Source organism: Malus domestica, chromosome 01, assembly GCF_042453785.1.
Source record: "Malus domestica chromosome 01, GDT2T_hap1".
NCBI classification, from domain to species: Eukaryota; Viridiplantae; Streptophyta; class Magnoliopsida; order Rosales; family Rosaceae; genus Malus; species Malus domestica.
The window spans coordinates 30,440,902-30,549,946 of record NC_091661.1 but is presented as its reverse complement, the minus strand read 5'-3'; the positions used below and the strand labels follow the sequence as shown (position 1 = coordinate 30,549,946).

General features: G+C 38.4%; 13 protein-coding genes, 2 long non-coding RNA genes and 2 pseudogenes across 68 annotated transcripts; 11 read left to right on the top strand and 6 right to left on the bottom strand.

The window, feature by feature from the left end:
- The first annotated feature begins 3,961 nt into the window (after window positions 1–3,961).
- LOC103410311 (acidic endochitinase) lies at window positions 3,962–5,040 on the top strand. The gene has a single exon (XM_008349028.4). The coding sequence runs from the start codon at window positions 3,968–3,970 to the stop codon at window positions 4,859–4,861; it is 894 nt and encodes a 297-aa protein (XP_008347250.2). The 5' UTR covers window positions 3,962–3,967; the 3' UTR covers window positions 4,862–5,040.
- Window positions 5,041–6,775: 1,735 nt separating this feature from the next.
- LOC103443326 (plastidial pyruvate kinase 2-like) lies at window positions 6,776–11,031 on the bottom strand. Its single transcript, XM_070820571.1, has 12 exons — window positions 10,510–11,031; window positions 9,804–10,082; window positions 9,514–9,679; window positions 9,299–9,433; window positions 9,072–9,182; window positions 8,878–8,966; window positions 8,331–8,393; window positions 8,050–8,225; window positions 7,842–7,944; window positions 7,596–7,744; window positions 7,375–7,483; window positions 6,776–7,166 (listed from the first exon to the last, which is right to left on the bottom strand). Exons 1-12 carry the CDS (start codon window positions 10,753–10,755, stop codon window positions 7,059–7,061), a joined length of 1,734 nt encoding a protein of 577 aa, XP_070676672.1. The 5' UTR covers window positions 10,756–11,031; the 3' UTR covers window positions 6,776–7,058.
- A 998-nt stretch (window positions 11,032–12,029) lies between these two features.
- On the top strand, window positions 12,030–19,992 carry LOC103443335 (uncharacterized). Its single transcript, XM_029104210.2, has 19 exons — window positions 12,030–12,291; window positions 12,744–12,896; window positions 12,981–13,140; window positions 13,221–13,539; window positions 13,854–13,994; window positions 14,082–14,271; window positions 14,374–14,504; window positions 14,864–15,082; window positions 15,351–15,517; window positions 15,920–15,998; window positions 16,116–16,646; window positions 16,737–17,107; window positions 17,269–17,352; window positions 17,441–17,545; window positions 17,756–17,989; window positions 18,105–18,173; window positions 18,322–18,546; window positions 18,791–18,889; window positions 19,037–19,992. The coding sequence occupies exons 1-19, from the start codon at window positions 12,189–12,191 to the stop codon at window positions 19,368–19,370; spliced, it is 3,714 nt and encodes a 1,237-aa protein (XP_028960043.1). The 5' UTR covers window positions 12,030–12,188; the 3' UTR covers window positions 19,371–19,992.
- A 537-nt stretch (window positions 19,993–20,529) lies between these two features.
- LOC103426526 (receptor-like protein EIX1) lies at window positions 20,530–23,329 on the top strand. Its single transcript, XM_070813679.1, has 2 exons — window positions 20,530–23,251; window positions 23,307–23,329. Exons 1-2 carry the CDS (start codon window positions 20,530–20,532, stop codon window positions 23,327–23,329), a joined length of 2,745 nt encoding a protein of 914 aa, XP_070669780.1.
- Window positions 23,330–26,045: 2,716 nt separating this feature from the next.
- Window positions 26,046–27,675, top strand: LOC139192163 (uncharacterized). The gene is made up of 4 exons (XM_070813650.1): window positions 26,046–26,206; window positions 26,556–26,634; window positions 26,755–27,285; window positions 27,376–27,675. Exons 1-4 carry the CDS (start codon window positions 26,046–26,048, stop codon window positions 27,562–27,564), a joined length of 960 nt encoding a protein of 319 aa, XP_070669751.1. The 3' UTR covers window positions 27,565–27,675.
- A 4,581-nt stretch (window positions 27,676–32,256) lies between these two features.
- On the top strand, window positions 32,257–32,917 carry LOC103426523 (ATP synthase delta chain, chloroplastic-like; annotated as a pseudogene).
- Window positions 32,918–38,974: 6,057 nt separating this feature from the next.
- LOC139192145 (uncharacterized) lies at window positions 38,975–40,050 on the top strand. Its single transcript, XM_070813589.1, has 2 exons — window positions 38,975–39,105; window positions 39,253–40,050. Exons 1-2 carry the CDS (start codon window positions 38,975–38,977, stop codon window positions 39,584–39,586), a joined length of 465 nt encoding a protein of 154 aa, XP_070669690.1. The 3' UTR covers window positions 39,587–40,050.
- A 2,254-nt stretch (window positions 40,051–42,304) lies between these two features.
- LOC103428251 (receptor-like protein EIX2) lies at window positions 42,305–45,719 on the top strand. 2 transcript variants are annotated; one of them, XR_011580058.1, is made up of 2 exons: window positions 42,305–45,319; window positions 45,490–45,719. XR_011580058.1 is itself a non-coding variant. In XM_070820534.1 (2 exons), exon 1 carries the CDS (start codon window positions 42,377–42,379, stop codon window positions 45,266–45,268), a length of 2,892 nt encoding a protein of 963 aa, XP_070676635.1. In that variant the 5' UTR covers window positions 42,305–42,376; the 3' UTR covers window positions 45,269–45,312; window positions 45,490–45,719. The 2 variants fall into 2 exon arrangements, 1 of the variants encoding a protein (XP_070676635.1); XM_070820534.1 differs by having other exon boundaries at window positions 42,305–45,312.
- A 5,881-nt stretch (window positions 45,720–51,600) lies between these two features.
- LOC139195288 (uncharacterized) lies at window positions 51,601–53,161 on the bottom strand. The gene is made up of 5 exons (XM_070820546.1): window positions 53,051–53,161; window positions 52,479–52,623; window positions 52,055–52,331; window positions 51,889–51,950; window positions 51,601–51,732 (listed from the first exon to the last, which is right to left on the bottom strand). The coding sequence occupies exons 2-5, from the start codon at window positions 52,616–52,618 to the stop codon at window positions 51,702–51,704; spliced, it is 510 nt and encodes a 169-aa protein (XP_070676647.1). The 5' UTR covers window positions 52,619–52,623; window positions 53,051–53,161; the 3' UTR covers window positions 51,601–51,701.
- An 8,052-nt stretch (window positions 53,162–61,213) lies between these two features.
- Window positions 61,214–61,806, top strand: LOC139195290 (uncharacterized). The gene is made up of 3 exons (XR_011580068.1): window positions 61,214–61,344; window positions 61,460–61,528; window positions 61,677–61,806. It is a non-coding gene; the product is annotated as an uncharacterized lncRNA (long non-coding RNA).
- A 226-nt stretch (window positions 61,807–62,032) lies between these two features.
- On the top strand, window positions 62,033–63,183 carry LOC139195291 (uncharacterized). Its single transcript, XR_011580072.1, has 2 exons — window positions 62,033–62,248; window positions 62,391–63,183. It is a non-coding gene; the product is annotated as an uncharacterized lncRNA (long non-coding RNA).
- A 3,157-nt stretch (window positions 63,184–66,340) lies between these two features.
- Window positions 66,341–69,869, top strand: LOC103426522 (receptor-like protein EIX1). 2 transcript variants are annotated; one of them, XR_011580055.1, is made up of 2 exons: window positions 66,341–69,436; window positions 69,608–69,869. XR_011580055.1 is itself a non-coding variant. In XM_070820527.1 (2 exons), exon 1 carries the CDS (start codon window positions 66,489–66,491, stop codon window positions 69,381–69,383), a length of 2,895 nt encoding a protein of 964 aa, XP_070676628.1. In that variant the 5' UTR covers window positions 66,341–66,488; the 3' UTR covers window positions 69,384–69,429; window positions 69,608–69,869. The 2 variants fall into 2 exon arrangements, 1 of the variants encoding a protein (XP_070676628.1); XM_070820527.1 differs by having other exon boundaries at window positions 66,341–69,429.
- A 172-nt stretch (window positions 69,870–70,041) lies between these two features.
- On the bottom strand, window positions 70,042–75,123 carry LOC103428256 (uncharacterized). Of its 3 annotated transcripts, none has more exons than XM_017330357.3 (16): window positions 74,763–75,123; window positions 73,986–74,391; window positions 73,779–73,901; window positions 73,357–73,498; window positions 72,914–73,209; window positions 72,754–72,809; window positions 72,493–72,587; window positions 72,266–72,368; window positions 72,056–72,150; window positions 71,913–71,975; window positions 71,601–71,676; window positions 71,365–71,473; window positions 71,000–71,112; window positions 70,800–70,858; window positions 70,572–70,680; window positions 70,042–70,441 (listed from the first exon to the last, which is right to left on the bottom strand). In XM_017330357.3, the coding sequence occupies exons 2-16, from the start codon at window positions 74,374–74,376 to the stop codon at window positions 70,307–70,309; spliced, it is 1,965 nt and encodes a 654-aa protein (XP_017185846.2). In that variant the 5' UTR covers window positions 74,377–74,391; window positions 74,763–75,123; the 3' UTR covers window positions 70,042–70,306. The 3 variants fall into 3 exon arrangements, with proteins under 3 accessions (XP_017185846.2, XP_028960038.1, XP_070676646.1); XM_029104205.2 differs by having other exon boundaries at window positions 71,601–71,664; XM_070820545.1 differs by having other exon boundaries at window positions 73,357–73,501; window positions 73,782–73,901.
- A 7,379-nt stretch (window positions 75,124–82,502) lies between these two features.
- On the bottom strand, window positions 82,503–94,938 carry LOC103401497 (uncharacterized). 50 transcript variants are annotated; one of them, XR_011579994.1, is made up of 21 exons: window positions 93,952–94,351; window positions 93,362–93,456; window positions 92,718–92,837; window positions 92,351–92,618; window positions 92,178–92,276; window positions 92,002–92,068; window positions 91,865–91,906; window positions 91,326–91,423; window positions 90,314–90,423; window positions 89,495–89,569; window positions 88,841–88,891; window positions 88,485–88,510; window positions 88,325–88,402; window positions 88,041–88,121; window positions 87,771–87,810; window positions 86,974–87,062; window positions 86,349–86,437; window positions 85,784–85,903; window positions 84,472–84,632; window positions 83,448–83,510; window positions 82,503–82,874 (listed from the first exon to the last, which is right to left on the bottom strand). XR_011579994.1 is itself a non-coding variant. In XM_070820474.1 (18 exons), exons 14-17 carry the CDS (start codon window positions 88,085–88,087, stop codon window positions 84,524–84,526), a joined length of 360 nt encoding a protein of 119 aa, XP_070676575.1. In that variant the 5' UTR covers window positions 88,088–88,121; window positions 88,325–88,402; window positions 88,485–88,510; window positions 88,841–88,891; window positions 89,495–89,569; window positions 90,314–90,423; window positions 91,326–91,423; window positions 91,865–91,906; window positions 92,002–92,068; window positions 92,178–92,618; window positions 92,718–92,837; window positions 93,362–93,456; window positions 93,952–94,381; window positions 94,499–94,938; the 3' UTR covers window positions 82,503–83,510; window positions 84,472–84,523. The 50 variants fall into 50 exon arrangements, 3 of the variants coding, with proteins under 3 accessions (XP_070676575.1, XP_070676578.1, XP_070676580.1); XR_011579961.1 differs by having other exon boundaries at window positions 85,784–85,907; window positions 86,349–86,423; XR_011579963.1 differs by having other exon boundaries at window positions 82,695–82,831; window positions 85,784–85,907; window positions 86,349–86,423.
- A 1,497-nt stretch (window positions 94,939–96,435) lies between these two features.
- Window positions 96,436–98,953, bottom strand: LOC114825469 (long chain base biosynthesis protein 1-like). Its single transcript, XM_070820518.1, has 8 exons — window positions 98,815–98,953; window positions 98,564–98,626; window positions 98,338–98,422; window positions 98,128–98,211; window positions 97,347–97,461; window positions 97,140–97,235; window positions 96,792–96,933; window positions 96,436–96,589 (listed from the first exon to the last, which is right to left on the bottom strand). The coding sequence occupies exons 5-8, from the start codon at window positions 97,398–97,400 to the stop codon at window positions 96,540–96,542; spliced, it is 342 nt and encodes a 113-aa protein (XP_070676619.1). The 5' UTR covers window positions 97,401–97,461; window positions 98,128–98,211; window positions 98,338–98,422; window positions 98,564–98,626; window positions 98,815–98,953; the 3' UTR covers window positions 96,436–96,539.
- A 2,886-nt stretch (window positions 98,954–101,839) lies between these two features.
- Window positions 101,840–105,505, top strand: LOC103445324 (G-type lectin S-receptor-like serine/threonine-protein kinase At5g24080). The gene is made up of 5 exons (XM_029104197.2): window positions 101,840–102,120; window positions 102,694–104,048; window positions 104,133–104,313; window positions 104,495–104,948; window positions 105,058–105,505. Exons 1-5 carry the CDS (start codon window positions 101,861–101,863, stop codon window positions 105,397–105,399), a joined length of 2,592 nt encoding a protein of 863 aa, XP_028960030.1. The 5' UTR covers window positions 101,840–101,860; the 3' UTR covers window positions 105,400–105,505.
- Window positions 105,506–105,527: 22 nt separating this feature from the next.
- On the bottom strand, window positions 105,528–106,532 carry LOC103443302 (hevamine-A-like; annotated as a pseudogene).
- Between the last annotated feature and the right edge of the window lie 2,513 nt (window positions 106,533–109,045).

Below are 109,045 nucleotides of genomic sequence, written 5' to 3'. Positions count from 1 at the left end.
AGTGGGCCTTCGAGTAGTTCCTCGACGAGTTCTCCACCCCGGGCGCCACTCCTCTGCAGTCATTCGCCGACTAATTTCCCGTCTCGTCCGACGGAAAGCACACAGAGGAACAAAGAAGAGAGTGAGAGAGAGACAAAAGGAGACCAGTAGCGAAACAACATATTCCACAGGGATATATAGAAAGGGGCGGATGGAAGCTGAGGAATTCGCCAACTGGAGGCGTCACTCAGCTCTTCCCCTCCTCCAAATCGAATTTTGTCAATGCTTTTCCCCAACCTAATGCCCAAAATCACAGTCAGCCCCATTTTTCTCTCCGATGAGTGTTCTTGGTTTGTTGAAAAAAAGGTGTCCTCCGTGAATTTCCTTCCAATTGTTTTTTAGGACTAATAGAAAACAAAGTCCTTTGTGTGAATTTTCTTGGTTTGTGGTGTGTTTTTTTGCTGGGTTGATTTGTAGCTAAAAAAAAATAAGGATTGGGAAAAAAACGATGAGAATTTGAAAGATGGGTTTCTTGTTGCTGCCTTTGTGGTGGGGTTTAGTTCAGGGGAGCAGACGGGGAAGAAGAGGAAGGGATAGAAAGGGAGGGAGTTTGGGGGGGTGCGGCGGAGAGATATGGAACAAGAGAGATGATTTTAATTTTTTTTTTAATTTTATTTTAAGTTTGATTCCTTCTATCCGGTATAATACCAAACACAGTATAAATAATACAGTCATTAGTCCGATACTGCACCAAACGCCCGACTAATTTAGTCAGTACTATCCGATGACTATTTATCCTATCCGACAGAAATAGTCAGTACAGTCTGAGCTGCCAAACGAGGCCTGAAATTTATCGTATTTTTTATGATAAAACATGTTATTGCATGTACTAATTTTTGAAATTGAATAAAATATAGTTTTACATAAAGGGCGATGTGATGTAGTTATGAAAAGAAATTATAGGTCCAAATAAATTGTCTTGTATCATTGTCTATGGTTTTACATGATTGGCAGGCACTGTGTGTATGGAGGCTAGCTAGCTCATATTGTAAAGGCTAGCTTTATACTTATTCAAAGGCCCTCTCAAATATGGAATGAAAGCATCACATATTAGTATAAAACTAGCCTTTGAATGAAAGTATCACGGTTGAAGTGGTACTACTGTATAACCTATTAATTTTTTGGAGGGATTGCATTCAATGTCTCAAAAAAATTTGAGCAGTACTACTGGTACATTGGATGTTTTAACCGTTAGATTTTGATTTTTATATTTCTAAACAAAGATCTAATGGTTAAAATACATAGAGTACCGAGTACTTGGAAATACCCAATAAAGTCCTCCCAAAGTCTCCCACCTTGTTAAGACGCCAAGTGACATCATTGTATGAGAAAGATGTTTTTGGGGTTGCCGGCGGCTCCTGAGCGGCCGTAAGTGGGTATATTCCGGCTGCTTCGCTGAATTCGGAAATTCTACTGGTGATAAAGAAGTCGTCGAAGTATGGTGGTGTGATGTTAAGTTTTGTGATGATAAAAGTGGATTTAGTTCTTCCATCATCGGAAGAGTTTGACTTTTGCAACTCAATGTTTTGGTTAGTCCCTAAAAGATTATATCAAATAAATAGGATGTCATTATCTTAATAAGATAGGGTGATGCTATCTATACACTCAGTTTTATCTTTCACACATTCTCTGTTAATTTTTGTTATTTGATATTCTTCAATTCATTTGATTTAGCAGTTAAAAATTGAGAGGAGTGTGCAAAAGATAAAAAAGAATGTGTGGATAGCACCCTAAGATATTGTCGGTTTGATAATTATACAAACGAATGTTGTTTAATTTTGTTTATGAAGTCCCTATCAACAATTTTTGCTTGACTTTTGACCTTAGTTAATAAATACCTCATTCTGTCGAGTCCAGTTCAAGCGCTTTGCCATCTGTATAATCACGCTATCTATAAAATAACATTCACAAAAGCACCAGACTCTCTCAATCTTAATCCTAACCTAGTCAATGTTCAACGGCCACGCGACAAACGGTATATGCTGCGGATATTATAAGGTGACAATCTGTCTCCTCAATCAAACAATTAAAAAAAATTAGACAGTTTGAGTAAAAAGTTAAGACATTTCATTCAAACTGCCAAATTTATACTGAAACAACTTACTGTTCTAAAACATACACCCAAACTAATTAGGGGGAAAGAGGGATACAAAAAGAAGCAGATAGGACCACAAAAGTGTGCAACAGAAGTAAAATTAAACAACCAAAGCAAGAAACTGTTGAGAGTTGTCCCACATTGGAGTTGAGAGTTGTCACACATTGGTGAGGGACAAGGTTTATTATATGTTTATATGATCTTGGGCTACTCCTCATATTGCTAATTGGTTTTATGGTGGAACTCCAATTTCATCATAGTATCAGAGCAAGGTTGTCCACGTGTGAAGCCCAACGGCCACACGCACTCTACGTCATCCAGTTGTTGTCCACGTGTAGGATTGAAATTCCGTCACACGTGCGGGGGTATGTTGAGAGTTGTCCCACATTGATGAGGGACAAGGTTTACTATGTGCTTATATGATCTTTGGCTACTCCCCATATTGCCAATTGGTTTTATGGTGGAACCCAATTTCATCAGAAACTATCACGACATTCAACTGGAAGTACAACACAAAAGCTACGAGTTTTCCATCTACGTTGCACCTAAACTTTCGCACTTGAATGTTGTGAGTGGGTTGGAGCCGCCAAATGGGTTGCCTGCCACTTTGAACGAGTGCGACCTCTTCTCCTGCCTTTACCAATCCTTGCTCCTGTAAACAAAACACCAGAAAATGCACCATCAGTGCTGACATGGTTGAATAGCATACGTCGCCATAAATTTAGGAAATATGCAGCAAAACACCTTCAGCACAGTCAAGGCATTGCTAAAGCTTGTTTCAGAATCTTCTGGGAACTCCATGTATATGGGACATACGCCTTGATACAAAGCCAATCTCCGTTGTATGCTCTTACTGCATGACAATCAAAGTACTTGCTAATGAATAGAACTTGCACAGCGTACTATATAACTGATACAGTTAAAATTTTAACTAATGCCTTTGTGAGAGGTAACATGAAAACTCATTCATTCGTAAAGGCAAATATGGTCACGGTATACGTAGGTCGGTAATGGATCAATAGAATAAGCCATAAAACCAGTTTTGGTAAAGACAACGATTGAGGTACCAAGAGTATTGGACATCATGGTTGCATGGTAAGCAAACATCTCACTCATGTGGTTCTGCAGGAATAAAGACAACAATTGAGGTACCAAGAGTATTGTACCAGGTCGTGTTTCTGGCATGCTGAAATTTTTTGGCGATGATAAGGCTGTGTTGATTCTCCACGTATTGTTTCATGATTATCTCATCCACTGACTAAACATATAGCTATGGCGTTCATCAGATTGTTTGTCAAATTTGATATTTTATTTCACCTAATTAAGTGGTTAAGGTCACGCTTAATAGCTATTTAGTTTAGGAATCTCTCAAATAGCATGCTATATTTCTCTTTGGAAGTAATTTTTCATTTTGTGTCTGTTGGAAGTGTCTTTAAAACAACTAAAAGGGTTTTGAAGTGTTTTAGGTTGAAAAAACACTTAAAAGTGCTTTCTAGAAAAATCACACGCTAAGCATCTCGAGTGTTTTTTCTAAAAACACTTGCATTCTTACGAAAAATATTAAGAGCGCTTATGAGTGGTTTTTGAAAAAAGAACGTGCAACACGACCTAACTTAATTCACAAATTTCTAAGTTGTGAAGTGAAACTTGGACTAAACAGGCCCTAACTTGGTTGACGCGGATCCAAGCAGAAGACTGGCATCCATTTTGTACCTGCAAGACACGTCTGTCATACTTCTCTTCCCCTAAACCTTCACCGACAAGTCCCCTGCACCTATAAATACATGTACCCTCCCAAGCACTTTGAGCAACAACAAAAAAAACACATACAAAATGGCAACCAAAACACAAACCCTAGCCCTAACGCTGTTCCTCTTGATTCTCATTTCTTCATGCAAGTCCTCTCAAGCCGCCGGAATCGCAACGTATTGGGGACAAAACGGCAACGAAGGAACCCTAGTAGATGCTTGCAACTCAGGCAACTACCAGTTTGTTAACATAGCTTTCCTCATGACTTTCGGAAACAACCAGGTCCCTGCCCTCAACCTCGCCGGACACTGCGACCCCAGCAGTAGTACTTGCACGGGGCTGAGCGCCGACATCAGAGCTTGCCAATCCCAAAACATAAAAGTCCTCCTCTCGATTGGAGGGGCTGTCGGAAGTTACAATCTCACTTCAGCTGATGATGCAAGGCAAGTTGCTGATTACATCTGGAACAACTTCCTAGGTGGTCAGTCAGCATCGCGCCCGCTTGGGGACGCTGTTTTGGACGGCGTTGATTTCGCCATTGTTATAGGTGGTGGGCAGTTCTATGATGAGCTCGCCAGGTTACTCAACGGGCACAACACACAGGCAAAAACGGTCTATTTAGCCGCAGCTCCACAATGTCCAATCCCGGATGCTCACCTAGACGGCGCAATCCAAACTGGCTTATTTGACTACGTTTGGGTTCAGTTCTACAACAACCCCCCATGCCAGTATTCAGACGGTAATGCCAACGCTCTTTTGAGCAGTTGGAACCAATGGGCCTCGGTTCCGGCCAGCGAGGTGTTCTTGGGTTTACCAGCAGCTCCTGAGGCCGCTCCGAGCGGCGGATTTATTCCTGCTGACGCTCTCAAGTCACAAGTTCTTCCAACGATTAAGAATTCGCCCAAGTACGGAGGAGTTATGCTCTGGAGCAGGCAGTATGACAACGGTTACAGTGCATCCATTATGGACAACATCTAATTAAGTTCTATGCCTAGCTTGCTTGTCCACACCAAATATATGCTGCTAAATAAGTAACCAATAATGCAATCTAGACGCATAAAACATAAGGCTTCCAATAGCTTGTTTATGAAGTCCTTATCAACAATTTTTGTTTCACTTTCGAACTTCGTTAATAAACAAAAAAATCTGCCTAGCCACTCAATACTACGGTCTGATGATATTCTTCTTCACTTGGTAATGAGAGGTCTTAGGTTCGAATATCGTGGATGGCGAATTCGATACCAAATTAGGTTGCTCATTATGTGACTTTGCCGAACTCCCTCCTCTCTTAATGTAAAAATATCGATGTACTAAAAAAAAAATCTACCTCATTCCATAGAGACTAGTTCAAGCCCAAAACATCTATAGACCGTGTTTAAAATATTAGTACATGTGATAATACCATTACGCAAATTTATGAAAATGTCGATGTTAGTTGTCTTCGATGAAAATTATGGAAGGTATGTGTACATCAACTCATTTTGATTTAGTCAAAACCAGAGGAAATTTTTTTCAAAAGTTCCAAATCTGCAATGGATTATGACAAAATTTACGTAATGGATCAATAATTATTGTCGATACTCATTATATCTCGCAGGTTCTTGATTTTTCGAATATTTCGACGAAAATATCGACAAATTTTATGTCAAACATTTGCAGAATCACGCTACTTACAGAACATCTTTCACAAAAGCACAAATTTTATTTCAAATATCGGTAGAATCACTCTACTTAGACCATCTCCAATCCTGACTTAAAACCTAAAAATATTTAGCCCACAAAATTTAGGTTTTAGCCTAGAAACAGCTTTTCTACTCCAACCCTTTTGGCCTAAAATTTTAGCCCCAGATTATCAAAAAATGAATTAAGGCTAATTTTTTTTTAAAATTAACTTTAAAAAAAAAAAATTATGTAGACTATCCTAAATTAATTATATGAACATTTTAACCTAAAAATATTTAAATTCCGTTAGATCTTTTTTGTTACCGTTAGATTTGATTATATTCGATTTAAACCGTTGGATTCAATAAATATATAAATATAAAACAAAAATAATAATAATTTGAACCTGGACCGTTGGATTAACCAACAGCCCATTTAAACACAACCGTTGGATCACCAAAAGTAGCCGTTGGGCTGCTTTTGCTTTCTGACAGCAGGGAACAACCCCACATGGGGCTGTTTGCTTTCAACAATCTGCCAAGCGCGTGTGGTGCGTTGGCGGGTGGAGGTTGGGAAGTGGGCAACACAGCCCTGGTTTTACTCTCAGTTGGTGGGGCCCATTTTGCTTTGTGGCCTAAAATTGGGCCGGAATTTGACATCCATTTGGGTTTTAGGTTTTAGGTTTATTTTAAGTCATGGGTTGGAGTGGATTTGGAGGGGGAAAATGGTAAATTTTAGCTTTTAGGTCAGGGTTGGAGATAGTCTTACTAAACATCTTTCACAAAAGCACAGGAACATGAGAATTATGTAGGAGCAAGAATAATCGTGGATTACTTTTTGAAACAATAAATTTTTTTGGATTAATAAGACTATTCCAATTATAATACTCGTGAAGAAAGAGTTCTAATAAATGTAAAGAAGAGGGATCTTTCACCTAATAGCGAAGGATTTGAACCAAGATTTCCAGATGAATAGGGTAGGGTATTATCTGATACATAATTTAAATGTTGGAATTTGTCATCTAAAAAAAGAAATATTGAATGAATTGATTGTAAATTATGAGGAAGATACTAATCGTAAGGAAAACGGAATTTCCACCATACTCCCACACCGGTCCCGCCGATGTGATACACCGTGGCCAGCGTTCAACGGCTATGCGACAAACGGTAACGGCGGATATTAGAAGGTCGTCCTGTTTCCCCAATCAAACTATTAAAAAAATTTAGACAGTTTGAGTAAAAAGTTAGACGTTTCATTCCAACTGCCAAATTTATGCTTTAACAACTTACTGTTCTAAAACATACACCACAATTAATTAAAAGGGGGAAAATCGGAATACAAAAAAGAAGCGTATAGGATCACAAAAGTATGCAATAGAAGAAAAATCAACCAATGCAAGAAACTATCACGACAATTCTGCTGGAAGTACAACACAAAAGCTATCATTTGAAACTATGGTAGTGTAGACGAAGAAATCTATGTTACGAGGGCGGCCTTTCCATCTCCGTTGCACCTAAACTTTGCGCACTTGAATGTTGTGAGTGGACTGAAGCCGCCAAATGGGTTGCCTGCCACTTTGAACGAGTGCGACCTCTTCTCCTGCCTTTACCAGTCCTTGCTCCTGTAAACAAAACACCGGAAAATGCATCATCAGTGCTGGCATGGTTGAATAGGTGGCTACGTTAGTCCAAATCAGAACCAATAATATCCTATGAAAAAGTTAAAAGAAACGAAAATATTGATCCTGCCAAGATTGATTCAAGGATGACCCTTTAATTTAAATTACTCTACGTCGCCATGAATTTATGAAATATGCAGCAGAAAATCACCTTCAGCACAGTCAAGGCATTGCTAAAGCTTGTTTCAGAATCTTCTGTGAACTCCATGTATATGGGACATACGCCTTGATACAAAGCCAATCTCCGTTGTATGCTCTTACTGCATGACAATCAGAGTACTTGCTAATGAGTGGAACTTGCAGAGCATATTTTATCTGATACAGATACAAATTTTAACTAATGCCTTTGTGGAAGGTAACATGAAAACTCACTCATTCGTGAAGGCAAATATGGTGCCGGTAGGTCGGTAATGGCTCAATAGAATAGCCATGAAACCAGTTCTGGTAAAGACAACGATTGAGGTACCAAGAGTATTGGACATCATGGTTGCATGGTAAGCAAACATCTCACTCATGTGGTTCTGCAGGAATAAAGACTTCAGAGTCAGTTGAACCTGAATGAATAAGATGCTAGACGCTGGCTACTGAAACTGAATGAATAAGTATATGTTCCCTAACCTTGAAAGCTTTACCAAGATTGGCTGGCACTGCGCTACCCAAGATGGTCGCCTCAGTCCGAAGTGCGACAGTGTGCATAACTTTCACTGCCTTCAAAGGAAACCTACATGGATATGAAATCTCTTTATCACATTATGCTACGGTCTAAATGTTAGTATAGTCCAAAACTGGTTCCAACCGTATAATTCCGATAGCCACAACAACTTACTTTCCATGAGCAGTTTCTCCAGAAAGCATAATTCCATCAGAACCCTCTCTAACAGCAATGGCAATGTCGGATACCTCAGCTCTGGTTGGTGTTGGGTGAACAATCATGCTTTCCAGCATATTTGTTGCCACAATAACAGCCTTTCCCATGCTACGGCATATCCTGATAATCTCTTCCTACATTTTGAAATAAAAGAGAGTTCAGAACGTACTCAATGAACTCAACTTAATGTATCAATCTTGTTAAGTGGATTCAATTGCAATGTGTTTGTTGTTAAGTACCTGCAAAAGCGGAACTTCTTCAACAGGGAGCTCCGCACCAAGATCTCCTCTTGCAACCATTGCCTAAAATCAGATAATTGTGTGTCAGTACTATCAGGTAAGTTCAAAATGTATTATTTACATATTAAAAGAAGAGATTGGCGTTGGACGTTTGAGTTATTTTTATATTAAACATTAAGACTAATATATTAGAGGTCGCACTTGGTGCGATGGCAAGTGCCTTCGCCCATGAGCGGTAGGTCTCGGGTTCGAGACTTGGGAGCAGCCTCTCCATAAATGGGGGTAAGGCTAGCCGACATTCACCTCTCCCAGACCCTGCGTAAAGCGGGAGCCTTGTGCACTGGGTACGACCTTTATTAAGACTAATATATTAAACCGTGCTAAAAAAAGTTCAACATATCATTTCCTAAATTATCGTATATTAAAAATTTAAAAGAAGAGATTGCTGAAACTTATTGATAAATTTCAAATGTGTTTTTAAGATGCAAATAACCAGGAGAAAGATTTATTGAGTATCAAGTTTCCATTCATTGATTCAAGAAATTACCCCATCGGATGCTGTGATAATGGAATGCAAATTCGGGATAGAGTCTGCACTTTCTATTTTTACGATAACATGTATATCTGCATTGTTACCTGCAACATCAAATATATTAGATACAATTCTTTAAAAGCATTAAACAAAAGTGTGGAATTCGGATGTATTTTCTGTATATATGATAAAAGTATTTGGACAGTTACTTTGCAGATAATTCTTCAATTCATGAACAACTTGCGCATCTTTGACAAATGAAACAGCGTAAAAGTCAACTTTATTGTCCACTCCAAATTTAATATCTTCCCAATCTTTCTCTGCAATAAATAAGTTCAGAAAACTATATTGATTAGGAAAACCGATCATAAAGAAATAAAGGAAAAACATCTTTAATAGAATGTAAAGGATGTAATCGACAATTTAGGAGTCCAACCAGTGATAGAAGGCAATGTTGCACTTTTCCCTCGCACATTCAAATGTCGCCTAGACTTAAGCTCTCCTCCATCAACAACTTCACAATTCACTGATTCTTCTGTCTTGGACTTCACCAGGAATGACATCATACCACCTACAGCGCAAATCAAGATTCAGAGTGCATATAAACATAATTTCAATTTTTAACCAAAAGAAAAGTAAAATTCAACATACCATCAACCAGAAGCATGTCTCCCGGTGCTACATCGTTAACAAAATCATCATAGTTCACGCTAACACAATCTGATGTGCCAACCCCTCTTTTGATTGTAAAGGTAAATTCCTGCCCGCTTTCCAAATTGATTGGCTGCGGCAAGTCACCGCTCCTAACCTCAGGACCCTGATACAGAACAACCTTTCATCAATGGAACGACCTAGATATAATCCGAATAGTAAAAAATAAGCAATTTAACGTAATGACTTGATATCGAAGGAATAACAACAAACAATAAGGGGAGCCTTGCCTTGGTATCAAGCATGATTGCGATGACATTGTCCTTATGTTGCTCATTATATTCTTTAACCAAGTCTATAACTTTCTGATGAGACGCGTGGTCTCCATGAGACATATTCATACGAGCAACATTCATTCCAGCCTCGGCCAACTTCCAGATCATTTCGCGTGTGTTGGTGGAAGGACCAATTGTGCAAACAATCTTTGTCTTACGTTTTACAACAGGCTTGGACCACATACCCACTGCTGGGTCATCAAGTTGCTGAATTGCCTTCCACTGCTCCTCTATCTGATTAGCAACACAAACTAAACAAATCTAAACATACATTCTAAAAGCACTCGGAACTTTAAATGAAAATTTCAAAGTGATTGTAATAAAAGCGATTATAAGCATAAGTGCTTTCTATAAAAGCATTTCCAAACAGCCCTAAACATTATCAATCAGCCTATGTATTATCAATTCAACATCCAAAAACAAAAAGTTTCCTTTTTTCTCATGATTTTCTACAATTTCTCGGCAATCAAACAGATTATATTTTTTTTACGCAAAGGTAGGGGATTTCAGCTAAGCCCGTAATAAAGTATCCAACTTTCCATCCAAGCGAATCGAACCTGAGACCTCGGAATTACTCTAAGGAGGAATACCACTAGACCGCATTGCTAAACGCATCAAGGTCCAAACAAAGAACAAGGAAGATTTGAGCAGTGGCACGAACCTTGGGTGAGTCTTCGGGTGAGACGGGAGCGACCTCCGTCTGAAGGGGACGCTTCGCAGTGATCTCAGACCTCCTGTTCCCAAACAGTCTCCAGCTCCATCCCCTCTGCTTCTCCTCAAAGGCCATAACTTTGTACGCAAAGCTCGTTGGCGGCTTCAGCTTGAAGGCGGGGCGGCGGTATGCGGATTCAGAGGTGGGAGAGAGGATCGAGCTCTGAATCGCCCGCATAGCCACCACCTGCACCATTTAGGAGAGAGAGGAGAGAGAGAGAAGATAGAGAGGGAGAGATTCGGGTTTTTGGCCGAGGTTCTGAGAGGACAATGGTGAGGTGAAGTGACTGGCCGATGGATTTAAAAGGACGTGGGGGAGGTTGTGGAAGTCGCCGCTACTTTTGGCGGAGGTTTTGAGGCGCCAGAGAGAGAGAGAGAGAAAGAGACAGAGAGACAGAGTTTGGCAGGGCTTTGGTTGTAACGAAGGAAGTAGCGGCGAAGTAGAAGTTGCTCAACTTCCTTCGTTCCAAGTGGAGTTTGTCTCGAAAGGGGAACGGGCGGGTCACGAGATTATTTTGGGCCTGTTCCGGACAAACAGTGCTGCTTCCACATATGCGGGCTGCTGGGCTGATTTGCCAGTTGAGCAACTCGCATAACTGAATTTACCGTTATTGTGATATTTCGATTCACTGTTACATTGGCGTTCTAATGTAGTAATATATTTTTTTCTTCACATGACTTAACACTAATGGACATGAATGCCATATGTGGTGAATTTGTTATCTATAAGTTCTTATTTTGAGAAATTATTTTGTATGACTTTTCCTAAATTAATAGCACTACGTGACAAATTTAAATCCACGCACAATTATTTATCGGTCTATGTAATTTTCAACATGACTAATGAGAGTTTGAATCTCATATTGAGAAAATGAGAGATTTTATATGTGCTTATAAATAATTTGGTTGCTTCTTATATTACCAATTGATTTTATGATGAAATTTTAACTTTCTTCATGGTATCAGAGCAAGTTGTCTTACACGTGAAGTCCAATGACTACACGTGCTCCACGTCACCCAACGGCCACACGTGAGGGAGAGTATTGACAGTTTGAATCACACATCGAAGAAAAAAGATACTTTACATATGCTTATAGGTAATTGTGCTACTCATCATTATTAGAAAAATAATTTTTAAAAATCAAAGGTTTTCACCTATCCATGGGGATCCTCTCCGGATCCTCTCCAGATCCTCTTTATGAGGATAATTAGGATTCTCCAATTACATCCGTTCATCGTGGAGTCAAAAATCATTGTAATTTTTTATTATTTAAAATTGAATATAAACGGTACCTGATAAAAACTGATCGCAAGATGTACAATGAACGGATATGATTGGAGGATCCGGCGAGGATGCTCTCTCCTCACCTACATACGATTCCAACCTATAAACGATTGCCACATCAGCTGACACCTGTACACCTAAATGGCCACATCAGCTAATAAAAACCTTGGCCACGCCTGAGGAGCGCGGGAAAATCACGTTGAAATTGGCGCCACCAAAACCCTCAAAATAAACCCTTTCTCGGAGATCTGATTGCTCTCGCGCCAAATTCCTCCACTCCTCATCTCCTCCAGAAGTCCCAAACTCTCGAACCCTCGTTTGAAAACGGCACCGTTTCACGGAAGATGGACTTGGAAGGCTTATCGGTAATATGCTGCGATCTGGGGATTGCAGAAGAAGATGACAATGGCAACCGGATCGGCTACTCGAAGGGCAAGTACTGCTTAGGTACGTCATCTATGTCTTCGAGAAATCTCCGTTTGGATGCCGAGAAAATGCCGGAAATGGAAGATAATTTTAGTTTGGATTGCAAAATTTCCTAGTTAAATTGACTTTGTAGCAATTTTGGTTGGAGTAGATTGCGAAACTAGGGCAGATTTGGGGGGAATTATTTATTTCACTTACTGTTGATGGTTGGAAATGGGTTAATTTTGAAGGTAAAATTCCACCGGGCTAAATTGCATCATTTTTCTTCCGTTTAATTTTTTAAATTCGAAAATTTTCTTTGTTAATTCCAAACGTTCAATGGGTATTTTTTCTTCTTAATTATTTGGATTTGGCTTGAATGCACGAGGAATCGTATGGTCTCGATTGATTAGATGAAAACGATGTCGATTGGGAATGTTATTTTTTCCAGTCAGGTGGCAGATATGAAATTTGTTTTTCTTTGTTATTGACAGATAATCTGAAAGATTTGCTAAGGTTTTTGAGGCGTGATGACCCGCAGAATCGGGATGTTTTTAAGCAAGTCTGTAAATGGAATATTGTAGATCAGCATTTGGTACCTATCATTGAACACTGCCAAGCTGATACCAACTTGGTTTTGAATGCAGGTAAAATCGTTTTTCTCTCTTCATTACATGTTTATGAAAGCGTATTCCAAAGGGATGACTTTAATTATTTTTTTGAATTTGCAGTGAAGGTTCTGGTGTTCCTAACTATGCCAGTTGAGCCTTCGTCGAATGATGTTTTGCAGCAGATAGAGTTTCTGTGGAAGTTGAAGTCTTCGATTACATCTAGTGATACTGTTGCAGTTATAGTATCGCTTCTGGAAAGCCCACTGGAAAATTTGGAACGGTGAGAGAAGATTACATATGCTTCATCTTCTGCATCATTGGTTGCTTGAAAATTACATATTCTTCATCGCTTTTTGACAGTGATGCATTCACGGAGGATGACTGGAAATTGGTGCAGTTGGTACTTACTTTATTCCGAAACATCTTAGCTGTTCAAGAAATTTCACAGCAGCAGAAGGCTGGAGGAATGGCCAGTCAATTTGTATCACTCAGAGATAGATTTCTAGAACTTTTGTTTCATGAGAACGTGATGGACATAGTTTTAGTCATAACCCAGCATATTGGTGATTCCCGTAGCTACCTCTGTCACGATAACTTGCTTTTATTGGAAATTTTCCATTACATATTCATGGGTCAAGAACCAGAGTTGATCGCAAACGCATATTCAAAAGGTCTTAAGGTTGGTTTCTCTTCATCTCTTTCTGAATTCTTTGTAAGGAAAATGACGTTTGTTCAGAGCTAGCGAGCATTTTAAATAAGACAATGGGAGAAATTAAATGAAAACCTTGACAAGAAGCTTTAATATGAGACATAGATAGAGCCACAAAAAGTACAAGTTTTAGCCAATGAAATTTCTTTCCTTTTGTTGCTTTATATTCTGAACTTATGAGCTTTGAATTATTTGCTCAATGATTTAATCTTACTACTTACATTACTGATGCAGTGGTTGATAGCCGTTTTCTTATAGTCTATTTGATTACTTGTATTTTTTAGGTGGATGGAAACACCGCTGGTTCCTTAAATAGTCTCAAGTCCATAATGGAGGAAGAAGAAGAAGAGAAAAAAAGACTTTCTAGACTACGTAACATGAGTCGCCATTCACAATTTAGTGGAACATTTACCCAGCTCACCATGGTAGGGAGTTTCACTATGGCCTCATGCAAGTGAGGTTTTTAACTTTTTATAAGTTCTTCTCTAATGATAATGGGCTTTCCTCGGCAGGATGGTTCTGTGGCAGTTTTGAAGGGAAGGCCTACTTCTACCTCTTGTAAAACCATGCTTAAACCACATAATCCCCGGGGTCCAGTAAAAAAAATTGCTTGGGATCATGGGACATTGCCTTCAACAAAGGATAAAATTTTAGAATTGCTCCATGATTTTGTAAACCAGTTTTTATCAGGGGGTTACAATGGTATGTCATTTTTTCGTTCCTCTTTTATGTTAGTTCACTTTTTTTTCTTGATGTTCCATTATGGTCTTATTGCACAATTACAAAGTAGTCCGTGTCTATCAGTTCTGATGCAGTCAATTCGTGAGAATATTGAAAAGGAACACCCCTCAATTCAGAAGAGTGATGTTGTTGTCTTCTTTCAAGTTGCTCAGTTTGCTATTTCTTTCCAGTATCACAAGTCTTCAATTTCTAAGGTGAGACAGGCTATGTTGGATAACCATGTTTAGTTGTTTCCTAAATGGACATGGTAATTACTTTTTGCAAAATGAAACCTTTCTGCAAACAGGACTCATTTTTCAGAATTTAGAAACTAACCTTTTTGCACGGAGAAGGACCAATATTTCTCATCTCAATCTATCCCAACCTGCAATTTAATCAATGCAACTGGGTCTTTCTCCATTATCCATTCTAAAGGGTTTAGATTGTACTTCTGATATAATGAGTCCATTATGCACAGTGGTTGTCATTTTGGGTCATTTCACCACATAACTCAAGTCACATTTCTTGTTGGAGAATTTTAATTGTTTTACCTGGATCTTCTATGATTTACCAGCCTAGCATGGGCACAGAAGCAGATCCAACTGAAGCTCCCACTGATAAAGATGCTGATAGCACATTCTTCAAAGGTGATGTTTGCGGACCCATTGCAGCATCAGTGAACGAATCTATGTTTCAACTAGTCATTTCAAAGTGGCGTTATGCATATGATAGCTTGAAGGAAACACATGACTACAAGTTTTTGTCTGCAGCTGGTTCTCTTATGAAAAATATGGTAATTATTTCATTACTTTCCAATAACACTTCTCTGTGGCCTAAGTTACTTTCCATGCAAGGGTCATTGGTGTAACGAATGATGGAAAAAAAATACATAGTTTTTAAAGGGACCAATTGCACTTTAGTGGCCCATTAGAAGGACATATTTTTAAGTTGCCATATCTCAAAAGCTCTATGCAAGTTATTGATATGTGAAGTTGGGATAAGAACTGTATTTTAATTATGCCCTTGCAACATGCTTCTTAACTAATTTATTTTTCTTCCAGATTTGCATGCTGGATTTGGTGCTTAAGTTATTGCCAGCAGATTCCAAGGAGCCTCAAACAGCTCGCATACTTCTCTACAAATTATTTTATGATCAGACTGATGAGGGGATGACGCACTTCCTCATAAATTTACTCAAATCATTTGACACTCACAAACAACCCAGAAGGTCTTTTTTTTTTCCTTTTTGTATCCACATGCACACTTTTTTTAAATTTCCAAATATGATTTTTCACTTGAAATCCTGTTGAGAGGTTCTCTTTAGTAGTTGTGTCAGTATCAGAGAGTTTTAACGAAAGATTAGAGGATTTTTTTCTTTGTTGTTGGGCATCCAATTTTAGATATGCAATCTTTAAGAAAGGGAGATGATTCAGCATTCTACAGGGTAGGACTTTTCCCTGACCATCAAGAAACACCTGCCTTTAACCTACTACTGTTCAAACACGTACCAGGAAAAAGAGATTTAATATCCATTTGTCTTTGATCAAAAGCAAGTTATTCCAAAATTAATTACATTTTTTTTCTCTTGTTTGAGGGCCTTTATTTCATATTCACAAGTTTTCTTTGTCAGTGATCTTGCAGATTTGATAGAGATGGTTTATAAAGTTTTACGGCTCATGGAAAACCTTCAAGCAGGCGGAACTTTGAGGGTATGTAGCATTCATAATTTTGGATGGGGGAAAGGGGGAAAATATTATTGTCTCTCTGCTAAAACCATTTGGAAAAAAAAAATTCACTACTAAAACCAATTTCCTTTTATGATTAAGGTTTCTAAAAAATCTAGGAAAGTGAGGAAGAAGAAAACACCTATTGAGAAGGAAACAGAAAATAAACTCTTAGAAGAGCATGGTACCATTCAAAAAGAGATTGGCATCTCCAATGAAGAGCAATCAACAGAAGTCAGTGTGACGGAGAACAGAAGCCTAAACACAATTTCCAATGGGAAAGAAGACACCATTATCCCTGATCAGCCTGATGAATGCAAAATATCTTTGTTGGAGACAGAAAAAATTGAAGACAGTCTGGCACAGATCGATCGCAGAGATTCTGACTATGCCAAAGGTGATCTTGGTTATAGCACAGGCGATTCTTCTGCTGATGAGCAGGTAGCTGCAACTGATGAAGTTGATTTTAAGGTGTCAACTTTGATTTCTGCTTTTGCAAGCCACAGCATCATCCAGAAGTTGTGTTGGTTGCTTAAGTTTTATAAGGGTAACTCGACCAGTACCAATCACTACATAGTCAGCATGCTGCGAAGGATAAGTGATGACCTGGGGCTCTCTCCGATGTTGTATCAGGTGAAACTTTACGTATCAACTTTATATAATTTTAAGCAGCCATTTCAAGTTCATTTCTCATCTAAAGTTTTCATGGAAAAACTTTTGCAGTTGTCACTCCTCACTACATTCTATGACATTCTAGCTGAGCAGAAGTCATGTCCATGCAAGGCGTATGAAAATATTGTCGATTTTTTGAAAAGTTTGGTCAGAAAAATGCTTAAAAAAATGAAAAATCAACCCCTACTTTTTGTGGAAGTTCTCTTCTGGAAAACTCGCAAAGAATGCCATTACATTAATGCTGAGTATTTATTGCAAGAGCTTGGCCATTTGAAGAAAGAAACTAGAAACTGGGCAAACAGTTTAGGGGACGATGAAATTGGTCCATCACTGGACAAAGGATGGACAAGTAGAAGCATAGCAGATGCACTTGGTGAAGATGAAGCTGATGTCGTGCTATCTCATGACCTTGGATATGAGAAGTAAGACATGTTTCTGATGCCTCTATTAAGCGGGAAATTGTGATATATGAATAAATTTTGCGAAACAAGTCTACCAAAGGGACAAAAAAAAGTACGAAATTTTCTGAATGGATGAGATACTGCAAGAGGAGCTAACGAATATGCCTTCTTTTTTCTTACAGTGATGGAGAAAATTCTGGCAAAGCGGAGGGAGGTACTGCATATATTTCAGATAATGAGACTGATGGGCAAGCTAATTATGACAAGTACGTCCTTTATACTTACAACTTGATGATTAATATTTTTTTATAAATTGTCATCTTAATGAGACCTTGATGCATTCGACTGTTGCAGTGAGGGAAAGTCCATAGAGAATGAAACTGAGAGGGTTTCTAGAAAAAACAAGCGACTTGTTATTGGAGCTGAACTGGAGATGAAAATTAAGGATCTGTATGAGAAGTATGGTTCCTTGATCTAAGATCTTTCTTCTTTCTTGAGCCTTTAACCCGGCATAGTACACCTGATATCAGCCGAAACATAATAATATAAAAAGCATTGGCCATGATGTGTGTTCATAATTTGAGTTGTGCCAATATTGTTTTAGCAGTGTAACCTACTTTTTTCATCCAGCTTTACTGAAATCTTTCCTAACAAATATGGCCAATCTAGATTCAAGGATGACCAGAATTGTAGTCATCTTATTGCGGAAGCTCTTGATCGTGATGGTAAAGTTTCATCAGCTCAAATTTCTAACAAGCTTAAACAGCTAGGGCTGAAAGTTGCACGAAGGAAAAGAATTCGGAAAGCTCAGGAATCTGTTTCCACTGGGCCTAGTCAAATTGATGGAGATGGAAGAGTAGAGGAAGCAGTTAAAACTCATTCTGAATCAAAAAGCCAGCCTTTGTGAGTGTTTTGTCAATTAGCCATTCATTTCATGGCAAATCGTAATGCATGCTGGTTTTGTTTGTGTTGCTTCACTGCTCAGCTGTTAATTAATTTGACCTTGATATTTTTATAGGCGAGCAAGAAAAAGGGTCCGTGCCCTCAGTGAAGATCAGGAAGCTAATATCAGAGCTTTATACGAGCAGTGAGTATTACTTGGTGGCTTGGTGGAAATATGAGATTTGACATCTTCTCACTTGATAAATGCTGGAGGATTACCAAAGAAAAGTAGATAATGGAAGTTTACTATTATATTGTTTTAAAGAAAAATTTGCTTTCTTCGATCTTCCCAGATTTAAAGACCATAAGAAATGCAGCCATATGATTGCAAATGCGATGGATGGAGATGGGAAATTCACAGCTCCTCAAGTTTCTCGTAAGCTTAAGCAGCTTGGTTTGCATATTCCTCGGAAGAAGAGGCCTTCAGGTGGCATGCTGAAGGATGAGGATCATAGTGACTCTAATGCAAACAAAATGCACGACTCTGATGATGAAACACTATTTTCATTAATGAAAAGGTAAATGTCAATGATTAGTATGTCCATCTTAGTTTTCACTGTTTTGGCGTTTTTACTGCATATGTCAGACTCCAATATCTTTACGTAAACCTTACAATATAAGGTTATTAAATTCATTATTCAGTTCGGTTTCCATATTCCGAATTAACTTGTAGGAATGTGTATTTGGTTCCATCTTTACACTCGCATGCATACATAGATGTGTAAATACCTATGTCTGACAACTTTTTGTTTGAACTTCTAGGGGCAAGAAGGATAATAGCGACGAGTTGCTAGAACAGACTATTGGACGAGAAGCGTTGGAAGATGATTGTGATGATGAAATCCTAAGCTCTGTTCTTAAGTAAATCTCTTCCCTCTCTCCATCCTCAAACCTCCCCCTGAGAAAAAAACGAAAAAAGAAGAATTCGAATAACTATAGTCGTTGGATTCTGATTGTGTATGTAAGGTAGCCATTTTTCTAATAAAAAAATTGTTCTTTTGGATATAGGAAAACTAGGCGATCCCTTTCCAAGTCCATAGATCAAAACTCCGAAGCCATCTCGATTCAGGGAACAGAAAGCGGCACTGTTTTGGAAAATGAAGTTGACGAAGGTGCTGCTGCGAAACGTGCTAGTCTGAATGGCACAGAACAAGCTGAAGTCACAGGCACCAGCAGTGGTAATCCATTAGATGTTGGACCTGTGAAAACTTTGGAGGATTTGCTACATCAGGAAATGGACACTGATCTGGCAGATTCGGAGGATGAAGTAGGTACATTGCCAGTGAGTGGTGTAAGCAGAAGGAGGTCAAGGATGGTACTTGATGATGAAGATGATGACTGAGATTGTAGCACGATCAGGTTTCACCGTGCTGGAGTTTCGAAGGACGGTGTGGTTTCTGACTCTGCTGGAATTGTTATACCATTATCCGTTGTAGCATGATCAGGTTCCTTGGTGCTGAGTACCGAAGTGGTGAAATCATCCTTTTTCTTAAACATGCAGTAGAATTTGGATTAGTGATCTGTGTGTGTACATTGTGTAAGGGACTCCTGTGGGCAGGGAAGGTCACCTCCGGACGGTTGGACCTTAGAGGCCGCGTGGGGCATCATTCTACAAATGGTGGTCCCACAAATGCCCCCGACTATCGATTTCCGGATGGCAAGTACCTTCGCCCATGAGCGGTAGGTCTCGGGTTCAAGACTTGGGAGCAGCCTCTTCATAAATGGGGGTAAGGCTACCCGATATTCACCTCTCTCAGACCCTGCTTAAAGCGGGAGCCTTGTGCACTGGGTACGATCTTTACTAGTTCCAAGTCGCTTAATATTCCAAGTGCAATTTCATGTAATTCTCTAGTTCATCTTATTCTAATGGTCTGTATTGGAATAGATTTTGCGCAGGCTACACGAAATATAATCAACGGTAAGAAAATGTAAATAGGATACAATATTTACGAGGTTCAGTCAAATTTGCCTATGTCCTCGGAGTAGCCATATTTTCTTCTTCCTTTCCCTTCCTTCACGTATTAAGTCTTTCTCCAATCCATGCTCCACCACCATTCTTTCTTCTTGCTTTCCCTTCCTTCACGTATGAAGTCTTTCTCCAGTCCATGCCCCCACCACCGTACTTTTTTATTCCAATCTCCTTTTCCAATTTTTCTCTACCATTTTCCATCATTTTCTCGGACGTGAAGGATTTTTTCGTATATCGTGCGGTCATAAATTATTTAAAATTATTTATTTAAAATTAAACACGAACAATATCTAATGATTTCTAGCTGCATGATTTTCCATGAACGGATGGTATACTAGGATCCGGAGGGGGATCCTCATCCCCATTTCTCTTTCTTTACCTCTTTCCCTCCTTTTCTCTACCACTTTTCCTCCTCTTTGATTTGTTTTTCTCAACGTCCACAGAACGACAACGAAGGATCGATCTATAAAGCAACATCTCTTGCTTTTCGCTCCCAAATCCACATACAATTCCATTCACCATTTCACGTACCATGTTGCTCACAATCATATATTCTGTCTTGTTCGCTCTTACATCTGCCAAATGCTGTCTGGGTGCTGGAATCAGTTCCAACATCAGGTGCTTACAAGCAGAAAAAACCGCTCTGCTTCAGTTCAAACAGGGCCTCATCGACCAGTCCAACGTTCTTGCCTCTTGGGAAACCGGCAAAGATTGTTGCGAGTGGAGAGGAATCGCTTGCAATAACGAAACAGGTCATGTCGTCACCCTAGATCTCTATCACAGTTCTTTTGATATATATGGTGTTAAAACTCCTCTAAGTGGTGTGATTGCTCCTTCTCTACTTGAGTTGCCATATCTAACTTACTTGGACCTCAGTTTCAATCATTTCCAAGGACAAATTCCCAAGTTCATCGGTTCCTTGAGTCGATTGGAACAACTCAAACTAGCAGGTGCTAATCTTAGCGGACCAATTCCTCCCCAACTTGGAAATCTCTCTAGTTTGTATACTCTTGATCTTGCACGGAACCATGTCACATTTGAAAATCTTGAGTGGTTATCTCATCTTTCTTCCTTGAGGTACTTGAATATGTCGCGTCTTAATTTTTCCAAGGTTGTAAATTGGCCAGAATCTATAAGCAAACTCCCTTCACTTGTTGAGCTTCAGTTATCTTGGTGTAATCTTCCCAATGTCGAACTGAGTTCGTTTTCTTTTGTCAATTCTTCAAACTCTCTTGAAGTCCTTGAACTCTCATATAATATTCTTGATCTTTCGATATTTTATTGGATGGCCAATGTCAGCACCAACCTTGTTCACATTGGTTTAGTTGGTGATCATATTCCAGGTCCCTTCCCAGATGTTTTCGCAAATATGGTTTCTCTCGTCTCTCTTGATCTCTCATATAACAAACTTGAAGGTGGGATACCAAAATCCTTTCGAAACCTTTGCAGCTTAGAGTTCTTGAATTTAGAGGGAAGTACACTTTCCGACAGACTTGAAGACTCTGTCGAAAACTTGTCTTGTGCTCAAGACACCCTCGAGTCCTTGTCTTTAAGTGGGAACCCGTTTTCGGGTTCATATCCTGACAACCTTACAAGATTTTCATCCTTGAAAGAGTTGTACATTGATGGCACCAACGTAAGGGGATCTCTTCCAAAAAGTTTTCAGCCACTCTCCCAGCTAAGATCCTTGAGCCTAGTTCAAAACCAGTTCACCGGATCACTGCCTGATTTTACAGGTCTTTCGTTGTTAAGGCAGTTATATATCTCCCAAAATCAACTCAGCGGATCTCTTCCTGAGAGTATCGGCCAACTTTCCAGCCTCGAAGATTTAGATCTTTCTTGGAATTCTTTAAATGGTGTCATAACTGAAGTGCACTTTTCCAATCTCTCCCGTTTAAACTCTTTGGATTTTTCTCATAATCCTTTGTCTTTTAACTTTAGCTCGGATTGGAATCCGCCTTTCCAAATCAAAATTCTAGGATTGTCCTCTTGCAAGGTTGGCCCTGCTTTTCCGAAATGGATTCAAACTCAGAAAAAACTTACTTCACTTTACATGGCTGATGCTGAGATTTCGGATTCTATACCTGATAAGTTTTGGGATCTGTCTTCCAGCTTCCTCGAGTTAAACCTATCAATGAACCAAATCCCTGGAAAGTTGCCAAATCTGTCAACAAAAAACTGCACCTTCCGTTATTTTGACTTGTCATCTAATCTCTTGGACGGCCCACTTCCGCCATTTCCATCAAGTGTAACCATCCTGCGTCTCTCCCAAAACATGTTTTCAGGACCCTTATCTTACTTTTGTGAAACAGAAGCTCCAGACTTGTATGATCTAGACCTTTCCGACAATCAGTTATCCGGCGAACTTCCTAGTTGTTGGATGCAGTTTCGACGTTTGTTCTTCTTGAACATGGCTAAGAACAATCTGTCCGGGAAAATTCCAAGCTCATTAGGCTACTTAAAATATGTTGTATTGTTACGCTTACAGGATAACAAACTTTCCGGAGAATTGCCTTCTTTGGAGAACTGTACAGAATTAAGAGTTGTTGACCTCGGTGCCAATAAGCTATCTGGAAAGATACCGACATGGATAGGCCCGAGCCTAACAAAGTTGCTGGTTCTTCGCTTAAAGTCGAATGAGTTTTATGGAAGCATACCTTTAAGTCTATGCAGTCTTCCTGCGCTTCATGTTTTGGACTTCTCCAAGAACAATCTATCCGGAGCCTTGCCCCATTGCCTCCCTAACATAACAGCCTATTCTTCGATGTCCCCCGAGGTGAAGGACAACTCTGAAGTTGGGTTTGTGCAACTGGTTTGGAAAGGAATATTGATTGAGTTTGGCGAAAATCTTAAGCTTTTGAGAAGCATTGACATTTCGAGCAACAACTTGAGTGGAGATATTCCAGAAAGTGTAACAAGCTTGTTGAGGTTGATTTCTCTGAACCTGTCAAGCAACAATTTTACTGGGGTGCTTCCTAACAACTTTGGTCAGCTGGAGATGTTAGAATCGCTTGATTTGTCCCGAAACCAGATATCTGGTAGCATCCCTCCGAGTTTTTCGAGCTTACATTTTCTTGGTGTCTTGGACTTGTCATACAACAACTTATCAGGAAGAATTCCGCTAAGTACTCAACTTCAAAGTTTTAATGCTTCTCAATTTACGGGAAATCTTGGACTTTGCGGGCAACCGCTCACACCAGAATGCCCGAGAGATGTAACAACTGAAGATCCTTCAGTCCCTAATGGCAGTGGAAGTGACAAGAACAAACAAGATAGTGATGGTCTCATAAGCTTGGGATTTTATGTTAGCTTGGCGCTTGGATTTATCATAGGATTCTGGAGTGTTTGTGGTACTTTAGTCCTCAAGACGTCTTGGAGATACGCCTATTTCCGATTCATTGATGATATAAAAGCTCGGATTATGTGAAGAACGTTGCCTGTGAAGGCAAAGCTGCAGGGGAGATTTCAAAGGTAAACGGTAAAGCTCTACTCTCCTAATTCGTTATATACTTCCGAACTCCACCCTTTAAATTAGTTTGTATTTTCCAAGTTAAATGAGATATTTCGGTAGAAGACTGCCGAAACATTATTTTTAAGCTTTTTATTTGTTTACCTTTAATTTTAAGATATTTTTTGTTGACTTTGTAGATATGGAACCACAAGGATCATCAGGAAAAAAAAAAAGTCGATGACGAGTAATATCATAACTCTCGTTGGGGCAAAAGTGTATTCCAAAACTTAAATTTCGAGTGGCTCAACTTTCGTTCTTTTAGATTCAATGTAATATCAGAAGTGTGTTTTTTTTTTTGTCTTTTCCTGATGCAATGTGATATAAAATGTCATCAACTATGATGCTTGTGTATAATAGATTGCTCTGTCATGCTGTGTGGACTGATTTTCAGTCGGACCCGATCTGCCTATATGATTTTTTTTCGGATTTTTTGGATTCGGAATTTCAGATTCTAATTGGTCAAAATATTTTGGAATGTTCTGGATCGAAATCAGATATTCTCCTATCCAAGTTGCGCCCTAGCCGTGTGTAATATAGTTCCGACAAGAATCATATGAAGTTGAATAAAACAGGGTATTTCCCAGCCCCAAAGGCAAAAGATCAGTGCATCAAAGAATTGCTATGCTCTATGAAATCTGTTCCGTGATTTACACCTGCATACGAATACAAGACACATTGCTCGGATGAAAGCCAGAACGAAACCAGTTCAAACACACTGAGTGAACTTCATTCAACGTCAGGCACACTGAGAACATGGAGATAGAGTCAGAAACGTTTATGACAAAGATGTTAATCGGATAGAGTTATCAGCTGATCCTGTTAAGAAGATGGGTAACGTCGGGTGCCAATCTACAGTAGTTAAGGCAGCACTGTGTGGGAGAGTTCTCAACCCATTCGCATTACCCCGGACCTGAACCAAGTTAATGAAACAAAAAATTGTGTTAACACAAAGCTGTAAGAACTATATCACAGATCATTGATATGCCACTGTCAGTAAATCACCAATACTCCAACAATCAAACTGAATGACAAAACTATAAACTCGAATATAAAACCAGTGGAAAACATACCCAGTGGCGGATCCAGGAAATAATGTTTGAGGGGTCAATAAGGATAGTGCGCGTAGCGCGAAATTTTTTTTTAGCCTCGTTTGGTACTTCGGACTGTACTGACTATTTCAGTCGGATAAGATAAATAGTCGTCGGATAGTACTGACTAAATTAGTCGGGCGTTTGATGCAGTGTCGGATTAATCTGTGCATGGAACAATAATAAATATTTTTAATAATTTTTAACAAAATAATTGGTGTTAAAATGAAAAAAAAAGGAGAATACTCAAAAAGAATTTAAAAAAAAAGAATAATGTGTGCACCAACAAAAAAAAAAATTATTTAGGGTGCATGAATTCACAATTTCACAATTCCCTGGGCCAAAACGACGTCGTTTTGCCCAGGTTCGTTTTAAAAAAAAAAAAGCCCGCGCGGGCTCCTTCTTCTTCAACCTGCAGCAAGGCTGCCTTCTTTCTTCTTTCAAACATTTCGTCGAACAAGTGGTGTGCAGCTCCAAGCTCCTTCTTCTTCAACCTGCAACAAGGCTGCCTTCTTTCTTCTTTCAAACATTCCGTCGAACAAGTGGTGTGCAGCTCCAAGAGGTCGCACCAGCAGCTCCAAGGGGTCGAACCAGCAGCTCCAAGGGACCTCTAAGGTTATTTCCATGGCTTCCAAGGGGTCGTGCGACCCCATTGACCCCACTGTGGCTCCGCCTCTGAACATACCTACAGAACTTGAACTCGAAGAAGCCATAGCAACTTCACAACCAAGCAATCTTCTCCTCTTTAGCAAAACTAGAGAGCTCTCTGAATAATAGGTATTCAGTACAAGATGAGCCGTAATCTTTGCAAGAGCAGTGATTGAGGTTATATATAGCGTTAATCCAACTCATTCTCCTATTAGAATGAAAGTGGAACTCTAAAACAAAACCTTTTCACACAATAAGTGCACAAGATCAATCAGTGCAGAATCCAAATCCTTTTCCCAAAAGAACACTAAAAGCACTTATAATCCTACAAGAAATAGGATTTATCCGAACACCATACCAAGACTTTTCCATACAATAATTCATCCAATATTATAGCTAATCCTCAAACATGCTTCATACTCACAATCTAACAAAAGCATCACCTAGATCTTCAAAACACGACAATCAGGAAACGCTATACATATGATAGCGTTATGCATATGATAGCTTGAAGGAAACACATGACTACAAGTTTTTGTCTGCAGCTGGTTCTCTCATGAAAAATATGGTAATTATTTCATTACTTTCCAAGAACACTTCTCTGTGGCTTAAGTTACTTTCCATGCAAGGGACATTGGTGTAACGAATGATGAAAAAAAGTACATAGTTTTTAAAGGGACCAATTGCACTTTAGGGGCCCATTAGAAGGACATATTTTAAGTTGCCATATCTCAAAAGCTGTATTTTAATCATGCCCTTGCAACATGCTTCTTAACTAATTTATTTTTCTTCCAGATTCGCATGCTAGATTTGGTGCTTAAGATATTGCCAGCAGATTCCAAGGAGCCTCCGACAGCTCGCATACTTCTCTACAAATTATTTTATGATCAGACTGATGAGGGGATGACTCACTTCCTCATAAATTTACTCAAATCATTTGACACTCACAAACAACCCAGAAGGTCTTTTTTTTTTCCTTTTTGTATCCACATGCACACTTTTTTTAAATTTCCAAATATGATTTTTCACTTGAAATCCTGTTGAGAGGTTCTCTTTCGTAGTTGTGTCAGTATCAGAGAGTTTTAACGAAAGATTAGAGGATTTTTTTTCTTTCAGCATTCTACAGGGTAGGACTTTTCCCTGACCATCAAGAAACACCTGCCCTTAACATACTACTGTTCTAACACGTACCAAGAAAAAGAGATTTAATATCCATTTGTCTTTGATCAAAAGCAAGTTATTCCAAAATTAATTACATTTTTTCTCTTGTTTGAATGCCTTTATTTCATATTCACAAGTTTTCTTTGTCAGTGATCTTGCAGATTTGATAGAGATGGTTTATAAAGTTTTACGGCTCATGGAAAACCTTCAAGAAGGCGGAACTTTGAGGGTATGTAGCATTCATAATTTTGGATGGGGGAAAGGGGGAAAATATTATTGTCTCTCTACTAAAACCATTTGGAAAAAAAAAAAAATTCACTACTAAAACCAATTTCATTTTATGACTAAGGTTTCCAAAAAATCTAGGAAAGTGAGGAAGAAGAAAACACCTATTGAGAAGGAAACAGAAAATAAACTCTTAGAAGAGCATGGTACCATTCAAAACGAGATTGGCATCTCCAATGAAGAGCAATCAACAGAAGTGAGTGTGACGGAGAACAGAAGCCTAAACACAATTTCCAATGGGAAAGAAGACACCATTATCCCTGATCAGCCTGATGAATGCAAAATATCTTTGTTGGAGACAGAAAAAATTGAAGACAGTCTGGCACAGATCGATCGCAGAGATTCTGATTATGCTAAAGGTGATCTTGGTTATAGCACAGGCGATTCTTCTGCTGATGAGCAGGTAGCTGCAACTGATGAAGTTGATTTTAAGGTGTCAACTTTGATTTCTGCTTTTGCAAGCCACAGCATCATCCAGAAGTTGTGTTGGTTGCTTAAGTTTTATAAGAGTAACTCGACGAGTACCAATCACTACATAGTCAGCATGCTGCGAAGGATAAGTGATGACCTGGGGCTCTCTCCGATGTTGTATCAGGTGAAACTTTATGTATCAACTTTATATAATTTTAAGCAGCCATTTCAAGTTCATTTCTCATCTAAAGTTTTCATGGAAAAACTTTTGCAGTTGTCACTCCTCACTACATTCTATGACATTCTAGCTGAGCAGAAGTCATGTCCATGCAAGGCGTATGAAAATATTGTCGATTTTTTGAAAAGTTTGGTCAGAAAAATACTTAAAAAAAATGAAATATCAACCCCTACTTTTTGTGGAAGTTCTCTTCTGGAAAACTCGCAAAGAATGCCATTACATTAATGCTGAGTATTTATTGCAAGAGCTTGGCCATTTGAAGAAAGAAACTAGAAACTGGGCAAACAGTTTAGGGGACGATGAAATTGATCAATCACTGGACAAAGGATGGACAAGTAGAAGTATAGCAGATGCACTTGGTGAAGATGAAGCTGATGTCGTGCTCTCTCATGACCTTGGATATGAGAAGTGAGACATGTTTCTGATGCCTCTATTAAGCGGGAAATTGTGATATATGAATGAATTTTGCGAAACAAGTTTACCAAAGGGACAAAAAAAAGTACGGAATTTTCTGAATGGATGAGATACTGCAAGAGGAGCTAACGAATATGCCTTCTTTTTTCTTACAGTGATGGAGAAAATTCTGGCAAAGCGGAGGGAGGTACTGCATATATTTCAGATAATGAGACTGATGGGCAAGCTAATTATGACAAGTACGTCCTTTATACTTGCAACTTGATTAATATTGTTGGTGCACAAAACCGGAGGGGTCTTGGAACAACCTAAATCCGACCGTGAATTTGCAAGAAAGTAAAGAACACAAGATGTATCGTGGTTCACCCCAATGTTTGGACTACGTCCACACTGATATCGTATTTCTCTGTTTGTGAGAAGATTGTGAGGGAGAGAGAGCTTTGTATGTGAGAATGAGCTTGAGGATTGTGAGGGTGAGGAGGCCCTTTTATAGAATAAGGGCTCATCCCCTTTTTACATATTTACCCTTTCATTTATTACATAATTACATTTGAGTCCTCCAAGTATTTATACGAGATCTAAATACGGAGGCCCTAAGTATGGTACAAACAGTAGTCCCCTAAGTCTTCAGTCAAGAGAGTCTTTTGGCTGGAGACTTGAAATTCAGTCCATGTGTGGGCCGAAGTAACTAGATGTCGTCTAGAACTGAATACTCGATATGAGGCGGTGCTCAATCTAAAATGATGCTCAACTAGAAGTAGCACATGTTGCGAGGCTGCTCGGCTTGTGGCTTATGTTGCCTTGGTTAGCTCGGCTTGTGGCGTTGAAGGTGAGGGAGTCCCTTTTATAAAATAAGGGTTCGCTCCTCAATACATAAGTGGTGGGTTAGGAGTGATGCTCTCTCTCTAATAATGGTGAGGGAGTCCCCTTTATAGAATAAGGATGACATGCCCCGACCCTGATATTCCCCGAATACCACACGTGATGGCCGACACCCGAGGGTGACGAAAGCCATTAATTGATACAAAAGCTAAGAATAAGAAATAAATAAGAGTTAGAAATTTAAAATACAATGAATTAAAAATTTAGGAACGTGTTTAGAGCATACAACTAAACCTAATCACTAATTAGAATTAAGATAAAATTGAATGAATAAAAAAGTGGGTCATACATCGAGAGGATTCAAAGATGCTGCTGCGGAAATGTCTTGACACCGGGATTAGGTGCCTTGATCCTAAGTCCTGAATGGGGGCGCAAAACAAAGGTGAGTGGACCAAGTTCATATATATATATATATAATAATAATAAAACAGTTATCAATGTACTAACCCCCACAATTTATATATAATGAAAACTACTAGCATAATAAGTGATGGATTTAATAAAAATCCTAGCATGCCAAAAATATCTCAAAAGTCATATCACGGAATAACATCGCGGAAATCAAAACAATAAACGTATCGTAGATCGTCTCGTAAGCATGGTGTGCTGCTAGAAAGATCACCGAATAAATATATCTCCCGGCCTAATACCTGCTCCATGGTCTTTGTGCCCATAGCCAAAGATTACCAACTCCCGGCCCAATGCCTGCTCCATGTCCCTTAGCTCGTAGCTAGGGATTACCAACTCCCAACCTAAATGCCAACACCAGATCCTCGCCCTAGGCGGCATAGTGTCCTCTAGGTACGCACAAATAGTTACGCCTCTTAGAAATAACCACTTCATAGTATAAAGTCATCCATCGTCTATACTATAAAAATAGGTTTCTAAAACATGTTCTAGCATCTTATCGTCATCCATCAGATAGTCTACCAGATCATGATTTTTATAGAAAATACGATATATTAAAATATAGCTCAAAATAGGCTAACATTTATTTCCTCACCAAAAACATGAGACAAATTCAATAAATTCAGTAAACAAGCTTAACATAAATCGAATCATAAATTCGTAGGCATGCTAATCATTTATGCAATTAAATTATAAAATCATGAAATTTTAGAAGGGGTCCACTCACAAATATTCCTTAGTAGAAGAGTCGCGCGAATAAGGATTAAAAATTTCTCCACTAGCAACTTTACCTAAGCACAAAAATGGTAATAAATAAATAAAAAGGATTTTCTAAAAGATTGGGCTTGAACTAAATAAAATAAGGAATTTGGGATTGGATGGGTTTAGGGTTTAAAAAATTTTAGGAACCTAGGGTTTTTGGGTTAAAAAGGCTTTAGGGTGAAGGAAAGGGGTTTGGGCTTAAGCCCAAACATATACACACCACAAACACACACACACATGCATGACATGCATATGTACACACACACACACACGCTAACTCACACACACACACACACACAGGCTACATACACACACACACCACAAAGCCTTAAGGCCTCACAAACAAAGACAGGGCTTTAAGCCCTTTAAAAGAAACTGGCCCAAAGCCTTTGGGCTTTAAAAAAAATAACTAAAAGAAAAACCAAATGGGCTAGCCCAAATGGCTAAGGCCCGAGGGGGAGGAAAAGGGAAGGCCGGATGGCCTGGTTGCCGAGGAAGAAGAAGGTTGGAGCTGCGGTTTTGTGCACCAACAATATTAATCAAGGAGAGAGAAAGAGGTTGCTACCTTCCAAAAACTGTGACTCGGTCGGAAGTGACCGGAAATGCCCTCGAAATGCACAGGTTCGCCAGAAAATGGGTGAGCTTCCATCGCGATGTTCCTGTCCTTAAAACCTTGAAAAAACCATGTAAAATTCATCACACAACATTCAACATCATCCATGGCAGATTAAAAGGGAGTCCAACCTTACCTAACCGGAGGAAGAAGGAAGGATCCCGCCGGAGAGCTTCTCAGGTTTTCTCCGTGTTCCGCAACGACGATAGAGAATGAGAGATGGCGAGTTGATGATGGTGAAGGTGGTGCAGGTACGAGGATGGTGAAGGGGTGAGGCTTGCGGGAGGATGAGAGGGGGAGAGAGAGAGAGAGAGAGAGAAAGAGAGAGAGAGAGAGAGCTACGGGAAAAAGATACCGGGTAGAGAGACGAAGAAGAGAGAAGTCTCGGGGGGCCAGAAAGAGAGAAAAATGAGATGAGTTAGATGAATGCCACGTGGTAGTTGGGGGTGGAAATAACAAATACCACAATTATTTGGGGGTGGTTGTAACAAAGGGTTCACTCCTCAATACATAAGTGATGGGTTAGGAGTGATGCTCGCGGCGAGGCAGTTGCTCAGCTGGCGGCGATGCTTTCTAATGATGGTGAGAGAGTCCTTTTTATAGAATAAGGGCTCGTTCCTCAATACATAAGTGATAGGTTAGGAGTGATGCTCGCGGCGAGTCGGTTGCTCAGCTAGCAGCGATGCTCTCTAATGAAGGTAAGGGAGTCCATTTTATAAAATAAGGGCTCGCTCCTCAGTACATGAATAATGGGTGCTCTCTAATGAAAGTGAGGGAGTCCCTTTTATAGAATAAGGGCTTGCTCCTCAATACATAAATGATGGGCTAGAGTCCCCCAAGTATTTTTCATGAGGCCCAGTTGTGGAAGCCCAATATATGGTACATAGTGTAGTCCCTCAAGTCTTTAGTCAATGGAGCCTGTTGGCTGGAGACTTTAAATTGAAACCATGTATGGGCTAAAGTGGCGGTAGTTCAGAGGTGGTATTTGTATACCCTGCACTGAAGCTTTGTAGGTGAAGCTTTGCAAGTGAAGCTTTGAAGTTGGAGCTTTTGTAAATGAAGCTTTTGAAGCTGAAGCTCTGTAAATGAAGCTTTTGAAACTGATTGACATGAGTGATGCTCATGAATGTTTATGTTGATTGACATGAGTGATGCTCATGGATGTTGACATGAGTGATGCTCATGAATGTTGACATGAGTGGTGCTCATGAATGTTGACATGAATGATGCTCATGAATGTTTATGTATGATTGACATGAGTGATGCTCATGAATGTTTATGTATGATTGACATGAGTGATGCTCATGTATAATTTTGGAGTACTGGACGTACTTTTGATCACCTGGTTTGTGATAATAGAGGGCCTGGCTCTTTTCGGCATATGGGTCTTCGCCCTTCATATAACATTCTAGCCCATTATTTTGGGCTTGCCGTTTATTTTTATTTTTTTTATTACCCTCTGATGAGGTTATACAGATGTCTCCGAAAGATAAGAAAAATAAATTACATCATTCAAAAATAAATCCGACCCTCTGCTCAATGGGTCATACCCATAATTCCATTTTCTGCATGCCATCACCACATCAATTATGTCTGCTTCTTTTTATTTTCTTTTGCTTTCTGCTTTTACTTTCTGCTTTTCTTTCTGCTTTTCTTGATCTCCTCATTCATTCTCTGTCCACCCATGTTGCTTTGCAAGGTATCTTTTGTTTTTCTTGATCTCCCCGCTCATTCTCTGCCCATTTCTTCCCTTTTTCTTTGTCTGAAATATTCTTTAGTAACATCATGATCTTTTTCTTTTTCTATTCTATTTCCACTGCCTTTCTCTCTGTCTTTGTCTCGGCGCCCATATGAACGCCTCTGCCGCCACCAGCTACACCTCTGCGCTAGCCGACGTGGCGAACTCCAACAACACCCTCGAAGCCACCATCGACAACGTGGAAAAGATCGAGAAGTTCTTCGGTGAGCGTCGGTGTTCGACTTCATCAACCCCACAATCGGCTTGAAGAAGAAGCGGTAAGTGTTGGACGACATCGCCAAGTCGTTGGTGCTACAGCCGCACACAATCAACTTCCTCAACATCCTGGTCGACGCGAAGTGGATCGACCTAATAAAGGACATCGTGAAGGAGTTCGAGGTGGTGTACGACAAGATAATGGACGCGGAGCTGGCGATCGTGAGCTTGGTGGTGAAGCTGGAGTCGCAGCACTTGGCGCAGATAGTGAAGTAGGTACAGAAGCTGACGGGGGTGAAGAATGTGAGGATCAAGACGGAAATTTATCCGAGCCTGGTGGCGGGGTTCACGGTGAGGTACGGGCAGTCGGGGTCGAATCATATTGACTTGAGCGTGAAGAAGCAGCTGGAGGAGATTGCGGCAGAGCTTGATTTGGGTGACATTAAGCTCAATTTATAACTCCAAATTTACTTTTCTAATTTATTTGCATATGTATTCTTTTTATTTAAATTCACACTCTCTCTACAAAGCGTAGAACTCAACGTTTTGGAATTCTCACTCACCACCACACCTTCGAATGGCTTGGATCTGCGGGTTTGAAGAGGCGAGCAGAAGAAAAAGGCGTCGTCTTTGGAGATTTTGCTGGTGTTGCTGCTTGAAACGACGTCACCATGGGTCAATTGAAGCAGCGAGTCATCTTCTCCTGCGATTTCGATGAGTGGGATGTCGGACTCCATCTTTTTCTCTCTCTATCTCTGGATATCTAGAAAGATCGAATGATCGGAGGAAGTTGTTACGGATGGAAGAAATGGTTGAATCAAATGGGTGTGCATAGTAGAGTAATGGAGTGTGCAAAATTTGTGTTTCTGTGTGGGTCTTGCAAATTCACGGTGGAGATGAAAAAATGAAAGAGAACCGACACAACTTTTTGTATCGTTTCCCACAGACGGCACCAAATGTTGATACACAAAACCGGAGGGGTCTTGGAACAACCTAAATCCGACCGTGAATCTGCAAGAAAGTAAAAAACACAAGATGTATCGTGGTTCACCCCAATGTTTGGGCTACGTCCACACTAATATCGTATTTCTCTGTTTGTGAGAGGATTGTGAGGGAGATAGAGCTTTGTATGTGAGGATGAGCTTGAGCATTGTGAGGGTGAGGAGGCCCTTTTATAGAATAAGGGTTCATCCCCTTTTTACATATTTGCCCCTTCATTTATTACATAATTACATTTGAATCTCCCGAGTATTTATATGAGATCTAAATACGGAGGCTCTAAGTATGGTACAAACAAATATTGTTTATAAATTGTCATCTTAATGAGACCTTGATGCATTCGACTGTTGCAGTGAGAGAATATCCATAGAGAATGAAACTGAGAGGGTTTCTAGAAAAAAACAAGCGACTTGTTATTGGAGCTGACTGGAGATGAAAATTAAGGAACTGTATGAGAAGTATGGTTCCTTGATCTAAGATCTTTCTTCTTTCTTAAGCCTTTATCTCAGTATAGTACACCTGATATCAGCCGAAACATAATATTATAAAAAGCATTGGCCATGACGTTTGTTCATAATTTGAGTTGTGCCAATATTGTTTTAGCAGTGTAACCTACTTTTTTCATCCAGGTTTACTGAAATCTTTCCTAACAAATATGGCCAATCTAGATTCAAGGATGACCAGAATTGTAGTCATCTTATTTCGGAAGCTCTTGATCGTGGTGGTAAAGTTTCATCAGCTCAAATTTCTAACAAGCTTAAACAGCTAGGGCTGAAAGTTGCACGAAGGAAAAGAATTCGGAAAGCTCAGGAATCTGTTTCCACTGGGCCTAGTCAAATTGATGGAGATGGAAGAGTAGAGGAAGCAGTTAACACTCATTCTGAATAAAAAAGCCAGCCTTTGGGAGTGTTTTGTCAATTAGCCATTCATTTCATGGCAAATCGTAATGCATGCTGGTTTTGTTTCTGTTGCTTCACTGCTCAGCTGTTAATTAATTTGACCTTGATATTTTTATAGGCGAGCAAGAAAATGGGTTCGTGCCCTCAGTGAAGATCAGGAAGCTAATATCAGAGCTTTGTACGAGCAGTGAGTATTACTTGGTGGCTTGGTGGAAATATGAGATTTGACATCTTCTCACTTGATAAATGCTGAAGGACTACCAAAGAAAAGTAGATAATGGAAGTTTACTATTATATTGTTTTAAAGAAAAATTTGCTTTCTTTTATCTTCCCAGATTTAAAGACCATAAGAAGTGCAGCCATATGATTGCAAATGTGATGGATGGAGATGGGAAATTCACAGCTCCTCAAGTTTCTCGTAAGCTTAAGCAGCTTGGTTTGCATATTCCTCGGAAGAATAGGCCTTCAGGTGGCATGCTGAAGTATGAGGTGTTGAATTGTAATCTTATCTTGGCCTAAAGATAATGGATCCAACCCATGCACAAAGAAAGATCCGTGCACATGCTAGAGAATTCTAGCAAAGTTCAAGTTGGTGGAAGAGTTTAGAAAAATGGTGAGGATTCCACCAACATACAAGATTAGTGTAGATAATTCTAGCTTAGGAAGGTAGTGGAATTATCTAGATATCTCTAACATGATGCTTCCATGCTTCTCCAAGGTTCCATCCATGCCTATAAAAGGAGAAGGCATCCACACCATTTGTAACAACCAATAGAGCAAGTAGTGAGAAGTGAGAGTGCCAAGTGAGAAGTGAGAATAAGCAACATAGCTTCTAAGAGTGTTTAAGTGTTTCCTCTTGCACTAAGTTTGTGAGTGAATAAAAATCTTATGTAATACTTTGAGTATTCTTTCTTTCTCTTGCCTATCAATTCCGCTGCATTATATTCTTCTTTGTGAGATAAACATCTCCAAAGTAGTGAAGTCTTTTTAAGCTCCAACATGAGGATCATAGTGACTCTAATGCAAACAAAATGCACGACTCTGATGATGAAACACTATTTTCATTAATGAAAAGGTAAATGTCAATGATTAGTATGTCCATCTTAGTTTTCACTGTTTTGGCGTTTTTACTCCATATGTTAGACTCCAATATCTTTACGTAAACCTTACAATATAAGGTGTTGATGCACAAAATTGGAAGGTCTTGGAACAACGTAAATTTGACCGTGAATCATGTAAACACCCAAGAACACAAAGATGTATTGTGGTTCACCCCAATGTTTGGACTACGTCCACACTGATGTTGATTGTATTTCTCTGTAACTGTATGTATGGATTACAAGCTCAAAGGGAGTCCCCTTGAGGAAGAGAGTGTTGTTATGTTTGTGAGGGTATTGCCCTCTGTTGGGTTCACCGAGTCTCATTTGTGAGGGGGGAGAATCCCATTTTATAGAATAAAGGGCTCCTCCTTTTACATAATTATGGGCTGGGTAATGAGGCCCAAATGTTGAGGCTCAATGTGTCAAGGTCTGAGGCCCAATATGTGTGGTACCAACAGTAGTCTCCCAAGTCTTCAATCAAGAGAGTCTTTTGGCTGGAGACTTCAAATCAATCCATGTATGAGCCGAAGTGGCTAGATGTCTTGAACCACTACTCAACCTAAGGCAATGCTCAACATAAAGCAATACTTGACTAGAGGTATCACACATTATGAGACTGCTCGGCTGGAGGCTATGCTCGTTGTGAGGCTGCTCGGCTAGAGGCCATGCTTGCGGCGAGGTGTTTGCTCGGCTAGAGGCGATGCTTGTTGCTAGGCAGCTCGGCTAGAGGTTATGCTCGTTGCGAGGCGGCTCAACTCATGGTATTCCTCATTGCAAGTATCTATTTTATGTCGACATGCACTCAGTATGAGTTGATTCTCGACATGACTCGGGTCCGCTTGTCGGGTTTGCATATTGGGTCTATGTGTCGGATCCGCGGATCGGGTCCGCAAGTTAGGTCTTTGAGTCAGGACTATATGTAGGGTCATCAAGTTGGGGCTATCTGTAGGGTCATCAACTTGGGACCAGGCACATAGGTGTCCCAATAAGCGAATGTCCGAGCAAGTGGATGTCCGGTTAGACAAGAGATCACCATGAGCACGTGGCTCATCAATCTATAAGTTGGTAGACTTCTTTAATCAGCAACAATGTTGATAAGTGGATCTAGTTGCTTAATAATTCCTAACAATAAATGACAGTATAAGTATGACCGTATAATGAATAAATCAAATTGACAAAGTTTGTCAAGGCAAAATATTGTACTATGTGCCTTCTATAAATAAATAATGTATTCAGTCGTGTGGTAAATCACATATTCTACAAGTGACATAGTTTAAAGGCAGTCATAATATTCTAGGCCATGAATAAATATTGCACATGTACTTGGGTTAAATATGTGTCACTAGGTGATAAATAATATATATATATATATGTATGTATGTATGTATGTATGTATTATATATTTTTATTCAAGTTGTTGACATCCAATTTGGTCAGACTTGTCGCATGTTATGGGAAATAGTCATGTGATAAACCATTAATAAGATACAAAGACTAATGATATTATAACAGAATTAAGCAGCGTGTGAATAGCTAGTATGTAGCTTGTAATGCTGTTCCTAGTGTGTGTGATATAAAGACACCATGCGGACTCGCTGTATATTTTCGACTGCCAACTGACATCCACTTTCAGCAAATAAAATTTAAAAAAAAAAAAGTAAAGGTATCATCATGTTGTTTGTGGGGAAGATTTAAAGAAAAAGTTGGGATATATTCACTTTAAGTAAAGATACTCAATCCGTGGAGATAAGCTCAACTTTCAACTTTATTACTCCATTTAGCAATAGTGAAAGGTTTCGTGAAGTGTCAGCAATCATGTAATAAATAATATTAAATAATAATAAGAAATTTAAATAAACAGAAATAATTTGTACGTGAAGTGCCAGCAATCATGTAGGAGATGGAGTGCTTATCCAACAGAAATAATATAAAATATGTAATAGGCATCTTCACCGGCAAATATGTAATAAATAATATAAAATAATAATAAGATATTTAAATAAACAGAAATAATTTGTAGAAGATGAAGTGCTTATCTTCTCCGATGGATTGTTGTCGGAGACGACACATTTCCTGCTGAGAAATTGAAGCTCCACCATAAGCAACAACTATCTTCACCTCACTCTGATAACCAAACTTATTAGCTTCCTCATGAATCTGACCAGCCAGCTCTTTCGTTGGAGACAAAATGAGGGCGGCAGGGCACACATCATGATCTCCGACGCGAGCTAACGACCACTTGACGCCATTCTTTAAGACCCCATTTTGTGAGGTTTCACGTATGTTTCAGTTAAACCAATGAACAATGAGTCGGGAAAGACAATCCTGCTATGCTCTTGCAGCCGTATCAGGACGGTTTCAGAAGCTCAGAAGCCGGAGCTTCAGTGTGCAGTTTGGAGGATCTTTACAGAGGGACGATGAGGAAGATGAAGGTTTCGAGAACTGTTCTTGATGGGTTCGGCTAGCCACCTAGCCAGTCCTCCCGCTCACCAATCAAGCAGCAGAATCTCATCAATCTTCTCCCCCGTCTGACATATCAGCAAAAATACGGCTCGGCCGACGCTGTTCTTGTCTGCTGCCTTGGTCCTGGTGGCGATCAGCTGCGAGGTGGCATTGGTGGTGGCGTGAGAGGGCGACCATTGAGATATAAGAGGAAGATCGACAATCGGACGGTCACCATTGGAAGAGAATTTATCCTCCTTGACTGGGAATGGTGGGATGACGAGCTTGTTGTCGGTTTTGGACCCGAATGAGAGTCGGAGCTTCAAGACGGAAACTGCGTCCTTATGAACCGAAACACATGTACTCATCTGCTTATATATATATATATATGTATGTATATCTGTTTATATATATTTCTCTAGAAACCCAATAATTTTCTCAGTGCCACTCCGAACACCATGCTTTTTTTAGAGAGAGAGAGAGGGTGTTGTGTTGTGTGTTTTAGAGAAAGACTGAGTGAGAGAGAAGTGGCTCCGTGGGTTTTCTAGGAAAGCTTTGGTTCTTGGGTTTTTGCAGATTCACGACGGAGATGAAAAAATGAAAGATAACCGACATAGCTTTTCGTGTCGTTTTGCATAGACGGCACCAAATGTTGATGCACAAAACCGGAAGGTCTTGGAACAACGTAAATCCTACCGTGAATCATGCAAACGCCCAAGAACACAAAGATGTATCGTGGTTCATCCCAATGTTTGGGCTACGTCCACATTGATGTTGATTGTATTTCTCTGTAACTGTATGTATGGATTACAAGCTCAAGGGGAGTCCCCCTGAGGAAGAAAGTGTTGTTGTGTTTGTGAGGGTATTGCCCTCTGTTGGGTTCACCGAGTCTCATTTGTGAGGGGGAAGAGTTCCCTTTTATAGAATAAGGGGCTCCTTCTTTTACATAATTATGGGCTGGGTAATGAGGCCCAAATGTTCAGACCCAATGTGTCAAGGTCTGAGGCCCAATATGTGTGGTACCAACATAAGATTATTAAATTCATTATTCAGTTCGGTTTCCATATTCCGAATTAAGTGGTAGGAATGTGTATTTGTACATTCCAAATTCATGTTGGTTCCATCTTTACACACGCATGTATACATAGATGTGTAAATACCTATGTTTGACAACATTTTGTTTAAACTTTGTGGGGGCAAAGAGGATAGTAGGAAGGAGTTGCCAGAACAGACTGCGGGACGAGAAGCGTTGGAAGATGATTCTGATGATGAAATCCTAAGCTCTGTTCTCAAGTAAATCTCTTCCCTCTCTCCCATCCTCAAACCTCCCCCTGAGAAAAAAACGAAAAAGAAGAATTCGAATAATTGTAGTCATTGGATTCTGATTGTGTATGTAAGGTAGCCATTTTTCTAGTAAAAAAATTGTTCTTTTGGATATAGGAAAACTAGGCGATCCCTTTCCAAGTCCATAGATCAAAACTCCGAAGCCATCTCGATTCAGGGAACAGAAAGCGGCACTGTTTTGGAAAATGAAGTTGACGAAGGTGCTGCTGCGAAACGTGCTAGTCTGAATGGCACAGAACAAGCTGAAGTCACAGGCACCAGCAGTGGTAATCCATTAGATGTTGGACCTGTGAAAACTTTGGAGGATTTGCTACATCAGGAAATGGACACTGATCTGGCAGATTCGGAGGATAAAGTAGGTACATTGCCAGTGAGTGGTGTAAGCAGAAGGAGGTCAAGGATGGTACTTGATGATGAAGATGATGACTGAGATTGCAGCACGATTAGGTTTCACCGTGCTGGAGTATCGAAGGACGGTGTGGTTTCTGACTCTGCTGGAATTGTTATACCATTATCCGTTGTAGCGATCAAGTTTCTTGGTGCTGAGTACTGAAGTGGTGAAATCATCTTTTTTCTTAAACATGCAGTAGAATTTGGATTAGTGATCTGTGTGTGTACATTGTGTAAGGGACTCCTGTGGGCAGGGAAGGTCACCTCCGGACGGTTGGACCTTAGATGCCGCGTGGGGCATCATCCTACAAATGGTGGTCCCACAATTGCCCCCGATTATCGATTTCCGGATTGTAGAAGTTGGACAACTGATGAAGATTTTGGAGCAATTCTATCACATTATATACCAATGTTCATCCCTTTGTTTTTCGGCGTGAATGTTCAATTATTAATTGATTATGGTGTACTAGTCCCAGCCGCCTAATATTCCAAGTGCAATTTCATGCAATTCTCTAGTTCATCTTATTATAATGGTCTGTATTGGAAAAGATTTTACGTAAGCTATACGAAATATAATCAATGGTAAGAAAATGTAAATAGAATATAATATTTACGAGGTTCAGCAAAATGTGCCTACATCCTCGGAGTGGATTCGGATTCTCTCTCTTCCTCTTTCCATTCCTTTCCCTCACATTCTCTCATATTCTCTATTTTATCTTTGTCTTTCTATAAAAAATTAATATAGGATGTTAACTTGGTTAATTGTGACCATTCAAATAGAAATGGAGGAAAGATGAGGGGAAAAAGAGGAAAGAAAATCGAACAATCCATGCCCCCACCACCTTTCTTTTCTTCTTCCAACCCCTTTTCCACCTTTTCTTTGCCATTGTCCCTCATTTTCTCGACCACTTTACCTCCTTTCCACCTTTTCGTTTCTTCTTTCCCTACCACTTTCCCACCTTCTTGGGAATCATTTCATTATATTTGTTTGTCGTACATCGTGTGATCAGTTTTTGTCAGGTATTGTTTGTGTTTAATTTTAAATAAAAAAATTTAAAATGATTTATCGTTGCAGGATGATAGATAAAAGGATATGATGAAGTGATTCTCGAGATCTCCACAAAAGGGATTCAGATAAGATCTTATTCCCCTTTTCTCATATTTGGATCCCATTTGGATCTCATCCGGTTCCTTTTTGTGAGGATCCTACATCTTATCCGTTCATCGTACATCGTGCGACCAAAAATTATTTTGAATTTTTTATTTAAAATTAAACACAAACAATACATAATGATTTCTGGTCACACAATGTTCGATAAATGGATGAGATATGAGGATCATAAAGAGGATTCGAAGAGCAACCTCATCCTCTTTTCTCTACCACTTTCCCTCATTTTCTCTACTTCTTTTCCTCCTTTTGACCTTTTTCCTCCTTTCCACATGGACCTACTCCAACCCTTGGGAGTAAAACTCAAATTTTAGATTCTAAACCTACCCCAACTTGCTTCAACCCTTGGGCCAAATATGAGTTTTAACCAAAAACTCATTTTGGGGGCAGATTTAGCCCAGGATTTCCCTTGGGTTAGTGGGCTGGCCCACCATATATGTGTCTTGTTTTTGTAGTTTTATGTTTTATGAATTCATTGAATCCAATAATTAAAATCTAATATGATTAAATCCAACAGTAAAAAATATATAACAGTCCAAATTTAAATCCAACAACTAAAATAATTTAAAAAAAAAAATTCTTTTATGTGTTTCATATTCTTTCATAGTATTCCATAAGCTTCATGGTGTTGGTTTAGTAATTTTTTAATATTTATTGGAATCAAAATATTTTCAAGTTAAAATGTTCATAAAATTAAATTAAGATAATCTACATAATTTGTTTAAAAAAAAAGTTACTTTAAGAAAAAAAAATACGTTAAATTCATTCTTTAATAATGTTGGGTCAAAATTTTGGAGTTAAAACCTCAATTTTTTAGGTTAAAAATTTTAAGTTTTAACTCAAGAATTAGATATGGTCTTACTCTTATCCTCTTTTTCTTTAGCACTCCCCCCCCCCCCCCCCCCCCAAAATCTCTTTTTCTCTACTACTTTTCCTCATCTTTGCTTTGTTTTTCTACGACTGCATCTTAACGACAACAAAGGATCAATCTATAAAACAACATCTCTTGCTTTTCACTCCCAAATCCACATACAATTCAATTCACCATTTCACATACCATGTGGCTCACAATCATATAATCTGTCTTGTTTTGATAGAATAAAATAGAGAGGAAGAGATACTGATGTTATTAATATTTTTTTTTGCAGTGTGTTTTGATAGCATACGGAGTGCTCTATTTATAGAACAACTCCAAACAAATATAATAATTACATCTTGAAAAGCATAGCACACACTTTTTGAAAGTATCACACAAATGCAATCATCATTTTTTTCCCAAGTCCACATTACTGTGTGGGCATTCATTCATCCACCAATGTTTACAACATTTCCCTCTTTTTCTCGGATGAGGAGGCTTTTATCGTACATCGTGCAACCATAAATTATTTTAAATATTTTATTTAAAATTAAACGCAAATAATTTTTAATGATTTCTGACTACACGATGTTCAATGAACAAATGGTATGTGAGGATCTAGACAGGATCCTCATCCTCATTTCTCTTTCTTTACCTCTTTCCCTCCTTTTCTCTACCACTTTTCCTCCTCTGCATGGTTTTTGTCAACGTCCACAGAACGACAAAAAAGGATCAGTCTATAAAGCAACATCTCTTGCTTTTCGCTCCCAAATCTACATACAATTCAATTCACAATTTCACATACCATGTTGCTCACAATCATATATTCTGTCTTGTTCGCTCTTACATCTGCCAAATGCTGTCTGGGTGCTGGAATCAGTTCCAACATCAGGTGCTTACAAGCAGAAAAAACCGCTCTGCTTCAGTTCAAACAGGGCCTCATCGACGAGTCCAACGTTCTTGCCTCTTGGGAAACCGGCAAAGATTGTTGCGACTGGAGAGGAATCGCTTGCAACAACGAAACAGGTCATGTCGTCACACTAGATCTCTATTACAATTATTCTGATATTTCTAATGTTGGAACTCCTCTAAGTGGTGTGATTACTCCTCTACTTGAATTGCCATATCTAACTTACTTGGACCTCAGTTTCAATAATTTCCAAGGAGAAATTCCCAAGTTCATCGGTTCCTTGAGTCGATTGGAACAACTCAAACTAGCAGGTGCTAAACTTAGCGGACCAATTCCTCCCCAACTCGGAAATCTCTCTAGTTTGTATACTCTTGATCTTGCACGGAACTATGTCACATTCGAAAATCTCGAGTGGTTATCTCATCTTTCTTCTTTGAGGTACTTGAATATGTCGCGTCTTAATTTTTCCGAGGTTGTAAATTGGCCAGAATCTATAAGCAAACTCCCTTCACTTGTTGAGCTTCAGTTATCTTCGTGTAATCTTCCCAATGTTGAACTGAGTTCGCTTTCTTTTGTCAATTCTTCAAACTCTCTTCAAGTCCTTGAACTGTCAGATAATATTCTTGATCTTTCAATATTTTATTGGATGGCCAATGTCAGCACCAACCTTGTTCACATTGGTTTAGTTGGTGATCAGTTGCAAGGTCCCTTCCCAGATGTTTTTGCTAACATGGTTTCTCTCGTGTCTCTTGATCTCTTGTATAACAAACTTGAAGGAGGGATACCAAAATCATTTCGAAACCTATGCAGCTTAGAGTCGTTGAATTTAGAGGGAAACACACTTTCCGACAGACTTGAAGACTCTGTCGAAAACTTGTCTTGTGCTCAAGACACCCTCGAGTTCTTGTGTTTAAGTGGGAACCCGTTTTCGGGTTCTTGTCCTGACAACCTTACAAGATTTTCATCCTTGAAAGTATTGTACATTGATGGCACCAACGTAAGTGGATCTCTTCCAAAAAGTTTTCAGCCACTCTCTCAGCTAAGATCCTTGAGCCTATTAAGAAACCAGTTCACCGGATCACTGCCTGATTTTACAGGTCTTTCGTTGTTAAGGCAGTTATATGTCTCCCAAAATCAACTCAACGGATCTCTACCTGAGAGCATCGGCCAACTTTCCAACCTCGAAGATTTGGATCTTTCTTGGAATTCTTTAAATGGTGTCATAACTGAAGTGCACTTCTCCAATCTCTCCCGTTTAAACTTTTTGGAATTTTCCCATAATCCTTTGTCTTTCAACTTTAGCTTGGATTGGAATCCGCCTTTCCAAATCAAAACTCTAGGATTGTCCTCTTGCAAGGTTGGCCCTGCTTTTCCGAAATGGATTCAAACTCAGAAAAAACTTACTTCACTTTACATGGCTGATGCTGAGATTTCGGATTCTATACCTGATAAGTTTTGGGATCTGTCTACCAGCTTCGTCGAGTTAAACCTATCAATGAACCAAATCCATGGAAAGTTGCCAATTCTGTCAACAAAAAACCGCACCTTCTTTTCTTTTGACTTGTCATCTAATCTCTTGGACGGCCCACTTCCGCCGTTTCCTTCAAGTGTAGCCATCCTGCGTCTCTCCCAAAACATGTTTTCGGGACCCTTATCTTCCTTTTGCAAAACAGAAGCTCCAAACTTGTTTAATCTAGACCTTTCCGACAATCAGCTATCCGGCGAACTTCCTACTTGTTGGATGCAGTTTCGAAGTTTGTTCGTCTTGAACATGGCTAAGAATATTCTCTCCGGGAAAATTCCAAGCTCATTAGGCTACTTAAAAGATGTTGTATTGTTACGCTTACAGGATAACAAACTTTCGGGAGAATTGCCTTCTTTGGAGAACTGTACAGAATTAAGAGTTCTTGACCTCGGTGACAATAAGCTATCTGGAAAGATACCGACATGGATAGGCCCGAGCCTAACAAAGTTGCTGGTTCTTCGATTAAAGTCGAATGAGTTTTATGGAAACATACCTTTAAGTCTATGCAGTCTTCCTGCGCTTCATGTTTTGGACTTCTCCAAGAACAATCTATCCGGAGCCTTGCCCCATTGCCTCCCTAACATAACAGCTTTGTCTTCGATGTCCCCCGAGGTGGAGGACGACTCTGTATTTGGGTTTGTGCAACTGGTTTGGAAAGGAATATTGATTGAGTTTGGCGAAAATCTTAAGCTTTTGAGAAGCATTGACATTTCGAGCAACAAATTAAGCGGAGACATTCCAGAAAGTGTAACAAGCTTGTTGAAGTTGATTTCTCTGAACCTGTCAAGCAACAATTTTACTGGGGTGCTTCCTAACAACTTTGGTCAGCTGGAGATGTTAGAATCGCTTGATTTGTCACGAAACCAGATATCTGGTAGCATTCCTCCGAGTTTTTCGAGCTTACATTATCTTAGTGTCTTGGACTTGTCATACAACAACTTATCAGGAAGAATTCCCCTAAGTACTCAACTTCAAAGTTTTAATGCTTCTCAATTCACGGGAAATCTTGGACTTTGCGGGCAACCGCTCACACCAGAATGCCCGGGAGCTGTAACAACGGAAGATCCTGCAGTCCCTAATGGCAGTGGAAGTGAGAAGACCAAACAAGATGATGATGGTCTCATAAGCTTTGGATTTTATGTTAGCTTGGCGCTTGGATTTATCATAGGATTCTGGAGTGTTTGTGGTACTTTAGTTCTTAAGACGTCTTGGAGGTATGCCTATTTCCGGTTCTTTGATGATATAAAAGCTCGGATTATGTGAAGATCGTTGCATGTGAAGGCAAAGCTGCAGGGGAGATTTCAAAGGTAAACGGTAAAGCCCTACTCTCCTAATTTGTTATGTACTTCCGAACTCCACCCGTTAAATTCGTTTGTATTTTCTGAGTTAAATGAGATATTTCGGTAGAAGATTACCGAAACATTATTTTTAAGCTTTTTATTTATTTACCTTTAATTTTAAGATACTTTTTGTTGACTTTGTAGATATGGAACCACAAGGATCATCAATAAAAAAAAGTCGACGAGAAGTAATACCGTAGCTCTCGTTGGGGCAGAAGCGTACTCTAAAATTTAAATTTCAAGTGGCTCAACTTTCGTTCTTTTAGATTCAATGTAATATCGGAAGTGTTTTCTTCTTTTTCTTTTATTCTGATGCAAGGTGATATAAATTGTCATCAACTATCTTGTTTGTCTAAAGGGAATTATGTATAATAGATTGCTCTGTCATGCTGTGCGTCCTTGATTTTCAATCGGATCGGATCTTCCCATATGATTTTTTTTCTTTTTCGGATTCGGAATTTCAGATTCTAATTGGTCGAAATATTTTGGAATGTTTTGGCTCGGAGTCAGATATTCCTATCCAAGTTGCGTCCTAGCCGTGTGTAATATGGTTCCGACAACGATCATATAAGTTTCAATAAATTTCGAGTGGCTCAACTTTCGTTCTTTTAGATTCAACTAGAAATTACACCCTGTTACGGGAACCAGCTGTTTTAGGCGTAATCGGATGAATAAAACACATTTAAGTTGAATAAATTCAACACAATTATGAACAATTAGAGGGATACATGAGTGAATGAGATCAATAAGATAAAACAGTTTTGCTTTTATACACATTCAAGTGAGCTGGCATATAAACACATTGTACAATGAGTGGCAAGAAACTGAACGTCTTTGATTAGAAAGATATGGTTTCCAAAAAAGTTATATTTCCTTAAGAAACAGAAAAAACATGTAGTTCACACATAATATGTGTCTTGTAGTGTAGGCAGCCATTTCAACAGGTAATGCCAAGAAAAGAAATTAAAATATTAGGCATATGAGTGCAAGCTTACAGAAACATTATTTTGTACACTTTCTTCTCCCTTCAATGACAGTTTATTTCTTATCCAAAAAAATTAAATGAGCAGGTCAATGATACTCACAGGTGCAAAATGCTAATCCTATGGTCTAAAGCTAACTGAGTTTTTAAGTGTAAAATCCCTAATTTCACTGCATTTGGATTGATCACAGTTCGTGACTTGTTAAACTTGATATCTCCTTGTACATTTTGGGAACTTGACAGCATAAAGAAGTGCTCATAAAAGCAAATTACACAGTATCTACTAAAAAACTTAGAGAAGGGACTCAATTAGTCAACAATCAGGTGCCTCACACTTAAATATTAAAGACCAAAGAGAGAAAACCAAGCCGAACTCTTCAAAATTCGTTGGCACACATGCTTCATTGGCTCAATTGAATGTATAATGCATACTTAGATACAACAATTCGAACAATAGTTCAGAAACAGTGCTGAAATTCCATTAGCACTAATCACACACTGCCGGAACAGAGATCCTAGCAAAGCTACACCAATTAAATGACAAAGACTAAAAACCACAAACAGGAAAAAAAGAAAAACAGAGTTATCAGACAGCATGATTCAAACAAAATTTTATTAGGGTTGGTAAAAGCACAACCCATCCAGCACTTTGAACACACAGTGGGATTTAAAAGATATTAAATAGAAGAGCAATCAGAAGACCACAAAGTAACATGTCGGATTCATCATTTTTGAGAAGAGACAAACCTTTCATTTAAGCCAACACAAATTACATATCAAAGGATAAGGAGTACGCTCTAAGAACAGACGGAAAGAAAACAAACACAGAACAGACATAACTATCATACCAAGAAGCCCCCAAAAACTTACTATTGGCTTTGATATCAATTTTACAATTTGCCTTTGATATCAATTCCATAATTTGGAATTGATATCAATCTTAAACCCCACAGGCTATTCATGTTTGAGAAGGCATCAGACATGCCCGTCAAATTCATTACCAAGCTTAGATACTTTCAGAGTACGTGAAGTGGGGTCACTTACATTCTGTATCAAAAAACCCGACTCCCTACATGTAAATATAAAGTCCTAGAATTGGATGCATGGTAATTGTTAATTCCAAAAGCGACTTAATAGACATAAACTAAAGGAGCACAAATTTGCATTTCTGCTATCGTATTAAACTATCAATCATAATGGCCTATGAGGAGTGTTTAAAAAGAACTAAATCTCAGACAGAGACCACCAATTGGTATTCAACCTCACTTCCAAAAAATTACTCAAAAAACAATGAGATAAAGAGTTTCAAAAATATGATCCATATTTCAATCACATATTTAAAATCCATGTACGAAAGCTTAGCAAAGATAAATAAAAAATTTATATAACTAATTAGACTTTGAACATGCAATCAGGGCACATATAAGTTTACCTAAAAATAGTAAGGAACTGGCTTCTTCCTCCCACAACCAGAGTTCCTAAAATTTTCAAAGAAAATAATTCCATTAGCAATTCAGAGAAATTGGAGGAGCAAATCGTATTAAATTTGAGTTAAATGAGCAAAGGTACATCAATTAAATGAGATACTAAACACATTTCGAATCCATGAAATAGAAGAATAATTATGTTAAAGACTCCCAAGATGATGTCCTGCGCACAAAATTATAGGTTAAAGGTAAACCTCAATCCAAAGCTCCAACCTTTTCACCCAAAATGAAAACAAAAAGCATGGAACATATATTTGAGTTTTATTATTAGATTTTCTAAATCCTCAATTTGAATGTGTTGTAAAGATAATACCACCAAGGGTGGCAATCTGACCATCGTTGTGCATGTCATGTCGACTCTATGCAACTGAATACATAAAATAAGGACAGCGGCAAAGAGCACCCATTTCTGCATTTCCACCAATATATACAAAAGAGTCAAAATTTGAGTTTCTGAAGACAAATGACACTTAAAACGGGCTCACCATCTCTTATCACTTATTTGCAGTGTATAGTAAGATCAAGTATCACATTCATACACAATAATATCTAGTATTAAAGCTCTTTTGAGTTTCATTCCAAAACCTCAAGTTACAGCTTTAGATTATAATCACATTCATACACGATAATATTTAGTACTAAAGCTTTTTCGAGTTTAACTCCAAAACTCAAGTTACAGCTTTGGATTATAATGTTCCCCTTAGACAATGATCATTCACATTCAACATTTTTCACAAAACCAACACCAGAGAACAATCAAAATTACAAATTTCCATTGGCAAATATACACACACACATATATACTAGATTCCGAAAGCGATGAGAGAAATATACCTTTGGGGCATCGATGTCAGAAGGGTGAGTGAGGCCGAGATTGGCCCAAGCGACACTGTGAGCCATGAGCTTCCCTCTATGAGAGCACAGGGGTGTAACTGCAAAAGAAAGTTGGAGATTGAGGGCAGACCGTAATTTCATCAAAAAGGAGAAAGAGTACAAAGGAGAAGTGACAGCAATAAGCGTAGACGCCAAGGACAAAGTAAATATGCATTTGTGAATGGGGTTAAGCTGCTGCTAGCTTTGTATAGTGTAATAATGCAACTGCAAATAGACCAAGCTTCTGCTACTTAAAGCTTTTACAAAATCATAAAACTCTTAACAGTTTGAACCCTACCGGAAAGTTTATATGAGTTAAAGAACGGTTGTACTTAAGTGCAGCAAGATCATAAGCTCTTGCAGCTTCTCCTTTATATCAGAACCACCTGCAGTCCAAATTAACCAAGATTCAATGCCAAATCAAGAACAAATTAGTGATAATTTAAACTAAAGTCCCTAATATTGTTGCAGAGAGAATTCATATCAAGATTAACTACATTATTTGATTCGAATGGAATCCCAAAGCAGCATAAATATGAAAGGTCAAAAATTGATAACAAAAGTCATATTTCAGCAGCAATTAATAGCAGGAATCAGATTTTAGCGGCAGGGACCAAAATAATTCAGTAAAAAAGAAACAATCCCAAACAAATACAAAGAACTGGAGAAACAATTCCAAACAAATCTTTGGAAAGCAACGTCATCCCTCCCTCACCCTCACTCTCTCCAATTCCAACTTCTCCCTACATTTATCTCTCTCTCTATAATAGACGTGCAGTTTTATTAATCCTTGTTGCCAAAGCATGCAAGATAGTGAAAAGCCTGTTTATCTAAGAAAAAAAGGGCACATTGTCCCATAAAAAGTTGCTCTTCTGAAATTAACAATCAAAGAAACAAACCGTCATGAGTTGTATCGTAACAAAGCAGGAGGATAAAAGGAAGTGATTGAGTTTAATAAACCCTAGTTCAGTTACACAAAAGCACGAAACATAAACAAATCCAAAACTACAGATTGCCAAAAAAACATCTCAATAAAAAATTGACAGAAAACTAATCTCCCTATAGACACCACAAAAAATGAAAACTAAGTTTACCCAAATGAAAACGGTTTCAAAAATCTCACATCTCTCCTTTTATCGAAGTGTTGGAAGGTAGTGTAGAGATGTTTATCCATCCAGTTCGAGTGCATTGTTGCTGCGATGAACTCATCATGGTCGGTTCCGTTGCCATCAGCATCAGCCTAATGAAAAGACATTCATTAGAACTAATGTACGTAAGCACCAAAGAAATACAGAGAGAGAGAAGGAACCTGCTCGTAAAGGCAGAGAAGGGTTGAGTAGTGTTTCCTTAGCACAAATGAAGCACTTGTTGTGTTGGGGAGAACATGAAAACACCTCCCACTTCCCTCCATTTCTTCTCTGAAACTATCTATACACACACATATATATAATTAAGTACATATGATTTTCTTTTATCTTTCATTTTAAAAATTGAAAAATTAATAATTCATATTTAATTTAGTGAAATGAAGAACTACAGATAAAATAAATAGCCCAACCTTCTCAAAGCCACCCCTCCTTGTTGCCTCCACATGTAAATGCTCCCCTCTTGAATTCACAAATATAAACAGCAATTTATATGGAATCAAAGACCCATACTTTATAATTACACTATAAGTTTAACACCTTTAAATATTTTATACAAAAATAAATAATAAATCTCAGAAATAAATATCAGTCCAAGGTCTCAAGTTCTTAGAGTGGGGAATTAGTGATTAGAGCAGTTAATTATCTGCTCCTTTTTGGGTATGAACTAATTAGCACAGTAGCCATAAAAATACCAAACAAAAGCTCAATAATTTATGCAATTGGTCAAAATTTATACAATTTCCAGCAAAACCCAAGACTCAATAATACAAAAGGAAGCCAATAAATGATTGAAGCGATATTATACACAACTTATGCAAGTCCAAAGAAACCCATTTGATCAAACTTACTGAACACAGAAAAAAGAAAAATTACAATCGGAAGTATGGATTAATAATTACCTCAACAGCTATCAATTCCAGATAAATCAAGATAAAATAAAGGTATGAAATATATCAATTTAGGGTTGGAAAATCACCTTCAAATTTCAGTGGAGAGAGAGTGAGCGAAAGTTTAAGAGGTGTACCTGTAGTGAGTAAGTGAGTGAGTGAGTGGGCGAGTGATGCTGCGACTGTGAGAGGCTGAGAAGAACACGGAGATGGGATCGAAGAAGATCAAGGATCTGCAGCAATGGCGCTGAGATCCCCACTCTTCCCTTTCCTTCTCTCTCTGTCGCTCTCTGTCTCCGTCTCCCTCTCTCCCTCTCCCTCTCCTATCTCTATCTCCATCTCCATCAGCATGGCCTCCCAACTGTGAAACCCTCAGCGAGCGATCCTTACTCCTCCCTCTCCCACTCTCTCTTTCGCGCCCTCTCCCTCTCCCTCCAATCGTACACCCCCTGTGACTCTGTCTGCCTGCAAGCCGCATGCCTTCCTCTCACCAAATCCCTATCTCTCTCCCTCCCTGTCTCTCTTCTCTCTCTGCTCGCTCGCTCTCACTCTCCCGACGGCATGGGCTCACCGAGTCCCACTGCAGCTTTAGAAAGCAGGAAATGAAAGTCTCTAACCCACCCAACCCATTCGAAACCCTACAGACTCTCTCTCTCTCTCCCCCCCCCTGTCTCTCGCAGGCCCTCCCCGAAACCCTAATCGAAAGGGACCAAATGATAGCTGCCCGCTGACCCCCCCATCTCGCCCAAATTGGAGAGGACAAAACTGCCCTTCAGAATAAACCATGCCCACATTGGATTGTAATCAGTGATGGGCAAAAACGTAATTATCGAAACACTATTCATTTCTACAGTGCCACTTCCAAAGGCAAAAGATCAGTGCATCACCTGGATCTTCGAAACACGAGAATCAGGAAATGCTATACACAACGAAGCCACTCAGACACACGTATGGAGAAAAGAGTGAGAGATCAACCTGGTTATTGGACTTGTGTGGCCCAAAAATGTCTCCTAAAAGCAACGATGATCTGAAAGTTATGGAGTCTCCAATAAAACATAAACAACTGAAGCTGAAGAAAAGTACCAGAAAAAAGGGAGCAAGAAAACTACAAAAGCACAACGAATTGAATAGCATCAAGATCCAATCATGCCTTAGAAGAAATTTACCTGGAAGTCAACCTTAACCTTAACTTCAGGGAAGTCTTGTACATGGCTTTCCCTGCCATTTTCTGCAGTCATATTCCATAGTTACTTAACAGATAATCTCCATAACAGCTACTGAACCATCCCCACCACACGAAGGAAAAATAATTCAGACATAGAAGTTGCCTACCATTATAGGTGCCATCCTCGAACTGCTGAATACTATCACGCGAGGACTTGATTGAGAACTTAAATTAGGATCCGACTTAGATGTGCTAAATTCTGGTCTACTTCTCATGTTTCCAGCAACAACCCAATCTGGATCCACCTCTGCTTCCCCTATTTGAAAAGTATCAGGAGGGCAAGTTTCCTGAGTATCTTTAGATATAAGACGATTTTGCTCATGCACTACACTTGATGAACTCCTGGTTCGTTCAGTGCTTGCATAGGCTACTGATGAACAATTACTGATTTTCAAAAATGAAATAAAGGAATAAGGAAGAGAGAAAAACATGATAGTCTCAAAATACTGACGAACCCCAGCACCAAGTATATACAACATATAAAACGTGGCACTCTCAACTCTAAAGGGCTGAAACAATGAAAAACTTTACCTTCTTAACTGGCATAATTCACCATCTTTTTCCTCCAACAAAGCCTGAAGTTCTGACAGCTTGAGATTGAGTAGCTTGATGTCTTTTTTCAGACGGTTGACAGTAGTCTTCTCTGAACTGATTTTCAAAAGGGCTGGCATGCGTGGTTTAGTTAAGGGCATTTTCTTCAAACTCAAAATACAGCAGCAAAAGCATAATAGGATCAAGGGAGGAAACAGTGCATTACCTGTTGAATCAAGGGAGGAAACAGAGAAGTCAAAACTCTTCCATACCTACCTCAGTAACCCATTCCTGACCGGGTAACCCCACAAACTGCACACACACAACCATGCCTTCCCCATCAATTCTTGCGGAAATGGCTTCCTGCTGGAACCAAGATTCTGAAAGCCAATGCAAAACTAACCTCGTTTTCACTTGAAATATACAAACTCAAAATAAATTAGAGCATGGTTGGTACAAACAAAACTGGTTTTCGTATGGTAGCTATGAAATTCTGATAACATCAAAAGTCTATGGAGTTGGACGCAACATATACAAAAATGTAAATAAAAAACAATTTTGAAGGATATGAGTACCATTGAAGATCTCACTAAAGAAATTCCTCACAGATAAACGCAAGGCCTCGTACCATTCCTTTGAAAAGTATATACGAAACTCAGGATCAGAGTTTGGTTTCTTTACATATGAAAAAGGTAAATCAACGAAAGACAGTAGCTTCATCATACCAAAATAGAAAGACGAAAAGACAAACCCACCAAACCATGCAGTCCAATCCTCGCCCCTTGGCAACAAATCATTCCCATTCGTTCCAAAGAACTCCAAAACTTTGTCCGTCCTTCCTGACTGGATGGCTTTCTCCTTCGTGTTGTCCGGCTTCCATCCCCGGCGAAAACAAGCAAACCAGGGCCTTTGGGCCGCTGCATCCGAGCCCAAACCTTAGGGCAGCCGAATACAAGCCCTTGTCATTTAGGCCTTTGGGCCAATTAGAATCGGACCTTAGGCCCGTGAAACCCCGAGCCCAAACTTGTTGAATCCCAAACCCAACCCTTTTCTTTCTTTATTTATTTATTTAAAAACCCAAAACCAACGGACCTAGGCCTTTGGGCCTTGGAACCCAAGCCCAGCTGGCCCATTAGAAGGACATAGTTTTTAAAGGGACCAATTGCACTTTAGGGGCCCATTAGAAGGACACATACTAAGTTGCCATATCTAAAAAGCTCTATGCAGGTTATTGACTAACCAGATTCGCATGCTAGATTTGGTGCTTAAGTTGTTGCCAGCAGATTCCTCATAAACCTTCAAGCAGAGGGAACTTTGAGGGTATGTAGCATTCATAATTTTGGAAGGGGGAAAGGGGGCAAATATTATTGTCTCTCTACTTAAAACAATTTGGAAAAACAAAAAGAGTCACTACTAAAACCAATTTCCTTTTATGATTAAGGTTTCTAAAAAATCTAGGAAAGTGAGGAAGAAGAAAACACCGATTGAGAAGGAAACAGAAAATAAACTCTTAGGAGAACATGCTACCATTCAAATAGAGATTGGCAATCTCCAATGAAGAGCAATCAACAGATGTGAGTGTGTGTGACGGAGAACAGAAGCCTAAACACAATTTCTGATGGGAAAGAAGACACCATTATCCCTGATCAGCCTGATGAATGCAAAATATCTTTGTTGGAGACAGAAAAAATTGAAGACAGCCTGGCACGGATCGATCGCAGAGATTCTGACTATGCCAATGGTGATCTTGGTTATAGCACAGGCGATTCTTCTGCTGATGAGCAGGTAGCTGCAACTGATGAAGTTGATTTTAAGGTGTCAACTTTGATTTCTGCTTTTGCAAGCCACAGCATCATCCAGAAGTTGTGTTGGTTGCTTAAGTTTTATAAGAGTAACTCGACCAGTACAAATCACTACGTAGTCAGCATGCTGCGAAGGATAAGTGATGACCTGGGGCTCTCTCCGATGTTGTATCAGGTCAAACTTTATGTATCAACCTTATATAATTTTAAGCACCCATTTCAAGTTCATTTCTCCTCTGAAGTTTTCATGGAAAAACTTTTGCAGTTATCACTCCTCACTACATTCTATGGCATTCTAGCTGAGCAGAAGTCATGTCCATGCAAGGTGTATGAAAATATTGTCGATTTTTTGAAAAGTTTAGTCAGAAAAATGCTTTAAAAAATGAAAAATCAACCCCTACTTTTTGTGGAAGTTCTCTTCTGGAAAACTCGCAAAGAATGCCATTACATTAATGCTGAGTATTTATTGCAAGAGCTTGGCCATTTGAAGAAAGAAACTAGAAACTGGGCAAACAGTTTAGGGAATGATGAAATTGGTCAATCACTGGACAAAGGATGGACAAGTAGAAGCATAGCAGATGCACTTGGTGAAGATGAAGCTGATGTCGTGCTCTCTCATGACCTTGGATATGAGAAGTAAGACATGTTTCTGATGCCTCTATTAAGCGGGAAATTGTGATATATGAATGAATTTTGTGAAACAAGTTTACCAAAGGGACAAAAAAAAGTACGGAATTTTCTGAATGGATTGTTGAATTATGGCCAAACAACTTTCGGCTATTAAACAAATCAAAAGAAAGAAAAAGACAAATGATTATGTTTGTTGAAAAGAAAAAAGAAAGGTCATGATGACGTTTGTAAAGTAATCATTATGTCTTTACTTTGGTTTTGTTTATTGGGTGTTTATAATGGATGAATGTGTGCATATGGAGGTAAGAGAGAGGAAGAAAGTGTGCACCATTTTTTCTGTTTTAGTAGCCCATCTTTGAGAGAGCAAAGTGAGCTGCAGAGAGCATAAAATTGAGAGCAAAAAAGAAGAAGAAGGTGCTCTTCTATTTGGTTAGTAATCATCCACCAAAGTAGTTATTGTTGTAATAGCTTTGAGCTATATGTATAGAGAAGAAATTATTCATTATATTTCTTTCTCTATTTGTTTATGTGGTGTGTGAGAGCTATTGGGTGTATTGGGTTATTTGGGTTGTGAGATTGCCAACACTTTGTAAACTCCCATTTGGTTGATAGTGGATTATTGGGTGAGCTCCTACTACTCCGAGGACGTACTCCAGTTACACTAACTGTTGAGGAACCTCGTTAAATCTTGGTGTCTTTTATATTTTGTTCTTGCATTTTCATTTGATAAATTTCCTGTGGGTTAGCTTGAGTTGGTTCCAACGGGTTTGGTGCTATCCTAGCACAACAATTGGTATCAGAGCACTGGTTGCTCTTGGGTACTGTCTAGTTGCCAAAGATGTCAGACGGGCAAGATGAGAATCATTTTGGAAGCAGCTCCGGGTTTGCAAGAACTACGGTGTAAAATGTAAAGTTCGAAGTGGAAAAGTTTGATGGCACAAATAACTTCGGGATGTGGCAATGTGAGGTCAAAGATGTGTTAGCTCAACAAGATCTACTTGCCGCTTTGGGAGAGAAGCCAGAAGTTATGTCGAAGCCAGAATGGGAGAAATTAAATTTGTGGGCTTGCTCTTCAATTCGATTGTGCCTTGCAAAAACTCAAAAGTATTTTGTGATACGGGAGACATTAGCAAGTGTGTTGTGGCAAAAATTGGAAGACAAGTATATGACAAAGAGTGCAGAGAACCGGCTACACTTGAAGAAAAAGCTCTACCACTTCCAATACAAAGAAGGTACAAAAATGATTAGACACCTTGATGCTTTTAATAAGTTGATTGTCGACTTATTAAATTTAGATGAGGATATTAAGGATGAAGATAAGGCCTTAATATTGTTGAATTCCTTACCAGACTCTTATGAGCATTTTGTTACCACTATTATGCATGGTAAAGAAACTGTGAAATTTGAAGATGTGTCAAATGCCTTGATGAATTATGAAATGAGGCATAGAGATAAAAATCATGATAGTACCTCTGAAGCTTTATTTGTTAGAGGTAGATCATCGGAGAGAAGATCATCTTCTAGTAGGAAAAAATCACAGTCTCAACCTAGAGGAAACTCTAAAGGTAGAAAACCTTTGGAAATGGATGAATGTGCCTTTTGTCGTAATAAGGGCCATTGGAAGAAAGATTGTCCTAGATTGAAGACCAAAGGCAAATAAAGTTCTGAAGCTAATGTTGCTGAGGTTGAAACAAATTTTTCTGATTTTGCTTTAACCACTTCCTCATCATTTGATTGTGCTACTAAGTGGGTGTTGGATACGGGTTGTACTCATCATATGACTCCTCACAAGGATTGGTTTTCAAGCTTGAAAGAGTTTGATGGTGGTGTTGTGTTCATGGGAGATGACAATCCTTGCACAACAAAAGGGATTGGTACAGTTCGTTTGAAGTTGCATGATGGCATGGTTAAAGAGTTGACAGGTGTTTGGTATGTACCGAATTTGAAGAAAAATCTTATTTCTTTGGGTACTTTGGAATCCAAGGGCTTCAGGTTTCATTCAGATGGACAGACATTGAAAGTTACTTATGGTGCACTTGTTGTGATGAAAGCTCCTCGATGTGGCCATTTGTATTTATTGCAAGGAAGCACTGTGACAGGTGAAGCATCTGTAGTCTCAGAAAATATGGGCACATCCAATTCTGATACTACTAGACTGTGGCATATGAGATTAGGCCATGCCTGTGAGAAAGCTCTACAAGGGCTTGTGAAACAAGGTCTTCTAAAAGGTGCCACGACTTGTAAGCTTGATTTCTGCGAGCATTGTGTCTTGGGGAAGCAAACTAGAGTGAAGTTTGGTACTGTTGTACATCAGACGAAGGGCATTCTTGATTATGTGCATTCAGATGTTTGGGGTCCTACAAAGACTCCCTCTTTGAGTGGTAGACATTGGTTCGTGACCTTTGTTGATGATTATTCAAGAAGGTCTTGGGTCTACACTATGAAGCACAAGAGTGAGGTGTTAAGCATTTTCTTGGGTTGGAAGAAAATGTTTGAGAACCAGACCCGGAGAAAGATTAAGATTTTGAGATTGGGTAATGGTGGTGAATACACATCATATCATTTCTTTAAAGTTTGCAAAGAGGAAGGAATTGTGAGACATTTCAATGTTCGAGGAACTCCACAATAAAATGGAGTTGCAGAAAGATTGAATTGAACCTTGCTTGAGAAGGTTAGATGTATGTTGTCTCAGTCGGGTTTAAGCAAGTCATTTTGGGCAGAGACAGTTAATTATGCATGTCACATCATCAACCGGTTACCCTCAGCTGTTGTTCAGGGTAAGACACCAATGGAGGTATGGACTGGAAAACCTTCTTCTGATTATGACTATATCTGTATTTTTGGTTCACCTGCTTATTTTCATGTGACTGAAAATAAACTTGATCCTAGAGCCAAAAAGGCTATCTTTCTTGGTTTTAGTAGTGGTGTCAAAGGTTACAGGTTGTGGTGCCCAGAGATGAAAAAACTTGTAATCAGCAGAGATGTGACATTTGATGAAGAAAGTATGTACAAAGACTCTGAGAAGAATGTGAAAGATGTCCAACAGGTGGAGCTTGAGAAAGTTGCCTCTGGTACTTCAAATCCTATTTCCGCTGATGTTGAAGCCACTACAAGTGAAGAAGTTAGAGACCATGAGGATGTTGAAGAATTTGAACCTGAAGATTCTATTCAAGTTGAAGAGCAAGTTTCACCTCAAGAGTCTATTGCCAAGAACAGAAGAAAGAGGCAAATTACCAAGCCAGCTCGGTATAGTGACTATGTTGCTTTTGCTCTTCCTATTATTACTGATGATATTCCATCCAACTTCGAAGAAGCCATTGAGAGTGAGGAGAAGGAGATGTGGTGCAATGCCATGGGTGATGAGATGAATTCTTTCTTGAAGAACAAGACTTGGGAGTTAGCTAAATTGCCTAAGGGCAAGAAAGCTATCGGTTGCAAATGGGTGTATGCCAAGAAGGATGATGCTGATGAGAAAAGCAATGTGAGATTCAAAGCAATATTAGTTGCTAAAGGGTATACACAAAAGGAGGGCATTGACTACAATGAAATCTTTTCTCCAGTTGTGAAGCATTCCTCAATTCGCATTATGTTAGCTCTTGTTGCACAGTATGATCTTGAGCTTGTGCAACTTGATGTGAAGACGGCTTTCCTACATGGTGATTTGAATGAATAGATCTATATGTGTCAACCGGATGGGTATACAGTGAAAGGGAAGGAGAATTTGTTTTGCAAATTGAAGAAATCACTTTATGGCTTGAAGCAATCTCCAAGACAATGGTATTTGAGGTTTGATAAATTTATGAGAGGCCAAAATTATTCTAGAAGTCAATATGATCATTGTGTGTACTTCAAGAAGTTGCAAGATGGGTCTTTCATTTATTTGTTGATATATGTTGATGATATGTTGATTGCCTCAAAGAATGTTGAAGAGATTGAGAAATTGAAGAAGCAAATGAAGAATGAGTTTGAGATGAAGGATCTTGGTGAAGCGAAGAAGATAGAGATCACTAGAGATAGAGCGAGGGGTTTGGTCAGATTGAATCAAAGACAATACCTTGAGAAGTTGATTCGGAAGTTTAGAGTTCATGATTCAACCAAACCAGTTAGTACCCCTTTGGTTTCTCATTTTAAATTGAGTTCTCTACAATGTCCTAAAACTGATAAAGAGAAGTTGCAAATGAAAAATATACCATATGCAAATTTGGTTGGTAGTTTGATGTATGCAATGGTATGCTCTAGACCGGATATTGCTCATGCAGTTGGTATGGTGAGTCAATATATGCATAATCCAGGTAAAGAGCATTGGCAAACAGCTAAGTGGATATTGAGGTATCTCCATGGTACTCGAGATGTTGGTTTATGCTTTGAGAGGGATGACTCTGGTATTGGTCATTTTGCAGTTGGTTATGTTGATTCAGATTATGCAGGTGATCTGGATGGAAGGAAGTCTACTACAGGCTATGTGTTTACTATGGCTAAAGGACCAGTTTGTTGAAGGTCCATTTTGCAGTCGTATGTTGCCTTGTCTACTACAGAGGCTGAATATATGGCAGTTGATGAAGCTATAAAGGAGGTCATTTGGATACATGGGTTGATTAGAGATTTGGGGGTCGATCAGAAACAGGTGGAGGTACATTGTGATAGTCAGAGTGCCATTTATTTGGCTAAGTATCAGGTTCATCATGCAAGGACCAAGCACATAGATGTGCGTTATCACTTTGTTCGTGAAATTGTTGGTGAAGGGGAAATCATTATCCAAAAGATTCCAACTAAAGACAACCCCGCTGATATGTTGACTAAGGTTGTTGGTGTAGCCAAGTTTGTTCACTGTTTGAACTTGGCTCACATTATGCCTATATAAAGAATGCGTTGAGCAGTAGGAGTTTTGGAGCATTTGGCTCGACATGAGTTGTTCTCTTGCTAGTGTTTGGGAGTGATTTTTGTGTTGATTGTGTTGGTTGGCTTATCATGGTGTTTTCGGAATTTGGCCAAAGTGGAGATTGTTGAATTATGGCCAAACAACTTTCGGCTATTAAACAAGGCAAAAGAAAGAAAAAGACAAATGATTATGTTTGTTGAAAAGAAAAAAAGAAGGTCATGATGATGTTTGTAAAGTAATCATTATGTCTTTACTTTGGTTTTGTTTATTGGGTGTTTATAATGGATGAATGTGTGCATACGGAGGTAAGAGAGAGGAAGGAAGTTTGCACCATTTTTTCTGTTTTAGTAGCCCATCTTTGAGAGAGCAAAGTGAGCTGCAGAGAGCAGAAAATTAAGAGCAGAAAAGAAGAAGAAGGTGCTCTTCTATTTGGTTAGTAATCATCTACCAAAGTAGTTGTTGTTGTAATAGCTTTGAGTTATATGTATAGAGAAGAAATTATTCATTATATTTCTTTCTCTATTTGTTTATGTGGTGTGTGAGAGCTATTAGGTGTATTGGGTTATTTGGGTGTGAGATTGCCAACACTTTGTAAACTCCCATTTGGTTGATAGTGGATTATTGGGTGAGCTCCTACTGCTCCGAGGACGTACTCCAATTACACTGACTGTTGAGGAACCTCGTTAAATCTTGGTGTCTTTTATATTTTGTTCTTGCATTTTCATTTGATAAATTTCTTGTGGGTTAGCTTGAGTTGGTTCCAACGGGTTTGGTGCTATCCTAGCACAACATGGATGAGATACTGCAAGAGGAGCTAACGAATATGCCTTCTTATTTCTTACAGTGATGGAGAAAAGTCTGGCAAAGCGGAGGGAGGTACTGCATATATTTCGGATAATGAGACTGATGGGCAAGCTAATTATGACAAGTACGTCCTTTATACTTACAACTTAATGATTAATATTGTTTATAAATTGTCATCTTAATGAGACCTTGATGCATTCGACTGTTGCAGTGAGGGAAAGTCCATAGAGAATGAAACTGAGAGGGTTTCTAGAGAAAACAAGCGACTTGTTATTGGAGCTGAACTGGAGATGAAAATTAAGGATCTGTATGAGAAGTATGGTTCCTTGATCTAAGATTCTTTCTTGAGCCTTTAACCCGGCATAGTACACCTGATATCAGCCGAAACATAATAATATAAAAAGCATTGGCCATGACGTGTGCATAATTTGAGTTGTGCCAATATTGTTTTTGCAGTGTAACCTACTTTTTTCATCCTGCTTTACTGAAATCTTTCCTAACAAATATGGTCAATCTAGATTCAAGGATGACCAGAATTGTAGTCATCTTATTGCGGAAGCTCTTGATCCTGATGGTAAAGTTTCATCAGCTCAAATTTCTAACAAGCTTAAACAGCTAGGGCTGAAAGTTGCACGAAGGAAAAGAATTCGGAAAGCTCAGGAATCTGTTCCACTGGGCCTAGTCAAATTGATGGAGATGGAAGAGTAGAGGGAGCAGTTAACACTCATTCTGAATCAAAAAGCCAGCCTTTGTGAGTGTTTTGTCAATTAGCCATTAATTTCATGGCAAATCGTAATGCATGCTGGTTTTGTTTGTGTTGCTTCACTGCTCAGCTGTTAATTAATTTGACCTTAATATTTTTATAGGCGAGCAAGAAAAAGGGTCCGTGCCCTCAGTGAAGATCAGGAAGCTAATATCAGAGCTTTGTATGAGCAGTGAGTATTACTTGGTGGCTTGGTGGAAATATGAGATTTGACATCTTCTCACTTGATAAATGGTGAAGGATTACCAAAGAAAAGTAGATAATGGAAGTTTACTATTATATTGTTTTAAAGAAAAATTTGCTTTCTTTGATCTTCCCAGATTTAAAGGCCATAAGAAGTGCAGCCATATGATTGCAAATGCGATGGATGGAGATGGGAAATTCACAGCTCCTCAAGTTTCTCGTAAGCTTAAGCAGCTTGGTTTGCATATTCCTCGGAAGAAGAGGCCTTCACGTGGCATGCTGAAGGATGAGGATCATAGTGACTCTAATGCAAACAAAATGCACGACTCTGATGATGAAACACTATTTTCATTAATGAATGAAAAGGTAAATGTCAATGATTAGTATGTCCATCTTAGTTTTCACTGTTTTGGCGTTTTTACTGCATATGTCAGACTCCAATATCTTTACGTAAACCTTACAATATAAGGTTATTAAATTCATTATTCAGTTCGGTTTCCATATTCCGAATTAACTTGTAGGAATGTGTATTTGGTTCCATCTTTACACTCGCATGCATACATAGATGTGTAAATACCTATGTCTGACAACTTTTTGTTTGAACTTCTAGGGACAAGAAGGATAATAGCGACGAGTTGCTAGAACAGACTACTGGGCGAGAAGCGTTGGAAGATGATTCTGATGATGAAATCCTAAGCTCTGTTCTTAAGTAAATCTCTTCCCTCTCTCCATCCTCAAACCTCCCCCTGAGAAAAAAACGAAAAAGAAGAATTCGAATAACTATAGTCATTGCATTCTGATTGTGTATGTAAGGTAGCCATTTTTCTAATCAAATTGTCTTTTGGATGTAGGAAAACTAGGCGATCCCTTTCCAAGTCCATGGATCAAAACCCCGAAGCCGTCTTGATTCAGGGAACAGAAAGCGGCAGTGTTTTGGAAAATGGAGTTGACAAAGGTGCTGCTGCCGAACGTGCGAGTCTGAATGGCAGAGAACAAAAGTCACAGGCACCAGCAATGGTAATCCATTAGATGTTGGACCTGTGAAAATTTTGGAGGATTTGCTACGTCTGGAAATGGACACTGATTTGGCAGATTAAGAGGATGAAGTAGGTACATTGCCAGTGAGTGGTGTAAGCAGAAGGAGGTCAAGGATGGTACTTGATGATGAAGATGATGACTGAGATTGCAGCACGGTCAGGTTTCACCGTGCTGGAGTATCGAAGGACGGTTTGGTTTCTGACTCTGCTGGAGTTGTTACACCATTATCCGTTGTCGCATGAATGTCAGAGATTATGTATAGTTACAGCAGCATGATCAGGTTTCACCGTGCTGAGTACCGAAGTGGTGAAATCATCCATTTTTCTTAAACCTGCAGTAGAATTTGGATTAGTGATATGTGTGTACATTGTGTAAGGGACTCCTGTGGACAGGGAAGGTCACCTCCGGACTGTTGGACCTTATTAGATGCCGCGTGGGGCATCATCCTACAAATAGTGGTCCCACAGTTGCCCCCGGCTATCGATTTCCGGATTGTAGAAGTTGGACAACTGATGAAGATTTTGGAGCAATTCTATCACATTATATACCAATGTTCATCCCCTTGTTTTTTGGCCTGAATGTTCAATTATTAATTTATTATGGTTTACTAGTCCCAGCTGCTTAATATTCCAAGTGCAATTTCATGTAATTCTCTAGTTCATCTTATTCTAATGGTCTGTATTATAAAAGATTTCGAGAAGGCTATATGAAATATAATCAACAGTAAGAAAATATAAATGGAATACAATATTTACAAGGTTCAGTAAAATGTGCTTACATTCTCGGAGTGGACTAGGATTCTCTTCCCTTCTCTTTCCATCCCCTTCAATTCCGTACTCTCACATTTTCTATTTTATTTTTCTCTTTATATATAAAATTAATACAAGATGTTGACGTGGCTTAACCGCGACCGTTCAAATAAGAAATGAGAAAATGAGTGGGAAAAAAAACAAGGAAAGAGAATCCAACCATCCATTCCATGCCCCCACCACCTTTCTCTTCTTCTTCCAATCCCTTTTTCCACCTTTTCTCTACCACTTTCCCTCATTTTCTCGACCACTTTACCTCCTTTCCACCTTTTACCTCCACCCACCCTTTCCCACCTTTTCCCTACCACTTTCCCACATTTTCTCGGATGAGGAGGATCTCAGGGATAATTTTGTCATGTGATTAATTTTTATCAGATATTATTTGTGTTCAATTTTAAATAAAAAAAATTCAAAAATAATTTCTAGCCGCAAGATGATAAATAAAAGGATACTATGAAGTGATTCCCGAGATCTTCACAAAAGGGATCCGGATAAGATCCTATTCCCCTTTTCTCAGATTTGGATCTCATATGGATCCTCTTTGTGAGGATCTTACATCTTATTTGTTAATCGTACATCGTGCAACCAAAAATTATTTTGAAATTTTTTATTTAAAATTAAACACAAACAGTACGTAATGATATCTAACCACACGATGTTTGATAAATAGATGAGATGTGAAGATCATAAAGAGGATTCGGAGAGGAACCTCATCCTCTTTTCTCTACCACTTTCCCTCATTTTCTCTACCACTTTTCCTCCTTTCCACCTTTTCCTCCTTTCCACATAGACCTACTCCAACCTTTGGGAATAAAACTCAAATTTTATATTCTAAACCTACCCCAATTTGCTCTAACCCTCGAGCCAAATATGAGTTTTAACCCAAAACTCATTTTTGGGGCATATTTACCCTAGGATTCCCCTCGAGTTAGTGGGCTGGCCCACCATATATGTGTATTTTTTTTGTAGTTTTATGTTTATGAATTCACCGAATCCAACAGTTAAAATCTAATATGATCAAATCTAACGATCCAAATTTAAATCCAACAACTAAAATAATTTAAAAAAAAAATTCTTTTATGTGTTTCATATTCTTTCATAGTGTTCCATGAGTTTCATTGTCACATCTCGATCCCGACATACGCCCAGGATCGACACGTGATGTCACCAAAACTCGTATCTCAAACTTAATTATTCCACCACCAGAATATGGAAAATTACATCTCCAGAATCGAACTTCGTAGTGATTTTTCGTATACTTTATGACTGCATCTAACCTCCTCGTTAGACTGCCTACGTACCCTCAATAGGGATCAAGCCATTCGTAGTTCGTCATACATTACACTCGAACAATTATCACACAATTCACTTTATCTTCAACATGATACATCCACAGCATGTAACATATTAAATAACAACGAAGCATAATATTAATCTCAAGCTACCTTGATCAACTAAAATAATTATAATAATAATAACAATCATATTCAACGTCATTTCACAATCCTGTAAATTAAACAATTCATGAATTAAAGATGCATGATCTTAGCATTTAACTACGTTAATCAAACAATGCGATAACATATCATTTATGAATCTAGTTAAAGAACCCAATATAATTCCCTAATTGGATTATAAGTAATAAACATGGTAAATTTAATTTATATTCACAAGGTCTAGTATAGGTAATTCCCATTCACTCGAATCTTGGGTTCTAGACTAACTTTATGGAAATGAGCAAGAGCAATGATTCTAGACCACTCAACGGAATCTAAAATATCAAGCGGTTTCTCGTAATCTATCTAGACCTGTCACATGTAAAATCAATGCCTGTGGCCAAGTCTAATTTGGCCGAAAAAAGCCTTAAAACGCCATAAACCTGGCGAAACCCTAGAATTTGGGTGTCCTCAATTTGACTCCATAACAGCTCTGACTTCCCAAACAATGCATGGGCTTTGTTCATGAGGTTAAGGGGAGTCTATTGGTGGTGGTCACAGTTACATTCAAATTTTGGTGGATCGCCACCACGAGCTCGTCGCACTCCGTGCAGGTGTTCACCATTTCGGGGCCAATTTTCCTCCAATTTGGGGTGGAATGAGTAGAAGGGATGATGGGAAATGAATTCCAGGTGGTGAGGCGCTTCAACTCGTCGGAAATTGGCTTGGAGGCCACCAGATTTCATGGCTTCCACCGGTTAGGTCGCACGGGTCATGAGACCCGGTTTTCTCCCCACCCCCCCCTTTCTTTTCCTCTCCTTTCCCCTTCTTTTCTGATTGGTTGCTCCCTTTTTTTTTTTTTTTTTCCTGATTGGTCCTCCCTCCAACCTTTACTTCTGATTGGCCACAAAAGCACATACCTCATTCGTTTTTTTCCTTCAAAGTAGGAGTTTAAATAATTTCTAAAATCTATAGTTTAGTAACACAACTTCAAACGTCTGTAACTATACCGTTATAATCCGGACTCACAAACAGCTTTCGCCTATACATTTGGGGTTTCGAGATCTATTCAAAAATATAAATTGTGACCTCAAAAGGTTTACGGATTTTAAATAATTAATTCCAAACTTCAAACTTTGTAACTAGTTTAATTAAAATCTAAATTCAAACAAATTAAAATAATTTCTCGAGAAATAATATAAAATCTCAATAATATAAATACGTAGATTATAACAGTGAAATCCAGGAACGGGATTTTACATTCATGGTGTTGGTTTAGTAATTTTTCAATTGGAATCAAAATATTTTTAGGTTAAATGTTCATAAAATTAAATTAGAATAATCTACATAATTTGTTAAAAAGAAGTTACTTTAAGAGAAAAAAATACGCTAAATTCATTCTTTAATAATGTCAGGCCAAAATTTTGGAGTTAAAACCTAATTTTTTTGAGTTGAAAATTTTAGTTTTTAACACAAAATTGAGGATGGTCTTACTCTTACCCTCCTTTTCCTCCACTTTGCTTTGTTTTTCTACGACTCCATCTTCCTTTTTACAACCTTTTCTCTCTCAGCGTCCACATAACGACAACAAAGGATCAATCCATAAAACATCTATTGCTTTTCACTCCCAAATCCACGTACAATTCAATTCACCATTTCACATACCATGTTGCTCACAATCATATATTCTGTCTTGTTTGCTCTTACATCTGCCAAATGCTGTTTGGGTGCTGGAATCAGTTCCAACATCGGGTGCTTACAAACAGAAAAAACCGCCCTGCTTCAGTTCAAACAAGGCCTCATCGACAAGTCCAACGTTCTTGCCTCTTGGGAAACCGGCAAAGATTGTTGCGAGTGGAGAGGAATCGCTTGCAATAACGAAACAGGTCATGTCGTCACCCTAGATCTCTATCACAACTCTTTTGGTATTTATAGTGTTGAAACTCCTCTAAGTGGTGTGATTGCTCCTTCTCTACTTGAATTGCCATATCTAACTTACTTGGACCTCAGTTTCAATCATTTCCAAGGACAAATTCCCAAGTTCATCGGTTCTTTGAGTCGATTGGAGCAACTCAAACTAGCAGGTGCCAATCTTAGCGGACCAATTCCTCCCCAACTCGGAAATCTCTCTAGTTTGTATACTCTTGATCTTGCACAGAACGATGTCACATTCGAAAATCTCAAGTGGTTATCTCATCTTTCTTCCTTGAGGTACCTGTATATGTCGGATCTTAATTTTTCCGAGGTTGTAAATTGGCCAGAATCTATAAGCAAACTCCGTTCACTTGTTGAGCTTCAGTTATCTTCGTGTAGTCTTCCCAATATCAAACAGAGCTCGCTTTCTTTTGTCAATTCTTCAAACTCTCTTGAAGTCCTTGAACTCTCGAATAATTTTCTTAATGTTTCGATATTTTATTGGATGGTCAATGTCAGCACCAACCTTGTTTACATTGGTTTAGCTGATAGCCAGTTGCAAGGTCCCATCCCAGATGTGTTTGCAAACACGGTTTCTCTCGTGTCTCTTGATCTCTCGGTTAACGAACTTAAAGGCGGGATACCGAAATCGTTTCGAAACCTTTGCAGTTTACGGTGGTTGAGTTTACTGGAAAACAAACTTTCCGACAGACTTGAAGACTTTGTCATAAACTTGTCTTGTGCTCAAGACACCCTCGAGTCCTTGTTCTTGAGTGGGAACCCGTTTTCGGGTTCATTTCCTGATAACATTACAAGATTTTCATCCTTGAAAGATTTGTACATTGACGTCACCAACGTAAGTGGGTCTCTTCCAAAAAATTTTCAGCCACTCTCCCAGCTAAGATACTTGAGCCTAGTTCAAAACCAGTTCACCGGATCACTGCCTGATTTTACAGGTCTTTCGTTGTTAAGGCAGTTATTTATCTCCAACAATCAACTCAGCGGATCTCTACATGAGAGTATCAGCCAACTTTCCAGCCTCGAAACGTTGGATCTTTCTCGGAATTCTTTGAATGGTGTCATAACTGAAGTGCACTTCTCCAATCTCTCCCGTTTAAAATATTTGGATTTTTCTCATAATCCTTTGTCTTTCAACTTGAGCTCGGATTGGAATCCGCCTTTTCAAACCATAAGACTAGGATTGTCCTCTTGCAAGGTTGGCCCTGCTTTTCCGAAATGGATTCAAACTCAGACAAAACTTACTTCACTTGACATGGTTAATGCTGAGATTTCGGATTCTATACCTGATAAGTTTTGGGATCTGTCTTCCAGCTTACTCGATTTAAACCTATCGATGAACCAAATCCATGGAAAGTTGCCAAATCTATCAACAAAAAACTCCACCTTCTTTTCTTTTGACTTGTCATCTAATCTCTTGGACGGCCCACTTCCACCATTTTCTTCAAATGTATCCATCCTGCGTCTCTCCAAAAACATGTTTTCAGGACCCTTATCTTCCTTTTGTGAAACAGAATCTCCAAACTTCTTTGATCTAGACCTTTCTCACAATCAGCTATCTGGTGAACTTCCTAGTTGTTGGATGCAGTTTCAAGGTTTGGTCTTTTTGAACATGGCTAAGAACAATTTCTCCGGGAAAATTCCATGCTCATTAGGCTTCTTAAAGTATGCTATGTTCTTACACTTACAGGACAACAAACGTTCCGGAGAATTGCCTTCTTTGGTGAACTGTACAGAATTAAGAGTTGTTGACCTCGGTGCCAATAAACTATCTGGAAATATACCGACATGGATAGGCCCGAGCCTAACAAAGTTGCTGGTTCTTCGCTTAAAGTCGAACGAGTTTTATGGAAGCATACCTTTAAGTCTATGCAGTCTTCCTGCGCTTCATGTTTTGGACTTCTCCAAGAACAATCTATCCGGAGCCTTGCCCCATTGCCTCCCTAACATAACAGCTTTGTCTTCGATGTCCCCCGAGGTGGAGGACAACATCCCTGTTGGGTTTGTGCAACTGACTTGGAAAGGAATACAGATTGAGTTCGGCCAAAATCTTCATCATTTGAGAAGCATTGACATTTCGAGCAACAACTTAAGCGGAGACATTCCAGAAAGTGTAACAAGCTTGCTGAAGTTGATTTCTCTGAACCTGTCAAGAAACAATTTTACTGGGGTGCTTCCTAACAACTTTGGTCAGCTCGAGATGTTAGAATCGCTTGATTTGTCACGAAACCAGATATCTGGTAGCATTCCTCCGAGTTTTTCGAGCTTACATTATCTTAGTGTCTTGGACTTGTCATACAACAACTTATCAGGAAGAATTCCCCAAAGTACTCAACTTCAAAGTTTTAATGATTCTCAATTTACTGGCAATCTTGGACTTTGTGGGCAACCGCTCTCACCAGAATGCCCGGGAGATGTAACAACGGAAGATCCTGCAGTCCCTAATGGCAGTGGAAGTGACAAGACCAAACAAGATTATGATGGTCTCATAAGCTTCGGATTTTATGTTAGCTTGGTGCTTGGATTTATCATAGGATTCTGGAGTGTTTGTGGTACCTTAGTTCTTAAGACGTCTTGGAGGTATGCCTATTTCCGATTCTTTGATGATATAAAAGCTCGGATTATGTGAAGACCGTCGCCTGTGAAAGGCAAAAGCTGCAGGGGAGATTTCAAAGGTAAACGGTAAAGCTCTACTCTCCTAATTCATTATATACTTCCGAACTCCAACCCGTTAAATTCGCTTGTATTTTCCGAGTTAAATGAGATATTTCGGTAAAAGTCTGCCGAAACAATATTTTAAAGCTTTTTATTTATTTACCTTTAATTTTAAGATACTTTTTGTTAACTTTGTAGATATGGAACCACAATGATCATCAGGAAAAAAAGTCGACGACAAGTAATATCGTAGCTCTCACTGGGGCAAAAGCTTACTCTAAAATTTAAATTTCAAGTGTCTCAACTTTCGTTCTTTTACATTCAATGTAATATCGGAAGTGTTTTTTTCTTTTTCTTTTATTCTGATGCAATGTGATATAAAATGTCATCAACTATCTTGTTTGTCTAAATGGTTATGTATAATAGATTGCTCTGTCATGCTGTGTGGACTGATTTTCAATCGGATCGGATCTTCCCATATGATTTTTTTTCTTTTTCGGATTCGGAATTTCAGATTCTAATTGGTCGAAATATTTTGGAATGTTTTGGCTCGGAATCAAATATTCCTATCCAAGTTGTGCCCTAACCATGTGTAATATAGTTCCGACAACAATCATACCAAGTTCAATAAATTTCGAGTGGCTCAACTTTCGTTCTTTTAGATTCAATGTAATGTTTTGGATCGGAAACAGGGTATTTCCCAGCCCCAAAGGCAAAAGATGAGTGCATCAAAGAATTGCTATGCTCTATGAAATCTGTTCAATGATTTACACCTACATACGAATACAAGACGCATTGCTCGGATGAAAACCAGAACGAAACCAGTTCAAACACACCGGGAGTGAACTTCATTCAACGTAAGGCACACTGAGAACACGAAGATAGAGTCGGAAACGTTTATGACAAAGATGTTACGCGGACGGAGTTATCAGCTGATCCTGTTAAGAAGATGGGTAAAGTTGGGTGCCAATCTACAGTAGTTACGGCAGCACTGTGTGGGAGAGTTCTCAACCCATTCGCATGACCCCGGACCTGAACCAAGTTAATGAAACAAAAAATTGTGTTAACACAAAGCATCACCTAGATCTTCAAAACACGACAATCAGGAAACGCTATACACAACGAAGCCACTCAGACACACGTATGGAGAAGAGAGAACAACCTGGTATATGGGTGCTCTTACAGAACCGGATGTGACCAACAGTCTCCTCCCATTGGCATCTAAAGCCATTTCATGTCTGCAATTTTTTGAGCTCTCGGGGTCACAGAACCTATGGAATGGAAGGGAGCAGTGCAAATTAATCAGGTGTATGGCGAAATAGTTTTGTTTGGCAAGACTGCAGTGTAACCGATATCTACTAATAATATTGAGATGCCAAAGAAAAAGTACCTGCTACAGTTCCTTGACCAAAGGATTTGACCTTGGTTTTGCAAGCTCCATTCAAACACCTGACACCGCAAAACAGTTCTGTTAGGCAAATACTTTTGAGAGGACAAAATCATAGACCAGCTGCAGTTCAACTACTGACGGGGACAAATATCAAATTCTCTAATCAAAATTTGGTGCAAAAATGAACGTAAAGCCCTTGCCTTTCCGTCTACTCCCAAACTGAAAATACTTGTCTCATCAGGCCCGAAAAGAATGGAGCTTATAGCAGAGTCATGTGCAGGCCACCCAGTTATTTGTAGACAGGCAGACATATCTTTGGCTTGTTAAGGTGTTCATATATTTATGAGTACGTGTACATATGTAGGCAAGCTAAGCTATGGAGAAAGGGGGCACCCATTTATGATTCCATTAAGACAAGGGCTTGACCATACAGCTAAATGCCCTTGTTCAGGGCGATAAATTTAGCCATCTTGGAAAAAAAAATATCACTCTTCTTTTTTTTTTTGGTCAATAAATAAATACCACTCAAGTAATGCAAAAGTGATCAAAAATATATCAAGGATACCAAACATGTGAATCATTCCATCAGTTGCAGCGGCCGCTAAAATTTTCCCATTGTGATTGAAACTAAGGGATGTAATTGCAGGTGGATCTTTACCAAGAGGAAGAACTGTCTTCACGAAACCCAAATGATTGTTAAGGAATAAATTTACCAGTGTCTTCTCAGAAAAGAAAAGGACATAAGAGTAGAAGTTGCTATATCATGCATATATGCTCTTCTGGTACAAAGAAAACACATACCATAGCCTTCCACGTCTTCATGTTCCACACGGTTAATGAAGCAAACCCCATACTATCAACAAAACTTGATCCGTGCCTACAAATACAGTAAAAGTCGTAATACAGACATTCATGAAAATTATGCCCAAACCCTCAACACGGACATATATGCATGTAAGTAAACAGTAAGAAGAATCTTTCATGACCAAATTATAATCATTCACAGTGCTCATGCCATACTTCAGTTGAAGAGGATTGTTACAATAGGTGCGGAGAATTTGATCAAACACAAAGGTGTATGGACAATATGATAAGATTACATAAAGAACATACCCCTTGGATGCTGCTGCAGTAACAAAAATTGGCTCTACAGGGCTGCACTTTATATCCAAGATACTGTAGCAAGGAAAAAAAGGTAAATAAGCGCACCAAGAAGTACACAATAGTACGCAAGTAACATTAGGAAGAAGTTGAACCTAGGAAATTCTTGACTCGTGCTAAGATCACAGACAACTCTCTTTGCATCGACATTCCATGCTTTAATGCCTCCATCAGCAGTGCCTATGAGAAGCTTTTGTCAAAAGAACAAAAACACTTAAAATAGATATTTCCAATGTCAAATAATCAGGTTAACATTCCAATGCCAAGCCATATCTGAGGGCACTTTGAAAATCTAATCTGCATACCAATCGGTCAGATTTACACTCCCAGTCAAGTGACAATATCTTGGCTCCACAATAGATTGTTGCATTTCTAGATGACGGAGTTGATGAGTCATACGTCCATATCCTGTTTAATGAACAAATACAGATTATGATTTGAAAACAGCCAATGGTCAAAGAGTTGAGAAATCAGCCAATAGTCAAGGAGTTGAACAATAAATATAGCACTTTAGTAACTATAGAAAAAATACCTTACTGTGCCATCTTCAGATGCGCTGGCTATATTGTTTCCAGATGCAGAAAAGCGACAGCGAGTTATTGGACTTGTGTGGCCCAAAAATGTCTCCTAAAAACAATGATGATCTGAAAGTTATGAAGTCTCCAATAAAACATAAACAACTGAAGCTGAAGAAAAGTATCAGAAAGAAGGGAGCAACAAAAATACAAAACCGCAATGAATTGAATACATGCTTGTAGCATCAAGATCCAATCATGCCTTAGAAGCAATTTACCTGGAAGTCAACCTTAACTTCAGGGAAGTCTTCTACATGGCTTTCCCTGCCATTTTCTGCAATCATATTCCATAGTTACTTAACAGATAATCTCCATAACAGCTACTGCACCATCCCCACTACACAAAGGAAAAATAATTCAGATATAGAAGTTACCTACCATTATAGGTGCCATCCTCGAACAGCTGAATACCATCAGCAGTTCCACCATCTCTCATGCGAGGACTTGATTGAGAACTTAAATTAGGATCAGACTTAGATATGTTAAATTCTGGTCTACTTCCCATGTTTCCAGCAACAACCCAATCTGGATCCACCTCTGCTTCCCCTATTTGAAAAGTATCAGGAGGGCAAGTTTCCTGAGTATCTTTAGATATAATACGATTTTGCTCATGCACTACACTTGATGAACTCCTGGTTCGTTCAGTGCTTGCATCGGCTACTGATGAACAATAACTGATTTTCAAAAATGAAATAAAGGAATAAGGAAGAGAGAAAAACATGATAGTCTCAAAATACTGACGAACTCTAGCACCAAGTATATACAAATTATAAAACGTGACACTCTAAACTCTAAAGCAATGAAACAATGAAAAACTTTACCTTCTTAGCTGGCATAATTCACCATCTTTTTCCTCCAACAAAGCCTGAAGTTCTGACAGCTTGAGATTGAGTTGCTTGATGTCTTTTTTCAGACGGTTGACAGTAGTCTTCTCTGAACTGATTTTCAAAAGGGCTGGCATGCGTGGTTTAGTTAAGGGCATTTTCTTCAAACTTAGATACATTGCTCAATAAAAGGGGACAAACCAATGCAAAACTAACCTCGTTTTCACTTGAAATATACAAACTCAAAATAAATTAGAGCATGGTTGATATAAACAAAACTGGTTTTCGTATGGTAGCTATGAAATTCTGATAACATCAAAAGTCTATGGAGTTGGACGCAACAAGTACCAAGATAAACAGCCCCTTCTCAAATAACAACATATAAAAAAATGTAAATAAAAAACAATTTTGAAGGATATGAGTACCATTGAAGATCTCACTAAAGAAATTCCTCACAGATAAACGCAAGGCCTCGTACCATTCCTTTGAAAAGTATATACGAAACTCAGGATCAGAGTTTGGTTTCTTTACATATGGAATGGCTGCATCACACATATAAAAAGGTACATCAACAAAAGACAGCAGCGTCATCATACCAAAATAGAAAGACAAAAAGACAAACCCACCAAACCATGCAGTCCAATCCTCGCTCCTTTGCGACAAATCATTCCCATTCATTCCAAAGAACTCTAAAACTTTGTCCCTCCTCCCTGACTGGATGGCATTAACAACGTAGTACCGTAGAATTGACACCTCCAATTTAGAAAGAGTAGACAAAAGTACGGTCTCCGATGATGAAGAGAGACACAGCTTGAAAAAACTGAACAGGCCAACTAATTTATCTGCCTGAAACTTAGGCACATACACTGAGAAGATTAATTCCATTATCCTATCCACTTGAAACCCTTTACCGATATCCGTAGATAATTCGGAATCAAAAGCTTGCAAAGTGTTGGTGAATCCTCTAAACACAAGAAACTCCCTCACAAGCTCCTCAGCATACTGCATATTCTCCATCTTCCCCAGCTATGTCTACAAACATATAAAAAATTGCATCTTTCACTACTTATCACTATAATTTTTTGACCAAGAATTAAAATATTTAGTTATATTTAAGAAATACTAAAAGATTGCATTTTTCACTACTTTTCAATGATTTTTTTACAAAGAATTAAACTTTTTAGTTGGGAAAACGCAATTTTCATTAGCTTTACATCACATTTTTTTTTTCCCGGAAACTAAAAGGGTGATCAGGGAGTCCATAAAAGCAGTTCATAATTGAAGTTGCGTGGTAATTGGTATCAAGTTGGAAGCATAATAACAAAAGGGAAAAGGGGGTTAAAAGGGATCTAGGGTTTATAGGAATTGAAATTTCAGGAATTTGGGGGAAGGAAGAATTGTACCTTGCGGAATTGCAGAGGACCCGGATGGAATTTGCAAATTACAGCGAGCTGGAGGGGAGTTCGATTCAGCTTTTCCGGTCCCAGGTGGAGGAACGTGGAAGAGGGAGTGAGATTGGCGCTTAAATTATTACTACTGTTATCATTGTATAGTTGAAGCCCAAACATGTTGGGTTTGAGCCCAAACGTAGTCGATTGGGCCAATTTGTATTTGGGTGGGCCTTGCTAGATTATCTTGTTACTATCTATCTCATTAGCTCGACATTAGACACGAAACAAGAGAGGTACTAACTACTAACTAGTTACCCTTGGTTATATACCAATTTCTCCCATGTTATTATGATGGCCATGTTCTTTTCCAAACAAAAAAATCATTTAAACTTGGCATATATAATAAGGGAGCTGTTATTCGCATTTCTTGTCGTTATTTTAATCAAAGTCTTGGGTTTCTTTGTTTGTATAAGCAATTAGTCGTTGCACGTTTTTTCTGAGAATATTTGTTTAATTGACTGTTGTTGGCGTGGAAGAACAATGTTGGCGTCAAAATTTCTTGAAGTCGCATATTGATGGCGGGAGAAAACTTGCGGTGGCTAATAAGTCTTCAGTCAACATCTATACTCAAATGGATTAAAGTGCATGTGAGGAGGCCCATGTGGTTTGGGCTAGATGAGTAATTAAAAATATAATTAAAGACTAGGGCCTTGGGCTCTAATGACTATGTTAGGAGATCAATTAATTTATTTTTAAAATATTTGGATTAATTTAAACTGTTGTATTTGTTTGAATTTTTTTTGGACAATCCAAGTAAATTTCATTGAAAGAGAAAGTTATTACAAGGTAAGGACAACTCCAAAAGAGAGTCCAAAATAGTCAAGCAAAAGCCCAACTCCATAAACAAAAACTACAATGAGAAAGGCCCAAAGTGAGCAGTCCATAGCAGCAAACAAACGGAAAAACATAGGCATGAAAATGTAGAGCAACCACTTCCACCAAAACAGCCGCACCACCACCGCATATCCAATGCCACCACCCGGAAGAAGGGCCAAATAACCAAATGGATGAACGGAAAATAGGGGTAAGCAAGCTACCGACATTGAGAGCACTCCTATAATCCTACCAAATAATGTAAAATGCAATTTAAATGTTATGAACCACCAAAGTGTGTCTCCGAAGCAAATCCTAGGAGGTGACACCCAATGAAATAAGCAGCAAGGGTAGATGGTAAAAGATTCACGGTGAGGAGTGATGTTCGAAGAGGAACAAGGCAAAGGAAACAGATTTGAGATAAACTCCGGATAGACTGAGACAAAGCTCAGAGCAACTTAAGACACAAAATGCTCAAAGAGAAAGCAGCCGAAGGCTACAACAACAACAACAACAACAACAACAAAGCCTTTTCCCACTAAGTGGGGTCGGCTATATGAATCCTAGAACGCCATTGCGCTCGGTTTTGTGTCATGTCCTCCGTTAGATCCAAGTACTCAAGTCTTTTCTTAGGGTCTCTTCCAAAGTTTTCCTAGGTCTTCCTCTACTCCTTCGGCCCTGAACCTCTGTCCCGTAGTCACATTTTCGAACCAGAGCGTCAGTAGGCCTTCTTTGCACATGTCCAAACCACCGGAACCGATTTTCTCTCATATTTCCTTCAATTTTGGCTACTCCTACTTTACCTCGGATAACCTCATTCCCAATCTTATCATTTCTCGTGTGCCCATACATCCCACGAAGCATCCTCATCTCTGCTACACCCATTTTGTGTACGTTGATGCTTCACCGCCCAACATTCTGTGCCATACAACATCGCTGGCCTTATTGCCGTCCTATAAAATTTTCCCTTGAGCTTCAGTGGCCTACGACGGTCACACAACACGCCGGATGCACTCTTACACTTCATCCATCCAGCTTGTATTCTATGGTTGAGATCTCCATCTAATTCTTCGTTCTCTTGCAAGATAGATCCTAGGTAGCGAAAACGGTCACTTTTTGTGATCTTCGCTAGATTGCTCCGGTCATTAGTGTGGATAAGTATATAAATGGATAGAGATAGGAAAGCAAACACAAGATGTACGTGGTTCACCCAGATTGGCTACGTCCATGGAATAGAGGAGTTCTCATTAATTGTGAAGGGTTTACACAAGTACATAGGTTCAAGCTCTCCTTTAGTGAGTACAAGTGAATGATTTAGTACAAATGACATTAGGAAATATTGTGGGAGAATGATCTCGTAGCCACGAAACTTCTAAGTACCGAAGTGTGGTATCGTCTTGACTTGCCTTATCTGTCTCATAGGTAGATGTGACATCTTCTCTGGAAGTACTCTTCCTCCATCCAGGGGTGGTATCTATAACTGGTGGAGATGCACAAGGTAATGTATCAATTTCACTTGAAGCTTACTTGTAGTTTCATGATTGGTCAAGCGCGATACAAACCATGTAGTAGGAGTCCCTCAAGTCACCGAGCTAGGGGATCTGCTGAAAGAGGTGACATACAAGGTAAGCAATCAGAGCTTCGGTTGATTGTTCACATTCTCCCTATCTTGCAGGCAGCATGAAGGATAAAGAGAAGAAAAATGAGGAGAGATGATATGGGATACTTTTGCTTTTGAAGAAGTAACTTTCCACAGGCTTATTCTTGAACTGGGCTTGAGGGTTTTCTGGTTTCCTCCAGAGTATAAGGCCGACTGAAGAATTTCAGGGTCAAAACAAGTCCATCAAATCTAGAGTACGTTCGACCCTGCTGATATGGGATACTTTTGCTTTTGACAGAGTAGTGGATGTATCGGCACGTGTGCTGTTACGCTTGTCTCCACATGCTTCCTTGTATCCTTCTCACTTGCCCTATTTGTTCCTCAGGCAGATGCGGTATCTTCCCTGGAAGCATAAGATGTTGAAGATGAGTACTCGAGAGCAATGCCAGGTAAGTAATCAGGTAAGGGGTTCCAGGCAGTCAGTTCCTGGCTGGAAGCTTGATTCCAAGTGCTGACTGATTGCTCTCTTTCTCCTTGTCTTGCAGGTAAGAACAAGGCCAAAGGAAAAGACAGGGAAAAAGCATGATATGGGATACTCTTGCTTTTAACCCTGATGATATGAGATATTCTTGCTCTAGTATAGCTTGTTTACAGAGGTATTATCGGGGGGAAAGAAAGCTGAATATTTCGAAAGGCTTCGTTGGGAGTGCCCTCTCAAATAAGAGAAAGGGTTGAGCATTTTTGCAGGTCTGCCTGTCCGTTAGGGATGGAGGTCGACATATATAGGAGTCTCCCTAACATCAAGTAATAATGCTATTCCTTTACTCTGCTTGGTTATAGCACGGTAGTGGGAGCTGCCAGCTTCACATGTTTTAACTCTGTCAGAGCACTTTGAAAAAGTGGTCTGTGGTATCTGGAAAGCTGATGTTGCGTGTGAAGATTACAGACAAGCTTAATCCAAGGAGATCCAGCTCTTGAAGTTGGGAAAGTGGTGCCTCTTCGATTTTCGAACAAGCAATCCTGTCGGGGATCTGGCTCTCAAGATTCGGAGAACGATGCCTCTTCGATTTTTGAGAAAGTAATCATGCTGGGGGTCTGGCTCTCGAGATTCGGAGAGCGGTGTCTCTTCGATTTTTGAGAAAGTAATCATGTTGGGAGTCTGGCTCTCGAGATTCGGAGGGCGGTGCCTCTTCGATTTTGGAGCAAGCAATCTTGTTGGGAGTGTTTTCTCGAATGTGAGTAAAGGTTGGACGTGTTTGCTAGTCTACCTTGCCACGAAGTACAGAGGTTGACACACAGGGACTTTCCAATTATCCAGCAGTGGTACTGTTCCTTTACCCTCTCTTCGATTTTTGAGAAAGTAATCATGTTGGGAGTCTGGCTCTCGAGATTCGGAGGGCGGTGCCTCTTCGATTTTGGAGCAAGCAATCTTGTTGGGAGTGTTTTCTCGAATGTGAGTAAAGGTTGGGCATGTTTGCTAGTCTACCTTGCCACGAAGCACAAAGGTTGACACACAGGGACTTTCCAATTATCCAGCAGTGGTACTGTTCCTTTACCCTCTCTTCGATTTTTGAGAAAGTAATCATGTTGGGAGTCTGGCTCTCGAGATTCGGAGGGCGGTGCCTCTTCGATTTTGGAGCAAGCAATCTTGTTGGGAGTGTTTTCTCGAATGTGAGTAAAGGTTGGGCATGTTTGCTAGTCTACCTTGCCACGAAGCACAGAGGTTGACACACCGGGACTTTCCAATTATCCAGCAGTGGTACTGTTCCTTTACCCTTGTGGGTAATAATATGGTAGCTAGACCTTCAAAATTTATGTGTTTAAACTTTGTTAGTGTTGTTTCTTTGCAATTCTTTTACCCTTCTTGGTCAGAGCGATGTAGTGGGAGCTGCAAGCTTCACGTGTCTCAACTTTGTCAGAGAACTTTGGCAAAGTTATCTGTGGTACCCATGAGCTACTGTTGCGTGTGGGAAGTGGGTGATTGAACAGTACGATTCATGTGCTTTCTACTTCGTCAGAAATCTTCGACAGAATGCCCATAATTTCCGCAAAGCTGAGTGTGCGTGTGACAGGTGCTGACAAGGCTGGAAAAGTAGATGCCTCTTCGATTTCTGAGATCGGCCCTCGTGGTCTCTGAGCAGCCCAGCTTTTGAGAAAGCAAGCCTCTTCGATTTCTGAGATCGGACTTCGTGGTCTTTGAGCAGCCCAGCTTTTGAGAAAGCAAACGCCTCTTCGATTTCTGAGATCGACCCTCGTGGTCTCTGAGCAGCCCAGCTTTTGAGAAAGCAAACGCCTTTTCGATTTCTGAAGCTTCGTCGAGTGCAGATTTTTATAGGGGCTGACATTAAGTTCCAAAGCACACTTGAATATCCACCAGTAGAAGCTCCATTCTTGCACTTCTAAGATCTTGATTTGTCCGACCTCTTCTCTCTTCAACACCTTTGAAAATGTCTGGCCCCTCCGACCGTCGTTTTGACTTGAACCTTGTTGAAGAGGCAGCCCCGCCTTCTCCAGACAACATATGGCGCCCATCCTTCGTCTCCCCTACTGGTCCTCTTACCGTTGGGGATTCCGTGATGAAGAATGATATGACCGCTGCGGTAGTGGCCAGGAACCTTCTCACTCCCAAAGATAACAGACTACTTTCCAAACGGTCTGATGAGTTGGCTGTTAAGGATTCTCTGGCTCTCAGTGTTCAGTGTGCAGGTTCTGTGTCTAATATGGCCCAACGCCTATTTGCTCGAACCCGCCAAGTTGAATCATTGGCGGCTGAAGTGATGAGTCTCAAACAAGAAATTAGAGGGCTCAAGCATGAGAATAAACAGTTGCACCGGCTCGCACATGACTATGCTACAAACATGAAGAGGAAGCTTGACCAGATGAAGGAATCTGATGGTCAGGTTTTACTTGATCATCAGAGATTTGTGGGTTTGTTCCAAAGGCATTTATTGCCTTCGTCTTCTGGGGCTGTACCGCGTAATGAAGCTCCAAATGATCAACCTCTGATGCCTCCTCCTTCTAGGGTTTTGTCCAGTACTGAGGCTCCGAATGATCCCCCTCCGGTGCCTTCTCTTTCTGGGGCTCTACCGACTGCTGAGACTTCTCCTAAGCAACCTTTGTGAAGGCTCCCTCTTGTTTGTTTATTTTGACTCAAGTATATGTACATATTTGTAACTTATCGGGGATATCAATAAATAAGCTTTCCTTCATTTCAACGTATTGTGTTAAATACACCAAAGCCTTCTTCGCTAAGTTCTTTGAATTTTCTTTTGTTGAAGCTTGTATGTTGAAGCTTTGTGAGTGGAACATATAGGTTGAGGTAGTGTTCCCTTAATTTCCCGAGTGAGGACAACTTCTCGGTTGGAGACTTGGAAAATCCAAGTCACTGAGTGGGATCGGCTATATGAATCTTAGAACGCCATTGTGTTCTGTCCTGTGTCATGTCCTCCGTTAGATCCAAGTACTCTAAGTCTTTTCTTAGGGTCTCTTCCAAAGTTTTCCTAGGTCTTCCTCTGCCCCTTCGGCCCTGAACCTCTGTCCCATAGTCGCATCTTCTAATCGGAGCGTCAGTAGGCCTTCTTTGCACATGTCCAAACCACCGTAACCGATTTTCTCTCATCTTTCCTTCAATTTCGGCTACTCCTACTTTACCCCGGATATCCTCATTCCTAATCTTATCCTTTCTCGTGTGCCCACACATCCAACGAAGCATCCTCATCTCCGCTACACCCATTTTGTGTACGTGTTGATGCTTCACCGCCCAACATTCTGTGCCATACAACATCGCCGGCCTTATTGCCGTCCTATAAAATTTTCCCTTGAGCTTCAGTGGCATACGGCGGTCACACAACACGCCGGATGCACTCTTCCACTTCATCCATCCAGCTTGTATTCTATGGTTGAGATCTCCATCTAATTCTTTGTTCTTTTGCAAGATAGATCCTAGGTAACGAAAACGGTCGCTCTTTGGTATTTCTTGATGTCCGATCCTCACCCCTAACTCGTTTTGGCCTCCATTTGCACTGAACTTGCACTCCATATATTCTGTCTTTGATCGGCAAAAAAACGGGGTGGAGTTGGAGGAAAAGGGAAAGATGGGGAAATCGGGAGGGAATAGAGGGAGAGATGGGAAGAAAGGGAGGAAACAAAGGGTGGAAAAAAGGGAAGAGGAAGTAGGGCGAAAATTAGGGAGAGATGGGGAGATAAGGATGAAACAGAGGGTGAAAGAAAAGGGAAGAGGGAGGAGGGAAGGGAGGGAAGGGTACTGGGCTACCATTGATCCCAAGGCGGAGCAAGAGGCAGACCACAAAGAGGGATTCCCAAATTTGGGCGCTTTGGGGGAGAAAGGGCACGGAGTCATAGGCTGTCTCTCCACATTTTGTTCGAATTTAAAATAAACAGTTACAACTGTTTTGAAAAGGCATCAGGATGCCTATATATCTTAAGAACCTTCCTTTGCATTCTTTCTTGGTCATTTTTGCAACCCTCGTCCATACAAACTTCTTAGAGAAAAATACGAAGAAGTTTTCCTACGCAGAACCACAGACATTGAGTAAAGGCGAAATTATGTTTCAAGGACATTGCAAATCCGCAAGCCTATTTGTAGAATCCGTTAATTCATTGCATTTTTACAAAGAGTCCGTTCGTTCGATTGGGATCCAAACAAGAGCATGATGATGAAACAAATCGCTAAATTTGATGGCATGGATCATGTAAGAAAAGACTTGGTCCTTCCAGTTCATGCAACATAGATACAACGACCTGTTGTCACTATTCGGCCCTGCTTGTTCAGGCGCATCGTCCGTGCCGCCACTGCCTCCCTCTTTCTCCCGATTGGCCATGATGCCATGCTAGCTAATTGCTAATGGTTGAAATCTATACATCCACCTAAAAGCCCTAGCTAGCTCGGGTTTCTTAGTTCTCATGTTTGACGCTTTCCTTCTTCCCATTGGTCTCTAAATATATATGAGAGCGACGTCTTGAATAGCTTTTTCTTCTTCCAAATATACTTTGGCAAACTTATTTTACTTCCACTTGACAGCAAGCAAAGAGCTCGTTTTTTATAATGCTTCAGTATTTGGAGGAAGACAAATACATGGAGACTGTTCACAGGTCAGTGAGCTTCTACTTTAGCTTCTTTACTAGTAAAAATGCCCGCGCGTTGCTGCGAGACTTGAATGCACCAACCTTAACCACATGAATTAAGACATTTAACTTGAAAAAAAAAAATCAACATAATCAAGAACAAACAAAAGGGATAGATGAGTAAAAGGTGTCGGTAAGATAAGCAGTTCGACTTTTATATACATTCAACCGAGCTGATTATAAAAGGTATAGTTGCAAAAAAATGCTCTGTTTCCTTGAGAAACAGAAGTAACATGCATTTAACACTTATATTGCCCTTCAAGTTAAGATGGCAAAATATATGTCCTACAGGCCAAGCACGTGTTTTAACAGCTAAACAAAAAAGCAAAAAAAAGTGTGTTGTTCTTGTTTCAGCAGCTAATCTTTCAAGCACTAATGTTCAAAGCTAAAAAGATGCAGGATGCCTGTTTCCATAAGTTACAGAAGAAACAGAAGGAAGATGTAGTCCACACATATTTTGCCCCTGTAGTAAAGGTGGCTAAATACTTGTCCTACAGGCCAGGCACCTGTTTAAACAGTTAACAAAAAACATAAAAATTGTTCCGTTGTCGTTTCAGCAAGTTTTCAAGCACACATGTTCAAAGGTAAAAACATGGAGAGCGGCTTTATAACAGCTGATAAAACATAACAATCAACAAACTAAAGCTTTAAGCAACTAAATAAAGCACGGTTGGGTTTAACCTTGGGAATTAGGAATTAGGATAAGGGCCTAAATGTCAAACAAATTATAAGTATTGTATAAAAGGGTTAAGATCAGGGCCTAAACGTATTATAGCATGTTGCATAGATACAATAAGGTTAAGCTAAGGGCCTAAATGTATTATGGCATGTTGCATAGATATGTAAAAACTATTTATATAGAACATGCACAAATTATTTATATAAAGTATATAGTAGTAGTTTATAGCTTGGCTATGTACACTGATATATACATATTAAGAGATGCCCAAAATATAGTCGCTCCTATTTTACCGATGTACTCCAAACATTGGAGCACTTTGACTACTAAGGATTAGTTGGTAGCTTAGTTATATTTGTAGAACCTTCTATACGTAGAGAGTTGATAGGATTTACATAACTTGTTTAGGGCTGATCTTCAACGATATTGCACCCTTGAGCTCATTCTTTTTTCTCTTTGGTTCCTGTTACAAAACAAATCAACCAAATAAAGAAAAATTAGTATGTCAAACAAAGAAATTATAACAGCTAAAAAAGTAGTTGATCTGTCTACCACACAAATGGTTATACAGCAATGTGTAACAAACAATATGATTATTCACACTTAAAAAGCTATCCTGTTATAAATGGTTGGGAATTAACGTTTTCAATTAAGACTTTTAAACTTTTTTTCTATTGTTGGATTGCAAAATGAGCATCCCAAATTGCACATGTAAAGGATCTTGCACAGTTTGCAAAATTTTCTTCCCAAGCTACAGGAAACAAATTTTGGGAATGCAAAAGAGAAGAGCAAAGATTTCAGACTCAAAGCATGTTATTGACTCAACCACAAATCTGTTAACTATCAAAGACAAAATAGTACTTCTCTCTTATAAATGTGGTTATCAACCATTTTTACATATTTTTGTTAAAGTGTAACCTAATTGTTGATTCAATTACAATATCTGAAAATACCTCAAGTCAAGCCACCTGATTTTGGCATTTGGGTGAGAAGGGGATGCTAATATATATTTCAAAAACAACATTGTACTTTTCAGTCATTTTCATGGTTCTTACCAAAATTTAAAATCTGGAGATAGTGAGGGAATAAGAGTCAGGAAATAAACAAATATTAGATATGATTCCAGATTCTAAAATAAATATCAGCAAGTCAAAAGTAAAAACATGACAAATTAAATATTGTAGTTAAAGACCATATAAGTAATCTACAACTAAAAAGCTAGATATTAAACCTAAAATCATGTAACTATGTATGAAGCGGAGAATAATGCAGAAAGATGGTTTTCTATAGTGCTGCCAATGACAATTAATTTTTCATGAAAACAAAGAAATGAGAAACAGAGGTATAAAAGTATATTATTTTTTATAGTTGCAAATATTATGAATTCAAAAAGAAAAACTACAGATAACACTTCAATCATATACCTAAGCATCTAAAACGCGGCGCCCAAGATACCATTCAAGACAGGGCTCAACATCATGGATGAATTAACCTATCCGTGTCCCCGAGCTCACTGCATGTCATATACACCTGACCAACTGGGCATAGGAGCATAATGAGGAAAACTTTCAACACCACTGTGTACCTAAAAAATTAAGGGAGGAACTAATTAAAACGTATCCTCAGTTAGAAGAAAATAATGCATGCATAATAGCCACATGGACCTTGTGTATATAAATTGTTGTGGCAATAATTTGCAATAGAAAACATTGTTATAAATAAGATATACGAAATACCAACATTGCAATGGTTTTTTTTTTTTCATTCGATTGTACTGAAGCATGCATCTTAGTGGAGAACAATTAAGTACTACGTGAGGTCTATAATGAAATGGGAGATTGAATACAGTCGAGGAAACTGAAAATTCAAATATGCACACACTCCATAGTATTATCTTCACAACCAAAAGAAACGTTTATATATACGACATATGTTTGACATTGTTTTTCGCCACTCAAATTGTCTTGAGAAAATTTGACTACATTGAGAATAAGCAAAAGAGTACTTTTTACTACCTAATTTACTAACATCTACCAAATCCAAAAGCTACAAAACTTTGATTAAAGAATCATATAGAATAGAATGAGAAAGTTATTAAGACACCATATCTGAATTTTTTGCAAATAAAAACACCTGTATTTCACCTGATTTTCCAATGAAATATAGATGCTTGTATTTCACCAGTACATAAACATGGTTTTAAATATTAGTCTCATCTATGATATATTTCGTACTGTCATAGATAGAGAGATTAATAAAAGACCTCTCGCAATGTTACTGTGTCATGGTAATAAGGGGTGTGCTATCTACACACCCCATTTTACTTCTCACACACCCCTTGATAATTTCAGTCCGTTGATATTCTTCAATTCATTCGATCCGATGACCGAAAATTAAAAAGGTGTGAGAAGTAAAATGAGGTGTGTGGATGTCACACCCCTAGTAATAATTTATATTACTTCTTTTATTATACCCAAACCTATACCAGTTTGTAATATTCAACCAACTTTAAACCTTTTGGATTAGAACACGGGCAAATGAAAAAATAAGTTAATGCAAAATTTTTAGCACCTCAACTTGCAAAATATTTGCAATATATTGAGATCTATCACAAACAAAACAGTGTCGAAACCAAAGATGCTAACTCCCAACACAATCAAAACTACATATAGGAAAAAGGAAATGAAGCTTAAAAAGCTTAAATTAGGGAAAAGAGTTGGAGAAGCAACAACTGACATTATTTACCAAGGCTTTTCAAGGTTGGCAATATAATGGATATGCTTCCCAGGAGCTTCAACTAAAGCTTGATAAATTGTTGAAATGGGTTGGAGCAGAAGTAATTTGAGTGCCTTCTTTCTGACTACCAAAAAAATATATATATTTTAAGATTAGATATTACAAACTGCTGTACACATAGTAATAGAATCAGTGTTAATTTCTCCATTTTATAGCAATACCTCATAACAAATCATCGTCGACAAACGAAATGAGTTTTAGTTTTTGAATTAAAAAAGCCAAAACACATTTTCAGAGAGTCTGTTAGCCAGAGAAAATCAGAATAGCCAATAGCAGACAAATCCGGAAAAACAGATAGACACAAATAGAATCATTCAAATTTTGTATTTTGTTAGTTTCTCAAGCAGCCTTTACATATTCAATCTCCAAAACCCACAATTTAAACTAAAACCCACAAATTTAAACAAAAAACTCCATAAAATCATGAAAAATTTAATAAAATCCAAGTATATTAATCACAAATTCGATCACATAAATCTTCACATCCAATAAGTCTAGAAGGTACCTAGCTTCGTTGCAAAATCGTATCTATACATGCCAAAGCTCAAATTTCCTTGCAGCTGCCTTGATTCGATAAGTCCTGATTCAAGCAGACTTTAACAAAGGTTTTCAATCATTACTTTTTTAATTTGTTTTGGAAATGCGGTCAGGTCATGTTGTCTAAAACAATTGTTAACATGTTATTGTAGAATATATTATAGCAAGGAGTAAACAATTTAACACTCGAAAACCTGCAAGCCAGTGGCTCAAAGACGAAAAAAAACTGTACAAACCCAAATCAACTAAGTTACAAAATAACATCAGAGTCTGTGTAGCGATCTAGTTTTTTATTTTGTAATTAAATTTAATCTCAATTTTTTGCCCAACAATGGAACCATCAGAGGTTGTGCAGCAATAGTGCACAACAGTTTAGTAAACACCATAAGTGAATGGGGATAAGTTGAATATTAATACATATACATCTATTAGAATAGCTAAACATGTAACATAATTCACACCAATAAACCATCATTCAATTTGAATTTTGAAGTAATCTGTCCATATTGCCTAAACTACTTAACCGAAAGAGAACAAATTTACTGGAAAATTTCTAATTTTTCCTAATATGTTAGTAGAGAACAATTTCTTACATGTTTCAATATATCCACAAAAATTGTTCTTTTTCCTTATGAATCTGACACGGACACCTGCAACTCCCCTATAGAAATAAAAAAACAACCTGAAAAATTAAAAGGAAATGATTAGACCCAATAGTCTCTGATGAAATCCAACAAATTGAATAGGGGTTTACATAAATAGGCAGAAATTTAAAAAAAAAATCCATTCAAATACATGAACAAAAGATATTAAAACAACAAAAAATCAAGAGAAATCAACTTTGCAGTAAACTCTAGATCCAAAAACAAAAAAATTATTCCTTCTCTATTCCTTAGCTAGCCATCACTCTCAAAATTCCTCAATCCCTTATATCTCACAAAGAGAAACACATGCATGTCCATTTCAGCTCTTAAAACCGAAAGAACTGTTTCGGTTTCTTAGTTTCTTACCCAAATCCACCAATTCAAATCAAATTTTTGCAACACACATGTGAAATAGATACACAAAACACCAACATTACAATGGTTTTTTTTCATTCACAGATGTGAAACAGATACACAAAACACCAACATTACAATGGTTTTTTTTTTTTCATTCACAGATGTGAAATAGATACACAAAACACCAACATCATACATTCTTTTCTTGTGGCTTTGGTGGCTTTGGAAAATGGGTTTTTTTTTTTTTGTTCAAGGCAATGGACGGCAGCAGAAAAGGGGGAGAGCAGACAAGCAGCAGATAAGCTGCAGAAAAACAGCAGAAAAGCAGGAAAAAAAGAAGTAGAAATTAAGCAGAAAAGCAAGAAATAATCAAATTGACTCGAACTTACCAATTTTTTTATTCAAAAAGGAGTTGGAATCAAACTAAACCTGAAAAATATCATATATCCAATATTAAGTGCATACACCTATAAACTAATCCTTATATATACTTTAAAATAATATGGATCAATGTAATCTAAAATGTTATTATATTCAATATGGCAATACCAAATTGTAAAGTGAACTCTAAAAAGTAAGGCCTAAGGTAGATATCTGTATTATATAGCAACTTCATTTCCATCAGAGAGTACACATCATTGAACAAACTAAGAAGATACCTGTTGTAAATTGAGAAGCTTCCTCTCAAGATCTCTAACAGCATCATGTCGCTCTTGAATTTCGGTCAGAGTGTCCATTATCTACAATTTGATACACAATTTTGGAAATGATCAATCTTAATCAGAAAATTAAGTTTTCAACAACCCAAGCTAGAAGAGTTAGGAGCTTAAAATTAATTGTTTAAGATGTCAAAAAATGTGTCAAGTTTGTGAGAGAATGCACAATTTCGATTGTAAAAAGTGCTTATTTAGGGGCAGAGAATAAAAAAGGATATTTGACAAACCTAGCCTCCCCCTTGTTCTTGGATTGCCTTCTGGAAAATTTGTTCACCGTCTCCCGTCTCAATTAATCTTTCAATTGTCTGTACAAAGTAAAATAATTAGAAAATGAGCATTCACAGTGGTATAGATATACCGCAATTTCAATAGTGCAATAAGTTTTACCTCTTCATCAGCTCTTGCGCCCATCACTGAGATTCACAAAATGCAAGAGAAATAAACTATAAAATCAGATCATAGAAATTCAAGTAGAAGTTCCAGAAATAGCAACCACTGATGAGTGGCAAGTAAGGGGTTCAAACCTGTAAAAATAATGTACCACAAAATAATAGAAAGGCAACAACTTTACACATTATTACGTATAATTTTCATTTTCTATATAGTTTAGCATGTTTTTTGTTAGATGATCGATCTATACGCACACATGGCATATGTACATGGATATATACAACATAGAAAATAAACACAACTAAGATAAGGACCACCATCAAAATTGAACGGATAACGAAAATACATATCACCTTCTTTCCCATCTCTAATGCTATGTCATAAGTCCCTAAAGAAGCAACTGCCTGAAGGATGAAGAAAACCAGAAACTCATAATAACCATAGCAGACAAACCTAGAAAAAGACGGAAACAACAACAACAAAGCCTTTTCCCACTAAGTGGGGTCGGCTATATGAATCCTAGAACGCCATTGCGCTCGGTTTTGTGTCGGTAAAAAAAATAAATAAATAAAATAAAATTATTCAGATTTTGTATACTGTTAGTTTCTCAAGTAGTCTTTACATATTCATTCAAGATTATGCATCTATTAGAGTGCTTTAAGCAGAACGGTAGTGTAGTATTCAGAATTATATTCAAATGATCATTGAGGATTTTTTACAAATGAATCTCCCACTATTCTACTTAAAAAACCACATACTCAATACCAAGTGAAAATTGCATCGTTTTTACAAAACATTGAAAAACATATGAACTGATGCCCAACTTTAATTAATCTGACATTAATAGTTGAGTAATTCAACATTCAGAGTTGACAGGAGAGTATATAACATTGGAAAACATATGAACATGCCCACCTATTTGGCGGTTGAATAATCATCACATAAATTTACATTATTCACAAATTTGATCATTCAAATCTTCACATCCAATAAGTTTAGAAAGGTACCTAGCTTCCTTACAAAATCGTATCTCTACAGGCCAAGGCTCAAATTCCCTTGCTGCTGCCTTCATTCGATAAGTCCTGATTCAAACAGTCACATATATCAGATATATATATATATATAATAAGTTGATGCGTTCAATGGGCATGAACTTATCAGGTATTATGAAACCGATTGAACACGTTTAGTGTAATGTCTGCAATTAAATAATGAGCGTGAAAATGACTAACAGGGGTAACACAAACTGCTCAACTTAGGAATTAAAGCATCCAATATTTAGAAAATAATTGACAATTTTCATGGTCAAATTAATAAGGAAAATCATAAATAATAAACTCAATTGTTTCAACTGCTAATTCTGATGAAGCAGCAGTAGTTCGACATATTGCTTCTGATGAAGATTATTATATATCAGTGGTGCAAATTAGCAAAATAATAGTGCTTTCAGACTTTTTGAAAACATTTGAAAGTGCCTTCAGACTTAAATTCACCAATTTCATAACCTTCTCCATCAGTACCTTCACCTTCTCCGTCCCCTCCTCCTTCATCACCTACTTCATCAACTCTCAATATCACCAAAATTCTAAATGACTATCCAGGCTTCATAATAATTTTTTTATTTAGCCTAAAATAGGAAAAAACCCAAAACAGAAGATGTACAGAACTTTAGACACGAATATTTCAAGATATGAATTTGAGGTCTACTACACATCATTACAGAGGACTAAATTTAAGATCAATAGGATAAAAAGACATGCATTTTGATATTTTCATGCATGTACTTCTTGTACTCAATGCATTTCCGGAGGAGAAGAGAAGGATACCATCTCTTTATCCACTCTCTTCCAAAATAGTAGCATATCTCTGGCTAGTTTCCTTGTACGAATTGTAGCCCCCTCATCAATTTAAGAGATCTACTGACCTTCAATTTCACCTACATAGAATAAAAGAGTCGACAGTTCAGTATAAACATTACAAACGCCATCTGATGAAACCTAAACCCTACAAACGTCAGAAAAGGGTACAAATTTTAGAGAGACAACGCTGTCAAAATCTTACAGGAACAATCCTAGGTAGAGCAAATCTTTCAAAACCAACCCCATCCCTCCCTCACTCTCTCTCTCTGAAATTCTCACACCCCCATACCCTCATATTCAGCATCACTACTCAACCCATAATTCTATCTCTGCATTCCCACTCCCCCATCCCCATGCCCCCAAATTCAGCATTTTTTTTTCATCTAAATTACTATGAAAAAGTGTGATTAATAATCTTAACAACGTGCTCAAAATCAAGCCCAAATTATCCGAAATGGCATACACTTCAAAACAAAATTTTAATTCTGCTACAGGTAGGGGGAGACGGGTTAGGACAGTGGGAAATGGACCACTTTTTTTTTATTCCTTGATTCCATCATTTTGTAGGTGGTCTACGAACTCCTTAATTTAATAAGATTAGTTTAGGACTTGTGAGCATAGGTACTGCACGTTGATAACAAAACAATTTAAAAGTTGAGAAACCTTATCCACTCATCTATTCTATTAAACCTTAAAGATACCTCCCAATATAAACATAAATTAAATATAACTCGAAAAAATACAAATAAAACAAACAATAATCAGCAAACAAAAACCCTAAACATTCATATTTTTCAGATTCAAATGAAACCCAATTTCCACACATTAAATTCAAAATCCCATCAAAGAAAATCAAATGCTAAATCCAAAATCTGCATTCTCATCAAAAAAAAAAAAAAAAAAAAACTTGATTTTAACTTTTATAAATGCAAAAAATCATATATGCAAACTTAAAGGAACAAACAAAAGAATTACTTACAGAAATTTCAAAAGCTTAATCATGCGCTTGATGGATCTAGTGGAAATTTGTTGGACCTTTTCCCTAATTAGATAGAATTCGACGTTGGCTGCAGCAAACTGAAAAACACATTGTCACCAAGCATAAAAGCCGTTTTTCAGATGAAATGAGGGCATATATAAATATCATTCGGATTCAAAAAACTGTATACTAATTCCTGTTTAGATTTTTTAAATTATTTAGTTATTATGGTAAGAAACATAATTTAAATCATTATGAGAATAATATTTTAGTGGGAAAAGGCTTTGTTGTTGTTGTTTATGAGAATAATATTTTAACAGTCACAATAAATATCATAAATGAACTAATAAGACATTTGCATTCAAACAAAATACAAATGATTTAGTCAATTACTGACTTCAAATCTACTAATTTTGTGAGAGAGAGAAATAATTACAACATTTTTCTATGCACGACGATGATAAATATGACTCATAAATAGTTTTGACCTTAAATAAAAGAAAATGCTCAGGAAAATCAAATTTAACAGAGGTCAATACCTGTACCAGGGAAAAGAATGGATGCATCCATTTCTGTAAAGGCTGCACTGCCCAAGAAGTAAATACATTATGATGAAAGTATATTCATAAATTAATTAAAAAATGAAAGGAAATTATGCATCACGATTTCGACTTACTTTTTTGGCAACTTGTTGCAGTGAAGAAGAGAGCCAGAGGTACCGTATCAGGTACCCACCACCAACGCTGTGTAATGATTTTCAATATAAAAAAATAAATAAAGAACACGTTAAGGGCTTGAATTGCAGGTGCACTCTCTCAGTTAGTAGCAAATAATATAGTCATGCTGCCTAACCATGATAAAAATTAACAATTGTGGAGATATATGTGAGCTCCAAGAATCAAATCAAATCCATTTGTATACTTGCCCATTCTATTTTCTCAGCTACTAATTCTGCATATACATAATCAAAATGAATTATTAGCCAAGTCCACTTCACATCATATGTTTTGAGATTATTTTCTCACCAGAACAACAGTTAGAATTCTATGAAGATACAAACGCATGCAGATCTATAGTTTTCTTCAGGATCTGTGACAAAAACATAAGCACGCTTCTTATTTCCAAGAATCATGTTGATGAAAACGTTTCATCTCTTCATATTTTATGTCCCGGCCGATAGTAAACTCCTCTGTTCTTCGGATTTTTCTGTTGTCTTGCATCTTGCGCATTAAAAATTGAACGGACTTAAAGGCTGCCACTTCTAAGTAGTCTTTGATGTCAGGCAGTGACCACCTGTAACACATGAGTAATTGTCTCTCAGTAATTCAGAATTCACCAGAAAAACAAAATATTATCAAATAAGTAATAATTGGAAAAACATAAACAACTTACAGCCTCCAGCTGTATGAAAATGCTTGTTTAATTTTCTACTGCTGCTTTTAGGAGATGGAAATGGAGGCTTTTTCTTGTCTTGTGCTCAATGATATCAATTTCAGCTTGCTCCCAAACGTACTGCAAAAGCTAAAAGAAAGTTACAGACTTTGCAAGTAAACAATAGCCGCTAATTTTTCTCCAAAATTTTCAGATACCTCATTCCCAACCATACATCCAAATAAAATAAAAGTAAAAACTCCACAGTACCAATACACAACCAAAATTTGAACCTGAAAATCCATCTTCAAAGTTCTATCAAATGCGAGCATTTACTCAATTTTAAGAAGTTGTATTGTTAAAACTTAAATCCCATGATGAACCCACCTTCCTTAATCTTTTCTAAAGAAGCAATAATTCACATAATGTATCCAAATTAGAAAATAACATATGATTCATGATATCTTATACTTTCATATCCAAGTTATGTTTATGCAAATCATGAGAGACACGCATTTAAATCTCATCCCACACGCCCTAAGTAAAAAAGAAACCAGCTCCTCCATCATTCAATGTCCAAGCAGATTTAGCATGTGGAGTAATAGAATATCAAAACGCAAGTTACAATTTTTAATGTACTTTAATAATTATTTCTTCAACTTTACCTCCAAGTAGTTCTTCCGATGGAAATAATTGATTTCCAGTGCCTAAGCAGTGAGGCACCCTTTCTTTCCCACACTCTCCTTAACAATCCATGAACCTGAAGAGAGAAGAATCAGTAATAAGTTAATTGATCTTAGTTGGTTCCATAACTTGCTAATACGAAAAGAGAACAAAACAAAAAAAGTTAATCGAAGGATTTTACAAAAGCTACAAAAATTAACTAAATCTCACATCAAAAGAACCCAGAAATTTAATGAAGAATTCTCCAAAACCCACAAATTAAAACGTAAAATTCTACAAAATCATGAAAAATTTAATACAATCTAATTATATTAATCACCAAATTGAATTAGATCTTCACATCCAATAAGTAACAGAGTTTGAAAACATTATACCCCAAGAAACCCCAAATTTACAGAAATTGGGAGCAAAGATCGAAGAGATCTCATGAAGCCGACATCGAAATCGTCAATCGTGTTGCAGAGCACAGTTTTTTCGTTTTGGATTTCCAGATAAAGATTCAAACCCAAAACTAAGTAATTTATAAAAAAATGCACTGAATCGATTCGAGAAAGTGCGAAAATTATCAAACCTCAAGATCTCTTCCGTCGTTTGCGGACTCGAGCCCATCTCCATGCTCCTCTCCTCCATCTCACCGAAGCTCTCGAGTTACAGAAATGAAGGCCACTTTGAGTGGTTTTGATTTTAGGAAGCAGGAAGCCGATGCTATTCCAAAGATGGTGTTGTGGCTGCTAGGGTTTCAGAAAGGGAAAACGAAGCCAAATGAAATCGAGGATCTGCAGAAATGGTGCTGAGATCCCCACTCCTCCCGCTCCCTCTCTCTCGCTCTGTCTCTCTCCCTATCGGAGGCATGGCCTCCCATTCCCGAAAGCACTCACTGAATGACAGCAAACCTAAACCCACCCCAATCTGTCTCAAACGCACAGGACAAAATTGCCCTTCCAACCCAGCCCCAATATCAGCCCAAACCTGACGGCTTTGCTGTAAATAGGACATTTAATCTGCAAAAAAATTCATCATAATCAGGAACCAACAAAAGGGATAGATGAGTGAAAGATGTTGGTAAGATGAGAGTTGAATCAAAGGAATCAGTAGTGTAAAACTGACAAAATGCTTACAAATTCAACTCCAATTGTGCTGATGTAGCTATCCAAGTATGAATTATCCTATTCAACGATTCCGAAGCTCAGACAAAAATTGCATGAGAAAAATTGAGATTATATGCAATTGTATGTCAAATAATCTGAAAAATACCATATATCCAATTTAAGTGCATACACCTATAAACTAATCTTCATATATACTTTAAAATAATACAGATCAATGTAATCTAAAACATTGGAAACATTATCATACAATTAAAGAATCACGATGCAGAAAATGTTCTTTCCATTATTTTCAAATAACTTTTCACCCCACAACACTGAGCCTCTGCTCATGACCCCTACCCCTCTCCCTGAAATCCTGAATACCCCATATGGTTCTCTCTCTCTCTCTCTCTCTCTCTCTCTCTCTCTCTCTCTCTCTCTCCCCAAAATGGGAAGTGGAAAGTTTGGTCATGCAAGACTTAAGACATTAATTATTTAAAGGACCTAATGGATGGCAGAAAATGGTTGGGGGAGACGGGTTAGGATAGTAGGAAATGGACCAGTTTTTTTAATTCCTTGAGTCCATAATTTTGTAAGTGGTTTGCCAACTCCTTAATTTAATAAAATTAGTTTAGGACTTTGTGAGCATGGGCGCTGCATGTTTACAACAAAACAATTTTAAAGTTGAAAAACCTAACCCACTTATGTAATGTATTAAACCTTAAATACAGCTCAACCTCTAATAATAATCTTATTAAATTAAACCATAACCAAATTAAATAATGCAGACACAAAAGCACAACTATTGTCACACGAAGGAATTCACGATTAATACAATGTATATCTGTCGATAAAAAGATCTGTAGTAGCAAGCAATTCATCACACTATATAATCTGTCATATCTACCGTGCACTGCACTACTTGGTCTGAAGTAGAGAAAAGAAACTAAGTATATCGTATAAAACCTCAGGGCAAACAAATAACTATAGAAGACAACGCATCTAATTGCAAATCACATGTACATCAAGGTTATGATCATCCATGTCTAGGTTTAAGACAATTTTAAGTAAAATTGCCACTATATATACACGGAGGGTGTCAAAGGAATTATATACTTTAATTAGTAAAATCAACGGCATATAAAATCCAAAAAGGGAATTCAAATTGGAACAGACGGAAAATAGATAAAAGATTTACCAGAAGCAAAACAATCACACAGTATTATCTCCACAATGAAGAAATTGCATCGCCAAAATGGAGATAGATAAGTCTCAGACGGTTTATAGATGAAGGGAGATAGCAAAAATAAAAAGCGTAATCAGACAGATGAACAATGAAAATTAAACATACCAGGTGAGCAATACCAGACATTCCTGCCTTCAAGCAATCGGATATTGTCTCCATGTTCAACTAAACCTCTATAGAAAACTGCAAAAAAACAGATGAGAATCATTTAGAAACGGGGAAAAAGTTTTCCATTAGCATTTTTCCAAAAGAAGGCAATCAATTGCTTTCACATGTAAAAAATAAAGTTTGAAAATTAAAAATGAAGCAAGTTGAGGAGCAGAAGCAGGTGACGGTAGACGATACATAAGTTTTTAGAGAATATCAAAATATATAATCTAGAAAAACAAATAAAGCAGCCAATCCGAAGTTAAATAAACAGAAAGAAAAAGACAACTTGAATTGAAAAAAATTCTTTTCTAAACACTTCATTTTCTATATTCTATTGGGTTCAATTTTTCACCAATTCTGCTTGGTTAAAAAGACATACCGCCTTCAGAAAATGACAATCTGCTTGGTTATATAATCTAGCACCAATTCTGCAACTCCTTTCATGGATGCAGCTGCCTTGAACAGATCGGATTACATATGGCCAGCAGAGACGAACAATCTAATTCCTAATGGAAGACGACATTTATCAAGCGATGACTTTTTGGAGGCAACCACAAAGATGGAATGCTCTTTCAACAACTACATAACCGCAACCATTACAATTAAAAGTAGAGAGGCAGAAAAGGACAGAAAAGGATTCACAGAATCTGCTTTCTGTAGTCTGAGGAAGACAATTCAGGATTCTGGACTGCTAGCGAATGAGAGGCCCTGTATAGCTGACAATCCTGCACACCACATCACATCACGTCACATTTCTCAATCAAGAGAATCATAATGCAAGGCAGGCAGTAAGTGATCTCACAACGCAAAGGGGATGCCAAGGAAATTGATCAAGTGATGAGTACACACCACGGCGCTGACAACTGTCCAGATACAGAATAAAGAACATCAAACTACATGCAAGTGAATAAGAGATCAAGAACATACCTTTCCATAATATGGCAATATTTTTCTTCAGCTTTGTTATCAGACCAGGGTTTTCCTCGAGGATATCAATGGCAGTAATGGCAGCACTCGCAAGATATGGGGGCAAAGAAGCAGAAAAGACGTACCCAGAGCTACTCAATCGCTGCCAAATACCATATCCCAAAATTTTATCATTTAGAAACTTTTGACGCTTTTTGTTTAATATATGCATGCACATAAGTGATTGTGAGCACATAATTAAGCATTCACTAAAATAGAAAGATAAGAAAGTCATTTGCTTGTTAAAAATTTCATCTATCAACAGAGACATCATATAAATGGTTAATAGTGTGTATTCGGTAAACATACTTGGTGATTGGTGACTCTAGCACTTCCAGTGCAAAATCCTCCTTCTGTGGCTAATGCGTGTCCCATTGCACCAGTAATAATATCTAATTTTTCAACCTGCAAAATCACACCACCAGAAATCACAAACAGGTAATGGATCAATAGTTATGAGAGATACAAAAAAAGACGGGTTTCTAAAAATACCGGAATCCTACAGTATTCAGTTACCTCTTCCAGATTTTCCAAGCACACCAAATGAGTTACTCTCATCCAATAACACATGAAACTTATATTTCTCCTTCAATTCAACTATCTTGTCTAAAGGGGCTATTTGGCCAGAATTCTGCAAATTTTATTAAAAGGAAACAAAATTCAAATAAAATCAACCTACATCTAATTGCATTCAGCTATTGAAGTTCTCAGAAAAACTGAAGACAATTTGTCAAGATGCAAATGACAACGTTGAATGCTGAAAAGACAGTTTGTTTTTCTATTTGCCAGTGATTCACGTAGAGATGGAAGCTTTCCTAAAAATGTAACATGACACCAAGACTTTAAGAAAAACCTTAAAAAATTGTGTCCACTGAAGTATGAGCAACCTATTTTGTGAAAGTGGATGATGCTGGATTGAATCATAAAACAGCTCACAACATATAAAAAATGAATAAATAAAATTTGATATACGGGAAAGCAACATACAGGAAAATCACCAAAAATACCAACGAAAAAAAGGGAAAACAATATACAGGAAAATACATTATCTTCATAAGTAAGAAGCAGATTGGAACAATGGAATTAGCAAAAAGCAAAAAAGCCCCAGCTCAAAACCCAATTTTTTTTCTAAATCTAATCCTAGATATGAACATTTCAGCGAAACCTAAACCCTGGACAGGCACAAATATTCAACTCTTCATAGAAAATTTACAAAAATTTAAAGAATGACAACCCCAGCAAAAACAAAAAAAAAAATAATCCAAACATATCCAAAATTAGCAAGAGAAACACAAACCCAAAAGCAAATCAGCCTCTCACACTAAGCAAACACAGTAGCAGCCATGCACGCCCATGGCTCTTTCATCTCAGGAGGCCATGACTGACGACGGAATAAACAAAAATACCAAAGAAAGATCAGATTCCAAAAAAAACCCAAATCGAAATGAACCCTAGAAATTGAAATTCAGAATTGAAAATTCAAATTGGGGGAGCTCTGATATTTTACCTAAATAGCAACTTAGGAGTTGCCGCTGCACCACTAATTCACAACTAAGCCGTAGCCATATCCATTCCTCAACAATCTTTGAATTCTAATTAAAACACAAAAAATATTAGAAAATGGTTAAAGATAAGTTATATAACCGCAGGCAAATCCATTCCTCAGCAATCTTTCAATTTTAATTATAAAAAATAAAAAAATAAAAAAAAATTGTTAATGATAGGTTACACACCTGACCCAGAAAGCGTTTGCAAACTCCCAAAACAAAACCCTAAAATTAGAAGATAAACGTTTCCTGAAACCAAAAATGAAATCAAACAAAAAATCCACACACAAATCAGCAAAAAATAAAGAAAGCATTTAGCAAGAATCGAATTTTACAACAATCAATTAAAAAAATCTCTCCAGATGAAATGTTCTATTTGTCCTAATAATATATATATATATATAAGATTAAAAAGTGAGAGAGAGAGAGAGACGAACCTTCATACGGAGGCTAGCGATCCGGAGCTCGAGAAATCTGTGGAAGCAAATGAAAAGGCCCTGATTTTCCATATTTCTTCTGCTCTAGGATGAGAGAAACGGAAGAGATGGAGCTGTGGCTGCTAGGGTTTGAGGAGGACAGAAACAGGAAGAGTGATAGATGAGAGGGCTCGCGTAGGAGAGAGAGGAAGAGTGAGAGATGAGAGCTGGTTGGGTTCTACTCCTGAGACTCGTGTCCCGTTAACTACAGGCCCCCATACTTGTCTCTGACTGTCCCCCCTCTCCCACTCATGAAATCGAGGATCTGTAGCAATGGCGCTGAGATCCCCACACCTCTCTCTCGCTCTGTCTCTCTCTCTCCCTCTCTATCGGAGGCATGGCCTCCCATCCCCGAAACCCTCACGGAATGACAGCAAACCCAAACCCACCCCAATCCGTCTCAAATGCACAGGACAAAATTACCCTCCTAACTTTTAATAACTACGTTCCAACCCAGCCCAAAATCCCACGGTTTTGTTGTAAATAAAGCAAAATCGAGGGGGGAGGAATTGACCTCAAAAGACAAAATTACCCTCTGAATTTTTGAGAATCACCCTCCCAACCCAGCCACATTCGGCTGGCATTGTTGTAAATAAAGCAAAATCAAAACAACCGTGAACAGTGCCTGCCCTCCCCCTACTTTAGAATAAGTAATTTTTGATTTTTTTGTGAGAAAAAGTTTAGGCCTGGGAGTTATTTCTTTGACGATTTACAGAAGGGGTTTTAACTTTTTTTTTTTTTCATTCATAAATCGCCCATCAAGAGAGACTGTCAACTCAAACCTAGGCCTTCTTTTCAAAATTCTTACATAACAATATTGGGGCAAAAGTGGAAGTAAACTGTCAAAGGAATGATTCTCTCCCATAATTATTTCATCAGAAAAAAAAAAGATTTAACCATAATTAATGAGTAATGTAAGAGAAATTAAATTTGTAGATACAATTTTATAAGCTAAATGATATGGAAGTTGATGACTAAATTATTATTTAAATATTGATAAGCATACTTATTCTTATTTGGTCTACAAATTTTCTCTCTAGCATACCATAATTAATTAGTAGGACAAGCGGCAAGCAATGGTAGCATGAGTAATGTGGGTAGAAAAAATGGCCTTCAAGTCTTCTGTACCATGCCTTTGTGTCACATGGAAAGTAATTTTGATCACCACCATAAACAATGATGTAGTTCATCATACACCTAATCATTTGATACGTGTCATTTTACTTAACATTGATTAATTTTTTTCCAAATTGAAAAAGTAACATTTAATGTGAAAATTAACTAGAATTAAGTAAAATGACACACTACAAGTATGTGGTGAGTATATACATCATAGCATGATGGTGATAAAAAATGCTGCATGCCAAATAAGTGTCAATCTCGTATATTTTGACACATAACCCTTGAACATAATAGCGCTAACTTAATAAAATTAGAAAAATAAAAAATAATAATTCAGAAAATCCAAAAGCTTGCCCAACCCCATCAGCCTCATTTTCTCTCTCTTTCTATGGAACCAAATGTGAAATTGAAGTTGTGAGATTGAGAGAGTGCGTTTGGCGGTTTCTTGGACGAGAAGTGGTGGTGAGATTGCGTGGGGCGGTGGGGGATGTTGAGTTTTAGGAGAGGTGATTGTGGTATAGCTCAAAAATAGAACCATTTGGAGCTGGACAACCAAGAGGTCCAGTGAGTAAGCACCGACGAGGATTTTAGTAGGTACCATAGAGATCGTGGTGGGCGATTCGAGTGCGTGGATCGAAAATTTTTGCGGGCCGCTTCATTTTGGAATTATATTTAGGCTAAGTTGTGTCCTATATGGATTGAGTTTCGTTCCCTGATTACATTCCTATGTAACCCTCGTTTCTATACTCTATAAATCGAACTTTAAGGATGGTTTATTTTGTAGTGGCAAATTTGTGACAGTTTTGTCAGAGCCACTTTGTAAGTTTGAGAGTTATAGAGCGGTTTGGGAGAGTCTTCTCCGTTTTCGTTTGGTTTTGTTAGGCTTGTTTAGTGGAATTTTCTTACCATGCTTCGCATATACACACAGGCTTCCACACCAAACCACGTAATTCTCCTGTTTTATTTGAGATTGTTTTTAGTTTTCGCCTACGACTTTAATATCCAGTATTGCTATTAGAATCGTTTGTGTTTGAGATGGAGATAAGTTTGAGCCCAAAATGCAGTGAAGAGAAGAGAAAAATCATAACCACCAGACAGTCATCCACTTGTCTTACCTATGTATATTTGTTAAACTATTATTAATATGCATTAAGTCAACTGTCTACAACCTACAATATACATATTTGTCAATCTAGAATTAGCATGCCTTAAATACGAGAAATTTTTAATTGTGACGGGAACACGTATGATACACCATGTGTTTTTATGCAAGTGGTGGAAAATTTTAATTTTTAAATTATTAACCTTTTAACACATATAACCCACTATTTATATAAGGACACGTGGTATACGTAATCATTCACCATCTACTTCTATATAGGGATACATGGTGTACATAAGAATTTCAACATACTTTGAATTTTAGCAATCGAAAATGTTATAATATGAGCAAAAGACAAAGTGAACTTAATCATTCACCATCTACTTCTATATCTATCCCCACTGATATATGGGTGTGAAAGCCACAATTTATTCTCATGCAAATAATTAGAACTACGTGTCGATATATAAGTTCGTATTACCGGTTGGCCACGACTGAAGAACTCCGAACGTCCAATATCCAAGAACACACTGCCTTCATTCACCACGTACCCCAGTATCCAGATGCGCCTGTCGGCCGACCAAATCTTGGTGCAACTTTTTTTCAAAATTTAGCTCACCCACCAGTACTTAGACGTGTCATGATTTCTTAAATATCTTCCGTGCATGACAGTTTTCCTCTCCCTCCCGGTTTCACAAATAGCACAGCCACCTTTTTTTTTCCCTTGTTCTAGCTTAATCAGCTCTTCAACAAATAACACACTGGCCAATATTTTAGCTTCCAATGGCAATGGCCTCTACTTATTTTTCTACTTATTTGGTGGCACTGTTCTTCTTGGTTGTAGCTGGGTTTGATGCCTGCTCGGCTAGCCGGATTGGTTTGGGTTCAAGGCTGTTGGCTAGAGAGAACCAAACGCTGGTCTCAGATAATGGCACATTTGCTTTAGGGTTCACTCCAACGTCGGACGATGACTACAGACTTCAACTGGCTATTTGGTTTGCCGAGCTTCCCGGAGATCGAACCATAGTATGGTCTGCTAACAGGTTAATCATCCAAAACCTCCTCCTTTTTATCCCTAGAAAAAGCAAATTGACAAAACGAGATCTTAACCAGTAGGTCTAGGTCGATAAATATTACGAAAGCAAATATATTTCTCTCTCTTTATGTGTTTTCTTTTTATTTTTCATTGAATTATAACTTGCTTAATAATTTTTTAAACTTGTGTCCATGAAAAAGTCAGTAAAGAAAGATGAATGAAAATGTTATGTTTGACTTACAAGGCTAGTGAATTTTTATGTGTATCATACTTTAACTAGTCCAAGAACAAAAAATATCCTGAAAAATTAGTTGAAGTGATCAATTTACAAATGGCATTTGTTAAAATGATCTGATTTTTCGATATCTGATCGATATGTTATCAGTCTTTGACTTTGATCCATCATTTTGCCGAATATCTTGCATATAGAATGTTGCATATAAAGTGAATGATTAATAGACTTCGACTAATTAGAAGGAAAAAAAAAGAAAGATCACAAACCAGTCCCCCCATCTCTAGTCTTTACAATAGCTTTTGCAGGTTACAAATTTCATTTTCTCTCAATCGTCTAAATATATAGGAACTCAGCCGTCTCCAACAATGCAATCCTAGAGCTTGATACAACCGGAAACCTTGTCCTCACGGATGGAGACGCTACCACGTGGACCTCAAACACCTCTGGCACTGGTGTTGAAGGCGCAACATTGCAAGAATCCGGAAATTTCGTTATCTACAATGATGTCAAGGGCCCGGTGTGGCAGAGTTTCTCACACCCATCTGACACTCTCCTCCCAAACCAACCTCTTTCAGTCTCTTTAGAGCTAACAACTTCTAAGTCCCCCTCACATGGTGGTTACTATGCACTCAAAATGCTTCAACAACGCACTTCTTTAAGCCTTGCCTTGACTTACAACGTGCCTGAAACTTTATACAATTCCTCCCCTGAATCATACTATAACTATTCTTATTGGAACGGACCAGACATATCAAATGTAACCGGGGATGTTGTAGCGGTTTTAGATGAAGCAGGAAGTTTTGGAATTGTGTATGGGGAGTCATCAGATGGAGCTGTTTATGTGTACAAGAATGATGGTGATAATGGGGGACTATCAGCAGCATCAAACATATCAACCAGATCATCGGTTCTTCGAAGATTGATTCTCGAGAGTAATGGGAATTTGCGCTTGTATCGTTGGGATAATGATGTTAACGGGTCAAGGCAATGGGTGCCAGAGTGGGCTGCAGTTTCAACACCATGTGACATCGCTGGAATTTGTGGCAATGGGATATGTAATTTGGATAGGAGTAAGACTAATGCTTCTTGCACATGTCTACCGGGGACTTATATGGTAGATGGGGGAAGTCAGTGTTCAGAAAATTCGTCACTTATTGGAAAATGTGATCCGCGGAGTAATTATCAGCCATCCCAGTTTAGAACTTCAACGGTGCAGCAAACCAATTACTATTTTCCAGAATTTTCAGTCATAGCAAACTACAGCGATGTTGATAATGTATCAAAATGTGGAGATATTTGTCTAACCGATTGTGAATGTGTTGCTTCAGTTTACAGCCTTGATGACGAAAGTCCATACTGTTGGGTTTTGAGAAGCTTGGGTTTTGGTGGCTATGAGGATCCTGGTTCCACTCTGTTTGTGAAGATTAGGTCTAATGGCTCAGAGGGCGATGCACAAGGATCCGGGGAGTCTTCGAAGGGGTCTGGTAATCGGCGAACAAAAGTTCTGGTTATTCCTATTGTTCTCAGCATGACCTTCCTTGTTGCCCTCCTATGTCTTTTGCTATATTACAATGTGCATAGGAGGAGATCCTTGAAGAGAACACTGGAAAGCTTGGTAATCTTGTCTGGTGCTCCGCTTAATCTTAGTTACCGCGAATTACAAATTCGTACGTGGAACTTCTCACAGCTTCTTGGAACTGGTAAGAATGGACCATATACATAATAGTAATTTGCTATTTTCTTACAGTGTTGGTTCTGTTTGGTAATTATATGCTACTTTTCAGGGGGATTTGGGAGTGTTTACAAGGGAAGCCTTGCAGATGGAACTTTGGTTGCCGTAAAAAAACTTGAAAGGGTTTTGCCACACGGGGAGAAGGAGTTTATAACCGAAGTGAACACCATTGGCTCCATGCATCACATGAACTTGGTTCGTCTATGCGGGTACTGCTCCGAGAGCTCACAACGGTAAGCAATAACTTTGAGAAACCTAAACACTTCTCTTTGTATTCAAAAAGCTAGTTAATGGTTCTTATGAATCTTAAAATGTTTGTAGCCAGTGACACATGGTTTTCTGAATTCTAGTAGACATTCTAAGATGCTATAATTGATTGATCTAAAAACGGAACATATTTTCTCGTGCTGGCAGGCTTTTAGTTTATGAGTTCATGAAAAATGGGTCACTGGACAAATGGATATTTGGCTCACGTTATTCCCGAGATAAGGTGCTAGATTGGCAATCACGCTTTGATATAGCCGTGGGTACTGCACAAGGAATTGCATATTTTCATGAGCAATGCCGAGATCGAATTATACATTGTGACATCAAACCAGAAAACATTCTGCTAGATGAAAATTTCTGTCCAAAAGTTTCCGATTTTGGACTAGCTAAGATGATGGGAAGAGAGCACTCACAGGTTGTTACCATGGTCAGAGGAACAAGAGGCTATTTGGCTCCGGAGTGGGTGAGTAACCGTCCTATAACCGTCAAGGCTGACGTTTATAGTTACGGTATGCTTCTTCTAGAGATCGTTGGCGGTCGAAGAAACCTGGACATGTCATTTGATGCAGATAACTTTTTCTATCCTGGATGGGCTTTTAAGGTATAATATAAAATTTCTTAGAATTCTTTTTCTTGTGCAAAATTTTTGTTAACCTTCAAATCTTGTGGAAACTTTGGTTTTATGTAATGAATTTGAATCATGATTGTAGGAGATGACAAGTGGAAATCCCATGAAAGTTGCAGACAGGAGACTCGAAGGAGCGGTGGAAGAAGAAGAACTCTTGAGAGCCTTGAAAGTTGCCTTTTGGTGCATCCAAGATGAGATATTCATGAGACCAACAATGGGGGAAGTGGTGAGAATGTTGGAAGGATCAGTCGGCATCAACATGCCACCAATGCCCCAAACGGTTTTGGAGTTAATTGAGGAAGGCCTAGATCATGTGTACAAGGCCATGAAGAGAGAATTCAATCAATCCAGCTCCTTCACCATCAATACCCATCCTTCTTCATCTCAAGCTACATGTAGTTACTCCACAATGTCCCCCAGATAGTCAACTAGAAATCGTGTTATAACCGGCCATATTTAGTTAGTCTTGTACTCAAACTCAGTTTTAGTTCATCAAAGTTGACATTCAGTTACTGCATTAATTCATTCTTTTACTCAAGCTCATAACATTCATTCATAAAAACCTAGGAAATTAATAGTATTGAATTGCATAAACTCATCCATCAAGATCATCATAATACTTGGACCAAAGCATGACATCTCCATATGCGGAAGGACTTGTGAGTTGAGATCAGAAGCAGGAATAAAACCACTACCAGCAGCCTGAGGTGCAGCAGGCAACCCCAAGAAAATCTTATGTGCAGGGATGGCTGAAGTCCACTGCTTCCAAGCAATTTCGAGATTATCCACATTGCCGGGAGTGTACTCACAGGGAGGATTGTTGTAGAACTGAACCCAAACATTGTCAAAGAGGCCGGTCTTAAGTGCATTTCCAACCCAAGCATCAGGAAAGGGACAGTGTGGTGCAGCAGTCAAGTAGACTTTCTTGCCTCTCTTGCTATATCCAGATAGGTACTTAGCAAGGTCATCCCAATGTTGGTCAGTCCCTCCTTCAATATCAAAGTCAATTCCATCCAATACTGCAGCTCCCAACGGCCTTGACGAGGAATGCCCTCCCAAGAAGTTGTTCCACAAGTCAGTTGCAACTTGCCTTGCATCATCAGCTGAAGCTAGAGAGTAGCTCCCAGAAGCTCCTCCTCTGGAGAGTATGACTTTAATCCCCTTGGCTTGGCATGACTTGATTTCTGGGCAATTTGGTGCATTCATCGGTCGTTGGGTCACAGTGACCGGCCGGCTAGGTTGATGGCGGGGGTTTGGCCGATGCCGAATGTGGTGAGAAAAGCTAGGTTTACAAATTGGTAATTCCCTGAAGCACATGTTTCAGCTAATGTGCCTTCGTTACCATCCTGACCCCAATATATACAGCGATTCCACCGGCATTAGCCCCGAGAGCCAGCACTAGTGTCACTAAAGAGAGCAATGCTATGGACATTGTGGACTTTGAAGCCATAGTTTCAAGTGGTTTGTGGAAGTTCTGGTGAGAAATGATATGAAAGAGGTGGTGTTATATAAAGGAAGAGAGAGAGAGAGAGAGAGAGAGAGAGAGAGAGAGAGAGAGAGAGAGAGAGAGAGAGAGAGAGCCATTGTCGTAGCGTAGGTATTGTGCTTTGTGACATTATGTTCAATTGTTCATTGAAGCGTGACATTACATTTACGCAGCTGCAGGTCTTTCTTTGTAGTCTAGTTAATTTATAATTTGTAAATCATAGGCACGAGTGAGTTGATATGAAATGCACTGTCTATATGCACTTGTCCAGTTGTAATTCAATAATTATACATTGTGTATCCGTTAATAGCTAAAGTTATAAACAATTTTGGAACTAATCAAATGTCATTTTATTTTCGGACGTTGTTATATAACTTTTCTTTCCTCCAAAAGAAAAGTCATGTGGATAGGGAAATGATAGGGATTTTTACCACCAGTAAAAATAAGGATAAAAATACTTTAAATACTTGAAAGAGTACAAGGTAATTGTAGTATAGATGATTCTAGTAAGGTCGTTCTCTTCAGGGATTAAATGAATAATTTATGTTAAATCAAATCTTAATTAATTATTTAAAACAAAGTTTGAGAAAAATGTGATTTTGTGATTTAAATAATAAAAACGAATTTAATAGAAAATAATTAAATAAAGTGACAAAATAAAATAAACTAAAAGAAAACGGTTTTTGAAAATTAAATTGTAAAAGCCTAGGGTTTCACTGTCATCTTAACAATCTTATGTAGTCCTTCCAATTACTTATGAATTACATATGCATATTTTGAAGGTTAGGTTTTCCTAAAATATGCCTAGGGGTGGTTTGGTATGGGATACCATATCAAAACTAGTATCCCGAATCCCAAACTGAAATTTTTCGAGATGGGAATTTGAAGACCAATCCCAAATACAAATCGGGAATCCCAAATTGAAATACGATATTATGAATTGTTCTTCAAATATATAATTCAATAACACATTCATGAACAAGGAATGTCATTTCATTCACACTACCATTTAATCTAAAACTGGCATGCCTAACTGTTTTTATCAGAGTCAAAATTCAAATTAATTAAACCCTTTTTGCAATTTGTTGAGAGACAAAAGAATCAAGCCTTCTAAAATCATCAGCCATGGCAGCAACAATAATAAAATCCAAATGAATATCAAACAGAACATGAAAAATATACAAGGTGTAAGGCATTCCAGGTTGCGGAGCATGAATTAGAACTACTAGCATCAATTATAAAAGAATAATATATATAATATATATGTACAAATATATATATATATATATAAATTAATATTATATATTTTCGGTTCGGTATGAGATTCCTAAAATATCGAGAAGCCAATGTTGAATCTCGTATCGAAAATTCAGGATTGGTTCGGGAAATCATCCCGAAAATATTGTGAATTTCGGTTGGAAAATTTTTGGTTTGGGATCGGGATTTTTTCAGTTCGGTTCGGGATTTTCGGGATTTTTTTTCCACCCCTAAATATGCATACTTGGACCCCCAACATCGAACGTATATCAAACATGCAACCTGTCTATAGTATTTAGATCAAATCTAAACATGCATGACTCATTAAGTTTTGTGAAACCTTTTGAAAAACCATACAACCCTTAAGACGTCGTATTCATTTTAAGTGAACTTGCACATATTAATCACAAGAAGCCTTCGTCAATTTCAGGGACGACCTTCGACCAAAATTGCATCAAATTACTTTTCTAAAGATCCTAATGGTAGCTAAGTATTAAGACAATTAAACAGTATAAATCGATGATTAATTGTAAAACCCCTCCCCAATTTTAGTTTATAATTTTACTAAGTTTTAGGTTTTTATTTAAAAAATTGTTTTTTGATCTTAATTGGTGAGCCCAAGGGGCCCACCCCTTATTTTTGTCCCCCGAGCCTCTCATCTCTCTTCTCTCTCAATCCTCTCTCCATTTCTCACAACTCTCTCAGCTCCCTCCCTCTATCTTCCCTCACCCCCGGACCTCTTTTTCCCCGTGCACTCCCTCTGTGATCTCTCCCTCTCTTCTAGATTTTGTCACTCACATAAGCAACAACAACAACCCCAAACCAACACCATTGGACATAGGAACCTTGAGAAAACTCAAGCAAACCTTTGTGGAACCCCAACAGTGACGGTGTCACTGTTCATTGTCTTCTCCGACTGTTCATTGGTAAGCTTCTAGAAACCCTTGGGTTATGTTTTAGGTTTAGATCGAAGCTTGTTTTAAGTGATGTATGTTGGATATATGTCAACAATTTGTGATATAATTATATATGCTAATAAATAATAAATACGAATAGAAAATTAACAGAGTATGAACAAAACAAAAATATAAAACAGACAACTTGAAGATCGAGACTTGCGTACTGTAATGTCCTTGAAACAGAAATTTCTTCCCTACTTAGTGCTTGTAATTCTACGGATGTCTACGTCACTAGGATTCAACGATCAAGTTAGAATTCCAGCACCGGAAAACTTAACTTCTGACGAATTTCTGTGTGGTTCTCTCAGTAAGAAGGTTTAGGAATGTAGAAGAAGAATTTGATATTTTCTATATTTTAAATGTCATGC

What these genes read in the sequence shown, in the direction of transcription:
- LOC114825469 (XM_070820518.1), bottom strand. Translation starts at nt 97,400, where the DNA reads ATGTGTTATTGGATGAGAGTAACTCATTTGGTGTGCTTGGAAAATCTG. An exon ending in GCTTGGAAAATCTGGAAGAG is followed by an intron (nt 97,236 to 97,346) that starts GTAACTGAATAC and finishes GTGATTTTGCAG; the next exon opens with GTTGAAAAATTAGATATTAT. An exon ending in CTAGAGTCACCAATCACCAA is followed by an intron (nt 96,934 to 97,139) that starts GTATGTTTACCG and finishes GGTATTTGGCAG; the next exon opens with CGATTGAGTAGCTCTGGGTA.
- LOC139195288 (XM_070820546.1), bottom strand. Translation starts at nt 52,618, where the DNA reads ATGCCAGCCCTTTTGAAAATCAGTTCAGAGAAGACTACTGTCAACCGT. An exon ending in CGAGGATGGCACCTATAATG is followed by an intron (nt 51,951 to 52,054) that starts GTAGGCAACTTC and finishes ATATGACTGCAG; the next exon opens with AAAATGGCAGGGAAAGCCAT. An exon ending in AGGTTAAGGTTGACTTCCAG is followed by an intron (nt 51,733 to 51,888) that starts GTAAATTTCTTC and finishes CGTTGCTTTTAG; the next exon opens with GAGACATTTTTGGGCCACAC.
- LOC103401497 (XM_070820474.1), bottom strand. Translation starts at nt 88,087, where the DNA reads ATGATGCTGTTAGAGATCTTGAGAGGAAGCTTCTCAATTTACAACAG. An exon ending in AGCTTCTCAATTTACAACAG is followed by an intron (nt 87,063 to 88,040) that starts GTATCTTCTTAG and finishes TTAATTTTTCAG; the next exon opens with GTTGTTTTTTTATTTCTATA. An exon ending in GCCAACCTTGAAAAGCCTTG is followed by an intron (nt 84,633 to 85,792) that starts GTAAATAATGTC and finishes TTAATTTTTTAG; the next exon opens with GTACACAGTGGTGTTGAAAG.
- LOC103443335 (XM_029104210.2), top strand. Translation starts at nt 12,189, where the DNA reads ATGGACTTGGAAGGCTTATCGGTAATATGCTGCGATCTGGGGATTGCA. An exon ending in CCACTGGAAAATTTGGAACG is followed by an intron (nt 13,141 to 13,220) that starts GTGAGAGAAGAT and finishes GCTTTTTGACAG; the next exon opens with TGATGCATTCACGGAGGATG. An exon ending in CTATTTTCATTAATGAAAAG is followed by an intron (nt 18,547 to 18,790) that starts GTAAATGTCAAT and finishes TTGAACTTCTAG; the next exon opens with GGGCAAGAAGGATAATAGCG.
- LOC103410311 (XM_008349028.4), top strand. Translation starts at nt 3,968, where the DNA reads ATGGCAACCAAAACACAAACCCTAGCCCTAACGCTGTTCCTCTTGATT.
- LOC103445324 (XM_029104197.2), top strand. Translation starts at nt 101,861, where the DNA reads ATGGCAATGGCCTCTACTTATTTTTCTACTTATTTGGTGGCACTGTTC. An exon ending in ATAGTATGGTCTGCTAACAG is followed by an intron (nt 102,121 to 102,693) that starts GTTAATCATCCA and finishes CTAAATATATAG; the next exon opens with GAACTCAGCCGTCTCCAACA. An exon ending in ATCCTGGATGGGCTTTTAAG is followed by an intron (nt 104,949 to 105,057) that starts GTATAATATAAA and finishes TCATGATTGTAG; the next exon opens with GAGATGACAAGTGGAAATCC.
- LOC103428251 (XM_070820534.1), top strand. Translation starts at nt 42,377, where the DNA reads ATGTTGCTCACAATCATATATTCTGTCTTGTTCGCTCTTACATCTGCC.
- LOC103426522 (XM_070820527.1), top strand. Translation starts at nt 66,489, where the DNA reads ATGTTGCTCACAATCATATATTCTGTCTTGTTTGCTCTTACATCTGCC.
- LOC103426526 (XM_070813679.1), top strand. Translation starts at nt 20,530, where the DNA reads ATGTTGCTCACAATCATATATTCTGTCTTGTTCGCTCTTACATCTGCC. An exon ending in AGTCCCTAATGGCAGTGGAA is followed by an intron (nt 23,252 to 23,306) that starts GTGACAAGAACA and finishes ATTTTATGTTAG; the next exon opens with CTTGGCGCTTGGATTTATCA.
- LOC103428256 (XM_017330357.3), bottom strand. Translation starts at nt 74,376, where the DNA reads ATGGAGAATATGCAGTATGCTGAGGAGCTTGTGAGGGAGTTTCTTGTG. An exon ending in CGAGGATGGCACCTATAATG is followed by an intron (nt 72,810 to 72,913) that starts GTAGGTAACTTC and finishes ATATGATTGCAG; the next exon opens with AAAATGGCAGGGAAAGCCAT. An exon ending in ACGAGTCAAGAATTTCCTAG is followed by an intron (nt 71,976 to 72,055) that starts GTTCAACTTCTT and finishes TCCTTGCTACAG; the next exon opens with TATCTTGGATATAAAGTGCA.
- LOC103443326 (XM_070820571.1), bottom strand. Translation starts at nt 10,755, where the DNA reads ATGGTGCAGGTGGTGGCTATGCGGGCGATTCAGAGCTCGATCCTCTCT. An exon ending in CACCCGAAGACTCACCCAAG is followed by an intron (nt 10,083 to 10,509) that starts GTTCGTGCCACT and finishes GTTGCTAATCAG; the next exon opens with ATAGAGGAGCAGTGGAAGGC. An exon ending in TTATCACAGCATCCGATGGG is followed by an intron (nt 8,394 to 8,877) that starts GTAATTTCTTGA and finishes ATCTGATTTTAG; the next exon opens with GCAATGGTTGCAAGAGGAGA.
- LOC139192145 (XM_070813589.1), top strand. Translation starts at nt 38,975, where the DNA reads ATGTTTGACAACATTTTGTTTAAACTTTGTGGGGGCAAAGAGGATAGT. An exon ending in ATCCTAAGCTCTGTTCTCAA is followed by an intron (nt 39,106 to 39,252) that starts GTAAATCTCTTC and finishes TTTTGGATATAG; the next exon opens with GAAAACTAGGCGATCCCTTT.
- LOC139192163 (XM_070813650.1), top strand. Translation starts at nt 26,046, where the DNA reads ATGCTAGATTTGGTGCTTAAGATATTGCCAGCAGATTCCAAGGAGCCT. An exon ending in AAGAAGGCGGAACTTTGAGG is followed by an intron (nt 26,635 to 26,754) that starts GTATGTAGCATT and finishes TTTATGACTAAG; the next exon opens with GTTTCCAAAAAATCTAGGAA. An exon ending in TCTCTCCGATGTTGTATCAG is followed by an intron (nt 27,286 to 27,375) that starts GTGAAACTTTAT and finishes AAACTTTTGCAG; the next exon opens with TTGTCACTCCTCACTACATT.